Source organism: Ictalurus punctatus, chromosome 2 (assembly GCF_001660625.3).
Source record: "Ictalurus punctatus breed USDA103 chromosome 2, Coco_2.0, whole genome shotgun sequence".
NCBI classification, from domain to species: Eukaryota; Metazoa; Chordata; class Actinopteri; order Siluriformes; family Ictaluridae; genus Ictalurus; species Ictalurus punctatus.
Window position 1 is genome coordinate 7,949,119 of NC_030417.2, and position 144,179 is coordinate 8,093,297.

General features: G+C 38.2%; 3 protein-coding genes across 13 annotated transcripts in view; 1 reads left to right on the top strand and 2 right to left on the bottom strand.

Moving 5' to 3' along the window:
• sash1a (SAM and SH3 domain containing 1a) overlaps positions 1–4,005 on the bottom strand; it is a 402,788-nt gene extending 398,783 nt beyond the window's left edge. For 2 of the 6 annotated variants that reach the window (XM_047159716.2, XM_047159714.2), the window contains exon 1: positions 2,718–4,005. In XM_047159716.2, coding sequence (XP_047015672.1) covers positions 2,718–3,155 — 438 coding nt within the window. In that variant the 5' untranslated portion in view covers positions 3,156–4,005. The remainder of the gene's footprint in view (positions 1–2,717) is intronic. The other 4 variants (XM_047159718.2, XM_047159717.2, XM_047159719.2 and 1 more) reach the window with 2 other exon arrangements.
• A 12,751-nt stretch (positions 4,006–16,756) lies between these two features.
• On the bottom strand, positions 16,757–59,762 carry LOC108260750 (zinc finger protein OZF). 6 transcript variants are annotated; one of them, XM_053687315.1, is made up of 7 exons: positions 59,566–59,762; positions 54,952–55,036; positions 54,548–54,695; positions 53,614–53,885; positions 49,095–49,162; positions 37,139–37,329; positions 16,757–19,749 (listed from the first exon to the last, which is right to left on the bottom strand). In XM_053687315.1, exons 3-7 carry the CDS (start codon positions 54,693–54,695, stop codon positions 18,092–18,094), a joined length of 2,337 nt encoding a protein of 778 aa, XP_053543290.1. In that variant the 5' UTR covers positions 54,952–55,036; positions 59,566–59,762; the 3' UTR covers positions 16,757–18,091. The 6 variants fall into 6 exon arrangements, with proteins under 6 accessions (XP_053543290.1, XP_017316753.2, XP_053543293.1 ...); XM_017461264.3 differs by having other exon boundaries at positions 54,548–54,698; XM_053687318.1 differs by having other exon boundaries at positions 54,548–54,698; positions 59,653–59,758.
• A 4,587-nt stretch (positions 59,763–64,349) lies between these two features.
• trap1 (TNF receptor-associated protein 1) lies at positions 64,350–105,698 on the top strand. The gene is made up of 18 exons (XM_017452710.2): positions 64,350–64,557; positions 66,751–66,912; positions 82,845–82,927; positions 85,137–85,277; positions 85,383–85,454; positions 85,565–85,725; positions 87,970–88,079; positions 88,186–88,259; positions 88,638–88,793; positions 88,894–89,014; positions 91,687–91,756; positions 91,940–92,087; positions 97,320–97,505; positions 100,554–100,692; positions 101,997–102,082; positions 102,166–102,311; positions 103,810–103,882; positions 104,084–105,698. Exons 1-18 carry the CDS (start codon positions 64,452–64,454, stop codon positions 104,183–104,185), a joined length of 2,136 nt encoding a protein of 711 aa, XP_017308199.1. The 5' UTR covers positions 64,350–64,451; the 3' UTR covers positions 104,186–105,698.
• The last annotated feature ends 38,481 nt before the right edge of the window (positions 105,699–144,179 follow it).

Below are 144,179 nucleotides of genomic sequence, written 5' to 3' on the forward strand. Positions count from 1 at the left end.
CATTCGTGAAGAATTTTGGTTGCGAACATTCGGTGCATCCCTAATATATATATATATATATATATATATATATATATATATATATATATATATATATATATATTATATATTATATATTATATATATATATACACACACACACACACACACACACATATGTATATATACAGTGATAATACTAATATTTGCACCCTTGGTAAATATGAGCAAAGAAGGCTTTGAAGAATTGGCTTCATTGTTTAACCTTTTTTGATCTTTTGCTAAAAAAAATTCACAAAAATACTCTGCTTTCATGGATATCAAACAATTGCAAACAAAACACAGGTTAATCCAAAAACATTATCTTTGTTAAATATAGGTGTGCAACAGTTATTGGCACCCATTTGAATTAATTTGAGAAAAGTATATTTTAAGTATATTTCCATTGATATATTTAATTTTTTGAGCACACCTGAGTCACTAGGAACAGGAAATTGTTCAACCCTGACTTCCTGTTTCACAGGGGTATAAATATGAGGTAACACATATTCCCTTAGTCATTCATAACAATGGCTAAGACCAAGGAATATAGCTGTGATGTGTGGCAAAAGGTTGCTGCGCTTCACAAAATGGGAAGTGGCTATAAGAAAATAGCAAAAGCATTAATGACCATTTCCACCATCATCATTTCACCTCGCCACTGTTCCATTGGATGCCATTTTTGCCCAGTGTCTTTCTGATAGTGGAGTCATTAACAGTGACCTTCACTGATGCAAGAGAGGCCTGTAGTTCCTTTGATGTTGTCATTGGCTCTTTTGTGATTTGCTGGATGAATAATTGCAGTGGTCTTGGAGAAATTTTGGAAGGTCGGCCACTTCTGCGAAGGTTCAATAACTCATGCTGTTGAAAAAATTCTATTTAAGTGTTGATTTGATTGAACAGGGTTTGCAGTAACCAGGCCTGGTTGTGTATAGTCCAGCTGGTTATGAATTAAGAATGCATTATGAATGCAGTTTCATAGATTTGGGGAATTAGTAATTATGGGGCAAACACATTTTCCATATCCCATATCCAGTGCTACAGGGAGACAGGAAGGATAGCTGATCGTCCTTGCAGTGGAAAATTACATGTAACCATGTGTCCCCCCCCAGACGTGATCGTGAACTTCAAATTCCTTGGTGGAAGAGTGGAGTAACATCTCACAGCAAGAACTGACAAATCTGGTGCAGTCCATGAGGATGAGATGCACTGTAGTACTTGAAACAGCTGGTGGCCACAGCAGATACTGACTGTTACTTTTAATATTGACCCCCCCTTTGTTCAGGGACTCATTATTCCATTTCTGTTCGTCAAATGTCTGTGAAACTTGTTCGGTTTATGTCTCAGTTGTTGAATGTTTTTATCTTAATAGAAATATTTACATATTAGGAAATTTGTTGGAAATAAAATCAGTTGAATCTGAGAGGACGTTTATTGTTTTGCTGAGTATACACACACACACACACACACACACACACACACACACACACACACATATACTATAGATCAAGTGTTTGTACACCTGGACATCTGGAGAAATTCCAGCAGGTACCTCCTGGAATTGCCCCCTTTCATTCCATAATTATAGTGAAGAGTCTTGAGGCTAAACTGTACAAAAATCACTTTACCTCCACATAGATCTGTTCTGTGCACAAACCAGGTACTAGATGAGTGGTCGTCAGGCAAGAAGACAGACTAGAGCACTGTTTTAGAATGGTGCATATTAGATTTGTCCAAGAAAGTTTAATAAAATGGAGCTAAGTTATTAAATCACCTTGCATTCATGACAGCAAATGAGTAATGCTCCAAAACTGGCTCACACGTGCCACTTCATGACACGACACTTCATGACATTGCCAAACTGCCAAACTAGCTACAAGTCAACAGTAATGAGAAAATGTCTCAGGTATGATCTGAAGCAGAACTCACAGCTGGGCCACCTTTAAGCTGAAATTAAAATGCCACACAACCATCCCAGCAATTCTGCCCCAGATTTCAAACAATGTCAATAATTTCTAAATGGCTGCTCATAGCACACAGTAACTTTGCCAGTGCCATATCTGGCACATGCCAGTTATGGTGTATGTACTAAACTCAAATTGTTGACACTGAGAATGACTTATTTTTGGGCCAAAAATGAGTCACTCTGACCATCAACAATTATCAAGAAACCTTTTATACAGGAAAGCTCTAGGAATTGGACCCACAAGTGACAAAAACATAGCTACACCAAAGATTAACGGTGCATTAGGTTTGTTTGAGTTTTTTTCCTCAAATTAAGACTCAACGATTAGGTGGGTTTGACAAATGAATGATTTTCTTCACTCCTTGGGCCCACTCCTCCATTCTCACCCATGATCACAAAGCACTGCCTCCAGGATCTTAGGTGATCCATAGGGTGTAGTGTCTATACAATGATCTTCCAGGATATTTGTATAAGTACAGAATAAAAAAAAACTCACCTACTGAACTGTGTCTAAAGCATGCACATCTGTCATTTACAGTCCACCGTTTTATTGTCCTTCCTTTTTTGCACTAACTTTCAGCTCTCCTTCCAAAACTAATTGTGTTTTATATATATATATATATATATATATATATATATATATATATATATATATATATATGAATAGACTTGTTCAGACTTGTCCCAACTCTTCAGAAATAAATAATAATAATAATAATAATAAAAAACCTACCTTGTTAGAATATGGAGGCCTAGCCAGATTAATCCCGTCCCTAACGAGTTTATCCCTGATCATGATCTTCAGTTTCAGTTTCGGATAGACGACAAGCTCCCGGTTCCGGAGGGTTAGGTTCCGTTGTGACCCCGGGAATGTCATCCCAATTTGATCCGTCCACGTCCTGGATCCCCTCAGTCTGGGGATCAGCGGCTCTAAGGTGAAATAAAGCCCCGAGGCGGCTTGCTTGTCCTCGTCTTTGAGTCTTGTCACGGCGTCGTGAATCCGTTGTCGGTGGTGCGGTATGAACACGCCGATGGCGTCCAGGTCGGGGTCGCCGATCTGTTTACAAACTTCCAGGTCGTCGTAACCGTTATCCACAAACGCTTCGACATACTGGCAGAGCTGGAGCGTTTTCAACCACTCGAACACGATGCTGGGGCCGGTGCTCATCATTTTGTGACAGAAATGTAAGGTGTGGGTAGTCAAACCTGAATTAGGAGGCTACCTGAAAGGAGGAGAAAGGAGGTAGGGGTGTACACGAAGAGCTCAGCTCTACACGCGTGCGTGCGTGTGTGTGTGTGTGTGTGTGTGTGTCACATTTTGCTCTTTCTCGTCGATATTTCAGCCAGTGCACAGGTTACCAAAACAGCTGTCAAATGTGTCAGCTTGCGGAACTGAACTAAAAACAAATGCCAGTGGAGGGAAATAAGACATCCATGAGCGACGGAAGTGACAGACAAAAAATATCAAGCAAAGCTAATGTTTTCTCTTCTCTAAGCTCGTTACATCTAAAATGCTCTTTTTATATTAGAAACACCGTTCAGGTGGTATTTCTCATAAAACAAAACAAAAACTTCACCAAGCATCCGACTTAAATGTCTTCAGCGCACAGAAAAAAAACCTGGGAATTCATCCTTCCTCCAAACCGGCTCTGTGAATATTCCCAAATGCCTGTTAACCTGCTTCATAATTGTTGTTCTGTTGGGGTTTTTTTTGACAGTGTGACGCCGAATAGCAGCTGAAGTGTCGCTTACACAGCCACAAACAGTCCCAAAACGAACCGCACTCCCGTTTCCTTTACAGTTAGTTCCTTTACAGCGCGAGCTCCCGCGACACCGGCGTGTGTCCGTGTCAGCCGCGCAGTCAGACACAGCGTTGCATACGCAGAGCTAATCTCGATTTGCGTCAAGTCTTGTGCGGTCAGATTTGGAAAACTTTGCCTTCTGTTTCACGCCAGAAAAGTCCACCACGCACTCTCACGGTAAGGCGTTATTTCCTATAAGGGTCTGTCTGCTCATTACCGAGTGCATTCCTGGAGCGCGAGTGCATGGTTCTGTCGCGGGTTTAGTGTGCCCCCTGTCGGTGTTGATATGTCGCTCACACCAGCCTATGGCGGCTCCCCTTTCACTGGTAGCGGTACCAGCAGGGCTTGATTTAACCTGTCTTGATTGGGGATGCAGTCAAAATGTCAGGGTGGCGCATAATCTATTTTCTGTGGAAATATCCTCTACAGTTTTTGTACATTTGTACAATACACACACATATACATACATATACATACATACATACATATATCCATCCATCTTCTATACCGGTTATCCTTTTCAGGGTCACGGGGAGCCTGGAGCCTATCCCAGGAAGCTATATATATATATATATATATATATATATATATATATATATATATATATATATATATACACACACATTTATTGTTTTGCTGAGTATACACACACACACACACACACACACACACACACACACACACACACACACACACACACTTATATATACAGTGCCCTCAACTAATATTGCACACAAGTTTATAACAAAAATATCTTTGTTAAATATAACAACAATTATTGGCACCCCTGTGTGCAACACCCCTGTGTGCAACAATTATTGGCACCCCTGTGACTTCATCCATCCGTCCATCATCCATCCATTTTCTATACTGCTTATCCTACAGGGTCACTGGGAACCTGGAGCCTATCCCAGGGAGCAATGGGCACTAGGTGCGGTACACCCTGGACAGGATGCCAGTCCATCGAGGGGCACAATCACATAAACCTTCACACAACCATTCATACACTATGGACACTTTGGACATGCCAATCAGCCTACCATGCATGTCTTTGGACTCGGGGAGGAAACCAGAGTAGCTGGAGAAAACCCCCACAGCACTGGGAGAACAAGTAAACTCCGCACACCCAGGGAATCGAACCCTAGTGGTGTGAGGCAAACGTGCTAACCACTAAGACACCGTGCGCATGCCTATAATTCATATGCAAAAAATATATTTGAAGCATATTCCCATTGTGCGCGGTGGTTTAGTGATTAGCACATTCGCCTCACACCTCCAGGGTCGGGGGTTCGATTCCCACCTGTGTGTGTGGCGTTTGCATGTTCTCCCCGTGCTCTGAGAGTTTCCTCCGGGTACTCCGGTTTCCTCCCCCAGTCCAAAGACATTCATGATAGGTTGATTGGCATGTCAAAAGTGTCCGTAGTGTATGAATGGGTGTGTGAATGTGTATGTGAGTGTGCCCTGCGATGGATTGGCACCCTGTCCAGGGTGTACCCTGCCTTGTGCCCGATGCTCCCTGGGATAGGCTCAAGGTTTCCCCGTGACCCTGAAAAGGATAAAGCGGTATAGAAGATGGATGGATGGCATATTCCCATTGATATTTTACATTTTTTAGTACACCTGGGTGACTAAAAATAGGAAATTTTACAGGGGTATTAATATGAGGTAACACATAAGTCAAATTCCCAAAGTCATTCATAACAATGGGTAAGACCAAGGAATATATCTGATGTGCAGCAAAAGGTTGTTGGGCTTCACAAAATGGGAAGTGGCTATAAGAAAATAGCACAAGCATTGAAAATGCCAATTAACAAGATCAGGGTAATAATTAAGAAGTTCCAGTCAACTGGAAATGTTATGATTCAACCTGGAATTGGACGTGTGTCTATATTCTCTCAACGCACTGTGAAGAGGATGATTCAAGTGGCCAAAAAATCACCAAGAATCACTGGTGGAGAATCGTAGAAGTTAATTGTGTCTTGGGGGTCAGAAAGTCTCCAAAACTACAATGCAAAGTCACCTACATCACCACAAGTTGTTCGCAAGAGTTTCAAGAAACAAAGCCTCTACTCTCATCCAAAAACAATATCTTCAGTTTGCCAGACACTACTGGAACTTCAAATGGGATTGGGTTCCATGGTCAGATGAAACTATATGAAAATAGAGCTTTTTGGCAATAAACAGCAGAGGTGAAAATAAATATGCTAAATATATAAAATACTGGTATACTTCAGTGTACTTGCAGCCAGACTAATGATCAGTGTACGTCGAGTGTGTTAATGATTAGTTAACTTGAAGTTTGCTATTTTGGAACAACTAATTTTGTCGGTACAATATAGTTGTACTATATTTTAGTTGTAATTTAATTGTAATAAAGCACAATTTGTAGTGCATTTAGTGTACTTTTGTGTGCTAAAGTGGAACAACTTCAAGTATACTGTCACAATTTCCCCTTGAGTCAGCGCTGAGGTATTGCAGTGTGCACGTGCAAGAGACTGATGCGCAAGCACGTAGCACAGGGGTTTCCAAACTTTTCCAGGGCAAGGCCCCCCAAATGGCATTAACATTTGACTGAGCCCCCCCTTTTGCAAGATGTCTTTAAAACACATTAAAAATACAGACTTCTGAATATATCCCGCTTTTTTATTAATAATTACACCTCACATCTTTACATTACATTACATTAGGAATTGATTTTGTGTGTGTGTGTGTGTGTGTGTGTGTGTGTGTGTGTGTGGCTGTCTGAGAGTGAGAAAGAAAAAATTATGTATTTATTTATTTTTCACACCAAATTGTTGAGGCCCACCGGGCGCCCTCTGGCAGCCCACACTTTGAAAACCACTGATGTAGCAAATGCAATATCGGTCTTCAGTGACACTGACTTTGCTTATAATGGACACGTGCTTTTGTTATGATTATGTTCTGTCTCTGCCCCTGTTTAGTCATTGGTTATTTTCCGAAGGTGTGTCAATATTGTTTTCAGCTGTCCATGTTTCCCATGTTTACGTTTGTCATTTAAACCCCTGGTGTCTCTGTACACTTTGTGCAGTATTGAGTTTACCTCTTTACTATGCAGTTGTTTCTCATTTCTGACCTTGTTTCTCATTTCCTCTTTTTGACTGTAACCTCGCCCTATTTATGCCTGTTTGCCGATTGCCTGACCATTTGCATTTTTTTGGACCACGCTTTGGATTACTAATTTGGATTTGTCTGCCTATATCTCCTTTAATAAAACTCTTATCTGCATTTGCATCCGTCCTCAACTCCATATGGTGACATACACTTAGTACACTTTAAGTATATGCCTGTGTAGGGACTAATTACATGCTTAATTAGTGAAATTAAAGTGTAGCTTAATTGTGTTAAAAGTACATTACAAAATTATTATGAGTGTCTTCCAAACATACTAGCAATATACCATGAATATAATATTTTTGCAATAATAGTATCTGCTCCGTTATACTTTTGGCTTTTTTCAAATACAAAAAAATGCACACGCTTGCATGTTAGAGGCAGTTCTCTGCGGAAACTCGTGAAGAATAGCATCTGTTAACAGTATAGGCAAGAGATAATTTCAGATGGTATGTTCATACAACTTTTACTTCAGTTTCTACTACATTAAATCTTGTAATGAACAATACTATTTTTGAACAGTAAATCAGGATAACTGAGGAATTGTATCAGTATGGCATGTCAATATTGCTTAGAGTACATAGTACATATACAGTAAGCAACAGAAGTCAGTACACCCCTGTGCAACATCACAATTTAACTTACATCAAAATCACAAAAATGGTTTACTGACCACAAAATCCATATTTATCAAGGGTGCCAATATTAGTGGAGAGCACTATAAATATAAAATTATTCAAAACTGTTTGTTTCAGAGTTTAACAGTATAGTATTTTCTCTTATGAACAGTCCAAAACAAATACGTTAGAAAGACTGTAGTGAAAATTTTGGCTCCAAAGAAGAAACTCAATGCAACAAAAGTGAATACACCTGTGATCACTGACACGGAATTTAGAAAACATGTGATCACTGAAGCTAAATTGATTATACCTGTGAATTCCAGTTATCCTAATTACATGAATATGGTTATAAAATGGCCTGTGAATGCCAGAACCTTCTCAATTTTGGACCTATTTGCTGCGTCTATCTGTATGTCTACATCATGGCTCCACATTGAAAAAACTGCCAGAGGAACTGAAACATCTGGTAGAAGAGACTTCAGAAAGATGGAAAATGAAGAACAGGAAAAACGGGTCCCAAAGCAATAAAATACACCGAGTACCCAAATGATGCCCTGTCTGTGTTTTTTCTTGAAAACAATTTACATCCCAATTCCGATCTCTCCGTGAACCCCCGCCCCCCCAAAGGTTGAGAATCCCCAATATAATTGAACAATAAGACAGAGACGAAGACGATGGAAGTGGACAAGAGGACAGAGAGGAAGATGATGGAAGTGGACAAAAGGGCAGAGAGGAAGATGATGGTAGTGGACAAGATGACAGCGAGGAAGATGATGGTAGTAGACAAGAGGACAGAGCGGAAGACAATGGAAGTGGACAAGAGGACAGAGAGGAAGACGATGGAAGTGGACAAGAGGACAAAGAGGAAGACGATGTAAGTGAACAAGATTACAGAGAGGAAGATGATGGAAGTGGATAAGAGGACAGAGAGGAAGATGATGTAAGTGAACAAGAGGACAGAGAGGAAGATGATGGAAGTGGACAAGAGGACAGAGAGGAAGACAATATAAGTGAACAAGAGGACAGAGAGGAACCTAATGGAAGTAAACAAGAGGACAGAGAGGAAGCTGATGGAAGTAGACAAGATGACAGAGAGGAAGAAGATGGAAGTGGACATGAGGAAGGAGAGGAAGATGATGGAATTGATTGAGAACAGAGGGCAGGAGAAGCGATAAGCCAAGATGGAAATCAAGATTTAAACCAAATGTAATATGTAATTACAAATTATCTGCACATGCTGTTAGTTTATGTTGACTGCAAGCCATCGGTCTTAACATAACACTATCAGTGCTATTTCTGCTTATGTTTCTTATTGTGTTTTAGGTGTGAATGTGATCAATCTTGTCTTTTATTGCAGAAGCAACATCATGATGATCTTTTGGTGACAACTCTATGATTTGACCTGGTGCTCCCCTCACAAAGGGACAGAGTTTGCTCTTACTCATGTCATATGTACTGAGGCACATTTTGACACAATTTGTTCAATGAACATTTTCCTGGCTTGGTGCCAGCAACCTCATATCTTTTTCAAAAAGCCGATGGACAGTTTGGCCTGTATGTGCCCCATTTTTTTGTATCAACTGTGAAAGCTACATGGGACCTACTGAGACAGTGCCACAAACCTGTCCTTCTTGTAAAGATGAATTTGACATAGAGAATAACCTGAGGGCTGGATCTTACTTTCTTGTACTTAGTCTATCACCTTAAATAGTGGAGGTTTTGGAAAAACCTGAGATACATTTAAATAAAAGGGAATCAATTCTGGGCATTGTTTCTGATATTCAGTGTGGGGCAGAATATCAAAAACTCAAGTAGAGTGGACATGTGGGGGCTGATGACATTTAATCATGTGGAATTGTGAATTCCAGTTTTCAAAAGTAATAATGTTCAGATATGGCCAATCCAGTGTCAAATCATAGAGTTGTCACCAAAAGATCGTCAAGGGAACATATGCATACCATGTTTATGGGTTGGTAACAGCAAGCCAAATATGATCACATTTTTAACTGCTTTTGTGTCACAGCTCAAAGAACTAGAGTAGGTTGGAATTAAATGTAGGGACTCTGAAAACATAGAGCATACAAGCAAAGTTCATTTACTACTCTGCTATACAGATTCACTTGCCCACCCCCTCCTGAGAAATACAAAACAGTTCAATGGCAAATACAGGTGTGACTTCTGTCTCCACTATGGTGGTGGCCCATATGTCTGGAAAACCCCAGAACCACCTTTAAGGACAGAGACAGATGTTTTCTGGCATGCTATGCTGGCAACACCTGCTAAACCAGTAATGGGTGTGAAAGGCCCATTAGGCCCAAGTCAGTTTTCATCAAATGTGCTCTGACAATCAATTGCATGACTTGCTCCAGTATATTACGTAATTATAATTTTTCACATTATGATATAATAATATATTCTGACATGTTTCACATTTTCTGACGTAAAGTGATATGTTATATGATTGTTTACATTCAAATCTATAACATGATAATAAAGTATGAAAAGGTGAAAAAGTGAGAATTGAAGTGAAGTAGGTCAGTTTTCATCAAAAGTGCTCTGACGAGACTTCTGGCTGAGCATGTGAGTGAGAAGACACATGTGGAGTGAGCTCCCGAGCATTTTATCTTCTAATTGTGCTTTTCAGGCAACCTAAATCTTTTCTAAGACATTTGGTGCATCCTTTTTCAATTACTCAGTTTACAATTATAAACAGAAAGGACTTATGGCTTCTGAAAGACTACGGAAACCTAAATCTTCACCGAGCATGACAGTAAGTCATGGCAACAAGCTAACAAGCTAACGTTGGACCTGGAAAACCTCCGCACAGCTTTGATCGCGGAGCTAACATCTACCATCGCAATACAGGTTTAAGCAGCTATTGACTCATCAGATATTGAGACCCCAGTTGTTGCGTCTTTTGAGAGTTTTGAATCGAGCATTGAATCACAAGGACGACGTATTGCCGAGCTTGACCAGCACCTGAACGATTACAGTGACCGCATTATAGCACTGGAACAGAAATTCCAAAGCTAAATTCGGCTAAAAAACAAGTCGTCAAAAAAGTGGAGGACCTGGAGTGCCGTTCACAGCACTGCAATATCCGGGTCATCGGTATTCCGGAACGAGAAGAAGGGAGCGATCCGGTATGTCAAAATTTATGATTTATGTCAAAATTTTTCCAGGATGTGCTCGGATGAGAAATCTTCCCAACCGCTCCATTGCTGGATAGAGTGCACCGTATTGGTCCCGCGCCCTCGGAGGATCGTGAGAATCAAAGGCCCAGAGTGATGATTATGCGGTTTCACTACTTTTGCAGGAAATTTTTGGGCTTCTTCAACCTGCACTGGCCATGCTAGCTCACAAACTTAAACTGTGAACTTAATTAAGCAATCTGACTTGTATTTTTTTATTCAGCAGACAGCAAAATGAACCCAGTTGTGCCCAGGGGTGCACCAAATACAATCGAGTAAAAAGAGTAACATGCACCAAAATATAATCGTTTACAATGTGTCTTATATACAATTAAAGCATCCATGTACACTAGGGTGTGCCCTTATCCTAACTCTGCACACCTTTTTCACTTACGTCATTCTGATGGGCCCCTGACTTTTTTAGTGAAACTTTTGCCTGCATCTGCTCTTCTCTTTCAAGCGGACATCATCAATGGCATCATAGCAATAAAAGCCAATATCTGTTTTTTATTATTTATTACACTTGGAGGCCCTCTCCTATCTCCTACCAGTGTGAAGGCTCCACCTCCACATCTCTCTCCCCTGCTGAGTCATGGGTAAGTGTGGTCTTTCCTTATCTATTTTCCCTGCTGTATACTGACCGGGGGCTACATATATGTTTCATATGAATTTATATGTTTTAATGTCTCCTATTTCTAGATGTATGATCCAAACTTCTTTAACTGTGCTGTTTATAAAGAAGAGATACGTGGATGCGTCTGCTCAAACATACCACAGAATATCATATGGCAAACAAACTCCTCAGATCCCCACTGCTTCTAAAGGCACCCAGGCTACCCAGATCCCCTTGGCAGTGAACAGAAAAACTATCTATCCCCCAAGATCTAATGTAAAGCCCATGATTGTTAAAAAGTATTTTTTTTAATGTGTTTTTATTAAACTACATGAAGTTTACACACGCACCCATTCATACACTGCAGACACACCAATCAACCTAACATGCATGTCTTTGGACTGGGGGAGGAAATCAGAGTACCCAGAGGAAACCCCTGCAGCACAGGGAGAACATGCAAACTCCGCACACACAGAGCCACAGGAATCGAACCCACAACCCTGGTGGTGTGAGGCGAACATGCTAACCACTAAGCCACCATGCGCCCTATTTTTGATTTTAATCTAATATAATTTTCCAACACTTTCACGACAGAGAAAAAGTTGTTCAACGTGGGAATTGGAATCAACTTTTCCATCAGGGCCATAAGGTCTTCATCTTTCCTGACTTCAACTCTAACGTAGCTAAGAGGAGGCCAGCCTTCGCTACGGTGAGAAACAGCTTGCATGAGAGAAATGTGCGGTTTTCTCTTAGATACCCTGCTCGCCTTTGGATAGACCTCGGTGATGAGAGACTGCAATTCAACTGCACCCAAAAAGCGCAACAATGGTTTAATGAACGGTATCCTCCATCTTAAGCTGCCTTCATGATAGTTAACCAATTTATTAATACCTGTAATGTGATTGTAAAACTACTCGGGTGTAGGCAACTATATCAGTTTCCATGTAAATATATAGGTTGCCTGAGATACATGGTAATTGTGGTACCTTTTATGCTCGGAGTGACTTCACACAACAAGAATAGGAATGGTTTACAAGTATCGGATGTTCCAGTGTTGTGGGGTTCTGCCTCCATCGTTTGGGAATGGAGAGAAGAAGTTAATTGATGTTCAGAGAAGGGTGGGGGAGGGTGGGGTGGGAGGTGGAGAGGAATGCTGTGTTGTTGTTTTTTCTTTTCTTTCTTTCCTACTGATATCAATCTCTCTGTACTTCATTCTATATCAACCTAAATTGATGGACAATACCTGAAGCTCGATCAGATTTCTAAGTTGGAATGTGAAAGGTCTGAATGCTCCCATTAAATGATCCAAGATTTTGACACTTTTAAAACTACAAAAACCTGACATTGCATTTCTTCAGGAAACTCTTCTACATCTCAGGGATCAACGCAGACTCCAAGCTCGCTGGACATAGCATATGTTCTACTCCAATTTTGATTCCAGGTCCAGGGGAGTTTCTATCCTGATAAGTATGACTTTGCCCATTTCTTCTGATAAAGTTATTTCTGATGTGAATATGTGATTGTGGAAGGGAAAATTTCACAAACGCCAGTAGTTTTGGTGAATGTATATGCCCTGAATTTTGATAATGCTCCTTTTGCCCAGTATTTGTTGTCAAAACTTCCCGCTTTGAACACACATCTCTTTATATTTGGGGGAGATTTAAACTGTGTTATTGACCCAGTTTTGGACAAATCTAGCGCAGTTACAAAGCCTCCCTCTGCAATGGCAAAGGTATTCTCTGAGTTTATGGTTCAGAATAGTTATATTGATCCGTGGAGGTATTTTAACACCACAGTGAGAAAATATTCACTTTTTTCTCAAGTACATAAATCTTTTTCTCACATCGATTACTTTTTTATTAATAACTTTCTAATATCTCGGGTTTTAAACTCTGAATATCTACCAATTGTTATTTCAGACCATGCCCCTTTAAGTCTTGACATTCTTTTACTTTCTCATCGTGACTTTTGCCCACCATGGAGGCTTCACTACTTTTATACGATTCAGCATTTTGCAAGTATATTTCTAATTTAACAGATGATTTTCTTCTTACTAATCAAACCGATTCAATCCATTCAATCAACCCATTTCCAAATGGGTTTTCTCAGTGACTAAATAAACCTTTGCTAAGGTGATGGCTTAATGCATGTCTTATTAAAAAAAATAAATAACCCAACCTTTTCATCATGTTCTACATATCTTCCAGGTTATTTGTACCTTCGTAAGTAAGCAACAAAAAAAAGCCTATTGCACCTTTAAAGTCACCACACCAGATTTCCTTGACTTTCAAATCCATTTATATATAGTTGAAGACAAGGGGTATGGAAATGAAAGTTTATAGGAATACTGCCTTCCTGACTGTAAACATCAACAACTATTCATCTTCCACTTGTAATAGTCTGCACTCTGGAGGTGGATTGAGGGAAGGTATACGGTAAATAGTAATCATCTTACTTTTCATTTATTTATTTTTTGTTTGTTTGTTTTTTTGTTTGTTTGTGTTTGTTGTTTTTTTTGTTTCCCCCTTTCTTTTAGTTTTGTCTGTGATTATTTTGTTGGGGCCGGGTGTGGTTGGATGGGGTGTTATAAAATGTAAAATGCGATTTTCCAATAAAAATTCTATGGTTAAAAAAAAGTCAATTGCATGATGTGCTCCAGTCTGACATTTTTCACATTATGACATAATAAGATAGTCTGACATTTTTCACATTTTCTGACATAAAGTGATACATAATATGATTGTTTACATTAAAATCTATGATAAAGTATGAAAAGGTGAAAAAAGTGAGAATTGAAGTGAAGAAAGTCAGATTTCATCAAATGTGCTCTGACAAAGCGTGTTTTCATTCCTCCTGTGTGTGCACACGGGAGTGCTACATTGGCTTAAGTAACTATACAGCGAGTTTCAAGCTGCTTGGAGCAAGGGAAAGTGGTTTTTCCAACAAACGCATATACTCAATTGTGTGACATCCTCCAATGACATTTTTTCACATAATATGACACTATGCAGGTTTCTGACTGAAAATGACACGAAATAGGATTGTTTACATTAAAATCCATTATATGATGACGAAGTATGATACGGTGAAAAAAGAGAGAATTGAAGTGTAGTATTGAAGGTATTGAAAGTCACTTTCATCAAATGTGCCCTTTCAAAGCATGTTTTCATTCCTCCTGTGTGTGCAGATGCAGTAACATTAATACAGTAAAAGACATTATTTTGTAAAAAATACATTCATAACAGTGCATACATAGAGAAAAGCCATATCATGCATTGAATTAAATCACCTGTATGACACAGAAGTGAACTGTGGTGATTAATTATTTACTAATTTTAACAACAGCAACGATCCGTTATCATTTCAATATTTAATTAAAATTGTTATAGTTGTCTGACTTGAACCAACGTTGTCTTGGCAGTGTCAACAGAATTTTGTATAAGAAAGCCCATTTTCTGGGGGAAAAAATCTGAAAAATATGCCTATAAATCAGTTTTTTCTCTTTATTTCTCCTTTTTTTCCTTCTTCCCCTTCTCCCTCATCTTTTTCCCTTCTCCCCCAAGCAGACTATTGTTCCCCACCTTTTTTTTTTCCTGTTCATGGACTCAAACGTTTTTTAAAAAAATCTTTGGATAAAGGTTCACGTTTTAAAAACATTTACTATTTTCTGAAATCTGATAATGACACTGCAACAACAAGAAGGATGGAGGAGATTCAAGCTTAGCTGCTGTTGATTGTGATGTATTGCTTTGCTAAAGCAGAAATTGAGAAAACATTGGAAAAAAGGTGACCAGTGGTATTAAAGCGAATTCTCAGTGCTCGTAATGCTGGACTTAAAGTAAGCAAATGGATTTTATCAGCTATTGCGGAGATGACTGAGACAAACGCGCGTGCGAGCTTCTCTCTGCACTGTTCTCCTGTGTGAACAAGGCCCAGCTCACTTAACCCACTTTATATTTTGAAGTATACTTTTTCACCGTTGCTTGCCGTTTCCAGTTCCTGCTGTATTTCGTCCTAGGCATAAATACTTATTAAGGCCTGGACCTCAATATTGGTCCATCAGTCGTATTTTTTAAGAAACTCCATTTTTAAGAAACTTTTTTAGTTACAGTACGCACCGCAACAGACTTTTAAAATGGTGGTTAAAAAAAGGCTGCATGCACTCAACCAATCAGCATGTTCAGCGCCCAAGTCCCACCCCCCAAAGTTCCTGGCTTTTGTTAAAAAGTACCACCTCCCGTGTAGGGACATTGCGAGGGCTCAACATTTTACCCGGAACTTAATTTAGACCCTAGTCCCTGCGGTAGAAACACACCGAGTAACCCAAAAGTCCCTCATTTCAGGGGAAAGTTCCTGCGGTGACAAAGCAGGAAATGAAACCATGCAGAGAAAATGCTCTCCAGAAAGAAAATTGCTGCCCATCTGCAGTTTGCTAAAGATCACATAGACAAGCCAGAAGGCTATTGGAAAAATGTTTTGTGGATGAATGAGACCAAAATAGACATTTTGGTGTAAATCGTTATGTTTGGAAAAAGGAAAACACTGTCTTCCAGAATAAGAACCTTATCCCATCTGTGAAACATGGTGGTGGTAGTATTATGGTTTGTGCCTGTTTTGCATCATCTGGGCCAGGACGACTTGCCATCATTGCTGGAATAATGAATTCTGCATTATAATGCAAATTCTAAAAGAAAACGTCAGGACATCTGTCCATGAACTGAATCTCAAGAGAAAGTGGGTCATACAGCAAGACAACGACCCTAAGCACACAAGTCGCTCTACCATAGAATGGTTAAAGAAGAATAAAGTTAATGTTTTGGAATGGCCAAGTCAAAGTCCTGACCTTAATCAAATAGAAATGTTGTGGAAGGACCTGAAGCAAGCAGTTCATGTGAGGAAACCCACCATCATCCCAGAGTTGAAGCTGTTCTTTACTGAGGAATGGACTAAAATTTCTCCAAGCCGACGTGTAGGACTGATCAAGTATTAACGGAAACATTTAGTTGCAGTTATTCCTGCACAAGGGGGTCACACCAGATGCTGAAAGCAAAGGTTCACATACTTTTGCCACTCACAGATATGTAATATTGGATCATTTCCCTTAATAAATAAATGACCAAGTATAATATTTTTGTCTCATTTGTTTAATTGGGTAATATTTATCTACATTTAGGAAAATCTGATAGTGTTTTTAAGCTGGATTTATGCATAAATATAGAAATTTCTAACTTCCACAGAAACTTTCAAGCACCACTGTATATGGTACATTGGCGCTTGAGACATAACACATCACTTATAGCCCATCCTTCATTTATATATCTGTATTTGTTAATTGAATGATTTGTGAGATTTGTTTATAAGTATAAATTTTGGCTTAGATGATTACTGTCAGTATAAGAAAAGTTTTCCAAACATTAGTTTTCCAACATAATAATTTAATGTTACAGAAAGATGTATGTTAATAAAGAAAGTAACATATTACGTATATTACATATTACAGTCACTTTCAAAACCCATAAATAAATGCTGTCAGGTTTTACCTGGAAAAAACAGTATCTAGTGTCACTCAAATGTGGCAAATTTCCCAAGATGCTTAGATATACAGACTAGCCAAGAGGATAACAAAAAAATACATACATACATACACAGACACACACACACTATATATATATATATATATATATATATATATATATATATATATATATATATATATATATATATATATATATATATATAAAAAGGTTAATAACATAAGGTTGCCACACTAAATATTCACCTTTAGTTTGCTACTGTTCACTGCTCTTTATAATTGTTTTAAAAATGTAGAACCATTTAGTGCTTACTTTTTTATTATTTATCTATTATTCTGAAGACTTTCTTGCTTTACAGCTGCTCTTAATGACTGCCTATGACTTGCACAGCACTGCACACTGGATTGCTTTCTTGATTTTTATAAAACTCAGTAATAACATTAATATGAAAAGACTAAGCTTCACAAAATGTTAATTTGGTATGGGTAAATGTAAAAACAAAACAAAACACTATTTAATCTTATACTGTAGGTGTAAAAGTGACAGTGTAAGACATTTATAAAATCGCAGTAACTCATAGCAAATTAGATTTTTTGAACAAACCTGAACAAATGATGTTTACATTAGTTCATGTTTTATGCATATATTTACACACAAACACACACACACACACACACACACACACAAGCATGAGTAGGATATAAACATTCTGCAGAACTTTCAGGTCTTCCATTAATACCAAATTGTGTAAATGCTCCTATACACAAATTTTGAATGAATCTATTCATATCCAGCTTGATAAATGAGGCCCAGTGTGAGTATTGATTGTGTAAAAGAGCAAAAAAGCATATCTAGTCACATTCTAATTATAAACATTAACATAAATTGTCAGTTAAGTGTCAAGATTTGACACTTTGTTGTAGGCCTATTAAAACTATTAAGATCAAACATTTCGGCCTTTGTTAACTTCTGCCAAAAACTGAAAGTTCTGTTTTTGTTTTTTCTTGCTAAATTTCACATTTCTAAGTGTAAAGGTTGGTAGGTATGGTAATACAGAATAATCAGAATAAACACCACTAGATATGAGGGAAGTGTAATATTGTGTAAAGACTGTGTAGATTAAATTGTTATATCACACAAGCCTGGTCCTGTGAGAAATTATATTTTAAGTAGGCTTCTGTGTGAATGCTCTGATGCCTTCAGAAACTATTGGGGTCAGTAAAACTCTTCCTTCACTGTGAACAGTGATACAGCTTCTCTACTATGTGAAAGCTCTGGTGTTGTAGGAGATGGCGTCTCTACTGTGTGGATGCGCTGGTGTAACTGAAGTTCAATCTTTTGGATAAAACCCTTCCCACACTGAGAGCAGTGATGTGGCCTCTCTCCTGTGTGAATGCGCTCATGCTGTTGAAGTGCACCCCTTTGAGTAAAACTCTTTCCACAGTGTGAGCAGTGAAATGGCTTCTCTCCTGTGTGAATGCTCTGGTGTTGTAGGAGATGATCCTTTCGCTTAAAACCCTTCCCACACTGTGAGCATTTATACGGCTTCTCTCCTGTGTGGACGCGCTCGTGTAACTGAAGTTCAATCTTTTGAATAAAATTCTTCCCACACTGTGAGCAGTGATGTGGCTTCTCTCCTGTGTGGATACGCTGGTGTTGTTTAAGATTTCTCGGGTCAGTAAAACTCTTTTCACACTCCGAGCAGTGATACGGCTTCTCTCCTGTGTGAATGCGCTCGTGTTGCTGTAGAGCACTCTTCTGAATAAAACTCTTCCCACACTGTGAGCACAGATATGGCTTCTCACCTGTGTGAATGTGATAGTGTTGTTTGAGATAATCCTTGTGAGAGAAACTCTTGCCACACTCTGAGCATTGATATGGCTTCTCTCCTGTGTGGATGCGCTGGTGTAATTGAAGTTCAGCCTTTTGAATAAAACTCTTCCCACACTGCGAGCAGCGATGTGGCCTCTCTCCTGTGTGGATACGCTGGTGTCGTTGAAGATTACTCTGATGACTAAACCTTTTTCCACACTGCAAGCAGTGATACGGCTTCTCTCCTGTGTGAACGCGCTGGTGTAGTTGAAGATTATCCTGATGAGTAAAACTTTTTCCACACTGTGGGCAGTGATACGGCTTCTCTCCTGTGTGAAAGCGCTGATGTTGCTGGAAATGACTCTGTTGAGAGAAACTCTTTCCGCACTGTGTGCAGTGATACGGCTTCTCTCCTGTGTGAATGCGCTGATGTCGTTGAAGATTACCCTGATGACGAAACCTCGTTCCACACTGTGAGCATTGATAAGGCTTCTCTCCTGTGTGAATCCGCTGGTGTCGCTGTACAGAACTCTGATCAGTAAAACTCTTTCCACACTCTGAGCAGTGATATGCCTTCTCTCCTGTGTGAATGCGCTGGTGTTGTTGGAGATGAATCTGATCAGTAAAATTCTTTCCACACTCTGAACAGGGATGCAGCTTCTCTCCTGCGTGCATACGCTGGTGTTGTTGGAGATGATCCTTTCGATTAAAACTCTTTCCACACTCTGAGCAGTTATACGGTTTCTCTCTTGAGTGAATGTGCTGGTGTCGTTGAAGATTACCCTGTCGAGTAAACCTTTTTCCACAGTCTGCACAGTGGTGAATTTCCTTCTGCATTTCTCTGGGAGAAGTGTCTGAATTAAGAGTGACAGATGACATTTGCTGACTATTTGAGCCTTTTGTGGGCCTCTGAACCTCAGATATAATCTCTCCAAATTTCTGCAGTCTCACATATTCCTCGTAGTGGCATCTTTTGATGTGTTTGTCAAGGTACATTTGAGATGTATAGGAAAGTGAACACAAGGAGCAGGAGAAGATTTTCAACAGAGCTTCAGTTACTTCTGTAGAATTCAAAGGAAAAAAAATTATTATGAACCTCAATATGAAATGCAACAAAATTTTAAAACTATTATCAGGAATTTACTCAAATGAACCAGTTCAAAAGTTTACATACACTTGATTCTTAATACTGTTATATTTTGTGATAGTTGTTCATGAGTCCCTTATATGTCCTGAGCAGTTAAACTGCCCACTGTTCTTCAGAAAAATTCTCCAGGTCCTGCACCTTCTTTGCTTTTCCAGCATCTTCTGCATATTTGACCCCTTTCCAACAGTGGCTATATTATGTTGAGATGCCTATTTTCACACTGAGGACAACTGGGGGACTCGTACACGACTATTACAAAAAGGTGCAAACATTCATTGATGCTCAAGAAGGCAACACACTACATAAAGAACCAGAGGGGTGTAAACTTTTGAAAAGGATTTTTGAAAGCACTCACAGAAGAAATTAAAATAAAAGGTGCCTGAAGCTTTGTTAAGAGTCGACTGTCTCCTGAGTTCTCCTTCCCACCCATACACACTAGGGTTCTACACCTTTCCAAAACAATATCCATTCCATTCCATGATTAGAATTGCTTGCTGCTGTATCTGAAATTCAATTATCAAAACTAGTTTGGACCAAATTAACCGTAAAAAAAGAAAATGGTTGTTAACATGGATAAAATCATAAACCTGTCACTATAAACCCTTTGTAACCAATTGTTTAACAGAGATCTGGGAGCACACTAAAAGCAATCCTTCGGATGACAGAACTTGCGGGCTTAAGGGCCTTTCACACTGAGCATGATTAAGCGACGCGAATGTACAACGCAATGAAGCTCTTGCATCGAGACAATAGATCCCTATGAAGCTATTCACGCCGGGCAAGATCAGTCACGGCGCAACAAAGCGTGATTTTTTTTCCAACCAGTATGTCGATTTTTCCCCTGTCACTCCACGATGAAACAGGCCATCCAATTAGATTTGAGCTTTAGATCACGTGCCCAGAGCTGCTGCTGTTGCACAAAAAGGCTATAGCACAGAAAGCTGTTTTGAAAACCAGTGTTAATATCAAAGAAAAGTATTCCGGAAGAGAGAAGAGAATGGATGTTGAGTTTTTGTTATCATTGGTGTCTGAGAACAGAAAACGTTTTGATAAAAAAAAAGTCACCAGGACTAAATACATCGACAAAACAGTTACTTTTTTATGTATATAGCGTATAGAACAATGGTGTCAGTGTGACTTCTTCCTGGGCCCAGACGAGAGGAAATAAGTAAGTGCAGGGTCCAAATTCTGATTCTGTGAATGGTATTTGACAAAGATCTTAACAGATTTCTGGTGTCAGAAGCGGGGATAATCTCTCCCTCTCTTTACCTCCCTTTCCCTCTCTCCTTCTGTTGAGCCACACATGATTTTATGGAGATGCCAGTGATCCTGACCCTTTCTGCTCTCCGGACTTGCCTGATCCATCCTGATACCTTACCTCTGCATGGAGATCTCATCAACTGGAGGCTACTGCCTAGAGATTACTTAGGATGATACCGCTTGAAGTACCATGAAATGGTTCTGGACCTCAATTTCACATGGACATTCTCGCTGTGGTTGCTGGGACTACGGTTGTTTCTGTGACCTTAGGACTGCAATTACTACAGTCTCTTTTGGTGAACAGTGGACTAGTCCAACAAATAGACTTCATGTAAAAACCATAACAGAACTTTCCTTTACTTTCACACTATCTGTTGTTACCCAGATGAGGATGGGTTCCCTTCTGAGTCTGATTCCTCTCAAGGTTTCTTCCTTATATCATCTTGGGGAGTTTTTCCTTGCCACCGGCTTGCTCATTAGGGATAAATTCACACACTTAAAATCTGTATCCCGCGTTTATATGTTTCTTGTGGCAACAGGCCCGCAGCCGACGCACAAGAAACAAAGATCACTCCTCCTGCGACTGCCACTGTGGTGCTGAAGCGACAGCTCTGTTTCAGCACCACCAATGTTTTGGACAGCCGGAGAATGCGTGGTGGCGGGGCGGGGCGGGGCCGCCGACACATACACGGCTGCTGAATGGCGGGCGGCACGGAAAAATTCCACCATCCAGCAGACGACGGGAGAGTATAAAAGGGGCGATACTCTGTTCGCAAGGGAGAGGAGGTTTTCAGTGTACATACGATAACCTTTGCTGTGTGTTTTACAGACAATCCTGACGTGAGCAAAGACTCCGCCCCCTTGCTGCACCCGCGGCTTCTCCTGACAGCAAGACGGGATCCCCGATACTCGGGAAACCCCCAGCACACCCTAGGCAACCCCGCAGTGACGAAATGCTTCACCTCACACCCCCACTTTGACACATACGCACACTCACACCCTCTCACGACCCGTTTGTGAATAAAGATTTCTCCACGAGAGACACTGAATTGGCCTCCTGTGCGTCTGTGCTCTGTCCCCGCTGGCTAAATTCCCTACACTGGTGGAGGATGCAGGCATGAGCACAGACCCACTCTTATAAAAAAAAATTTTAATTCAATAGATGGATTCCCTGCTGCAGCAACGAATGGAGGCCAGCCTCCAGCAACAGACAATAACACAGCAACTTGCCCAGAGCCTACAGGTCGCAACCCAGGAGCTTCTGACCCTGAAAGCCATGACCTCTGTGGCCGCCCCTCCTCAACCTGATCCCAGCCGAGAAGCCCAGGACCTGCTTCCCTACTTGACCCCAGAGGACGACATCGAGGCCTACCTGGAAGCCTTCGAAATGGGTTGCTCACCGGGAGAGCTGGGGTATCGGGGAGTGGCCGCGCATCCTCGGCCTGCACAGAATATTATGCCCTTGTTCCGGAGGACGCAGGGGACTACGAAGCAGTAAGGAGAGAGATCCTGGCATGGTGTGGGCGGAACCCTCTCTGGTGGTGCTACAGGCCGGGATCCAAGAGACGTGGACAGATGGACACCCTGCTGTGCCTCATCAAGAGGTGGCTCCAGCCAGACCTGCAACCTGCCACCGAGGTTGTAGAGAGGGTGGCTGTAGACCGGTTCCTGAGGACTTTGCCCCCCACGGAATGCCAGGCCATGGGAATGCAAGCCCCCGGGACACCCAGGGAACTACTGACCGCCCTGGAACACACCCTTACCACCCTGGCGCTCAGCGAAGAGGGACAGCACCACCAAGGCCGCCCAGACTACGGGACACCCGAGGATGAGCCCAGACCGACCGAGCCAGACCAGGGGACGCCAAAGAAGACCCAGAAAACCTGGCTAGCTGGGTGTGTCCTCCCCATGCTGGACCTGCCGAAACCACCCTAGCGAGCGAAGGAAGCACGAGTGCAGCAGGCCTACATGGCCCGAGGCGAGGAGGACACCGGGACAGAAGGTAAGCTGCACACACACTCTAACCTGCTCTCGTCTGTGTTCCAGCAGGTAAACCGGCAGGGGAGCTTCGGCCGAGAGCAGAAAGAGGACAGCTGCCTGAAGTATTGTTGGGCCCACGTGCACCAGATCGAGGGGGTCGACCAGAGCCCGAATCAGAGAATCCCCTCCTACTTTCTGGTCAAAGGAGGCTTACTGTACCACGGGACCAACCACAGAGGGGAAACCGTACACCTCTTGGTCGTCCCCAAAGCCAGAACGCAGGCATTGATGCACCTCGCCCATGCCCATCTGCTCGAGGGCCACCTGGGGGCAAGAAACACCCTGGAGAAGCTGAAGGACCGCTTTATCTGGCCAGGCATGGACACAGAGGTCCGGGGCGTCTGCCAACAATGCCCCCAGTGCCAACGCATGGCCCCAGGGAAGCCCCCACCGGTGCCCCTCATCCCACTTCCCATCATAGGTGTCCCCTTTGAGAGGATCGGCATGGACCTCATAGGGCCACTCCCAAAATCTGCCCGAGGTCACGAGTATATATTGGTAATCGTGGACTACGCCACCAAGTACCCCGAGGCAGTACCACTGTGTAAAACCACCTCCCGGAACATTGCTAAAGAACTGGTGCTCCTGTTTAGCCATGTGGGGATCCCAAAAGACATCCTAACCAACCAAAGTACCCCGTTTGTGTCAAAGCTTATGTCTGATTTGTGTTGGCTGTTGCAGGTGAAACACCTAAAGGCATCTGTCTACCACCCACAAACAGATGGGCTGGTCGAACGGTTCAACTGGACCTTAAAGCAAATGTTACACCGGGTGGTAGATGAGGAAAGGAAGAACTGGGACCTCCTCCTGCCGTATGTCCTCTTCGCCGTCCGAGAGTGCCCCCAGGCATCCACGGGCTTCACACCCTTCGAGCTCCTCTTCGGACAGTGGCACGGGAAGCATGGGAAGAACAGCCTTCCCCGTTCTGCTCGGTCATTGAGCATGTACAGGAGATGCAGGAGAAGATCGATCGAGTGGCCCCGATCGTCCAGGAACATATGAGAGCCGCCCAGGAGAACAAGAAACGAGTGTACAACCATCCAGCACAACCCTGCCAGTTCCAACCTGGCAATCGGGTACTCCTGCTAGTACCCAGCAGCTCCTGCAAATTCCTTGCTTGGTGGCAGGGCCCATATACAGTCCTTGAGAGAAGAGGTGCCATGAACTATCGCCTGCAGCAGCCCGGTAAGCGAGCAGACACAAAAACGTACCACATAAACCACAAAGTTGCCCCCAGCTGAGAGGAGGTATGCGGCTGTGGAGAGAGAGGCCCTAGCAATAAAGTGGGCCATCGAGGAGCTACGGTACTACTTGGCCGGCACTTCGTCCTGGTGACAGACCACGCCCCACTCCAAGTGGATGGCCAAGGCCAAGGACACTAACGCCCGGGTAACTCGATGGTTCCTCTCCCTACAGGATTTCTCTTTCCAGGTCCAGCACCGGGCAGGGACCCAACATGGGAATGCAGATGGCCTCTCACGACGGAACGCCCTGTGAGCCCAACATATGACGGCAGTAGGCTCGGAGCTGGGGCAGGTACTGTGGTGACAGGCCCACGGCCAACGCACAAGAAACAAAGATCGCTCCTCCTGCGACTGCCGCTTCAGCACCACCAATGTTTTGGACAGCTGGAGAATGTGTGGCGGCGGGGCGGGGCCGCCGACACATACTCGGCTGCTGAATGGCGGGCGGCACGAAAAAATTCCACCATCCAGCAGACGACGGGAGAGTATAAAAGCGGCGGTACTCCGCTCGCAAGGGAGAGGAGGCTTTCAGTGTGCATGCGATAACATTTGCTGTGTGTTTTACAGACAATCCCGACGCAAGCGAAGACTCCGCCCCCTTGCTGCACTCGCTGCACTGCAAATTCCCTACATTCTGTAAAGCTGATTTGAGACAATGTCCATTGTTAAAAGCGCTATACAAATAAAATTGAATTGAATTGGACAGACGTAAGTGAATGATTTTAATTCTTTCTACCGCTGTGCAGATATCTGGATAAATCTTGAAGTATTGGTTGAAATATCACATTTTGGCTCACGGTGCTTCAGTGAACACAGTGTCTTAAAGACGCTGTGCATACGTGATTCAACAAATTCTGTTTCAGTCCATGGTGTTTCTGCTGGTGCAGGTTACCACAGGATTCGGCAAATCATTTGGTATCCCTTATCTGATTGAACATTATAACCAACACTGTCTGATATCCTCTTGTGATTATTAAATTATAAGCTGTGACTATTAAATTACAAGCTATAACTATGGGTGGAAATGGTCAGTCTAAAATTACACTAAATCAGTGGATGTAGAAAAAAAAAGAAAAAGATACTAAAATCTACCACATTTATTGAGCAAACAGCAAATAGTGGATAAGCCGAGCTCTGGCTCAGAGCCAGAAGGAGCTGATCTCACTGCCGCTGCAACATTAATACAAACACGACCTCACGTGGAAGGTTGTTCCACATCGCCCACTGAAGGTTTAATATGCTCTCCTGTCTTCTGTCCTTCCGTTCCTCGTGCGCCATTTTCACGGTGTTTCTCATGTCGCACAAAGAGGGGTGATCTCTGCTATAACATTGAGGTTTTGTATTCTAGACATGCACAAAACTGTTAAATTACTCCTTGATGCATGTTTAGCATGCACAAGAGTAAATATACAAGGGAAAACCACCAAATATGACGCATTACCACCACCTAGTGGTCCTTTTCAGGCACTACAAATTGACTTCACACACATGCCAGCTATCAGATGTCTCAAATATCTTCTAGTTATTGTAGATAAATTCTCTAAATGGGTAGAAGCCTTTCCATGCTCAAAGGAAAATTCCAATGCCATTGTTAAAATTCTCACAAAAGATGTAATCCCACAGTACGGTATCCCCCAAACTATTGAAAGTGACAACGGGACACCTTTTGTTTCCAAGGTAACACAGAAACTGTGCAAGTACCTAAACATTGATTGGCACTTTCATATTCCATATCATCCCGAGAGTTCAGGGATTGTGGAAAGAAAAAAACTGCATCATTAAGGAACACCTTACTAAGGGGCTCTTAGAGCAGTAATTTTCAACCACTGTGCACACTAGAGATCATCAGGTGTGCCGTGAGAAATCCAATTTCACTTAATTAGTCTTAAAATTCTTTTTTTTTTTTTATCAACATTTATTAATTATTATCTGCCAATAATATGCCATTGTCGAGTGTCTGTGCTGTAATATAGTGACTGGCAGAGTAATGTAATATTCGTCTGGGTGGCAGCAGGTAGCTAATTGCCGGCTAGGGCAGGCTGGAAAGTCTGGGAGGGAGTTCGGACCTACACACAAAATGTCACAGCACAAAAAAAACTTCCCGTCCCAAGATACCGGGTTGTAACAGCCTTGACTGGGTTAGGGACCCATACAGCTCAGCATCAGTTGTTGGAAAGGACATGACTTTACAGGAGCAGGAGGAACTAACTAAACTGAAACAAGATCATGGTTTAAGCTAAGATTTGCTGATCTTCCTTTGGACAGTTTTTGGTTGACTGCTGCCAAGGAGTTCCCCATTCTGGCCAACAGTTTTGACATTGCTCCCATTTTCCACAACATATCTGTGTGAGCTGAGCTTTTCAAGCCTAATTGCTATAAAAACTAAAAACAGAGCGAGACTGAGAGTTCTTGGAGAAGAGCTTCATGTGTGTCTTTCTTCAATTCCTGCCAGGATATCGGCTTTGTGTTCATCTAAACAGGCCCAGGTTTCACACTGAGTGAGTATAAATAAATTGAGAAACTATATTGTAATTATATATACTGTATTAGGCTACAGAGTGTCATTTTGTAACATTTTTGGTTTGTGGTGTGCCGCAAGATTTTTCCAATGTAAAAAATTTGCCGTGGCTCAAAAAAGGGTCAAAAACACTGTCTTAGAGAACCCCTCAAGTAATTGGGTCGATTTATTACCTGCCATCCTATGCGAACTTCGCATGATTCCTAATCAGAAAACTAAATTGTCTCCTTTTAAGATTATTATGGGCAGACCATTTCCCACTCCATGAACTAAGGGTAACCCAGGTGTTTGCTTTACAGGTGATCTGGACGTGACTGTCGGCCACTACACTCAGTCTCTCATTGAAAAATTGAACAGTATACATGGTGAGGTTTCTGTTTCTCTCCCTTTGCCCACTCTTTCATCCCAAGTGACACAGTTATCAAAAGTCTGAACCCACAAAGGTTGGGGAAGCAGCCTTTGGTCATCCTACACGTGTGGTGGCCGTTACCCGTACTGCTGTCCTCACAGATTCACAATCCCAGTGGTTTCACCCCATCTGCATCAAGCGCTGTCCAGTGATACGAGACAATACGGCAATCAAGCAGCAACTTAGGGGAGCCTCTTCTCATCTCATTTAACACACACACATATAGCTCTGTTTTGTTTTAGAAATACACACTACAGAGAGCATACACAGATCCTTTTAAGGATCAAAGAGTGCAATTGATAAGTTTCAGGCATGATCTGTCTCAATTCTGAAGGTCTCTAGTTTGTATCATGATGTACCAGAACCAAATTGTTTTGTGTTCACGGAATGTGTTGACTTTAGCATTCCTAATCACCCCACCTTTCGTCCTCACTCGCTCTCTTTCTCTCTCGGTTCTTCTCTTATTATCTGGTAGACTAAATGTCTTGTAGTTCTTATGTCACTTGAACATACCTAATAGATGTTTTGATTTTATCTGGGACTTGTTCTAATTGACATTTATCATTCTTTATCAATATTTCTGTGTGTACAGTTGGGGAAATAAGTATTGGCAACATTTTTTTCAGTAAATATATTTCCAATGAACCGATTCACATGAAATTTTCACCAGGCATCAGTACCAACTCAAGAAATCCGGAAATATAAAGAATTCACAACATTAAAATCCATAAATAAAGTTATGTGTAATAAAGTGGAATGTCACAGGAAAAAAGTATTGAACACACTAAGAAAAAGCAGTTTTCCAAGGCAAGGTAAGGCAAGGAACCAGTTGAAATTCGTAAGTAATTGTATCTCCTGCAAATTAATATTAGCTGGGTTAGTAAACTGATGGTTTATAAAAAGGCTTTCGTTACCAAGGTGTCACACAAGAAACATCTCATGATGGGTTAAAGCAAAGAGCTCTCTCAAGGCCTTCGCAACCTTATTGTTGCAAAACATATTGATGGAATCGGATCCTGACATATTTAAAAACTTATGAATCTTCCAGTAAACACCATTGGGGCCATTATCCGCAAGTGGACGCAACTCCACTCCGTCATAAACCGGCCACGCACGGGAGCTCTTCACAAAATTTCTGACCGGGAAGTCAGAAGAATAGTCAGAAGAGTAGCCCAAGAGCCAAGGACCACTCAGAAAGAGCTCCAGAAACACTTGGAGGCAGCAGGTACCGTCGTCATAGAAAAAACAATAGGCAATGCACTCCACTGCTCACGGTCACCCCGCAAGACTCCATTACTAAAAAAGGCATGTCGAAGCTTGTGTAAAGTTTGCTACAACTCATTCGGACAAGCCTATGAAATACTGGGAGAGTGTAGTCTGGTCAGACAAGAGCAAAATTTAACTTTTTGGCTGTCATACTATACACCATGTTTGGAGAAGAAATGGCACTGCACATCATCCTAAAAACACTATACCAACAGTGAAGTTTGGAGGTGGAAGCATCATGGTGTGGGGCTGTTTTTCCATTGCACCGTACTGGCAGACTTCATATAATAGACGGAACGATGAATGGAGCCCTTTACCTGGAGATTCTTGAGAAGAATCTGCTGCCATCCACCAGGATGATGAAGATGAGATGTGGGTGGACCTTCCAGCAGGACATAATCCAAAGCATACAGCAAAGGAAACTCTCAATTGGTTTCAGAGGAAAAAAATCAAGGGGTTAGAATGGCCCAGTCAGTCACCTGACTTGAATCCAATTGAATAAGTTTTAAAGACAATACGTTTAGAAGAATGGGTCAAAATCACACCTGAATACTGCGGCCAATTAATTTCTTCATACAGGAAGCGTCTTGAAGCTGTCATTGCAAACAAAGGCTTCTCCACTAAGTATTAAATAAATTTCAGTTAGCGTGTTCAATACTTTTTTCCTCCGTCATTCCTCTTTATTGCATGTACCTTAATTTATGGACTTTAATGTTGTGAATTCTTTATATTTCTGGATTTCTTGATTTAATACCAAAGTCTGGTGAAAATTTCATGCGAATAACCTCATTGAAAATATACTTACTGAAAAAAATGTTGAAGCGTGCAATACTTATTTCCCCCACTGTATATATACTATGCTTTCTGTATCATTAAACGAAGAAGCTTTCACTGAACAATGCTGTTCTTCCTTGGCCCAGAAGAGAGGAAATCAGCCAGTGCAGGGTCCAAATTCTGGTGCCAGGAACTTAAATTCTGATTCATATTGTTCTTTCAACCATGTACAGTATCTCACAAAAGTGAGTACACCCCTCATATTTTTGTAAATATTTGATTATATCTTTTCATGTGACAACACTGAAGAAAGGACACTTTGCTACAATGTAAAGTAGTGAGTGTACAGCTTGTATAACAGTGTAAATTTGCTGTCCCCTCAAAATAACTCAACACACAGCCATTAATGTCTAAACCGCTGGCAACAAAAGTGAGTACACCCCTAAGTGAAAATGTCCAAATTGGGCCCAATTAACCATTTTCCCTCCCCGGTGTCATGTGACTTAGTGTTACAAGGTCTCAGGTGTGACTGGGGAGCAGGTGTGTTAAATTTGATGTCATCGCTCTCACACTCCCTCATACTGGCCACTGGAAGTTCAACATGGCACCTCCTGGCAAAGAACTCTCTGAGGATCTGAAAAAAAGAATTGTTGCTCTACATACAGATGGCCTAGGCTATAAGAAGATTGCCAAGACCCTGACACTGAGCTGCAGCATGGTGGCCAAGACCATACAGCGGTTTAAGAGGACAGGTTGCACTCAGAACAGGCCTCGCCATGGTCGACCAAAGAAGTTGAGTACACGTCCTCAGCGTCATATCCAGAGGTTGTCTTTGGGAAATAGATGTATGAGTGCTGCCAGCATTGCTGCAGAGGTTGAAGGGGTGGAGGGCCAGCCTGTCAGTGCTCAGACCATACGCCGCACACTGCATCAAATTGGTGTGCATGGCTGTCGTCCCAAAAGGAAGCCTCTTCTAAAGATGATGCACAAAACAGTTTGTTGAAGACAAGCAGACTAAGGACATGGATTTTTGGAACCATGTCCTGTGGTCTGATGAGACCAAGATAAACTTATTTGGTTCAGATGGTGTCAAGCGTGTGTGATGGCAACCAGGTGAGGAGTACAAAGACAAGTGTGTCTTGCCTACAGTCAAGCATGGTGGTGGGAGTGTCATGGTGTGGGGCTGCATGAGTGCTGCCAGCACTGGGGAGCTACAGTTCATTGAGGGAACCATGAATGCCAACATGTACTGTGACATACTGAAGCAGAGAATGATCCCCTCACTTTGGAGACTGGGCCGTAGGACCAGCATGATAATGACCCCAAACACACTAAAGAAGCTGAGGGTAAAGGTGATGGACTGGCCAAGCATGTCTCCAGACTTAAACCCTATTGAGCATCTGTGGGGCATCCTCAAATGGAAGGTGGAGGAGCACAAGGTCTCTAACATCCACCAGCTCTGTGATGTCGTCATGGAGGAGTGGAAGAGGACTCCAGTGGCAACCTGTGAAGCTCTGGTAAGCTCCATGCCCAAGATGGTTAAGGCAGTGCTGGAAAATAATGGTGGCCCACAAAATATTGACACTTTGGGCCCAATTTGGACATTTTCACTTAGGGGTGTACTGTCAGCGGTTTAGACATTAATGGCTGTGTGTTGAGTTATTTTGAGGGGACACCAAATTTACACTGTTACACAAGCTGTACACTTACTACTTTACATTGTAGCAAAGTGTCATTACGTCAGTGTTGTCACATGAAAAGATATAATCAGATATTTACAAAAATGTGAGGGATGTACTCAATTTTGAGTATATATATATATATATATATATATATATATATATAAACACACACACACACACACACACACACACACAGAGACATATATAAATAAATCTTGTAATTTATACTTTTAAACCCTTACCTACTCTCTGCTTTAGCACCTGAATAGGCCTCTCATACTGGGCTAAATATATTTACATTTATTCATTTAGCAGATGCTTTTATCCAAAGCAACTTACAAATGAGGAAATACCAGCAAAGTGATATGTCAAGCGGAGAACAATACAAGTAGTGCTACCATACAAGATTTTTAATTGAGAAGCAAAGTGTGAAAGTGTTTTTTTAATTAATAATTTTTTTAAAATATGTGTGGGTAGAGTGGAGGGAGGGCAAGTTAGGGGTTAGTTAAGTGTTCACGGAAGAAGTGGGTCTTCAGCCATTTTTGGAAGAAAGTGACAGATTCTTCTGTCTGGATTGATGTCGGAAGTTCATAACACCAATGAAGGACAGTCATTTTGAAGGTTCAGGAACAGGACCTCATGCCTCACTGAGTAGGCACTACCAGGTGTCGGTCATTAAATGATTGCAGGTTGCATGAGGTAACAAAAACCCCAAGTAGAGTGTTGAGGTAGGGAGTTGCCGTTCCAGACAAGGTCTTGTATGTGAACATCACATCCTTGCATTTGATGCGGCCAGCTATAGGAAGCCAGTAAAGGGAGATGAAGAAGGGTGTGACATGGGTTCTTTTGGGAATAATTAGAGTGGGAGGACACTTCTGATAACTGGAGATCAGTCTTTAACTTATTTCTAGGACTAGGATTTACTGCTATGCTTTGGATCATTCTCTTGCTGCATAATCCAGTTGTGCTTGAGTTTCAACTTACAGACTGAAGACCGGACATTCTCCTTTAGGATTTTCTGATAGGGAGCAGAATTCATGTTTCCCCTCAAGTATTGCAAGCTGCCCAGGCCCCGAAGCAGCAAAGCATCCCCACACCATCACACTTCCACCACCTTACTTGACCATAGTTATGATGATCTTTTTTGTGGAATTCTATGTATGTAACGGGACCACTATCATCCAAACAGTTCCACTTTCAACTCATCAATCTACAGAACATTCTCCCAAAAGGTTTGAGGATCATCAAGGTGTGTTTTGGCAAAATTCAGATGAGCCTTAAAGTTCTTCTAGGTTAGCAGTGGTTTTCGCCTCGCCACTCTTCCATGGATACCATTTTTGCCCAGTGTTTTTCTGATAGTGGAGTCATGATCAGTGGCCTTTACTATGTATTATATGTATAATACATCATAATATATTATGATGTATTTCAATCACTTCCTCATCATTTCTGGAGTTTCTTTCAGTTTTGGCATAGTGTGTAACTGGGTAAGACCTTTTAACTAACTTCATGCTGTTAAAGTTAAATTTAAGTGTTGATTTGATTGAACAGGGTTTGCAGTAATCAGGCTTGGTTGCGTCTAGTCCAGCTGAACCCCATTATAAATGCAGTTTCATAGATTTGGGGAATCAGTAAGTATTGGAGCAAACATTTTCACACAGGTACTGGATAACTTTTTTGCTTCAATAAATAACATTATAATCTAAAAACTGTATTTTGTGTTTACTCAGGTTGCCTCTGTTTTATCTTAGATTTTGTTTTAACTTCTGAAACAATTTGGAATGAGATATACACAAAAACAAAAGAAATCAGGATGGGGGCAAATATTTTTTTCACAGCATTGTATGTGGAAGTTATGCACAAACACCCATGGTCTTGTATGCAGTGCCGGCAATGGAGAGCAGAAGATTATGCCCCAAATGGCAAGTCCTTCTTGCCTACAAATATGGCAACCTCCTTTCTGGTACACTGGAATGGATTTCTATAAAATCAAGAAAATGTGTGGTATTTTTTCAAGTGTCAAATCACATGACATATTCACATTGACTTGCTTAATAGTTTTGATACAGACAGTTTTTTAATGGCACTTCAAAGATTCATTGCCAAAAGGGGGCTTTCTTACAATCTTTGGTACGATCAAGGAACAAATTTCAAAGGAGACTTCAAATATCAAAGTCAAAGAACTGACTGAATCTTTTGAAGCCTTCAGCCATACTTTGAAGGCACAGCTGGCTAATCAGTAAATAAGCTTTCATTTTAACCCTCCCAACACTTCTCGTTTCGGTGGAATATGGGAAAAGAAAATCAGGTCCATCAAAGCAGCATCATGGTTGCTATCCTAGGCAACCAGTCAGTGAATGAGGAATTGTTGAGAACAAGCACTTGCTGAGATTGAACATATGTTAGAACTTTGGGTTATGTATTAGCAGATTTCTTGAATCTGGGTCTTACTCCAGATAATATCACCAATATTTTGCTCATGGGGCACTGGGATGCATCACTACCCCAAGTAGAATATGCAAATTCTAACATGTTGAAATGGAGGCTGTGGCAGGAATGGTTCTTGCAGACCACTGTGGCATATTTGAAAAGAAGTCACTGATAATCCAATAACAGTGGTGCTTGAAATGGACCCTCAACAACCCAGAATGTGTGGCCTATGTGCCCTATAGCTCACTCCAAATTCCGATGGACAGTTTCTCAGTGCTGAGTTATGGTTAAATGGTTTAAAAAAATAAAATAAATAAATAAATAAATTTACATAAGACCATTCACTCATCTTATTCCTCTCCAACCTTTGTCTGGCCTTGACTTTCCTTTGTCCTTTAATATTAGTCACTATGCAAGCATATTGAGTGGCGGCTATTGGAAATTATGATATCTACATCATGATAATTTGCCTCCAACTTGCACCCTGCTCTTCCACAGCTATTCTTCAACCAAAATATAAAGTTTGCAATCAGAGGCACAAGTAGTGTACACAAACATATCAAAGCGTAACTGACTGAAACCAACCACACCTAGCCTACTCATACAATGTATCCATTATATAAATCCAGACCACTACTGAAATACACTAAGCCAGTTGCTTAACAGCAAAGAATATATCCAAAGGATGCCACTTTAGCTCTATAGAACTGCTTTGACTGTACAAATTGTTCCAAAGTAGTAGCTACCTATTGCAATATCAACAACTTGAAAGAGTACTAATCATCTGTTATTAGCTAAATTAGCAACTGTATAGATAACGTTGTCCTGTGTCCAACAGAATCACTGTAACAGTCAACCAGAAACCATGGCTAACAGGCAAGATGTGGTCTTTGCATAGAGCTTGTGGTGGTGCCATCAGATTAGGTGAAATGGCAGCACTCAGGACAGAAAGGTCTCAGGCAGTCAGAGCGAAAAATACCCTCCGAAGGTTCATGACCACTTTCAAAAGCACCAGGGATAAATGTTGGCCATTCAAGCCATCAGCCACAGCACATACATTCAGCATAACATAAGGACATTCCTGTTAGGTAAACTACCCTATCCACTGGGCAACCAGTGTGTCTGTATGTTCACAGTGCATTTAAGGAGAAGGTAAATCCACACAAAGCTGTCGGACCTGACAACATACTGGAAGAAGTGCTCAGAACACTCAGTATGCCCTGAAGATGTGACTGATGTCCTCACAGATATCTTCAGAGATCTCTCTAAAGGCAGGTGATCATTCCCAGTTGCTTCAGACTAACAACCATCATACCTGTGTCAAAGAAATTTACTGTGACATGCTTGAATGACTACTGCCCCATAGCTCTCACTTCAGTCATCATGAAGTGCTTTGAGAAGATGGTAATAGGTCATCACCAAGCATCACTATCAACTCTACTTAACCATTAACATTTTGCTGAAACCAGTTTACTGATTATGCTATATCTATCTTATACACTGCCCTGTCTCACTTTGATGAAAAGGAACATGTCAAAATGCCATTTATTGACAACTTGGCATTCATTACAATAATCCCACAGAAACTGGTCACCGAGCTGAACCTGATGGGCTTCAATCCCTCCCTCTGAAATCAGATTCCAGACGTCCTGACACAGTCTGTCCACAGACTGTTTGGATCAGATGCAACACCTCTAGCACCATCACACTGAGCACCTGCACGCCCCAGGGCTGCATGCTCAGCAGCTTGATATTCACACGGACACATAACTATACTGTGAAGCACAGCGTAAAATGCAAACGGTACCGGCAAATTCCCTTGACTACAGAAAAGAAAAAAAAGCCTTTTCTACTCCATTTGGGTTACACCAATTTGTCACCCTTTTGTTTTGTTTGTTTGGAACCCCAGTGACATTTCAACATTTGATAGGCAGAATACTCTGCCTACACAATGCATATGCCCCTGCTTATTTAGATAATATGATCATTTACAGTAATGATTGGCAGCAGCATTTACAAGACAGATCCTTAAGATGGGTGGAACTCTCAGTAAATCCAAAGAAGTGTGCAAATGGACGGGTCAGAGTCCAATAACTGGGCTTCCACTTGAGCCTTGGGCAGGTGCATCCCCAAATAGCTAAGACAGCAACTATTCTGGCCTGAACAAGTCCAAAGACCAAAAAGGGAGCGAGGCAGTTCCTGGGGCTGGCTGGCTATATCATAGGTTTGTGCCTAATTTTTCGGACATCAGAAGTCTGCTGGTGGTAGCTCTGTGGTTAAGATGTTGGACTACTCATCGGAAGGTTGCAAGTTCAAATTGCAGCACCACCAAGCTGCCTCTGCTGGGCCCTTGAGTAAGGCCCTAAACCCTCAACTCCTCAGTTGTATATATGAGAAAATGTAAGTCAATCTGGATAAGAACGTCTACCAAATGCCATAAATGTAAATGTTGAGTGACCTCATTGAAAAGAGAGTGCCTGATCTGGTCCAGTGAAGACATGTGAGTTGGCTTTTTGCCAGGTAAAAGTGGTTTTATCTGGGGGCCTAGTGTTGTATCCTCCTGACTTTTCTCTACCTTTTGTTTTGTAGACTGACGCATCAGACAGAGCGCTGGGGGCCAAAGTGATGGAGGAGCTCTCAGTAAGGGAGACCAAGTATAGCATAATAGAGCTGTAGTGTTTGGCCATCAAGTCCTCAAACTTCAGTACTACCAATTGGAGTGCCCCTTTACCCTTTGTTCCAATCCAATGTTTACCCTTTGTTCCGCCCCACTCCAATGGCTCCACTGCATGAAGTATGCCAAGACACAGATCACTCTTCCTCTTCGAATTCAAGGTGGTCCACAGTCAAGGGGCACAAATCATGATGGCAGATTATCTTTACCACCTTAAATCATGCAATCTAATGTCTTATTGCTTTGTTACATGGCTACTGATGTACACTATAAACAGTTCCCTGATTTGAGAAAGCCATTGGTGTTTTGAAACAGAGTTTGCTTACTTAGTCACATAAATTATAAGACAAGAAGCATGCCAGAAAGGTCCAATGGCATCTGGTTCAAGAGTTAAATAAAAAGTTATGTTCAAATTCCTATTTGTTTTAATGTTTTTTGAATGAACAATGACTTCCTTTTCTATTTTTTCAGTGTTTCCAGGGCACAGTGGTATAGACATGAATACAAATACAGCGCTAAACAGATACAGATAGTGGTATTGTGTTACCCCTTAGTGTAAATAATAAAACTACAAAGAAGCTGCCCCCTGTGTTAGAAGGGTATTGTATTACTATACACATCAGTCATTTCACTGCATCAGTGTAAAGTTCTGACCTTTTTAATAGGCGTAGAAGCATCCGGTGTGCTTTGCATCACCTCTTGCAGTCAACAGGAATGAAAAAGGAAATTCAATTCAGTTTTATTTGTATAGCGCTTTTAACAACAGACATTGTCCCAAAGCAGCTTTACAGAAATATATTAAATTAATTCTAGTTCAGTAATTCTGTGTTCCTTTTGAGGAAAACCTTGAAGCAAACAGCTTGTTTGAACTCAACTCAGTTCAAGAAGAAAGAATCAAATATGTTACAAGAATCTAACGCAGATTTTAGCTTTACTGACGATTTTAATCATAAAATTAGTTTTAAGACCAAATAAATATTGCACAATCACTAGGTATGGACCTTACCATTGGGAGAGCACTTTATATTCCAGAGGTGGGAAAATGTAGGGCCTACATCACTGGCATATTTCTCTTCATACCACACCAAGAGCTCCTGTCCTGGATTAATGGGTCGACAGCAACGGTACAGAATCCCCCCTCGATAATGAAACACCACAAGATTTTGCTCGCCATCACTATGAGCACAATTCACATACCTAAGAGTTAAAAAGAGGTAAAATGCAGAAAGAGGAACAAAGAAAAAAAAATACCCATATTGTTCTTACATAATGCAATTAAAAAATGAAGTAACTTATTTATAAAGTTTTTTATTTATTAAAATGAACTTTAGAAAATGTAAATGATTGATTGATCTTTATTGTCATTATCAAAAAACAACAAAAATTAGTTAAGCAGCTCTTCAAAAAAATAAATAAATACAATAACAAATACAACCTGAAAACACTAAAAATAGCCCTAAAAAACCTACTAGCAAAATAATAAATACAAAAGTGACTAGTGCATGTAGGATGGTCTCTTTTTCAGCAGCTCTCTTTCAATCAAGGGGGTGAGCTGGGGGGGGGGGGGGGGTGATAGAGTTTACAGGTCTAGGGTATAAGCTGTTCTTTAACCTGTTTGTGTTGGTTTTAATTTTTCTCCATCTTCTCTGAGAGTGGAGACGAGAGAACTGGTCCAGGGTGAGTTGGGTCTCTTGTAAAACAACTGGCTTTCTTTTTAAGTCAGCCAGTGTATATGTCTGTTAGGGATATGAGTGGGGTCCCAATTATTTGCTATGCTACTTTCACCACACATTGTAGATCTCTCCTGTTTTCTGCAGTGCAGCTGCCATACCACACAGTACAACAGTAGGTCAATAAATGGCTATAAATGGTGGCACGTTAGAAACTAATCAGCAGCTATTGTGGGAGGTGGGACTGCTAACTTCCTAAGGAAGTAAAGTCTTTGCTGGGTCCTCTTCACCTGGTGAAAGATGTTAACTGACCAAGTAAGGTCTGATGAGATGTAAACTCCCAGGAACTTGAAACTCTCCACTCTCTCCATATATCTCTCCTAATACACAGAGAGCAAGATGCTCAGTGCATCTGGATCTTCTAAAGTCTATTATCATCTCTTTAGTTTTTGTGATGTTAAGGTCCATATTATTATAAGTTTACCACTCCACCAGATGTTGAACCTCATCCTTGTAGGTGGAGTAGACTCGATTTCGCTGCTGCTCACTTCATTGAGGCTATTCACATGAAATTTTCACCAGACTTTGGTATTAACTCAAACATTAAAGGCCATAAATGAAGTTGTGTGTAATATAGTGGAATGACACAGGAAAAAAATATTGAACATGCTAACTGAAATTTATTTAATACTTAGTGGAGAAGCATTTGGTTGTAATGACAGCTTAAAGATGCTTCCTGTATGAAGAAATTAACCGGCCACAGCATTCAGGTGTGATTTTGGTCCATTCTTCTAAACCAGAGGTTCTCAACCTTTTGCCTTTTGCAACTAAAGCCCCCCCAAGCCTCATATGGCAACCCCCCCCCCCCCCCCCCCCCAAAAAAAATAAATAAATAAATAATATTGGAGGATTCCAGGTATAATGATAATGATTATCTACTCTATATAAAATTTATCTATCTATCTACTGTCACACATCGTGACGAAGCAGAGATACAGCGGATGCAAGTGCAGGATAACAGTGTTGTTTATTTAAAGAAACAGACAGGCAGACAAATCCAAAACGTGATCCAAGACGTAATCCATAAACATGCAAGAGGTCAGGCGATTGGCAAACAGGCATACACTGGGCAAGGCAGGAATCTAGGTCGTTACACAAAACAAGACACGAACTAAGACGATTAACTGGAAGCGGATATCCAGCACGAACTGACTATGACTATGACACGAATTACACTAACGCTAAACATTCACTTCGTATTATTTACTTACTTACTAACTTATTTAATCTTCCGCGTTGTGTGCTGGGAAGCGCGCGGTATATATGCGGACATGATTACCCTCGCAACTGCTAACAGCTGAGGGTAATCCGGACACACGTGACTTCCCAGCCAATGACGGAACAGGGAGGAGACATGACAAACATAAACAAAACCCACGTGTCCCGATGTCCCTACGGTCACAGCGGAAAAGCAGGTGCTCGCGCATTCGCGCTTCGAGCACGCTGCTTCAAGGGGGAATCGTGACAGAACCCCCCCCTAAAGGCACTCCTCCCGGAGTGCCATGAGTCATCCATCTTCATTGGCGGCCCCGGCCCCCTGGGCTGAATGTCCCGAGCAGAGCCAGGAAACGGCACTGTGTTCTTGGCGGCGTAGGGAAGCAGAGCGATGAGCTCAGCTGAACAGGGAAGCAGAGCGACGACCTCAGCTGAACAGGGAAGCTGAGCGACGACCTCAGCTGGACAGGAAGGCTGAGCGATGTCCTCGGTGGAGCAGGGAAACAGAGCACTGTACTCGGCAGAGCATGGAAGCAGGGCGACGTCCTCGTCGGAGCCTGAAAGCGGAGCGACGTCCTCAGCTGGACAGGGAGGCTGAGCGACGACCTCAGCTGGACAGAGAAACAGAGCACTGTACTCAGCGGAGCAGGGAGGCAGGGCGACGTCCTCGTCTGAGCCTGAAAGCGGAGCGACGTCCCCAGCTGAACGGGAAGGCAGAGCGAAGTCCCCTGTAAGGCCTGGGAGAGGAGCGTGGGTCTCCGTGGGGCCAGGGAGAGGAACGTGGGTCTCCTCGACGCAGAAGGGGGGAACGCTATCTGCCATGGAGCAGGAAGGCTGAGCGACGTCCACAGCTGAACAGGGGGGCTGAGCGGCGTCCTCAGCTGAACAGGCGGGCTGAGCGGCGTCCTCAGCTGAACAGGCGGGCTGAGCAGTGTCCTCAGCTGAACAGGCGGGCTGAGCGGCGTCCTCAGCTGAACAGGCGGGCTGAGCGGCGTCCTCAGCTGAACAGGCGGGCTGAGCGGCGTCCTTAGCTGAACAGGCGGGCTGAGCGGCGTCCTCAGCTGAACAGGCGGGCTGAGCGACGTCCACAGCTGAACGGGGAGGCTGAGCGGCGTCCTCAGCTGAACAGGCGGGCTGAGCGGCGTCCTCAGCTGAACAGGCGGGCTGAGCGGCGTCCTCAGCTGAACAGGGCAGCGGGACAGCCTCCTTGGCTGTGCAGGGCAGCGGGACAGCCTCCTCGGCTGTGCATGGCAGCGGGACAGCCTCCTCGGCCTGTCCCTCTGAGGTCGCCATGTTGACCTCAGGTGAGAGCTCCACAGCTGAGACCTCCCCGTAGGCCTCAGGCTGGAGCTCTGCTGTCCTCATTGCCCCCCCCAAAAAAATTTCTGGGCCAGCCTTCACATCTGGACTGCGCAGCAAGGTGTGCCTCCCCTGCAGTGGAAAGCCCCAGATGCTCAGGTTACTCTGCTGGCTGTGTTGCAAGGCGGACTGTGGCGTGAGCGGAGCTTGGCGATGCGTGTCGGCGGACTGTGGCGTGAGCGGAGCTTGGCGATGCGTGTCGGCGGACTGTGGCGTGAGCGGAGCTTGGCGGTGCGTGTCGGCGGACTGTGGCATGAGCGGAGCTGGGCGGTGCGTGTCGGCGGACTGTGGCGTGAGCTGAGCTTGGCTGGGCATATCAGCAGCCTGTGGCGTGAGCAGGGCCTGGCTGTGCGTGTCAGCAGCCTTGAACGGGAGCTCAGGGACTGGAGGCTGGACCTGGAGCTCAGGGACTGGAGGCTGGACCTGGAGCTCAGGGACTGGAGGCTGGACCTGGAGCTCAGGGACTGGAGGCTGGACCTGGAGCTCAGGGACTGGAGGCTGGACCTGGAGCTCAGGGACGTGAGGCTTGACCTGGAGCTCAGGGACTGGAGGCTTGACCTGGAGCTCAGGGACTGGAGGCTTGACCTGGAGCTCAGGGACTGGAGGCTTGACCTGGAGCTCAGGGACTGGAGGCTTGACCTGGAGCTCAGGGACTGGAGGCTTGACCTGGAGCTCAGGGACGTGAGGCTTGACCTGGAGCTCAGGGACGTGAGACTTGACCTGGAGCTCAGGGACGTGAGACATGACCTGGCTCTCAGGGACGTGAGACTTGACCTGGCTCTCAGGGACGTGAGACTTGACCTGGCTCTCAGGGACGTGAGACTTGACCTGGCTCTCAGGGACGTGAGACTTGACCTGGCTCTCAGGGACGTGAGACTTGACTTGGCGCTCAGGGACGTGAGACTTGACTTGGCGCTCAGGGACGTGAGACTTGACTTGGCCCTTAGGGACTTCAGACTTGACTTGGACCTTAGGGACTTCAGACTTGACTGGGACTTGGACATCAGGGACATGAGACTTGACTGGGACTTGGACTTTCCTGACTGGAGGCTTGGTTTGGATCTCAGGGTTGAGCTCTGTATGACGTTGCCTGTAGTAGTGGGTAAACGGCAGGGCAGGTTCGCCTTCCAGACTTACACCCCTGAGAAGTTGTTCTAGCTCCTCCTTCGCCTCCGGACTCCCGAATCGCAACATGAAATCCCCCACAAACTGTTCTACACCGTCCAGGTTCCTACAGTGCTTCTCCAGTTTGAGCTGAACCCATTGACGGGCCGGTCCAAAGAACCGGGACCACATAAATCGGAGCCATTGCTTCTCCTCTGGCTTCGGGTCTAACAGACTGGCGAAGTAGTATTGACAGTCTACCAGGAAATACTCAGGGGCACCGAAAAATCCGTCAAATGGGTCCGGAAGCTCCATAAATATCCATTGTGGGAAGTGGACGGAGTCCATAGCGGGGACGGTTGGCGTCGACTTCCGGGTTCCGCGTCTCCTCCGTTCTCCTGCTGCATCCATGTTTCGGCGGAAGATTCTGTCACACATCGTGACGAAGCAGAGATACAGCGGATGCAAGTGCAGGATAACAGTGTTGTTTATTTAAAGAAACAGACAGGCAGACAAATCCAAAACGTGATCCAAGACGTAATCCATAAACATGCAAGAGGTCAGGCGATTGGCAAACAGGCATACACTGGGCAAGGCAGGAATCTAGGTCGTTACACAAAACAAGACACGAACTAAGACGATTAACTGGAAGTGGATATCCAGCACGAACTGACTATGACTATGACTATTATGACTATGACACGAATTACACTAACGCTAAACATTCACTTCGTATTATTTACTTACTTACTAACTTATTTAATCTTCCGCGTTGTGTGCTGGGAAGCGCGCGGTATATATGCGGACATGATTACCCTCGCAACTGCTAACAGCTGAGGGTAATCCGGACACACGTGACTTCCCAGCCAATGACGGAACAGGGAGGAGACATGACAAACATAAACAAAACCCACGTGTCCCGATGTCCCTACGGTCACAGCGGAAAAGCAGGTGCTCGCGCATTCGTGCTTCGAGCACGCTGCTTCAAGGGGGAATCGTGACATCTACACACACACACACACACATATGTAGATATTGTTTTTTTTTACTTTTCAATTACTTTTCATAACTTATGATTTTTTAAATAACTTTTATAAAACTATATAATTTACAGATATGGAACATGAATCATATAAAATGTTTCTGAACACTATAACTATTTATACAAGAGAACTAGGCTGTAATAACATTTATTATTTAAAATGTTGCATTACATTCATCTTGCGTTCTTAAAAACATTCGCATGCGAATGATGTACATTGGGACGAAGGGCGCATCTCCTTATCCATGACATTGTTAAATTTCCGGCTCTCAGACACTCACTGAACAGAGCAGACGCAGAGAGAGGTGTGAGGGCACCGGGAAAGCAGGATCTTGCGCTTGCAGGACAGTACTGGTGATATTTGGAAAGTCAGTTTTTTTTTTTTGTTTTTTTTTGGGGGGGGGGGGGGGTTGGCAAAAAAAAAAAAAAGCTAAAGGGATCTGAAAAGTTGGCAACACTGCACTGACAGCTAGATAAAAGGCAGACTAAGCTCCACAAAAAGAGGGAGTGTGAACATAGGTTTTTTCCATTTATGCACATTCTATTTGGAAAGCAATAAAATACACAGAGTACCCAAATGATGTCCTGTCTGGTTTGTTTTCTTGAAAAAAATTGTGCCCCTCCTTCCGATCTCTCCATGCCCCCCTGGTTGAGAACCACTGTTCTAAACATATTGTCTTTAAATCTTGTTCAATTGGATTCGAGTCAGGTGATTGACTGGGCCATTCTAAGGCCTTGATTTTTTTTTCTCTGAAACCACTTGAGAGTTTCCTTTTACTGTATGCTTTGGATGGGTGTCCTGCTGGAAGTAGGGCTGCACAATTAATCGAACATCGATCGCGATTACTATTTTGACTGCCCACGATTACATGAACATAATCGACTGCGATATTGACGTTTAAAGTTCGTCCTCCACTCAAAGAAAACTCAGCTGCAAATCAAATCAAGCGCTTCCAAGCGCATAGAGCAGCACAGGGATGTCATTTTGTAATATCAAAACCCGGAAATGGGCTTAGCATTTTAGCGCTCGAGCTGCTAGCTTCGCTTCGGAAATTATGACACTAACATGTTGCTAAATGACACTACAGAGGTTGTCAGGGACATTAAACATTATCATGCCGAACATGAAAAAACTTTGCAGATAAATTCAGGGCTCTACAGTGGACCATTTCACTCGCATTTATGACTGAAAAGTACTTTGTGCGACTGTGAATAAATATTTATTTGCACCGGTGTGAGTGACCTGTTCAGTGTTGTATAATACAATGGTAATAAAAACTATAGGAAGTCCAAAATACATCTACACCGTGCAACAGTTACTTTCACACTGCTTTTCATCTACTCAGTCAACCGATCAAGTGTGGAAATACTGCAGAGAAGTCATTATGATGAAGAGTAACACTGAACATCATCTGCTTCTCTCAACTCTCTGATCTCACAAACCGCCATCTTTTATTGATACCGCAAAATGGCCTGAACTTGTACTTGCTCGTGTAGACACAGCGGATTCGCGCGAAGTAATTAATAATAATACATACGCTACAAGGTGGGTTTAATTCAAACTTCTTTATTAAATAATTCCTCACCAATCATTATCAAGAGTAGCAACTGTTCTGTCTGTAAACATACAGTACGCTGCCGCTCTTCTTCACTAACTCTAATTCATTTCATTTAAACTCACAATTGCCAGATATCACTAGAAAAGTCAACTCCAGTTTCCATGTTTTGATTTAATCCCCCAAAACACAATATTATCAGCAGACATGGACACTGTACTGGGGGAACCGATCTAAAACTGATAAACAAACAAAAATAAAACTACTAAAATGTAAAGACAGAAAATGTGCTTAGTTATAAATAAATAATTTATTTTTTTAAAAAGATATAATAAATTCATAAAATACAAATAAAATGAGAAATTAAATGTTTAATTACTATGGGTTGCATTTAATATCAATTTAACATTAATCTTAGTAGGCTATTTCCTTAGAAAACTATTGGCTTTTTTCCTAATATGGATCATGCTTGTGTTAGTTTGCTTTTACTCTTTATTGTTTAAGATATTTAAAAAATAAATATTTTATGCTTGTTTATTTATCAATTAACCAACAGTATTTATCATTGCTATTATTTTAATTCAATTAACAGTTTCCATGAGCAGAGAGCTTACATTTAACTGTTTATGAAAGACCTCCTGATTAAAGCTTAACAAAAAAAAAGATTGGTATCTGGATCGGTTTCGGTCGTAAAAATCCTGATCGGTGCATCCCTAATGAACACCATTAAACTAAAGCGCTTTGCATCTGATGGGTAAATGAACTCGCCCAATCACATCCTATATGAAATTATTCAGATATATACACAATATACAGAGAGCGGTTCGAGAACTGACTCCAGCCCAGAGCCATGACAGTGGAAAATGTCTAATAGTGTAGCTTTAAATATATTTAAGAGGAGCAGACTTCAAAGACTGAACATTGAGGTTTATTGTATTTGCTTACAAGATGGAACAGGCTAATGGTTGTTTTTTGCATACAGTCTGTAAAATTAACTGAAAATATTACATTTAGTTTATCAGAAGGCAAATTAATGTGTCTTGGCTCACAGTATGTTCCTAAATTCTGTCATAATTGCCCAGCTCAAGTTTTCTCATGTCTACTTATATTGTGGCACATTAAAGTTACCATCTCTAAAAAAAAGAAAAAAAAAGAAAAAAAGAAAAAAAAAAAAGAAAAAATGTTAAAAAAAATTTTTTTAAAAACCCTAAACTTCAACTGTGCTCCTAAATTTTTGTAATTAGGAGCTCCTAAAAGAAATTGTCTTGAGTCTCTCCTCCTATAAACACTTTTAAAGATTTGTACATTAGCAGCAATGTAGCACAACATGGAGGTGAAAGCAGCAGTCTGTTTATTTAAATGTGAAAGTGCAATAAAAATATGTTGTCCCTAAAATTAAAGAATAATCGTGATAAATAATCGAGATCTCAATATTGATCAAAATAATCGGGATTATCATTTTGGCCATAATCGTGCAGCCCTAGCTCCTGTGCGTGGCCAGTTTATGACGGAGTGATGCTGCTTCCACTTCCGGATAATGGCCCCAATGGTGTTTAGTGGAAGATTCAGAAGTTTTTAAATACATCTGTATCCGATTCCATCAATATGTTTTGCAACAATAAGGTTGCGAAGGTCTTGAGAGAGCTCTTTGCTTTTACCCATCATGAGATGTTTCTTGTGTGACACCTTGGTAATGAAAAGCCTTACTTATAAGTGTATCACTTACAAGTAATTATAACAATAATATAAATGTAGCTATAACTGTTATTATAACGAACTATAGGTCTTTATGTGCCGTTATAAATGTGTTTATAGAGCAGTAATACTTGCGTATAAATAATTATAAATGGAGCTATAACTCATTATAAGCATGAGCTTCATAGGAAGTGTTACCAAAAATTTTAATATGCATATTATATATATGTATACACACACACAGATGCATCTAATATATAGTATATATATATATATATATATATATATATATATATATATATATATATATATATATATATATATATATATACAGTGAGGGAAAAAAGTATTTGATCCCCTGCTGATTTTGTACATTTGCCCACTGACAAAGAAATGATCAGTCTATAATTTTAATGGTAGGTTTATTTTAAAAGTGAGAGACAGAATAACAACAAAAAAAATCCAGAAAAACGCATGTCAAAAATGTTATCAATTGATTTGCATTTTAATGAGGGAGGTAAGTATTTGACCCCCTCTCAATCAGAAAGATTTCTGGCTCCCAGGTGTCTTTTATACAGGTAACGAGCTGAGATTAGGAGCACACTTATAAAGGGAGTGCTCCTAATCTCAGCTTGTTACCTGTATAAAAGACACCTGTCCACAGAAGCAATCAATCAATCAGATTCCAAACTCTCCACCATGGCCAAGACCAAAGAGCTCTCCAAGGATGTCAGGGACAAGATTGTAGACCTACACAAGTCTGGAATGGGCTACAAGACCATTGCCAAGCAGCTTGGTGAGAAGGTGACAACAGTTGGTGCGATTATTCGCAAATGGAAGAAACACAAAAGAACTGTCAATCTCCCTCAGCCTGTGGCTTCATGCAAGATCTCACCTCGTGGAGTTGCAATGATCATGAGAACAGTGAGGAATCCGCCCAGAACTACATGGGAGGATCTTGTCAATGATCTCAAGGCAGCTGGGACCATAGTCACCAAGAAAACAATTGGTAACACACTACGCCGTGAAGGACTGAAATCCTGCAGCGCCCGCAAGGTCCCCTTGCTCAAGAAAGCACATATACATGCCCGTCTGAAGTTTGCCAATGAACATCTGAATGATTCAGAGGACAACTGGGTGAAAGTGTTGTGGTCAGATGAGACCAAAATGGAGCTCTTTGGCATCAACTCAACTCGCCGTGTTTGGAGGAGGAGGAATGCTGCCCATGACCCCAAGAACACCATCCCCACCGTCAAACATGGAGGTGGAAACATTATGCTATGGGGGTGTTTTTCTGCTAAGGGGACAGGACAACTTCACCGCATCAAAGGGACGATGGACGGGGCCATGTACCATCAAATCTTGGGTGAGAACCTCCTTCCCTCAGCCAGGGCATTGAAAATGGGTCGTGGATGGGTATTGCTGCATGACAATGACCCAAAACACACGGCCAAGGCAACAAAGGAGTGGCTCAAGAAGAAGCACATTAAGGTCCTGGAGTGGCCTAGCCAGTCTCCAGACCTTAATCCCATACAAAATCTGTGGAGGGAGCTGAAGGTTCGAGTTGCCAAACGTCAGCCTCGAAACCTTAATGACTTGGAGAAGATCTGCAAAGAGGAGTGGGACAAAATCCTTCCTGAGATGTGTGCAAACCTGGTGGCCAACTACAAGAAACGTCTGACCTCTGTGATTGCCAACAAGGGTTTTGCCACCAAGTACTAAGTCATGTTTTGCAGAGGGGTCAAATACATATTTCCCTCATTAAAATGCAAATCAATTTATAACATTTTTGACATGCGTTTTTCTGGATTTTTTTTGTTATTCTGTCTCTCACTGTTCAAATAAATCTACCATTAAAATTATAGACTGATCATTTCTTTGTCAGTGGGCAAACGTACAAAATCAGCAGGGGATCAAATACTTTTTCCCCCCTCACTATATATATATATATATATATATATATATATATATATATATATATATCATGGAAAAGTTTTTTTCCCGTAATTTAATTCAAATTCAATTCATTCAATTTCATTTTTTCCCATAATTTAATTAAAAAAGTGGAACTTTCAGATATTCTAGATTCATCCTGTGAAATATTTCAAGCCTTTTTTGTTTTAATCTTGATGATTACAGTTTACAGCTCATGGAAATCAAAAATCCACTATCTCAAAATATTAGAATAAAGAATTTATAATACAGAAATGTTGACCTGAGAAAAGCTCTAATCAGCTAGTTTACTCAGAACACCTGCAAAGTTTTCCTGCGCCTTTAATCTCTCAGTCTGGTTCAGTACACACAAGCACAATCAATTTTCAGATGAAAGTAAATTTTCAATTTTATTTGGAAATCAAGGTTCCAGAGTCTGGAGGAAGAGTGGAGAGGCACAGAATCCAAGTTGCTTGAAGTCCAGTGTGAAATTTCCACAGTCAGTGATGATTTTGGGTGCCATGTTATCTGCTACTGTTGGTCCACTGTGATTTCTCAAGTTGAGAGTCGATGCAACCAGGAGATTTTAGAGCACTTAATGCTTCCATCTGCTGACAAACTTTATGGAGATGTTGATGTCCTTTTCCAGCAGGACTTGGCACCTGCCCACAGTATCAAAACTACTAGTAACTGGTTTGCTGACCATGGTATTACTGTGCTTGATTGGCCAGCTGATTCGCCTGACCTGAACCCCATAGAGAATCTATAGGGTATTGTCAAGAGGAAAATGAGAAACACCAGACCCAACAATACAGATGAGCTGAAGGCCGCCATCAACCAGGGGTCCCATAACACCTCAGCAGTGCCACAGGCTGATTGCCTCCATGCCACACCACACTGATGCAGTACTTTGTGGCAAAAGGCGCCCCGACCAAATATTGAGTTCATAAATTAACACACTTTTTAGAAGGTGGAAATTTCTTTATTATAAATTCCTTATATTTTGAAATACTGGATTTTTCCATTTCCATGAGCTGTAAGCTGTAATCATCAAGATTAAAACAAAAAAAGTCTTGAAATATTTCACTTTATGTGTAATGACTCTAGAATATATGAAAGTTCATATATTGAAAGAAACATGTACAATTAACTCTTTTTATCAGTAGCCAAAAAAAAATAATTTTCACCTGTTTTGTTGTTATTTTCCATTCTGCCGGCGGAATGTAAGAACATTTTGAAAAATTACAAATTAACCGAATTAATCATGAAAATCACCCAGCAACATGTCAGAGATACAGACTAAGAGAAAGCAAGTGGTGTATTCCTCACCTCATCCAGTTAGCATGCATCTCTTTCTTAGCATCTATGTATTTTTCACACTGCATACTCGTGTATATCTGCAAAAAAGGCACATTTACATTTTATCCATTAAATCAGCACATGAGCATATGATTATATGATCAGTATCCTCTTCTAACAAAGTTTAATGTAGCACAATGATTGTGGTCTCAAAAAGTCACTGATAAACATTCTGGCTATGTGGTGCTTGTGATAAACATTATTCCAGTCTGGCTGGTGTCTTTAATTTCTCTTTATGTTTAATCATGAGGTAGATGCATACTGTACTAGCAGTGAGTTATATCACAGCTTTGCACTAAACTTTTTCCGCTCAGTTCTCTAATTCTAGTCGCACAACCATGAAGGGCTTTACATTTAGATATTCAGTGGCCGCAGAAAGTATTTGCAACAAAAGCAGCTACAGAAGCAAAAGATGAGGCATGGGAAGAGTTTGGAGAGGCCATGCAAAAAGATTTTTTTGCGGTCCCAAAAATGTTCTGCACCTCAGGAGGGGGAGACAAGATCAGGCATAATCTTTGCTAAGCAAGTGAGGAGAAGGGGTAATCTCCACTGGGGATATTGTTGGAAGGACAGCAATGAAAGGAACTCTGAGAAACTCCATAACCCAGTGGGCATTCCCTGCCTTCAGGAGGCAGTTTTGGAGGCGAGGCTATAGGGATGGATGAGATCTGGTTAGAGCTGTTAAAGGCATGCTGGACAGGGTTGAAGTTGTATGATTAACATGTTGCATGGAGATATGCGGGGCAGTGCCTTTGGGCAAGCAAACTGAAAGAAACTGTGGTACCTTTTTTTTTTTACAGGATACCGAATGGTATGTTACAATTATGCTTCTCAATGTCCTAGAAAAAGATTATGACAGGTCTGGAGAGGAGACTCAAGTCTGATAGGTGAATTTAAGATTCAGGAGAAACAATGTTGGTTCCACCCAGGCCATGGAACCAATTTTTTTACTCTTGCACAACTTTATGAATGGTCAGGGGAGTAAGCTAATCCCGTTTTGCTTATGTTTTGTGAATTTTGAGGCCTATGATCATGTGACTCAAAATTTGTTGTGGGAAGTACTGCAGGAGTATGAGGTATCTCTGTCACAACTTTATGTGATGAGAGACTGCTGATTAGAGGTTGCTGGATTGTAGCACCTTTCTTGCCTGGGTGACCATAAACTCCACACTAACATTACTGAGGGTCAGTTTCAGTCTGTTCTCATCTGGGAAGACCCAAACACCTGCAAAGATACTGGCTGACCTTCCTTTTAAAGCTCTCAACAGTTGTCAGAAAGATCCAGTTATGATACCCTTTCCAAGCTGGTGGCACTCTGATGATGCCAAACTTTATTGTCATGTACAGCTCCCTGTGATTGGCATTTATCAACATACAGTCATGGGGAAAAAGAAAGTACACCCACCTTCAATTCTCTGTTTTTATTTCTCAGGGCCTAACTGACAACTGTGTGGTCCAACTTCTTAAATAAAAAAAAATAAAATAAAACGCCTCAGGTGACAACCAAAAAAACACAACAGATTTAAATATGTAGTAACCCCCCCCCCAAAAAAAAAAAAAAAAAAACAACATTCAGAAACCAGGTGGGAAAAAATAAGTACACCCTATAATTCAGTAACATGTAGGACCACCTTTAGCACCTTCAGTCTCTCACATCATTTTGGAGAAATTCTGACCCACTCTTCTTTACAACATTGCTTCAGTTCATTGATGTTTGGGGCATTCATTTATGCACAGCTCTCTTAAGATCATGCCACAGCATCTCAATGGGGTTGAGGTGTTGGCTTTGACTTGGCCATTCCAACACCTTGATATTTTTTTTCTTCTGTCGCCATTTAGATGTCGATTTGCTGGTGTCATGTTGCACGGCCCAATTTTAGCCCAGCTGAAGCTGCTGGACAGACGATGTCTCATTTGTCTCAAGAACATTCTGTTATAAAGTAGAGATCCTAGATGTCTCAATGACCGCAAGTTTCACAGGTCCGGTGGCTGCAAAACAAGTCCAAATCATCACCCTGCCACCACAATGTTTCACAGTTGCTGTGAGGTGTTTGTGGTGATACGCTATGTTTGCTTTTTGCTAAACATGGCACTGTGCATGCTGACCAAACTTATCCACCTTGGTCTCATCAGTTAGAAGTATATTGTTCCAGAACTTTTGTGGATTGTTCAGAGGCATTTTTGCAAACCTAAATCAAGCTGCCATGTTCTTTTTTGGAGAGAAGAGGCTTTTTTCTAGACACCCTTCCATGAAAGCCATATATGTTCAGTGTATTTCTGATTGTACTGTCATGAACATAAACATTTACATGTGCTTCAGAGGCGTGTAGGTCACATGATGTAGGTTTTGGGTTTTACTTTATATTTCTGAATATTATTTGGTCTGACTTTGGACTGAAATTGCTGAGATGGCCACTCCTGAGAAGGTTGACAACCGTCTTGAAGGCTCTACATTTGTAAACAATCCTTCCCACTGTAGAATGGTAAATTTCAAATTGTTTGTAGATGGCCTTATAACCCTTCCCAGATTGATTTCCTGCAGGAACAGTTGCTTCTCTGTGGTCATGGCTGATGTCCTTTCTTCTTGGCACGATGTAGACACACACCTGAGTGCTCCAGACACCAAACTGACTAAAGTTCTGTTTTTATAGAGGTAGTCACACTTGATTATTAACTAATCTTAGTTAATCTCCTAGTATTTCATTACTAAGTGCTGGCTGCTAATTACTCTTTTTTTTTCTTCCATATTATGACTTTACTTCTAATTTATTTATTCATTTTCATATGATTCATTTTCATGTGATTCACTATCATGTGATTCATTTACTGATTTGCTTCTCTTTAAATCCAGTTTTAGACTGTGATATTACAAAAGTCTTTCCAGATTATTACTTGCCACACTGTATGAGATAACCCCAGTAAAATTGCCTGAATTCTATAATATAATTCGTTCACCAGGTTAGGTTTAAATCTTCTAAAAACAAATTCGCAATTGAATAACATTACTCTGTTCCAATTCACATCCTTCAAAGCATTGGCATGTTTTGTTTACTCTCACACTCCCCCAAACACACACACACCCAAAGTCTCCATAAAACAAATGAGACAGCAGTGTTTCCCACAATAACCAAAAGTTGTCCACAATGTGAAAACAACTCGGAGAGTAAGCTGAACTAACCAACAAAACTACCAAGACAAAAAGTTCCAGTAAGCGAAAAGGCCCCTACTGACTTCAAGTCTGATAAACAGTCTGCACACAATAACAAATATAATGTCCTTAACTTTTAAAGACTTGTAACAAATAATACAACAGTGTAGCACGTAAAGCCGAGGAAAAAACACTAATAAAATTAAATAAACAGAAACTCTAACCCGGTCAGAGCCTCAAAACAGAGAACCACATTAATACAGAAGTAGATTTAAGAGGAGTGAGTCCACAAAATCTAGGCGAAGTAATGCAACGACAATATCTTCAATAAAAATCCGAATACTGTAGAGCTGGAAGGCCGAGTGCAAAAAATAAAAGTAGAGTGAAAAAGACACCACTGTATAGGTGATGCAGTTCACTCTGATATCAAAAGTTTAACATAGTCTCCTGCTTCCTCCGCTGAAATAAAGTCCTTCTGAACACCGTTATATGTAATGCGAAGCCAAGCTGGGTGAAGTATTCCATAGCAAGCACACTCAATACCACGAAGTTGACGCCGAACCTCGTTAAATGTGGCCCGGGCCCGGGTTATCTTGGCTGTGTAGTCAGGGAAGTTAATTGTGGAAGTAAGATGGGTATATTTATTTTTTTCCCCACCTCGTGTTTGAATGTTGGTTTACTTTTTGAGAGAAAAAAAAGACTACATATTGAAATTTTTGTTGTTTTGTCATCTGGGGTTTTTGTTTATAGAAATTGATGAGGACCAGACAATGGTTATTTAGGCCTGGATAAATAAAAAAAAACAGAAGTGAAGGAGAATGTACACTACTTTCTTTTTACCATGACTTTATCCACGAGTATGAAGAAAATCAACATTACTACAATTCTGGCTGTGTTTAATAAGTTTAATCTACCCCATTTACCACAGCAAAGAGGGGGAGCTGGATTTTAGTGTAAAGCTAATAGTAAACAATTATATTTCTTAAATTAAAAAAAAATTTTTTTTAAGCTTTTAGGCAACAGTCCTCCCATCAAGTCCACACATTCCTGCAGATCATTTAAGCAAATCAGCAAGTAAAATGTTGTCTAGGTTTTAAGTGCTAGTAAGTTTGAGGAAGATGAAAGTGTGTTTAAAGTGTCTCCACATATTTAAGAGACTGATACAGATTTGAATGAATATTTATCCATTGGTGGCATTCTGCGAACTGTCGAGAGAAAAATGTAGAAGGTAACATTATCCCCAAAATTTCACTAGTGTACTGAATTCTATCCAAAAACAGAGGACTTTAATACTATAAACATTAAACATTTAATATTTATAGTAAATGAATAATAACTTACCACCCAAGAATAGACACTGTTCATGGCTTCCTCTCTGTCTACCAGCTCTCCCTGGTAGGGTCCGAAATGTGTTCCTACTGGAACAGTCTCCCCCTTATTAAACACGCCCAGGCCTGCGTCAGGAATACCAGACTTCTGAATCTCCAGTCCAGGAGGAAGAGTTTGTCTGGCTCGGTCAGCGACCCCCATAGGAACAGGAGTATCAAGGATGAACAGCGCTGGACCATGGACCTCACACTTATTAAAGAAGAAGGATTTGCAAACTTCACAGTCTGAAAAGAGAGAAAACAAAACAATGGGGAGAGATTATGTAAAATATTTTTAATAAAGTGCAATTTTTTGTGTTTACATAAACTATTTTCCCTAGCAAAATGTTCCGGTTTTCTCAGGAATGTCAAATGACAGAAAAAACTTGTAAACATTAACAACAATAAAATCCGAGCAGACAGAAAGAAAAAACTGAATTTTAATGCTGTAAATTGAAGGGGCAGGGCTAACCTGCTGTAAGGTGAAGGGGTGTCGCTAACCTACTGTAAAGTGAATGGGTGGGTCTAACCTGCTGTAAAGTGAATGGTTGGGTCTAACCTGCTGTAAAGTCAATGGTTGCGTCTAACCTGCTGTAAAGTGAATGGTTGCGTCTAACCTGCTGTAAAGTGAATGGTTGGGTCTAACCTGCTGTAACGTGAATGGGTGGGTCTAACCTGCTGTAAAATGATTGGGTGGGTTTAACCTGCTGTAAAGTGAATGGGCACAGATAACCTACCAGTTCACATTTTACCAGTAACTGAACTGTTGAATAAATAATCAGAGGCAGAGGCTCAGTCCTAAATGACTCCTTACTGGAGTTTAGTGCACTACATAATACGTAGGGAGAATAATCAGTGACAGAGTTACTGAGCTCCAGACATAACTCTAAAGTGCCCTGATGTCTTACAGAGGAAGTCTTTATCATCAGCCTCCTCTTTAATGGAGATAACTTCAGGTGTGTTGTCGAAGCCGTTTCCATGGTTACTGATGCTCAGCTCCAGGGTCTCTTTCTTCACACTGCCTTCTGTCCCTCCACGTATAGTCTCTGTTTTCATCTCCTCACAAAGTTAAAGATCAAACAACAATGACACTTATTCAACAAAAAACATTCACACTGTCTATAAATCTCTTTATAACCATACACTCTAGGTTGCTAATATGAAAAGTTTTTGATTGAATTTCATTAAGTTATGAGTGATTAGCAAGACAGCTTGTAGATGATCAATAAAGCATGGCAGTAACAAACAGAAGACTGGTCACAATTTAACATCATGATATTAATTTCTCACACACATCATCAATCAGCTTTACCTGTGAGCAAGCAGGACCAGGAGCTGGAGACTTCCTGGAAGAGTGCCGTCTGTTTCCTGCTGAACTTTTATTTAACTTCCTTGACCTAGAAAAATACCGTTCATACAAGAATGTATTTTGTAAAAAAAAAAATAAAAAAAAAAGATCAGTCAGGGAATTTTCTATTGATCCTATGAAGTGCAGTTGGTGTTTTTTACTGTTAAATTGAGAAAACAAAATTCTTGAAGTCAATGGATTATATATACAGTGAGGGAAAAAATTATTTGATCCCCTGCTGATTTTGTACGTTTGCCCACTGACAAAGAAACGATCAGTCTATAATTTTAATGGTAGTTGTATTTGAACAATGAGAGTGAGAATAACAACAAAAAAATCCAGAAAAACGCATGTCAAAAATTTTATAAATTAATTTGCATTTTAATGAGGGAAAAAAGTATTTGACCCCCTCTCAATCAGAAAGATTTCTGGCTCCCAGGTGTCTTTTATACAGGTAATGAGCTGAGATTAGGAGCACACTCTTAAAGGGAGTGCTCCTAATATCAGTTTGTTACCTGTATAAAAGACACCTGTCCACAGAAGCAATCAATCGATCAGATTCCAAACTCTCCACCATGGCCAAGACCAAAGAGCTCTCCAAGGATGTCAGGGACAAGATTGTAGACCTACACAAGTCTGGAATGGGCTACAAGACCATTGCCAAGCAGCTTGGTGAGAAGGGGACAACAGTTGGTGCGATTATTCGCAAATGGAAGAAGCACAAAAGAACTGTCAATCTCCCTCGGCCTGGGGCTCCATGCAAGATCTCACCTCGTGGAGTTGCATTGATCATGAGAACAGTGAGGAATCAGCCCAGAACTACACGGGAGGATCTTGTCAATGATCTCAAGGCAGCTGGGACCATAGTCACCAAGAAAACAATTGGTAACACACTACGCCGTGAAGGACTGAAATCCTGCAGCGCGCGCAAGGTCCGCTGCTCAAGAAAGCACATATACATGCCCGTCTGAAGTTTGCCAATGAACATCTGAATGATTCAGAGGACAACTGGGTGAAAGTGTTGAGGTCAGATGAGACCAAAATGGAGCTCTTTGGCATCAACTCAACTCGCCGTGTTTGGAGGAGGAGGAATGCTGCCTATGACCCCAAGAACACCATCCCCACCGTCAAACATGGAGGTGGAAACATTATGCTTTGGGGTTTTTTTTTTCTGCTAAGGGGACAGGACAACTTCACCGCATCAAAGGGACGATGGACGGGGCCATGTACCGTCAAATCTTGGGTGAGAACCTCCTTCCCTCAGCCAGGGCATTGAAAATGGGTCGTGGATGGATATTCCAGCATGACAATGACCCAAAACACACGGCCAAGGCAACAAAGGAATGGCTCAAGAAGAAGCACATTAAGGTCCTGGAGTGGCCTAGCCAGTCTCCAGACCTAAATCCCATAGAAAATCTGTGGAGGGAGCTGAAGGTTCGAGTTGCCAAACGTCAGCCTCGAAACCTTAATGATTTGGAGAAGATCTGCAAAGAGGAGTGGGACAAAATCCCTCCTGAGATGTGTGCAAACCTGGTGGCCAACTACAAGAAACGTCTGACCTCTGTGATTGCCAACAAGGGTTTTTAAACCAAGTACTAAGTCATGTTTTGCAGAGGGGTCAAATACTTATTTCCCTCATTAAAATGCAAATCAATTTATAACATTTTTGACGTGCGTTTTTCTGGATTATTTTGTTGTTATTCTGTCTCTCACTGTTCAAATAAATCTACCATTAAAGTTATAGACTGATCATTTCTTTGTCAGTGGGCAAACGTACAAAATCAGCAGGGGATCAAATACTTTTTTCCCTCACTGTATATTGTGGGGTTAAAGTAAGTGATTCAGTAAGAGTGAGAGGGTAAAAATTGGACTTTTCTGCATGTCATGTTTCATCTTTAACAGAAGAGGTCCAGGTTATTGTCTACAACGTGATCAGATGCAGGAACACTGTCTGTGTTTAAATGTAATATCCATATGCAATCATTTGCTTAACTAACTTAATTTAATCCTAATGAACTGTTTATGCATACCGTAAACTCAACAGTCTGTATCAATTGTTTATACTGTGCAAAAGTCTTAGACACCCTATTTTTTTTTAGTACAAACCTTGTTATAGATTTTTATTTAATGACTTCTACATTATCAAGTCAGTACAAAAACATTTTAGATTTCCAAACATTAGATTTCCAGTACAAAATGAAATGTTACAGAAAAATGTTTTTATGTCATTAAAGAAAGCAGCATATTATGGAAGAGACCACTTTTCAGACAAAAAACACAATGAAGGCTGCTAGGTTTTGCTGCAAGAATAAGAACCAAGAGTGAGACATTCAGTCTTCAGAAGAACTATGGCTGGTTCTGCAAGATGCTCAGAAAACCGACAGCTCACTTCCTTATAAAACTGCAGAAAGTATACCTGAGACTACTTTTTTTTTTGCAAAGGGTTGTCAAACTAAATAGTGACTTTGTTTCTTTTATTACTGCACTTTATAATATTTTCTTGAAATGTAGAAACATTTAATTTCTTTATTTTTGACTGCATCTTTGCCTAAGACTTTTGCACAGTACTGTATATGCACATTACATAATACAAATCAAAGATCTCTACGTATGGGTAGTAAGATTTAGTGCCAACATTATCAGTACCATGTATTTAAGTTACATAAAAACAATATTAACCCATTTAAATGCATTAGTAGGTAAATTTCCATTAATAAAAACAGTACAGTTAGGTTTTCTGAAATTACATGTAGTTATAACCAAATAATTTGTACATTTTTTTCAAAATGGTAGTGTATATTTTGAAGCATAATAAAATAATATTTCTTTAAGTTTATTTATTAAAATATGAATGACATTAATACCTAATATTAATTAGGTATTAAAAAGCCAAAACATTATGACAACTCACAGATGAAGGGAATAACGTTGATTATATAGAGACGACGACGCATGTTAAAGCTCTGGGATATATTAGACGGTAATTGAACAGTCAGTTATTGTAGTCAATGTGCTGTATGTGGGAGAAAGGAGCAGACATGAAGAACTGAGTAACTCTGACAACAGCCAAATGATTATAGCCAGGCAACTGAGTCAGAGCATCTCCAAAACGGCAGGGGTTTGGAGTGAATCTCAGTCAGCAGTGGTGAGTACCTACTGCCAGTGGTATGAGGAGAGACAAAACCACGAACCAGCAACAGGGTGCTGGGCGACCAAAACTCATTGATGGCTAAGTACAACAAACCGTGAGAAGGGTTACTGTGGCACAAATTTTTTTAATGATGGTTACAGGAGGAATGTGTCACAACACAGTGCATAACAGCTTGCTTTATGGGGCTGCATAGCTGCAGACCGCTCAGTGTTCCCATGCTGAACCCATTCCACTGCGAAGAGCACCTACAACAGGCACGCGAGTGTCAGAACAGGTCCATGGGGTCATAGAAATCCTAAAGCCAGGCATTCATGTGGACACGTGCCACCTACCTACACGTCACTGTGGACCAGGTACACCCCTTCATGGCAATGGTATTCCTTGAGGGCAGTGGCCTCTTTCAGCAGGATGTGCTTTGAAAACACTGTCCATCATATATCAAGCTGAATGCGAACTGATTATGCGTAAATCGTTAGTACAAGCATTTACGCAAGAAATTTGTCCTTCATGAAAATTCTGTAAACGCATGTTTCTTATTCCTGAGTATGTGTAGATTTACACATAAGAAGACTGACTAAAGAAAACCTCAACTGATCAACTTCAAATCATATAATCTGCATGGATTACTGTACAATTGTTTATTTTGATTATGTTCACAGCATTTAGAGACTAATAGAAGAGTTTTGTAGTCAAAAACATCCTTGTGCTAGTTCACCAGGTCAATAGAACATTTTGTGAAAAACAGTCATTTTATTTTATTGGCATTAATTAATAAATATGAAAAATAAAGAAAACAAGCCAAAACAAATCCATAAATTAAGACAAATAAAATGCATCATTTAATTATGACAAAAGAAATGAAGGTGTATAAACGGAGGACGGGCCTGTCTGTCGGCACAGAGCCGTAAGCAAACACCTCAGCTGATGGAAGATTTAGCGCTCACTTACTATTATTAAATACAATTACATATTTTTATTGACATAGAAGTGAGTCAAAATAACGGCCACTTCTGTAGTTTAGCCTTTACCCTGATTTCGTGCTCCCAGCTGTCTGTGCGATTGACCTTTTATGGAGTTGTGTGGGCGTGTCACTACATGCAAATAAGATGTGTCGGGAACGCGCTTGGTGATTGGTATCTGTGGGATGAGATGGCACCACAAGTCCGATTCCCAGAGGCTCAACATAACAACTTACAGCATCTGCTGCTAAAGTATTGGTGCCAGATACCACAGTACACCTTCGGAGGTCCGGCAGACTCCATGCCTTAGCGGGTCAGAAATATTTTGACGGCACGCAGAAGACCAACAGCATATTAGTTCGGTGTTATAATAATAATGTTTTGGCTCCTCGATGTTTACAGAGAGAATGGCTAAAGGACAGAGAGACTGCATCTGAGATTCCGCCACACAGCTTCAGTTAAACTCACCTCGGTGTTTAAAGCAGAAAGGAGTTTTAAATCCTCACAGAAACGCGCTTTTAATTTCAGCAAATCTAACTGTAAGTGTACACTTACAATCTCAGATAAAAAGAGCTTTCATCTCTTAATTGTCAGGTAACGAGATGTTTAGGAGAGAAAACCTTTTCTTCTTCAGTGTTTTCTGGAGGTTGGGGAAACAGCTATTGGGCGCGTTACCGCCACCACCTGGACTGGAGTGTCAGGGTGGACTATACTGTGATGAATTGTAATAAAAATCCATAAGATTTTCTAATCAGTTTTTCAATATTGTGGTTTCTGAGTCTCGGGTGAAGTATTAGAATGAAAACAGCAGAGGGGTCTCTATCTCATCTGTAACTCACACTCATATCCATACACGTGGATAAGGACTGCACCTAAATTTTGGAACTGCAACTTCCCTGAAGCATTATTCTACTATTCGCCATGTTATGGCGCTGTTTATTTAAGCAAAACAGGAGCAACAGTGCAGTATACTGAAGACTGGCACGGCTGTTATTCGGCTGTATGTAATCAGTGTTCCCATAAGTCGCTCTGGATAAGGGTGCCTGCCAAATGCCATAAATGTAAAAGTAAATATTGATCCCTGCTGGAAAAAAAAAAACCCTCAATATAAATCATCACAGAAACTAATAGTTTCCACTACAAATACCATTACAACCCATTAGCTAACCATTAAAACCATTACCATTATTGGTCCATAATGGTATCCACTGGACATAATATGCTGCCAATAGAAGGCAACAAGTTACCAGTAGAGACTCACAGGGACCATTACAACTTCCATTAAAACCCATACAATTCCCATTATAACCATGATAATCACTGCAAGTACCCCTGGGGCATTCAGACCATTCAGACCTCCTAGACAGAGGCAGAAAGAAGAACCAACTATTTATGCACAACTGTCCATATATGAACACAATTATAATTATAAATAATGTGTTTCACTTTGTTTTACTTGTCCATTTGATTAATGCTAGTCCGGTGTATTTTATTTTACTAATGTTTTAATGACACATTTGTGGTTGTGTGGAGGTTGTTTAATGTGTATTTGCTCCATGATTTGTCATATTATCACAAGACTGTAACAGCTTCATGTTGTGTAGTAGATTTTTTCCTAGACTGTGATGTCTAATCTTAGTTTCTTTGTCCAATCCTTTAATGCACCTTCAATGGTCCAGCTCAAATAGAGCATATTCTTTGCCTTGACACATGTACAATTTGCACTGCCACATTTTATGCATCATTTTGCACAATTCAGTGATGATCTCAACTATCATACATCATACAATTTTATTTATTTATATCTATTTGCACTAACCTCTGTATCTTTAAAAAAAAAAAAAAAATCTTTCCCTCCTCAATTTGTACTATTATCTCTTAAACTCTTTAGAATGTAACTCTATTTGTATATATCCCCCCCTGTGCTACAGTGGTCACTGGTTCCTAATGCAGGTTATGTTTCTGTACAGGTGTACCGCTGTAGCACAAGAATGTACAGGTGTACCGCTCACCTGTATGTACTCAGTATTCAGGAAACATTTGACTTGAAAACTTGAAACTTTAATTATTGCAACTGTTAATGAAATGAATTTAATGCATTTCAGATTTTACACAACCATACACTTTTAGTGCTATTAAAATTTTTATAGAGTTAATATTTACAGTTCTCTATATGTACTTTTACTTTTTACATTTCCATCACCACATTGTATTCAGCTATATATAGTGTCTATAACAAATTGCATTTTGACATTAAATACATAAAGCAAGTTACAGATGATTTTTTGAGGTTAAACCCACATATCTATGTGCATTTGCACTGTATTATGAGTGAATAATGTCACAGGGAATTTAAGTATCATAGCTGCAGTATTTATGTGTTGCAGGCTGGAGGTCCTGAGCAGAGAGAAACACTTCAAGCACTATATTTAAATATCGGGCATTCTAATAGTTCTCAGCTTGGTCTGATCATTGAGTTCAGGTGGTTTCTGAACAGCACTTTATCAGATTTCTGTCTTTTCCCTCATGCAAACTATTTAATCAAATATCGAAGTTCACCATCACTCAAACCTTTTAACCAGAGGTTGCTTTAGGATCAGAGGAGCTCAGCCTCTAATGAGTGTGACATGCAAAGCTCTAGTTGATTTTCACCACAGTAGCTAATTGATTACTTTCCAAAAACACCATAATGGTGATCTCTAAAAATAGCAAATCAACAAAAACAAATACATTTAAAATGGATATGAAGCAGCCAACTGCCAAGCAAATGTTGGGGGGAGGGGTTCTGAAACCATAGACTGTAATGAACAATTTTAAAAGCGTTCGGGTAAATCAGCACTGTATATAGCATCTTGATTCCAAGCATCTTTTTCCTCTACCTTTTATTCTTCCCTCCACACAGAGATGCTGTATTTTCCATCAAAAGCTGAGCTTTTTGAAAACTGTCTCCCAAGTAAATTTGAAAATGTCATTATTGTGTTGTAGTGTGAATTGAGAAAATGGAAATATTCAAAAACTATGACGTATGTTTAGTCATTTGACCCATTCAACTCAAAACAAACAAGATGGTGGATGATGTTGTGCTGCAGTTTTTGTGCCTTATATCCAGTTGATAGTGTTATTAAAGATTAATGTCAATTTGTAGAACCTTCAGATTGGATTTATAAATAAACGCCTGACGGAAATGATGCAGGCCAGCGTGTCTTACGTTTTTACGCATGTGCAGTAGGGTTGTGAGCGTTTTCAAATGTTTCAGTGTGGATGAGCGATTTTTGGAAAACAAACGTGCCAGTGTAGACAGAGAGCTTTTTAAAATGAAAATGCAGTTTTCAGATCTATCCGGATTAATGTAGATGTAGCCTTAGATTTGCATTAAAAGACAAAAACAATCACATGAGCTACTCGTTGAGTTAATGTGTTGGCAAATGTTTTAATAATTGCATTTGGTGTGGGTAGTCATTAACAGTTGTTGTGAAAAAGTTAATATGTAGATTATTAATTGAAATGAGACTGACTTATATGGTCAGAAAAAACTTCTCATTAAAAAAATAACATTTAAAAACCCCTCATTTTGTGGCCATTCTTTCGTCCTCCTCCAGCTTTGGTAACAAAAATGGATAATGGTATTGAATATCGATATTTCTCATTGTATTGTATCAAAGTTGGAAATTTCAGTATTGCTTAAACACTAACAGGTAAATCCTTATTATTCTGGTAGTGCAAATACCTTTTGACTTTATAAGATTAATGTGCAAAGCAATCTAAGCAATCTCTCAATCTCAAATAACTAATGAAGGGAATTAACGAAACAGAGAGTTAAGAGTCGAACCTGCAGTCTTACTTCCTACGCTGTTTCAGTCAGGATTGCTGAAGGATTTACATCACATTTCTCATTTCTTATTGACTTTCACAGCAACACATCAGTGATGGAACAGAGTCTGATTACACTCCTGTTTTTCACAGGTGAGAGAGAAACTGTGTGTGTGTGTGTGTGTGTGTGTGTGTGTGTGTGTGTGTGTGTGTGTGTGTGTGTGTGTGTGTGTGTGTGTGTGTGTGTGTGTACATATGGTCAGCATGGTTCTGTGTTGGTGTTCAGTCACTGTGCTCAGGTAGTCAGCTACAGTGTACAGTCAATTTACGGCCCGATAGCACTGTATTTTACTTTGTGCTTGTGTTTGTGTATTCCAGTGGGTTATGTAGTTTAGTTTCTGAAGTGTCATAATTTGGTGAGGTCTAATTTTCTTATTGTTCTTATGTCCGGTTGCTCCTGACTTAGAAGCATGTTAGTGTGTGTTAGTGAGCTGAGGTTCAGGACCAGCCTGGTGAGGAGACTTCGCTCAGCTCAGCTCTTGGCATTGCAAGGCTTTGTAGTGGTAGGTCTGGGGGTTACTGTGTTTAAGGTGGAGCCAATATTTGATTAATCTTTTCTGGATTTTGAGCAGTAGAGGGAATAGGCATAATTTGACTCTGCAACCGTTGTTTGTAGTGTTTCGGCCAAACTTATAGAATGGATTTACAGAATTGTGTGTGTATAATTTCAGCTGGGTGTTCGTCCCATTGTGTAAAGTTTGGCTTGTGAGTGGCCCCACAGACCTCACTACCATACAGCAGAATTCACTTACTGATTTGTGTAATTTGAGCCAGATTCAAATTGGAAATTGAAATTGAATTAGTTTTTTAATTGCATAGAATGACCTGCGTGCTATCCTAAGTAATTGTTATATATTGTGGCTACTAACAGCTATAGTGGGACAAACACAGACACACGGCAGGCAGAGTAGATATGAAATAATGTGTGCAGGGTAGGGAAAGGTGAGGGCGTGAGGTTTTCCCGTAGTGGGGAGTGGCGTATTGACTGAGGGAGACTCTCACTCAAATGGCACAAAGTTTACATTTACGGCATTTGGCAGACGCCCTCACCCAGAGCGATTTACATTTATCTCATTTATATATCTGAGGGTTAAGGGCCTTGCTCTGTATACCTTAATAAATCTCCATAGTATCAGAGCATTTTAGGACTGTTTATGAAACACTTTTTATTAACAATCTTTTTAATTACAGAAAACATTTTCGGGAAAAAAAATATTTGAAGTGTAATTTGATTGTTTAGTTTGTCTCATGTCCCATTAGGTTACATTGAGAAGGCGGGGATTATGACCTATACTGCATCCGGCCACCTGGGGGCGATCAACGTTTGGCTTCATTTTTCAGGATCTGTGCGGCTCACTTGGTACAGGCACATTCAAAGCTACCTATAACGTCATCAGTAAGCGCCACGAGAAGGTTCTTCTTTCACGGTGTTTGTTCCACATGCCGCTTCGAGGAGTTATAGGTCAAACTGCAATATAGGAGAGATGTTCCGGTGTTTGACACTGCTTAGGTTGAGTCTCCAGACTCGTGGAAAGGCTAGTCTTTTCTCGTGTAGCCGAAGCCGGAGTGTCACAGCGACATTCAGTGAAGGTAACAGTGAAATTGGTAGCTTAGAGAATTCGCGTTCAATACTTGATTGTAGGCTGGTAATGAGAGAAGCTAAGATCCACTCAAATAAACTGTTTGTCGTTAATATTCCAGTCCACCACTTTTATATTTTATATTATAGCTTAATGTAAAATATTGGTGTTTTGCAAGGGCGGTTCTAAATTATGATTCCTTTTGATACAGATATAACGTTGCAACAGACGTAGGGCTGCATGAGACATTATACTAGGGCTGCACGATTATGGCCAAAATGATAATCCTGATTATTTTGATCAATATTGAGATCCCAATTATTACTTGATTTTAGGGACAACATTTTTATTGCACTTTCATATTTAAATAAACAGACCGATGCTTTTTCACCTCCGTGTTTTGCTACATTCTTGCTAATGTACAAATCTTCGCATCAAATTAGACTGATCCTTAAAGTGCATCATCTTGTGGAAAAAAATTATAAATAAAATTGTACCCAAATTATAGGATAAGTGAAAATAAAAGTGCCATCAACCAACTGAAAATATGCATCAAATATAACAATATGCAACTAAATGAAAACAGTTCAGGTGAATGCAGAAAAGGCAATAACAGTGTTTACAGGAGGAGAGACGCAGACAAATCACCCAATAGAGAGGTGCAGGGATGATGTCATTTGCACCGAAACCTGGAAGTTACCATCACACCAGTTCCCGTGACAAAAACCCAATAGGAAAAATCTATGTGAAAAGACTTTTGGATTATTACAAAAAGGGCATGAGAAAACTTGAGCTTGTCAATTATGACAGAATTTGGTAACATAGTGTGAGCCATGACACATTAATTTAACCTTCTGATAAACTAAATGTAATATTTTCAGTAAATTTTACAGGCTGTATGAAAAAAAAAAAAAACAACTTTTAACCTGTTCCACCTTGTAAATAAATACAATAAACATCAATGTTCAGTCTTTGAAGTCTGCTCCTCTTACAATATTTTTAAAGTTACACTATTATTTCCACTGTCATGGTTCTGGGTTAGAGTCAGTTCTCGAACTGCTCTGTGTATATTGTGTATATATATCTGAATAATCTCATATAGGATGTGCTTGGGTGAGTTAATTTACCTGTCAGATGCAAAGTGCTTTTGGGGGATTAAATGAAAACATGGAAACTGGAGTTGACTTTTCTAGTGATATCTGGCAACCGTGAGTTTAAATGAAGTAAATGCTCTGTGAGTTGGTGTAGAAGGAGAGTGGCAGTGTACTGTATGTTTACAGACTGAACAGGTCTTACTCTTGATTATGATTGGTGAAGAATTATTTAATAAAGAAGTTTGAATTAAACCCACCTTGTAGCATTAGCATTATTATTAATTTACTCCGCCCAATGCTATGTCTACACGAGCAGGTCACAGTAGCAGGTTCAGGTCATTTTGTGTGATCAATAAAAGATGGCGGTTTGTAAGATCGGAAAGTTGAGAGAAGCAGATCATGTACAGTGTTACTCTTTATCATAATGGCTTCTCGGCAGTATTTACACACTTGTTCGATTGATTGAGGTGATGAAAAGCAGTGTGAAAGTAACTGTTGCGCGGCATAGACGCATTTTGGAATTTTAGTTTTAATTTCGATTGTAATTTACAGCTCCGAACAGGTCACTAGCACCGGTGCGAATAAATATTTATTCACAGTCGCGCAAAGTACTTTTCAGTTGCAAATGCGAGTGAAATGGTCGCACTGTAGAGCCCTGAATTTATCTGCAAAGCGTTTTCCTGTTTGGCGTGATGACGTTTAATATAGTGCCATTTAGCAACATGCCGGTGTCATGATTTCCCCTCGGGCAAAGAGCTGGAGCTTGCAGCGAAACTGGCAGATCGAGCGCTAAAATGCTAACTCTGTTTCCATGTTTTGGCACTAGAAAATGACATCATCCCTGCGCCCCTCTATGGTGATTCGCTGTAAGTATAGGAAGCACTTGATTTGATCTGCAATGGTGTTTTCTATCAGCGGAGGATGAAATTAAACGTCAGTATCGCAGTCGATCATGTTCATGTAATTGTGGGCAGTCAAAATCGTAATTGTGATCGATATTCGATTAACATTATACTGGAATAAGTGATGATTAATCTATGTAAGATTTATATAAATATAAAACATACTGTGCACCATAGTGTGACAACCTGTTGAATTTTCTTTTCTAGTCAATGCAAGTACAAGGACAAAACAGTATGGCACTAAACTTAGACACTGGAGCCCAAGCCATTTTGGTGTGAAGTTAACCTGCCGTTCCTATAGCACTCAAGCAGAAACTGCTGAAGAGGAGATTCTCCACAACATTATTAATGACACAGAGAACGTTCAAGGTAACAGCTGATTCACTTCTTGTATTAATATTTTTATTTAGTTGTTAATTACAGCTGTTGAAATGTGGCAATTCCCTGAGAAGGAGAGTGCAACAGCGGGTTTAGTTTTGTTGCCATGTGTAGCCTGAAGAAAAATACGTTGCTCCGTAATAATTGACTACGTTTACATGGTTAGCAGTAATCTAATTATTGACCTTACTCTGAGTAAGACAATATTGTGATTAAGGTGTTTACATGAGTCGCTTTTAGAATACTCCTTTCATGTACCCGTTTTGCATGTTATAGAACATAGTTCGATTAACAGCACGTCATTACGTCACTGTGCCGCATCGTCCGACGTTCCTCCAGAACAGTCTTTTTTATGGTACCGTATATGGTTTCGGGTGTTTTTATAAGAAAAATTCACAAACGCTTCAAGTGCAGTTAATTATTTGTCATGCTATACGTGGTAATAGACATCTGTTTATAGCTGTGGGCTGCGTCCAAAACTGCATTTTGGGATGCAGCCGTGCGCTCTTCTTTGCCATAAAATGGTTGAGCACTGCCATATGTGTACGTGCACTGCCGTATGTGTACGTATCCTGCCGCAAATGCAATGAAAACTCTCACACGACGTTAATAACGTGATTAAATTGCTATTATGTAAATTGCTGTTTACATGGTAGTTTCTTAATCATAGTATTGTCTTAATCGGGTTAATGTTGGATTATCGTTGTCCATATAAACGTAATCAGTGTGTTTACATGGACAACAATAATCCAATATTACACCGATTAAGACAATACTCTGTATAAGAAACTACCATGTAAACAACAATTTTTAATTACCTTAATCTGATTAAGGTCATACTCGAAGTAAACACAGATCGAATTAAGACATGTTTAGTACTCCTGTTTTAGTCGCATTATCGACGTGTATTACAAACATGTAAACACCTTGATCACATTATTAACGACGTGTGAGAGTTTTCATCGCATTTTGCAACAGTACACGATCACACACGGCAGTGCTCAACCATTTTACGGCAAACAAGAGAGTACGGCTGCATCCTAAACCGCATATTTGCCTACTATAGGCTTGTAGTAGACAAAATACATGTGTCTCAGCTAGGGCTGGACAATATGGCCAAAATGTATATCACAATATATTTCTTAATTTCGGTCGATACAGTATAACTCCGATATCGATATGAAAAATATAAATCCTCAGAAAAACTGCCAAGGACACCCACAACAGACTTCTGTAAAATGAATTTGCCAAGTCTATGAAACCTCCTCCAATAAAACAATATAATAATTTAGAAATAAAACAATTATTTTGAATTTAACCTTCATACAAACAAAGAAATGTGAAATCACTGTCAAATAAACAAAACTCTCACCTTTGTCAATATTAATATCTTTAACTTATTACTATTTTATTCTTATAGATTGAAATAAAAGTGCTTCAGCCAGGATTAAAAAAATTAAGAAAAATGCTCAGAGTTGCTGAAGAAAACAGAAAAAGTGTGAGCAATAACAAGAACACATGTTGCTGGGGCAGGGACATTGTTGGGGGTTGATGACACCCTATGACAGGCTCTAGAGGTTTCTAGCAAGAAATACAAGCTGGTCTTCATTATCTGTCTTCAAAGATGCCCTTTTACATGTGACAATGTTGCCACCTGTACTAAAAACCCTCTCAGAGGGGGAGCTTGTGGCTTGAATACACAAGTAATGTTTTGCCACTTGGCTTACTCTGGCTCTTGGCTACTCTTGGCTTAGTTCTTATGAGAGACTTTCCACCAGTCCAGAGGATTTGAGTCATTGTCAGCATCTGGAGACAGAAGGTAGTTGCTGAGCTCCCTCTCAACTGCCTACTGTACACTCAAGCCTCCTGTGTTGGTAGTGGTGGACCTGTTTGGGAAAAAAAGCTAGCCAGAGACTGCTTTGCTCTGGTGTCACTGCTGCAGAAGCATCTCCCATGGTTTCTTCTCTGGACGACTCCTTCCCTTACCACAACAGCTCTCTCTCCCTTCAGCATCTCCAACACAGCTTTCTCTTTGATGTATTCTCTCTTCTCCTCCAGAGTGTATTTAAGCTTGAATCTTGGGTCAATGAGGCATATCATGTCAAGTAGATCATCCATGGCTGGGTCATCATTCTTTTCATTCAGGTTTCCCATCACTGTTGTCTTTATGGTCCTGGTGAGGTCTATGTCATCCTCTGCTTCCTTCAAGATGGAGGTGTTGAAAAGATGCATCACTGGTTTTAGGAATGATGCACTGACATAGGACTCACCGGACAAGGCATCTCTGAATTCGAGGAGCGGGCTTAGAGCTGCATCTATAGACTCTAAAACGTCCACATCTTGCCAAGTAGGAACCAGCGACCTGGTCTTCTTTTCTTTTGAGAGGACCTCTGTGATGGCCCTTTTCTGCTCCAGAACCCACTTCACCATTTGTTGACGGGAGGCCCATCTTGTTGGGGTTTCACTGATGAGCTTGTGCTTTGGCAAGTGGTACTCCTCCAGAGCAGCTGCAAGGTCCCGTTTCTTCTTCCAGGAGTAGGCAGCCACCACCTTTTTACAGACACCAACTACTCTGTCCACTTTTTATTTTTTTCTCTCTCTGTCTACAAAGAAAGTTCACCAAGACAAGCGTGTCTTGGTGAACTTTCTTTGTAGACAGAGAGAGAAAAAAATATTGCAATATATAGTTCTCATTTGTAGTTTAACTACAAAATTATATTTATTTATATTATTCTTACATCAAAATCACAATTCTTTGCTTATGTACATTTTGTTGTTTTTATTGCAAACCTGATTTGGCAAAGTAAACATCTGTTTCCATGCCAGTAAAACACTGAATTTAATTGAGAGAACTGCTGTATGTATAAATCCATACAAATATCTATGTCTTGACTACAGAATAAATGAATAGCCTATTCAGTCACTTAAATTGGGGGAATGAAATCACCTAATCAAAATTATAAGCCTACTAAGTAATATCTAGTGTTTGGGTTTGGTATCCATAGTCATAGCTTACACAACACAGAGCACCTCAGGTCAAGTGTTTTATTTATCAAATCAAATGCACATTATAACACATGCTCAATTAAATTCTTATGACATGGCATGCAACAACCACATAGCAAGCATAACATTGTGTGAATATAAACAATTATAAAGAATATAAAAATAACTATCAAAAACATACAAGCACTGATAAGCTATGTTTAGGTTAGGCCTATTTTGTGTTAAGCATATCGCCTATATATCCTCATACCTTAAGCAAAATAACAACATATTACTCAAATGTATATTAACTGTGTATAACTTACCAATAGCAGAATTCAGTCGGTGCCCGAAGCATTGTAGCCTTGTCCATGTGTTCAACTCAGCGGCTTTGATGATATTGGCCCCGCTATCTGTGGTGATGCAGACCTGGCGGTCCTCGCTGAGTCCCCAGGAGGCGAGCGGAACCATAAGTCCGGCTGCAATTGCTTCGACCGTGTGATCCTCGGGAAAGTAAACCGTCTGGAGGCATAAGCTGACAAGCTTCCAGTCTTGGTCAATAAAGTGGACTTTCAGGCTCAAGTATGGTTCTGAGGTTCAGCTTGACCACAGGTCAGCTGTGGTCGCAAAATATGACACTGACATCAGTTGCTCCTCCACCCTTTCCCTAACTTCACTGTAAAGTGTAGGTATAGCTGTGCGGGAGAAATATTTCCGGCCAGGGAGCTCGTATCTGGGGTCGATGACTGAAATAATTTTCCTGAAGCCCACATTTTCTCCCGTACTAAACGGCATCATGTCCTTAACCAAAAAGTTTGTGACAGCCTTAGTAATGTCTTTATATCGTTTAGACTGCTTGTCATAAGGCATGAATGCAGTGATCCGTGTTTGCTACATAGGTGTCTCTTTTGACACAGTTGGTGATTGGGATGGGGGTGGCGGTGATGTTTCAGAGACAGGTTGGCTTAAACCTTTATGATGCCTCATCTTCTGACTCAGAATATTCTATTGGGTGGAACTGCTTCAGATGGTGGAACAGATTTGATGTAGTCCCGCTGCTAGTCGGCACCACTCTCCGGCACATTTTGCAGTGCACTGAAACCTGAAATTTGTCAGAGCTTAGATAGCCAAACCACTTCCATACCACTGAATTAGTCTTTCCTCTATCAACTATTTCGTCTGCTTTCTCTTCACTTGTGGAAGCTCGCTCAGTCGCATTTGTATTGCGGTCAGGGGTACTCATTTTGTAGCTAAAACTTGCCGCGTTGGAGCTTAGCCTAACACTGCCGAGCACTGGCTGCATGCCTGTGGTGTACGTCATCACGCACGTAGCCAGTTGTGTTCTGCTCTTTCTGCTCGGCTTGAATACAACGAACTGACGCCTGCGCCACGAACGTCAGTCAGTGACTAATGTTTTAATGTATGTCGAAATATCGGAAATGTGTTTAAAAATCATATCACCGTTATTGAAAAAATTTATATCGCGATATATATTGATATTGAATTATTGTCCAGGCCTAATCTCAGCAACTATATAGTAGGTAAGTACGCGATTTGGGACGCAGCCCACGGTTTCAAGCAGTCGCACGTACGTATGACAAATAATTAACTGCACTTGAAGCGTTCGTAAATTTTTTTAAAAATTAAAACACGCAAAACTGTATACGGTACCATAACAAAGACGAGCTGTATGTTGATATGTGAAATTCTGAAGGAACGTCAGACGGCATGGCGCGGTGACGTAATGACGTGTGCTGTTAATCAAACTATGTTCTATAACATGTAAAATGGGTGCATGAAAGGAGTATTCTAAAAGCGACTCATGCAAACACCTTAATCACAATATTGTCTTATTCAAAGGTCAATAATTAGATTACTGCTGTCCATGTAAACGTAGTGAATGTTTCACCTGTTGACAAACTGTGTTTGGTAGGATTGGGGAGTAACGGAATAAATGTAATGGCATTACGTAGTCAGGATACAAAAAAACTTAGTTACTTCAAAAAAGTAAAAGTAATCAGATTACAGGTACATTTTGTAAACAATGGGAATACTATCAGGATTACAATTTTTTTAATTTAAAACCAAAAAAATTAATCTTTTGACATAACACAATATTGGCAGCTGCTTGATTATAGTTCTGGTTCTCTCTTGGCAGTCATGGCTCACATGAGCAACCTTCTGGTGCATGTGCAAATATATTTTCCGCAAAGTTAATTTGGTAGAAACATACACAAATTGTTCTCTGAAATGCTTTTATTTGGGTGACCATACGTCCTCTTTTTTTCCTGGACGTGTCATCTTTTTCGGGCCTTAAAAAAAATTGTCCGGCTGGGATTTGTAAAATTGAGAAAGTGTCCGGGATTTGTCTTTAGTTTCTTTACGATGTGCTTATGGTCTAATACTACATCATGTGTGCGCATATTTGCATTGCTTTAACCCCTCTCTAATTCCCGCCTTCTCGCACACCAATTAGGGCTGCAACTAACGTTTATTTTCATAATCATTTAGTTGGCCGATTTTTTTTTTTTTCGATTAATCCGGTGGGGGCAAACTTTCAGTACCATTTTTTTTGTTTGTTTGTTTAAAATAAACTGAGTGTTACAAATATAAACTTCAGACTAAAACTTTACACAACTGTTTGTCCAAAATAGAAAAGAACCCAATATATATACACACACACACACACACACACACACACACACACACACACACACACACACACACACACACACACACCAGAATATATGGTGTGTGTGTGTGTTGGGTTTTTTTCTGTTTTGTTTAAAGTTGTGTAAAGTTTTAGTTTTCTTAATTTAGGACTGTAGATAAATTTGGTGTTTTTTGTGCATCCATAAAAGATAATGCATAAATGCTATTTATAATTATGTGTGTGTGTGTGTATGTATGTGTGTGTGTGTGTGTGTGTGTGTATATATATATATATACACACACACACACACACACACATATACATACAGATAGGAGGGAAAAAAGTATTTGATCCCCTGCTGATTTTGTACGTTTGCCTACTGACAAAGAAATGATCAGTCTATAATTTTAATGGTAGATTTATGTGAACAGTGAGAGACAGAATAACAACAAAAAAAATCCAGAAAAATGCATGTCAAAAATGTTAGAAATTGATTTGCATTTTAATGAGGGAAATAAGTATTTGACCCCTCTGCAAAACATGACTTAGCACTTGGTGGCAAAACCCTTGTTGACAATCACAGAGGTCAGACGTTTCTTGTAGTTGGCCACCAGGTTTGCACACATCTCAGGAGGGATTTTGTCCCACTCCTCTTTGCAGATCTTCTCCAAGTCATTAAGGTTTCGAGGCTGACGTTTGGCAACTCGAACCTTCAGCTCCCTCCACAGATTTTGTATGGGATTAACGTCTGGAGACTGGCTAGGCCACTCCAGGACCTTAATGTACTTCTTCTTGAGCCACTCCTTTGTTGCCTTGGCCGTGTGTTTTGGGTCATTGTCATGCTGGAATACCCATCCACGACCCATTTTAAATGCCCTGGCTGAGGGAAAGAGGTTCGCACCCAAGATTTGATGGTACATGGCCCCGTCCATCGTCCCTTTGATGTGGTGAAGTTGTCCTGTCCCCTTAGCAGAAAAACACCCCCATAGCATAATGTTTCCACCTCCATGTTTGACGGTGGGGATGGTGTTCCTCTTCCAGCATTCCTCTTCCTCCAAACACGGCGAGTTGAGTTGATGCCAAAGAGCTGCATTTTGGTCTGATCTGACCATAACACTTTCACCCAGTTCTCCTCTGAATCATTCAGTTGTTCATTGGCAAACGTCAGACGGGCATGTATATGTGCTTTCTTGAGCAGGGGGACCTTGCGGGCGCTGCAGGATTTCAGTCCTTCACGGCGTAGTGTGTTACCAATTGTTTTCTTGGTGACTATGGTCCCAGCTGCCTTGAGATCATTGACAAGATCCTCCCGTGTAGTTCTGGGCTGATTCCTCACTATTCTCATGATCATTGCAACTCCACGAGGTGAGATCTTGCATGGAGCCCAAGGCCGAGGGAGATTGACAGTTCTTTTGTGTTTCTTCCATTTGCGAATAATCGCACCAACTGTTGACACCTTCTCACCAAGCTGCTTGGCAATGGTCTTGTAACCCATTCCAGACTTGTGTAGGTCTACAATCTTGTCCCTGACATCCTTGGAGAGCTCTTTGGTCTTGGCCATGGTGGAGAGTTTGGAATCTGATTGATTGATTGCTTCTGTGGACAGGTGTCTTTTATACAGGTAACAAGCTGAGATTAGGAGCACTCCCTTTATAAGTGTGCTCCTAATCTCAGCTCGTTACCTGTATAAAAGACACCTGGGAGCCAGAAATCTTTCTGATTGAGAGGGGGTCAAATACTAATTTCCCTCATTAAAATGCAAATCAATTGATAACATTTTTGACATACGTTTTTCTGGATTTTCTTGTTGTTATTCTGTGTCTCACTGTTCAAATAAATCTACCATTAAAATTATAGACTGATCATTTCTTTGTCAGTGGGCAAACGTACAAAATCAGCAGGGGATCAAATACTTCTTTCCCTCACTGTAAGTGTGTGTGTGTGTGTGAGTATATGTATGTGTGTGTGTATATGTGTATATATATATATATATATATATTAGTTTATAATGTGTGTAAAAAAAAAAAAAAAAAAACTAAAGTTAATTAAATTTATATATAAAATAAAAATATTCATGCATTATTTTTATGGATGTACAAAAAGCACTGAATTAAACTACAGTCCTAAATTAATAATAAAAACTCACTTTCACTGCACCTTGTGGTTTCTGTTACTCGCTGCCTTTAGCAATATTATTTTACTTGTTTACTTTTGATCATCATGTTTTAATTAGACATTACAGATCTTACTCACGCTCCCACTGTGTATCACCTGCGTGTGCGGGGAAACGCGGCCTCGTTACTATTACATCACTTCCGTTATAATAAACGACAGAAGTTTCACTGCAAGTGTGCAAATACAACATATAATGACAATAAACTTAAATTAAACTAAACCTTTAAGCAATTTGCGCCAGTTTACCCAACCCCTTGCACACAGTGGAGCATGTTTGGATATAAACATAACTTTGTGCTCGTGCAGCACTGTTTTATCTCCGAGATGTTTAATATAAAATGCTACCCTGCCTTAGTGGACTTTCTTCCTCAGTCACATGACTATTTCGCCTCCGTCTGATGGTGACTGAGGTCATGTTGGGAATAAAAGGTAACGTTGACATAAACAGTACACTGAAGAAAGTCATTGTCGTGGCTCTGGGTATTAGGCTAAAGCTAGCAACGTCACATTACGTGCGTATGACGGCATACGCCATCGACTAGGAAGCGGCTTATACTTCCAGTTGGTAAAAAAACAAAACTATAGTGATAAATTTGAGATGATATTACCTTTCTTAAGTTCATACACTAGACAGTAGAGTACACAGTGCACAGTATAAGTGTATGGTACGTCATTTGGGACGCAACTTTCAGAACAGAAGTAACGTGGTGAGTAAACGCAACCCGTGCCACACGTTAGACCAACTAATCAATAATGAGATTCGTTGACAACGATTTTCATAATCGATTATTATCGATTTTATTGATTAGTTGTTACAGCTCTATGGTCGATTATAAAAGGCTTGCAGCAACTATTGGCCAAATTCCTGCCTCTTAACCATTAACCTACACTCAGCGAATGCGTGAAGGCGAAGTGCTGTTGTGTACAGCATCAAACAGTTGCTTGACAATATCAGTAAATGACAGCTGTCCTGAGTCGAAACAATGCCCATGGCCATATAAGATCATTTTTAATTTCATGTTTCACATGCTTCGTATTACATGGCCATTCAAATTTGTAAATGATGGCAGAAGGTTTACTTGTGGCATCAATATTTTATTTTATTCCAGGGACATTCAAAAGAATGTAGAAAAAATGTAAAACATGGGCAAAGTGAAACCAATTTTATTTATATATATTTATGTAATGCTATTCAATTTTAGTTGTATAGTGCTTTACAATGGATATTGTCTCAAAGCAGCTTTACAGAAACATAAATGCCATAGTCCCAGCAACCACAGCGAGAATGTCCATGTGGAATTGAGGTCCAAAACCATTTCATGGTTCTTCAAGCGGTACCATCCTAAGCAATCTCCAGGCTGTAGCCTCCAGTTGATGAGAGCTCCATGCAGAGGTAGGGCATCAGGATGGATCAGGCAGGTCTGGAGTGCAGAAAGGGTCAGGATCACTGGCATCTCCATAAGATCATGTGTGGCTCAACAGAAGGGGAGCGGGAGGAAAAGAGAGGGAGAGATCATTAGGGATGCTTACTATCCCGTGATGAATAAGACTGTGTACTTTTGTGTAAGAGAGAGTCTGTTCGTGGTAAGCTTGAGTAAACAAATATGTTTTCAGCCTGGACTTAAACACAGAGACTGTGTCTGAGTCCCGAACACTAATTGGAAGGCTGTTCCATGGGGCTTTGTAAGAGAAAGCTCTTCCCCCTGCTGTAGTTTCACTATTCAAGGTACCAACAAATAGCCTGCACCTTTTGATCTAAGTAGGTGTAGCGAATCACAGAAGACCAAAAGTTCACTTAGGTACTGTGGCGCGAGACCGTTTAGTGCTTTATAGGTTAGTAGTAGTATTTTATAATCAATGTGAAATCTCGTTGAGAGTCAATGCAGTATGTTTAAGATAGGGGTGATGTGGTCATATTTTCTGGTTCTAGTAAGGACTCTTGCAGCTGCATTCAGAACTAACTGGAGCTTGTTTCTGCTCCTACTGGATCACCCAGACAGTAAAGCATTACAATAATCTAGCCTAGAGGTGACGAAAGCATGAACTAATATTTCTGCATCATGTAGTGACATATTTATTTTTAGATGAAAGAAGGCTATCCTAGTAATATTATCTACATTAGCGTCAAATGAAAGAGTAGGGTCAATATCACACCAAGGTCTTTTACTGCTGCACATGACCATCCAGAGTAAGTATGTAATCAGAAAGCTTACTTGTAGTTACACGTGGTCCTAGTACAAGTACTTCTGTCTTGTCCAAGTTAAGTAAAATGATGTTAATAAGCATTCAATGCCTAATGTCCTTTACACATTCCTCAACTTTATGCTAATGGTGTCTTTTTCAGTGTATTAAAGTCTCTATTCATACTAACACTGTTTTAAACGCTATAAGACGCTATTGTTCAACACATGGACTGCATTAGTTTCTGAGATGTAGAGGCTTTAAGATGGGGGCCTGGTATTAATTTTAGTTTAAATAACAAAGGCTTCAAAAAATTTTAGAATGTTCCATTAGTCGTTACTTTAGAACTATTCATGCTAGATGCAGTAAATTGATGAGGGATTATTGACTAGTATAAGATGTTTTTAACTTCAATAAAAAAAATTTAAAAAGGTCTACAGCTGCAGATTTACCCATTTTATGTCCTGCTGACAATTGTTAAATAAATAATAATTTCATGCTTTGTAGCAAATTTAGCCCTCTTTATCTCTCCACACTAAAGCATATCAGATCTTTCAACTTTTCATGTCAATTACTTGTGTTATAGCTAGGTGTCCACCAGTGTTTGGAAATTTACTTTGAAACTGTAGCTTTACAAGCTACTCATAGTTTGAAGTAGTTAAGCTACTGTCAAGCTGCCTTTAAATAAAAAAAAAAAGTAGTTGACTACACAAGTTACTAACAAAAAGTAGCTAACTGTATTGAACCTACGTAAATGGTCATAGTATGTTATGATTGTGAATCAGCTTATGAACAACTATATTTTGCATAAAGAAATTAAACACAAATAATTCAGAACAGTTATGAATGTTTTATTTTTATGTGATGACTTGTTTTATTTGTAGACCATCCAAAATACAATTAATACTGAAATTGTAAATTACACTAAAAGTGAGAGAAAAGTGAGACGGTGTATGTCAAATTTAAGCTCAAAGTAAGATACTGTGATAAGAGATTTTCAATTATGTATAATTATTAGGGATGTCAATAGATTAAAAAAAATGACTAGCTGTAATTAATCTTTTTTCTTCTTAAGACTGAAGCTTTTAGTAATGTATATTTAAATGTAAAAGCACAGAATCAATGTAGATGCAATGCAAAGGAAGTTTATTTAAATTTAAATATTGTGTATTAGCATCCTTTTAAAGTTGGAAGACATATTCTCTCCTGGGAACAACAGATTTCCAATAAAACCATCAAGGCCCTCAAAATTGACGGCTTGAAAGGCATATTATATGCACTAACCGAAATTATAACAAAACCCAGGCCCGTATGTTAAAGTGCCAGTTAAATTTCAAAACTATCAAGCCATTAAAACTAGCTTAGAAGGCAATAATTTCTTATATGCACTAATTTAAATGAAAATTAACAACTAAAAATGTAGTATTTTTAACTATCCAATTAGCCAAAGCATTAGTTACCTTCTCACAGGTTTCTTTATTCGCCCACAAGTACTACACTTCTGTAATATAGGTTGTCGAGGCCTCATAGAGAGTTTTGGTAGGGTGTTTTGCTTCAAGGTGATATGTCAAAGACACATTACTTTTGTGGTAATTAACTATTCCTATAACTAGCTCCGTATATGACCCTGAGGAAGTGAAATAGCAAATAGGGTAACTGTTATTGCTATTTTGATATGACAGAGTCATAACTTGTAAGACATGGGAAATGTTATTGCAATCTGTAAACTGTCATAAATCGGTCGCTGTTAAAGACAGCTTGACAACTAACTTGTTTCACCATCGGCGAACTAACAGCCACACAGAATATGAAGAATATGAAATGCTTCAGGAGTCAACTATCCACGACACACACAAATTAGCCAAGGTCTCAGCACAAAAACATACTCATTAACTTTAGCAGAAAACATTATGCTAAAAAGTGCTTAGGCACTATACATTATGCTAAAAAGTGCTTAAGAAAAGCAACAGATGGGAAGACATAACACACACCCATTTTTGAAGGATGCAAAATATTGTCTATCATTATGAACAAAGTCCCAGAAAATATTTACACTTTTTTGCCAATATCACTTACCCCTAGTGTATTTACAATAGGAAATTTCCAACAGGTAATTATAAAGGTAAGTGTGTTATATTCAGCTTAGGTGATTAGCATTAGGTACATTTGGGGATTCTAGGCTATCAAAACATTTGATCCTGTTGTAGAATAATGACTACTTCTGACAAAAAGATAAATTAATATATAAAATTGGATACAGCCAGGTCTGTAAGTATTTGGACAGTAATTTTCAAATTACAAATGTCATTTTCCCTCTGTACACGACCACAATGACTTGAAATGTAGCAATCAAGATGTGATTCAGCTTTAATTCAAGGGGTTAAACAAAAAAATTGCAGTAACCAGTTTGGAATTTCTGCCATTTTTTGCAGGGTCCCTTTTGCCAGACCCTTACTACAGCTACCTTCAGTTGCTGCTTGATTGTGGGTTTTTCTGCTTTCAGTTTTGTCTTTAGTAAGTGAAACACATACTCAGTTGAGTTGAGGTCAGTGAGTCAGAGTTGAGGTCACATTTAAGAACATTTCATTCCTTTGCCTAAAGAAGCCCTTCTGTTGCTTTCACAATATGGTTTGAGTCATTATCCATCTGTACTGTGAAGCACTATCATCAGTTTTACAGCATTTGGCAGAGTCTGAGCAGAAAGTATCACTCTATACACTTCAGAATTCATCCTGCTACTTCTGTCAGCAGTCAAATCAATAAACACCAGTGATCCAGTTCCATTGGCAGCCATACCCATGCCATAACACTCCCTCTACCTGTTTGACAGATGATGTGGTATGCTTTGGAATTTGTATTTTGACCATTTATGAACCACGTTAAACTCTGTCTTGTTTACCATGCTTTGTGGATGTCTCTTTTTGTTCACCATTCTTATATATACCGTGCTATGAAAAAGTATTTCCCCATCTTGATTTCTTCTTTTTTTGTGTATATCTCATATTAAATAGTTGTCTAACAGTTATCCTGTCTAAACAAACTTTTTTTTTTTTTTTTATTTGAGCAATAAATACTCATTTAGAAGTACCATACGAGCATCAGCTTGGTCAATGCATTTGAATAAATGCATTTTAGCGCCAAAAGTCAACTTTCTGGTGATAATCAGACCAACAGGTAGTGTTTTCACGAATGCACAGAAATTGTCACGTTATGACTCCAAACCCCTGCAGTGTCAGTCGCACTGGTTGATGCTGAAGATGAAGACAGATCAGGGTCTGAATCATGAAGAGTTTGCATCACTATCAGTTTTGGTTTCGGTTTCAACATCGTCTGAACTTTCTAGAATCCTCGCTCTCGCCTGTGTAACTGTGTATGTTTTCTTTTTTCCACTGTTTTAGATGTACCTGTGTTCACTGTAGGTGTAACTTTAGCTGGAACACGATTAGCTTTTTGCTTTGGCATTTTTAGTTAAATTCTACTATTACACCAATATTCACGCTTGGATGATCATCATTGTAATGACGTCATGACGTCATCAACCTTCCGGGTCAAAAAATAATAATTAAATAAGCAAGGAATCATAGCAGAGTAATGCCGGTATACTGGCCTTACGGGGATAACGTTTACACTGTAAAGCCGCTATATCGGCTTTACGGGGATTTGGCGTGGATGACCAAGCAGGTATATCGTCCTTACAAGAATAGGTCAAAGACGGGAAAGCCGGTTTTTCGGCCTTTCGGCATGGTTGCATTTAGTCCAGCTGAATCACATTATGAATGCTGTTTCATAGATTTGTGGAATTCGTAAATACGGGGGCAAATACATTTCAACACATGCCCAAATAATATTGGATAGCTTGGAGGATCTAGTTGCCTTTGTTTTATCTTGGATTTTGTTTAAATTTCTGAAATAATTTAGTATGAAATGTACACAAAAACAGAAGAAATCATTTTTTTCATAGCACTGTACAACCTGTGTTTATGATTAAATTACTACCAGAGCACAAAATTGTTTACAAGAGCACAAAGTTCTTTATACTTCTAGCCTCTTAATTTTGCTCTGAGTGCACCAGCTTGATGCATATAACTTTAACTTTAAAATGTACAGAATTTTGGCCCACATTTGTGAACTTTATATAAATAACACTGAAACAGCCCATGATACAATATGCTCGAACTTTTCGAACTGTGCAGAATTCACAGCAAGTCTGTAATGTATCCAGCCATAGGGTAGTTATTATAAACTGCTGTGTATATACAGTCATGTGAGGGGAAAAAATAAAATAGTACACCCCATAGAAATTGTTGGCTTTTTTGACATATTCAGACAGCAAACATTTGTTCATTTTTGAAACTGTGCCTATTAAAAAAGTTGATTTACTTGAACAAAACAACAAGGAAAATGAGCTTTTTCAATCCTTTATTCAACAGACGTGATATCCTTCTGTGGAAAACGTACAGTGCGTCCGGAAAGTATTCACAGCGCTTCACTGTGATGTTACAGCCTTATTCCAAAATGGATTAAATTCATTATTTTCCTCAAAATTCTACAAACAATACCCCATAATGACAACGTGAAAGAAGTTTGTTTGAAATCTTTGCAAATTTATTAAAAATAAAAAAAGCACATGTGCATAAGTATTCACAGCCTTTGTCATGACATTCAAAATTGAGCTCAGGTGCATCCTGTTTCCACTGTTCATCCTTGAGATGTCTCTACAACTTGATTGGAGTCCACCAATCAATAGTGTATTAGCTTTATTAGTAGGCACTGTTTCAAAGAGGATCAAATGTTTGTTGTCCAAATATGTTTAAAAAAAAAAAAAAAAAAACCTCTTTCCATGGGGTGTACTTATTTTTTCACGACTGTATGTGCGTGCCAGTTTCTACTGTGGCTGCAATGTTTCCCCCAGAATTTTTTTTTCTTAAGGGTCTGACTGACTTGGAGTTAGAGATGCTTTGCTAAAGCAATGGTGCAAAATTGAATTCTTTTATGTAATTATGCAAAGTGTAAAAAGTACTTTCGGTATATTATGAACCTGTGGTGGGTCCCACCACTTAGGTAGTTAATGGGAAATGCTGCCACATCATCTGTCGAACATATGTAGGCAGTGCTGTGGCATGTGCATGTATTGCTGCAAATGTAAATGGCTCACTGGTGTTTATTGATGATGTGATTGCTAATAGAAATAGCAGGATGATTTCTGAAGTGTATATAGCTATAATTTCTGCTCCGATTCAGTCAAATATTGCAAAACTGATAGGACGGCATTTCACAGTACAGATTGATAATGACCCAAGACATACCGTGAAGCAACCCAAGAGCCTCGTAAGGCAAAGAAAATTAAATGCTCTTAAATGTACGATGACCTCAAACCAATTGAGCATGCTTATTACTTACTGAAGACAAAGCTGAAGGACTGGCATAGCACCTCAAGTGAGGAAACTCAGCATTTGAGTCCATGGGTTCTAGACTTCAGGCAGTCATTGACTTGAAAGGATTTGCATGCAAGTATTAAAAATAATCCTAATATTTATGATTGCTAGTTTGTCCAATTACTTTTGAGCCTGTGGAAAATGGAAGGACTCTGTTAAATAAATAAATAAATAAATAAATGGCCGTAATTCCGAAATTGTTAATGCAATATTTTTATTAAACCCCTTGAATTAAAGCTGATACTTCAATCACATCTTAATTGCTTCATTTCAGATCGACTGTGGTGGTGTACTGAGGCAAAATTACGAAAATTGTCAATGTGCAAATACTTATGGTCTTGACTATAAGATTATTTGCATCTGTTTATATATATTTTTACGACTGTTAAAGCCGAATAATATATTCATAAATATGGGCAAGTTTAACTTTTAATGTTTCCACAAGGCAAAAATATTTAGTAACTTTATCTCATTTTGTTTTTGTTTTTTTTAAGGGTCCTACTCTAAGCACGAGTTCCAGGCAGAAACAAAAAAGTTGCTGGACATCGTGGCCAGGTCATTGTACTCTGAGAAAGAGGTAATGAATGATGAAAAATATTTATACAAAACTTGTAATATAACAGTATGACATATTGACAATCTGTGGACATGTTAATATGATTTAACTTAAGTTCCTTCACTTCAGTTAATGGCAAAAACTTTTTTGGCACTATTTTGGCACTATCAAAATTAGTTTTGCTAGCTGTGACATTTTGTGACAACCGCTATGAAACAAGTACAAAGACCTGTATCTCGCCAAACATTCATATAAATAAATTTAAAAAACCTTACACTAAACACACTTGCACAAAATGATCACATACAGTATAGGGATTTGAGTGTGAGAATTTTCCCACCCAATTTTCTTTCACTTTCGAATTAAATAAAAATGAATATATGATTTGTGCTGATCATTCAGCTCATGCTGGATTGAGTAGACATGTTCAGTTTTTAATTGTAGCATCAGTTCTCTAACTGAACTAAATTATTTTTATTAATATAAAAAAGCAAAATGACTGGGGCCGGTGCCTTGGTGGGCATTTACTTATAACTTTCTGTCCGAGTGAATAAATTTACATGTAATTATAGCTGAAATCACAGCACACGTTGTCTTTAACTTGTGTGTTTGTTGATTTAGTCAGACATGTCATTTATAAAAATCAGGATTTTAGCTTGGGAATGGCTTGGAAGTGACTGCTGGTTAATATGTATTCTTAATGGGCTGTATTTCAGTCACTATTTCATACTCGTTCTGCTGTCTGACAACAGAAATTGAAAAATATGTAAATGAGAACAGCTTTGTTGGGAATTTGGTTGTATTAAAATTCAATACGTGAGCACAGAGTAGGAAAGAAGCAAACAGATGTAAATGGCTGACAATAGGCAGAATGCAAATATGACACAACATAACATCATGTCAAATCTTTTGCAGAGCATGTGAGCAAAGTAAAGTAGTGTGACACTCCGCTTAATACTCCACTCTATGTGTTAGGGCTGCACGATTATGGCCAAAATGATAATCCTGATTATTTTGATCAATATTGAGATCTCGATTGTTCATCATGATTATTCATTGATTTTAGTGACGACATATTTTTATTGTACTTCCACATTTAAATAAACAGACCGCTGCTTTGACCTCCATGTTGTGCTACATTCCTGATAATGTACAAATCTTTGCATCAAATTAGACTGATCCTTAAAGTGCATCATCTCATAGAAGCAAAATATATATAAAATTGTACCCAAATTATAGGATAAGTAAAAAATAAAAATGCCATCAACCAAATGAAAATATGCATCAAATATAACAATATGCAACCAAATGAAAACAATTCAGGCCTATGCAGAAAAGTCAATAACAGTGTTTACAGGAGGAGAGACACAAGACAATTTCTTTCATAATAATTACAAATATTTAGGAGCACAGTTGAAGTTTAGGTTTGTTTGTTTTTTTAGCCATGGTAACGTTAATGTGCCACAACATAACGCACACGTAGACATGAAAAAACTTGCGCTTGTCAATTATGACAGAATTTAGGAACATACGGTGAGGGGAAAAAAGTATTTGATCCCCTGCTGATTTTGTACGTTTGACCACTGACAAAGAAATGATCAGTCTATAATTTTAATTTTTAGATTTATTTGAACAGTAAGAGATAGAATAACAACAAGAAAATCCAGAAAAACGCATGTCAAAAATGTTATAAATTGATTTGCATTTTAATGAGGGAAATAAGTATGTGACCCCCTCTCAATCAGAAAGATTTCTGGCTCCCAGGTGTCTTTTATACAGGTAACGAGCTGAGATTAGGAGCACACTCTTAAAGGGGGTGGGTATATATATATATATATATATATATATATAAAAAATGTGTGTGTATATGTATATGTGTGTGTATATATTGATGTGTATATAGATGTTAGAGACCTTGCCCCCCCCCCCCCCCCCCCCCCCCACTGTCTCAAAAGCAGTACAAAGCAGTTGGTGTTGTCCTTAAATTTGTAATAATTTCATAATCAGGAAAGCAACCACATAAAAAAATAAAGTTTATCGCAGTCCTCTTCATAATATAAAATTACGTTTTAATGTTTAGTTGTTGTTTTTTTTCATTGCAAACACTCCAGAGTGAAATTTGAAAATGTGTAGGTTTGGAATATCATGTTCAGGTCAGTATTCTTTAGCCTTGGTTTCATAACGCATCAGATTTGGAACATGTCAGTACTTAATCACTGCTTGGTTTCAGGTGTTCATAAGGGAGCTCATCTCGAATAGTAGTGATGCGCTAGAAAAGCTGCGACATAAGCTTATTACACGAGGAGGAGATTCTGAACCTCTGGAAATCCACCTACAGACTGATGCAGCTAGAGGCATTTTAACTATTCAGGTGTGTTTCAGCTGTGAAGATGTTTTCCTACAGGAAGTATTACTGGAGTGTTTACTGCATTATATACAGATAAGCTAATCTGAACGTTGAAAAATGTTCATTTAGGACACCGGTATTGGGATGAATCAAGAGGAACTGATTACCAACCTAGGCACGATTGCTTGCTCTGGCTCTAAGGTTTGTAACATTGCACACTGTGTCTCTCAATAGTGGTTTTCTCTCAAAACTCCCTTTTCCATATGATTATATTGTATTGTTTTATTGTTCATGTGCTGTTTGTTCTTCAGGCTTTTCTGGAGGCTCTTCAGAGCCAAGCCGACACCCAAAGCTCCATCATCGGGCAGTTTGGTGTCGGCTTTTACTCTGCCTTCATGGTGGCGGACAAACTAGATGTTTACTCTCAGAGTGCAGAACCTGGTATTCCCGGATACAAGTGGTCCTCAGACGGGTAAAATACAGAGCAAAGGTCTATGGTGTAGGGGAATGGAGAGAAAGCAGAAGTTTTCTGTAAAAGTTATTTGTGACAGTGCCCATTGTTAAAAGAGCTATTTAAATTATACTGAATTGTTTTGTTAATGTTTATGTATTCATTAACTAAAATTACATAAATACATAAACATTAATTCAATGCAGCTTTATTTATATAGCTCTTTTAACAATGGGCATTGTCACAAAGCAGCTGTATAGAAATCCAGATGTAGATTTAAATATGTCCCTAATGAGAGAGCCAGAGGTGACTGTGGCAAGAAAATAAAATAAACTGAGGAAAGAAACCTTGAGTGGAACTAGACGCAAGGGAACCATCCTCTTCGGAGTGTACTATTCACAGCAATCTCACAGGGAACATTAGGCTAGCCATGTGATGTCACAGCAGCAAGTAATTTTCTGATGAAGGAGGCTGCATGAAGTAGTAGAGCATCAGGATTATATATATATACACACACACACATACATACATACATACATACATACATATATATATATATATATATATATATATATATATATATATATATATATACACATTCATACATACATATACATACATATATATAATATATATATATATGGAAAAAACACTTTGACCAGCGGTTTTCATTAGAAGAAGACATTACGTGTTAATGCAGCCTAACTTTGTTTACCTACCAATCCACATCAACTAACTAACTTTGTTGGCTAACAAACTTCATTCAGTACATGAATATCTATAAGTTTGCTAGGTTAGCGATTTCTTTAGTTGTAAAATAGGCTGTATTATTTATATTTTTTCACTATCGCTAATGTTAACATCCACAAGAATTACTCCTTAACAAAAAAGTTCATTTATTCTCTGTTGAGGATTACCTTATAGATGGCTTGCAACTTGTTTATCCGAGCTGATGGTTGTAACTACAATCCTGAGGTGCAGGTACAGAGAAATATCCCATCAGCTGTTTGATTAGCTTAGTGATGAGCATCTGTCACACACCAATCACACAAACGTTCGTGCAAACACTGAGTGTTGATTGGCAGCACATTCCTGTTGCCAGATTACCATTTAAGATCAAGCCGCATCTCTGTTTTTTCTCAGCGCGTAGAACTCTCACCGTTGTTTTAACATTCATTCTGATATGTCGCCTTTTTACGTTCATTCAGCTTAAGGCGCTCCGCAAAAACACCTAAGGCTTTCTGTGGTAGGGAAAACCCTGTAGTAGGTCATTTACCACTTTAACCAGCACTGTCTCTGTACTGTGTTGAGACTTAAATCTTGACTGAAAGATTCATATTCTTCCTATGCAAATATGAGCCTATCTGGTCTGGATCCCAGTGACTGTAATAACTGATCACATTTTAAATGTGCTTCCTCAGCTGCTCCTGGTTTAACTATGGACTGTGAGAAATAAATATAAGAAGTTTTTGTTAATAAATATTAGTCATATATGAGCAAGGATTACAGCTCCACTTGTTCACTAAGACTTGTTTCCACCAAATGGAATTCTTAATCATTACAGACTCCTTCCATGAACTAACAATACTAGTGTCAATCCTCCTTATGACCTAATCCTAGCATTTAAAGAAAAAAGAGAGAAAAAAAAGGTTTTAGTAACTATTGGCCCTTTTTACTGACCATCATAAATGCATCTCTGTCGTCTAGTTGTGTCCCTAACTTCACCAAACTGGCTGATGTCCTGCCTCTGCAAAACAAACAAACAAACAACCCCTGTTTGGAATCCCACTGACTGTAATAATAATAGGCCCATCTACAAAATGAAAGTCATATAAAAAAAAAAATAATAATAATAATTTTAAAAAAAACCTTGGAGAAAGTGGTTTCCAAACAACTATCACATCTGGAGGCATACAACCTTTTCTGGACAATTCCAGTCTGGCTTTTATAAACAGGACAGCACAGAGACTGCACTTAGAATTTTAAATGATATTTTAATGGTCAGTGGGATGTTTCCATCTTGGTGCTGCTAGATCTGAGTGTGGCTTTTGACCATGCGTTAATAGAAAGGCTTCACAATTTGGTGGATATATCAGGGACTGCACTCAAATGGACAATTCTTTGTAAACTCTGGAAACCGTAGTGTGTGAAAATCCCAGGAGATCAGCAGTATCTGAAATACACAGACCATCTGTTATCAACAACTAAATTGTGAGTGGAGTTGAAAGTTTGACAGTTGAAAGTAGAAGGAAACCTTTTCTGCAGCTCAGGAGTGTTCCATATTGCTGTGGCCAGTGGTGTGAGACAGGGCACTAAGATTGTCTTACACCTGAAGGACGAATGCAAGGAGTTTTCTTCTGAGGACCGTGTTAAAGGTAACCTTTATAAATAAGAGATTAGTAGGTATTTATGTTACCTTATTGTTAGCAGTCCATTTGGTCATTGTTTGTATTTATTTGTATTAAAATTTCTCTACTATAGAGGTTGTGAAGAAGTATAGCAACTTTGTCAGTTTCCCCATTTACCTGAATGGCAGACGACTGAACACACTGCAAGTAAGCCAACTCTTTATGCTGTACCTGATAGGATATTTTACATCACTTTATTAGTCTTTATTAGCTATATTGGATTATGTGGTGCATCCACTGTACAAGTCCCTGTGTATGAGCTGTTATTATAAAACAAAGTATTCCAATGAGCGTGCTAATATTAATGTTCATGTTACCACCGGAACTACCTGTGCTGTTATTTGAAAATGCACACCTTTGACCAATCGGATCAGAGTGTTCAACCATGCTTTGGTATCATACAGTATAACGTTGTTTACACACACACACACACACACACACAGCTGATCGGATGATTAGCAAAACCCCACTGTAATGTGAGCTTTATAGGTTGCTTCTTTAGAAGCCTGTGTATTTCCTCTCTAGGCTCTCTGGATGATGGACCCTAAAGAGATCAGTGACTGGCAGCATGAAGAATTTTATCGCTATGTAGCAAAGGCATATGATAAACCACGCTACACACTGCACTACCGTGCTGATGCTCCCCTCAACATACGGAGCATTTTCTATGTTCCTGAGATGGTTAGTTGAACATGATGTATTGAATTGGCAGCAGATTACCATGTTTCATAAATTTGATTTCTTAGTTGCCTGACATTTTGTTGTTCATGTCTGAATGTAGAAGCCTACCATGTTTGACGTGAGCAGGGAGATGGGCTCCAGCGTCGCTCTGTACAGCAGGAAAGTCCTGATCCAGACCAAGGCTACAGACATTTTGCCCAAGTGGCTGCGCTTCTTGCAAGGTTGACCCAGTGTTCATTTCACCAGCTTTGTAAAATTGAGTTTGGCCAATTTAGCAATTTACTCAAACAGTTTATCATTGTAATGCACTAAAATATTTCTTAATATAGTGAAGAATTTGGTCATACCCACTCAAAGAAGGTTTTTCCTTTTCATTTTTGTCTACAATTTTTATTATAATAAAGAAGACATTGTGGTGGCTGTGGCTCAGGTGGTAGAGCGGGTTGTCCACTTATTGCAGGATTGGCGGTTCAATCCCCGGCCCAGATGAATCCACATGCCGAAGTGTCTTTGGTCAAGAAACTGTACCCCAAGTTGCTCCCGATGGCAGTTAAGCACCTTACGTTGTAGCTCTGCTGCCATTGGTGTGTGTGTGTGAATGGGTGAATGAGAAACGGTGTAAAGCTCTTTGCAGAACCACTAAGGTTAAAAGGTGCCATATAAGTGCAACCTGAAGGAGCTTCACCCAAGCTAGTGCACACATGACCAGAGGGGCACTACGGACCTTGCACAGCCTTTGTGCAATGCTGCCCTGACTTATTAACATAGGAGCAGTTAAAGCTCTAGTAGTTACCTGGAAACATTTAACCTCGAAACCTGCATTGCTACGTACACTCAAATTCTCGTTTGCCTTTAAAATTGGTTTGTTCTTAATATAGAGCAAACTGAATCCACAGTAATCCCATGGTGATCTTTAGGCTATCCATGCAGGCCCATATTCAGCAGAAGTGAGTGATTTTCACTCACAGGATGGATCAGGCAGGTCTGGAGAGCAGAAGGAGTCAGGATCACTGGTATCTCAGGAGAGAGGGAGGCATTACTATCTCCCCTTTCAATGAGAGTGACACTAATCAATTGTGAGCTCTTCTATGTGGAAGAAGGTAGTTTGTGCTTTCCTCCAAATGTCAGCTGCCCTGTGACAGCATGAACAGCAAAAAAAAAAAAGAAGCGGTGGCTATCTTCAAGTATGTTCGCCTAGTTAATGGGTAAATTGGCAAATGAGCAAATTGGAGAAAAATGGGGTAAGAATCTGTTTAGAATAAAATCTATATAGAATAATAAATTGATCAAATGCTAAAGAAACAAATGACCCGAGAAATTCTTTACATTTTCAACATAAAAGAAATGGTAGGATCTTTATGTACAATGGTGCTTGAAAGTTTGTGAAACTGTTAGAATTTTTATATTTCTGCATAAATATGACGTAAAACATCATCAGATTTTCTAAGTTCTGAAAGTAGATAATGAGAACAAACGAGACAAAAATATACTTTTAATTCTCTTATTATTGAGAAATTATCCAATTTCACATATCTGTGAGTGGCAAAAGAATGTGAACTTTACTTGCAGAATCTGGTGTGACCCCCTTGTGCGGCAATAACTGCAACTAAACTGTTGATCAGTCCTGCACATCAGTCTGGAGGAATTTTAGTCCATTCCTCAGTACAGAACCGCTTCAACTCTGGGATGTTAGTGGGATTCCTCACATGAACTGCTTGCTTCAGGTACTTCCACAAATTTTCTATTGGATTTAGGTCTGGATTTTGGCTTGGCCATTCCAAGACATTAACGTTTTTCTTCTTTAACCATTCCTTTGTAGAATGACTTGTATGCTTAGGGTCGTTGTCTTGATGCATGACCCACTTACACTTGAGATTCAGTTCATGGACAGATTCACTGCTATAATTCAGACTTCATTGTTTAATCAATGATGAAAAGCCGTCCTGGTCCAGATGAAGCAAAACCGGTCAAAACCACCATGTTTCACATATGGGATAAGGTGGAATGCAGTGTTTTCCTTTCTCCAAACATAATGCTTCTCATTTGAACCAAAAAGTTCTATTTTGGTCTCATCCATCCAGAAAACATTTTCCAATAGCTTGCTTGGCTTGTCCATGTGATCTTTACCAAACTGAAGATATGCAGCAATGTTCTTTTTGCAGAGCAGTGGCTTTCTCCTTGCAACCCTGCCATGCACACCATTGTTGTTCAGTGTTCTCCTGATGGTGGACTCATAAATATTAATATAAGCAAATGTGAGAGAGGCTGGGTTACCTTGGATTCCTTCTTGATCTTGCAGACTATTACATGTTTCACTTTTTGGAGTGATCCTTGTTGGTTGACCACTCCTGGGTAGGGTAACAATGGTCTTGAATTTCCTCCGTTTGTACACAATCTGTCTAACTGTGGATTGGTGGAGTTCAAAATCTTTCGGGATATTTCTGTAAATGTTTCCAGCCTGATGAGCATCAACAACTCTTTTTCTGAAGTCCTCAGAAATCTCCTTTGTTTGTGCCATGATACACTTCCACAAACATGTATCGTGACAATCAAACTTTGATAGATCCCTGTTCTTTATATAAAATGGGGTGCTCACACACCTGTCATTCCATTGATTGGAAAAAAAAAAACGAATTCTTCTTTTACCTTCAAATTAACTGCTAATCCTAGAGGTTCACACACTTTTGCTACTCACAGAAATGTTATATTGGATTATTTTCCTCAATACTTAAATGACCAAGTATAATATTTTTGTCTCATTTGTTTAATTGGGTTCCCTTTTTCTACTTTGTGTGAAAATATGATATTTTGGATCATGTTTATGCGAATATATAGAATGTTCTAAAGGGTGTACAAACTTTCAAGAACCACTGTATGTGTTTGTGTATTCTAGGAGTGGTGGACAGTGAGGACATCCCCTTGAATCTCAGCAGAGAATTACTACAGGAAAGTGCTCTCATCAGGTAAAACATGTCCTCTAATTTACTGCATTTAATTACAAGCACTTCAAGTTCAGAAAGTGCAAGAAGCCGTGCAGTCATTAAAGATTCCTGACCTTTCAAATTTTGCTGTTTAGTAAAAAAAAATAAAAATAATAATGTTAAAATTATTAGCTCATTATTTGCTCTTTTCTTTCTGTTCCTCAGGAAATTGCGAGATGTGCTGCAGCAGCGAATCATTCGTTTCTTGTTGGACCAGAGCAAGAAAGAGCCAGAGAAATATGCTCGCTTCTTCGAGGACTATGGGCTTTTTATGAGAGAAGGCATTGTCACCAGTGCTGAGCAGGACATTAAGGTTAGAGAGACCACAAATTGAGCATTTCATCCATACCCCATGACCCGGACCCAGATAAGTGGAAGAAAATGGGTGGGTGGATGGATGGATGCATATACTGATCATTCTCAAATAATTTTTTTGCATGGTGTTCCAGGCAAAAGTAAATTTTCTCATGGTGCCCCATTGAAAATGTTTTATTAAATCACAAAGATTTTTTAAGCAATTGCCAGAGGTAAATGCAAGAAATATATTTACATAACTATGATTTAATATAATTTACAAAATTATAATATATTTCCATAACTGTGATTCCGTGTTTGCATGTAAGTTCACATACTGACAACAGTGTCTCCCCAGAAGCATGCACAACTCTTGAACAGTGCTGTGTTAGTGATAAAAAAAAAAAAAAGAGAGAAAAAAAGAAGCAACAACCATATAGGAATGACACGGATGAGCTTCCACAATGCTTTCATTTTATATGTGAACATAACATGGTGTGTTGATGGGGTGTTGTATATTTTAGCAGAAATTATTAAAATCAGGTAAGACTGTGGTGTGTGTGCACTCATTTATATTTATGGAATTTGGCAGACGCCCTTATCCAGGGCGATTTACTGAAGTGCATTGAAGTCTCTATCAATTAAAAAAAAAATCCCGGTACTGGTTCACTAGGTCACAGACTGAGAATACCATCAGTCTTAAAACTCTGTTGTGAGGTAATATAGTAAGAAAAAAACAGACAACAATATTTTATTATTCTTTTTTTAAATGAAAAGTGCTAATTTAAGTACTTCAGGAAGAGTTTAATTTATGAGTCTTTAGACTCATTTGAAGACCGCTAGTGACTCAGCTGTTCGGGCATCTAGGTAAAGTTCCTTCCACCACCTAGGTGCCAAAACAGAAAAGAGTCTTGATGCGTGCCTTCCTTGTGCCCTGAGAGATGCTGGCACCAGTCTAGCAGTGCCAGAGGTTTGGAGGGAGCGTGGTGCAGTGTGGGGTGTGAAGTGATTTGAGGTAAATGGGTGCTAGTCCATTTTTGGCTTTGTAGGAAAGCATCAGAGTTTTAAATCTGATGTGGGCAGAGGAAGCAGTGGGTTGGTGTGGGAGAACCTAGGAAGGCTGAAAACAAGCCAGGCAGCTGCATTCTAGATCAGGTCGAATGACGCTCAGAGGTAGACCTGCCAGGAGTTAGTTGCTGTAGTCCAGTCTCGAAATGACAGGAGACTGAACCAGCACCTGAGTGGCCTGTATGGATAGAAATGGACGAATTCTTCTGATGATGTAAAGGAGAAATAAACATGAGCATATCAGATTAGCAATGTGAGAGGAAAAGGACAGTTGATTGTCCATGGTTACCCCAAGGTTGCATGCAATAACCGAAAGTGTGATCAGAGAGTTGTCAAGGGAGATCACAAGTTCCTGACATGGTGATGAATCAGCGGGGATGAACAACATGAGCTTGATGAACAGGGATGAGCTGCCCTGCCATCCATGATGAGATGTCTGCCAGACATGCCGAGATCTGAGCAGAACTGAGTGATCTACCGATTGGATCTGAGGGAGGGAAGGAGAGGATGAGTTGAGTGTCATCTGCATAGCAGTGGTATGAGAACCCATGTGAGGATATGACTTCACCAAGAGACAGATTATAGAGGGAGAACAGAAGCAGGCAAAGTACTGAGCCTTGTGGGACATCAGTGGAGAGTCTGCGGGGAGCAGATGTGGATCCCCTCCATGAAACCTGGTATGAGCTACCTTCCTGTTAGGAAGCAAACAGGTGCCATGCTGCACCACAAATTCCATGACTCATGTGGGTGAACAAGAGATTCTTGTGGTTGACTGTCAAATGCTCTGAAAAGGCAAGGAGGATGAGGACTGATGACAGTTTGGGCTCATCTAGCAGCTTGTAGCTTCTCAGTGACTGCCAAAAGGGCAGTCTTTGAGGAATGTGCCGCTTTGAAGCTAGACTGGTTAGGATCTGGGAGGTTGTTCTGTGAGAGGTAGAGAGACAGTTGATTGTAGACAGTGCATTCAAGGATTTTAGAAAGAAAAGAGAGACGTGATGCCAGTCAGAATTTGCCGATGTAGGAGGGATCCAGAGTGAGTTTCTTCAGGATAAGAATAACCCTTGCTCTCTTGAATGCAGTTGGTACATGACCAGATGATATGGACCTATTGATGATAGTCATGATGACGGGGAGGAGGTTTTGTGAGATGGTCTGGAGGGACTGGGGATGGTGGAAGGGACTGGATCCAATTGGCAGGTGGTGAATCCCAGGACAAGATGACCTGCAGGACCTATTCTGTTGCTAGATTAGAAATATGTGCTAATGAAGGACAAGGGGAATCTTCATTGGGTAGGAGTTAGGGTAGAAGTGAAGGTCTGGCGGTTTACTTTCAATCTTCTTATCATAAAAGGTGACAAAGTCATCAGCAGTCAGGGAGGACAATCCAATTAAAAAATATCCACTCATAAGCAGAGTATAATGCTCTTGCAGTGTGCATAAGCAGCATATTTATCGCATCTGGCTTAATGAAATTATCTTAGGCAGCGATCATGCTGCTGTGAGTGGCTTATTAACCATTTAGTCTGTTTAGTTTCTTTGGTTGAGGTAAAAGGGTTGGTAAAACTTGAAACTCTGATGTCACCTCCCTGTAGTCCCTCACAACGTGAACTAGGAAAAAAAGAATACAACAGGGAAGTGAATTTCAGAAAACTCATTCAGAAAGATCAACATTGTTCTTTCTTTTGCAGTCTGTGGTAAATTAACCACACAAGCCATAGCTAATAGTTCAATTTAGTTCAGTTTTATTTGTAAAGCGCTTTAAACAATGGACATTGTGTCAAAGCAGCTTAACAGAAATTCTGGATATAGATTTTAAATGTATGAATTTATCCCTAATGAGCAAGCCAGTGGCGAGGAAAATAGGAAATTATGGAAAGAGATACAGGGTCATAGGGCTCTACGGTAACAGTTTCTTTTAGGAGCACTTGTGCTTCTAATTACAAAAATTTAGGGGCCCAGTTGAAGTTTAGTTTTTGTTGGTTTTTTTTTGGTGGTTGTTGTTGTTGTTTTTTTAGAGATGATAAGGTTAATGTCCCACAATATAACACAGAAGTAGTCATGAGAAAACTTGAGCTTGTCAATTATGACAGAATTTAGGAACATAATGTGAGCCATGACAAATTAATTTACCCTCTGATAAACTAAATGGTAATATTTTCGGTTATTTTTTGCAGGCTGTATGCAAAAAAACAACCATTAACTACCTTGTACACAAATACAATAAACCTCAATGTTCAGTCTTTGAAGCGTGCTCCTCTTAAATATATTTAAAGCTACACTATTAGACATTTTCCACTGTCATGGTTCTGGGCTGGAGTCAGTTCTCGAACCGCTCTGTGTATATTGTGTATATATCTGAATAATCTCATATAGGCTGTGATTGGGTGAGTTCATTTATCTGCCAAATACAAAGCGCTTTAGTTTAATGGTGTTCATTAGGGATGCTCCGACCAGGATTTTTTTTTTGACCGAAACCGATCCAGATACCAATATTTTTTTGTTTAAGCTTTAATCAGGAGGTCTGTCATAAGCAGTTAAATGTAAGCTCTCTACTCATGGTAACTGTTAACTGAGTTAAAATAATAGCAATGAGAAATACTGTTTGTTAATTGATAAATACACAAGCATAAAATATTTATTTTTAAATATTTGAAACAATAAAGAGTCCTAATTAAAAGTAGACTAACACAAGCATGATCCATATTAGGAAAAAGGCTAATAGCTTTCTAAGATTACTATGCTTAATGTCAAATTGATATAAAATACAATCCATAGTAATGAAACATTATTTAATTTCTCATTTTATTTATATTTTATGAAGTTATATCTATTTTTTTATATTAAATTATTTTATTTTAACTAAGCACATGCCCAACGCTGCTGTGTCTACACAAGCATGTCACAGTCGCAGGTTCAGGTCATTTTGCGAAATCAATAAAAGATGGCGGTTTGTGAGATCAGCAAGTTGAGAGGAGCAGATGATGTACAGTATTACTCGTCATCATAATGGCTTCTTTGCAGTATTTACACACAGTATTCAGTTGACTGAGCTGATGAAAAGCAGTTTGAAAGTAATTGTTGCACAGTGTAGATGCATTTTGGACTCCCTGTAGTTTTTATTCTGATTGTATTATACAACTACTATTATTATTGGTAGTAGTAGTAGTACTACTACAGGTCACTCGCACCGGTGCAAACAAATATTCATTCACAGTCGTACAAAGTACTTTTCAGTCGCAAATGCGAGTGAAATAGTCGCACTGTAGAGTCGACCCTGGGTCATCAAGTCCCACACAAGCAGACTAAAGTGTAGCTTCTTCCCTAGAGCTGTAGCTTCCACCCCCTTATCAATGTGCAATATACCTCCAATGATTTTGTATCAAATATGCAATATATACATTTCAATTATCATGTGCAGTATCTGTATATATACACTGTACACTGTACTTCTTTTTTACTTATTCTTAATTCATTATTTTTAAATGCTTTAATTTTAAGTGTAATGTTTAAGTGTACTTTGTTGCTTTCTGTGATGCGTTACAAATGACAGAAACACTGACGAAACTGAACAACTTATTAAACACCTTCACATATGGAGAGAGGAAAAAGATGCTAGCCAGCTTTAACGAGCCACTTTTATGTTTATGAGAACAGGACATCACACCTTGCAGCTGAAACGCTGACTAATGACTTCACAAAGTTTCTCAAGGGCGCAAACATTATGTCCTATACGTGTTCATCAGCTACTATGTTTTAAAATTAATTGGTCATTTAATCCACCCCTGAACTTTGATCGTTCATCTCTATTTGAATTTACATCCTCTACACTGCTGGAGGAGTCTGATGCACTCACCAATTGTAATAATAAATAACAATAGTAAGCTAATTATAAAAAATAAGCTGAGAAGTGATGAAAGCTAACTGTAATTATTACTTATTTAGAGATTCATGTTTAGTCAGTGAATACTTACAATCACACCCAGCTTAGCAGACAGTTTCTATGCATGAAAGTTTCTAGGTACCACTTCATATTCTAATAATTGGTGAAATGTACATACCTATTTGTAATGTGAATCTATTTAATTATAACCATTTGAATTACAGTTTAATGTTCCCTATAAATGTTTGTACATGTTAGAACAGTATCTTATGTTTCTAATTATTTTAATTTACCATGCATCAGGAGGACATAGCCAAGCTGCTCCGCTTTGAGTCCTCGGCATTGCCTGCTGGGCAGCAAACCAGCCTCATGGACTATGCCTCACGCATGAAGGCAGGCACCAGGAACATTTACTACTTGTGTGCTCCCAACCGCCATCTGGCTGAACACTCACCATATTTCGAGGCCATGAAAATGAAGGACATGGAGGTGAGCCCAAAATCTTCCAGGTCAGAAGACGTGTCAGGATTAAATAAAATAATGGTTGGAACGGTGGGAAAAAATGTGCATCCCAGTTTTACAGTTTTCACTATATTACAATATTTATATAGCTTACTTTACATATACAGCCATGTGAAAAAATAAGTACATTAAATGGAAATTGTTGGACAAGCAAACATTTGATTATCTTTGAAACAGTGCCTATTAATAATGTTGATATACTTGAACAAAACCACAAGGAAAATTTGACTTTTCACTAATTCAAAAGAATATTCAAAAGAAATATCTATAGATGTGATATACTTCTGTGGAAAAAGTAAATACACTCTTGGCATCATAAGCTAGTATTGCCCCCTACAGAAGAAAGAACTTCTTGTAGGCATTTTTCATAATTGTCCACCAGGCTTGCTGAAATTTTTGGACACTTTTCCATGCATTATTCTTTCAGCTACAAGATGTTTGAGGATTTTCTTGCATGTTCTGCTTGTTTCAAATCCCCCCACAACAATTCAATGGGATTCAAATCTGGGCTTTGACTAGGCTATCCGTTTCCCTCCGTTTATTCTTTTTGAGCTATTTCTTTGTGTATTTGCTAGTGTGCTTAAGATCATTATCGTGTTGAAAGGTCCACTTTTGGTTCAACTTCAACTTTCAGACAGATGGCCTTGCATTATATTTAAGCACTCTTTGATATGATGCAGAATACATAGTTGAATCAATGAATGCAAGCTGACCAGTCCCTGAGTCAGCAAAGTAACCTGAAACCATAACATTTCCACCACCGTGCTTCACAGTTGGTATGAGGTGCTTCTCCTAAAAAGCTGTCTTTGGTCTACGCAAACATGTCTGCTGTTACTGTGGCCAAAGAACTCTTTGATTCGTCTGTCCAGTGCACATTATTCCAAAAGGCGTGGTCTTTGCCTATATGCTATATGTAATCTTGCAAAGGCTTTATCCTGGCACGCCTCCCATGCAGGTCAAATTTGTGCAATCTCATTCTGATTGTAGAAGCATGCACTATGACACCAACAGTTGCACGACTTACTAGCAGGTCCTGTGATGAAATTTTAGGGTTCCTGGAGACATCTTTTTGCATCGGACAAAAAAACGGCTGCATTTGGGCTGAATTTGCTGAGGCAAGCAGTCCTGGACAAATTGGCAGTCGTTTGAAATTCATAGGCATCCACAACCTTTTTTTCTGAAGGCCTTACAGAACTCTTTAGATCTTGGCCTGATGACACCACACACCTCAACAACAAAGGGAACACCAGACACTAGATATGAGGTTTAAATAAGACAAGTTCCACCTGCGCTCCCTAAGCAGGTTCTAATGATTGGCACCCAAACTTGAACACCTGATTCTAATTTTATGGATTTGCAAGTGTGATAAATGTAGGGGTATACTTATTTTTTCCATCTGTTTTTTTTTTCCATTTAAATTGTGAAAATTACTACAAAATGTCAATTTTGTGTAATTTGATAGTGTATCAACTTTATTAATAGGCACTGTTTCAAAGAGGATCAAATGTTGTGAATGTGTCTTGTGAATTTACTGAAATGTTTTGTTAAGAGAATTGCACTTGCTTCCTCTACCAATAAAATAAAAAGAAATGGCATTTTATCTACAATCCCAATTCCGAAAAGTTGGTACAGTATGGAAAATGCAAACAAACAAACAAAAAGGAGTCATTTGAAAAGGCAATTCACCCTGTGCTATATTGAAAACACATTATTAACGCATTATTTGATGTTTTACTTATACACTCATTTCAAATATGATGCTGCAACACACTCCAAAAAAAGTTGGGACGGTCAACTGTTTACCACTGTGTAACATCAACTTTGGGCTTTAGTAACATCAGTCTTTGGGCACTGAAGACACCAGTTGGCTTAAGTTTAGCAAGTGGAATTTTTCCCCATTCATCCATTATGCATTTCTTTAGCTGCGCAACTCTATGGCGCTTTCATTGCCTTATTTTGCGCTTCATAATGCGCCACACATTCTCAATTGGAGACAGGTCAGGACTGCAGACAGGCCATGCTAGCACCCGCACTTGCACTTGCACAACCATGCTCTTGTAATCCAGGCAGAATGTGGTTTGGCGTTGTTTTACTCTGGATGATAGCATATGTTGCACCTAAATGTGTATATTTCTTTCTGCATTAATGATGCCCTCACAGTTATGCTGTGGGCACTGACACACCCCCATAACATGACACATTCTGCCTTTTGGACGTGACACTGATAACATCTTGGATGGTTCTTTTCATTTTTGGCCCGTAGAATACGACAGCTGTTTTGTCCAAAAACTATTTGAAATGTTGACTCATTGGACCACAAAACACGGTTCCACTGTGCTACTATCCATCTCAGATGAGGCCGAGCCAGAGAAGTCGGCGGCACTTCTGACATTTACGCACGATAACATTTGACCAGAGTCCTTGAATATTTTAATTATAGAAGGTGCACTGTAGAAGGTGAAATGCCCAAAATGTTGCTCTCAAAGGTTTATTATTTGCTCACACATCTGTTGGCAGATGCCCAAGCCTCGACCCATCCTTGCTCTTGAAGGACTAGGCCTTTTTTGGAAGCTCCAAAGGACTAGGCCTTTTTTGGATACTATGATTAGATGATTGCCTCACCTGTTTCACATCACCTTCTTATTTCTACTTGTCACATCGCTATAAGTCCTAAATTGCCCCTGTCCCAACTTTTTTGGAATGTGTTGCATGCAACCTTCAAAAAACTATGCAGTTGATTAGGTAAAACATCAAGTACCTTGTCTTTGTTTATTTTTTTTGTTGAAATGCAAGTTAAAGTACATTTACAAATCAGTCACCTTTGTTTTTATTAGCATTTTCCATAACGTCCCAACTTTTTTGGAATTGGGGTTGTATATTACACCTTTTTCAAAAGCAGAATAACCTATTGTGAAAATCTTCCACACACCAATCTTAAATGTAACCAGACAAGGTGATTCTAAATTGTCAATTGATGCCCTGATTTCATCCTGTCTTTTCCGACTCACCCTGCAGGTGCTGTTCTGTTATGAGCAATTTGATGAGCTAACACTGCTCCACCTCAGAGAGTTCGACAAGAAGCAGCTCATGTCTGTGGAAACTGACATTGTAGTTGACCACTACAAGGAAGAAAAGTTTGAAGCCAGCAAGCTAGGTAAGATGTGTTCTTTTATTTTTATTTATTTTTTTATCCTGCACCCTCTTGTTCTTGTACTTGCAATATGCATCAAATGTAACATGTAACAGTTCATACTGAACACATATACCTCCACATATAAACACATGTCATGTAAGCACTGTTGAGGGTTCTGAGTTTTAAGAAACATTCCAATTCATTTTACCTGCAACATGCAGGCTAACCTCTATACCAAGCCAATGGCCGTCAGACTGAACACAAAATAAACTGTTATTGTGAAAAAGTGGAAGGACTTTGCTGCCTGGATTCAGTTGAGACCGAAAGTTTACATTCTCCTAGCCTAAAGATATTCAGCCTCTGTTTTTCACAACTCCACACATTTCAGGTTACCAGACATTTTGGCAAGTCAATCTACTTTCTTCATATCAGAGATTTTTAATCCAAAGGACACCATCCAAACTGTGAAGAATAGGGGTGGTAACATCATGTTGTGGGGCTGTTTTGCTGGAAAAGGGTGTCGGGCTAAAATATTAAGGGTTTATCACTTAGCTCTACTATAACCTAAGACAGAAATACAACCCCAATTCCAAAAAAGTTGGGATGCTATGTAAATAAAAACAGAATGCAATGATTTGTGAACGTCACAAATCATGTCAAACCCATGTTACATAGAACATAGAAAACTTAGCAAATGTTTAAACTGAGAAAATGTACCATTTTAAGGAAAAAATAAAGTAATTATTAATTTGATGGATGCAACATGTCTCAAAAATATTTGGGACGGGGGAAACAATCGGCTGGAAAAGTAAATGTTACTAAAAAGAAAATAGCCGGATGTTTTTTGGCAGTAACATGATTGGGTATAAAAAGAGCATCTTGGTGAGGCAGTCTTTCTGAAGTAAAGATGGGATGGAATCTGAATGGAAGCAGCTGTTGCTCTAAAACCTGTATATACCTTTCAGCATTGATGCCTTTCCAGATGCAAAAGCTGCTCATTCCATAGGCACTAATGCACACCCATACCGTCTACTTTGTCAAATGCACAGTAGAATATTAAGTGGGCTGTGGATCTGTGGATACACTACTGTGGTTGATGGTATGAATCCCTATCAAAATAGGGATAAGGATAAAATAATGATCTTGACACGTTTATTAATGTTAACTCCTCAGTTGTTTCTCAGTTGCATCTTTGTTATGGCCAAGACATTAAATCATGACCACTTTAATGTTCAAGCACTGATTATATATCGCAAGTTTATTGCTATTGTATGTATTATAGTATGTTCTTTTTTTTATTCTTCTTCATTTATTACCAATGTTAGCATCAGAACAATTAAGCGAGCAGCATGCTGAGGATCTAATGGCCTGGATGAGGAACTGTCTTGGTCAGAAAGTCACAAATATCAAGGTTAGACAAACAGTTTACTCAGAATGTGTTGTGAACGTTAGAACTGAAATTGATTGAAAGCATTTGTCTACATGCTTTATCAGGTGACCCCTCGTCTGAACACTCACCCTGCCATGATCACAGTGCTGGAGATGGGAGCATTACGACATTTCCTTCGCACTCAGCAGCTGGCACGCACTGTGGAGGAGAGGGCACAGATCCTGCAGCCCACACTGGAGATCAATGCTGGGTAAGAAAAAAATGGTGTATTTTATGGTGCATCATCTCTGTCTTTCTTTGTTTATTCCAATCTGGCCTTGTGATTCTTACTGCTTATGAGTGGTTTGCATCTTGTGGTATGGCCTCTATCTCTGAAGTCTTCTTCGAATGGTGGATTGTGATACTTTCACCCTGCCCTGTGGAGGTTGGTGTTGATGTCACTGACTGTTGTTTTTGGGTTTTTCTTCACAGCTCTTACAATGTATCTTGATGTTGGCTTATCCAGTTTAACAGCAAATTCAGTCTTCATGGATGAAACTGAAGTCTAAAACTAAGAGTAGATGTTCAGAGCTGTTTATTGTTTAAACAAGCAATCTAACAGAACACACCTTGGTAACAAAACACCTCTCAGTCACATGTTCCATTGTTTTTGCTTGCTAAAAAGTGGGTTGTCTGATACAAAATATTCTATGTTCTATATCATTTAACACATCTACATGTACTGTAAATACCAGGAAATAAAAGCTGAAATTCTAAACTCTCTTCTTATTTTTATCTTTTGATATCTATTTGATCTTTTTATCTTTTGATATCATTCCAATTGTTTCAGAGGGAACTGTATGACTACAGTATACACCAACATTTCTATCTTCCAGTATCTCTATCGCATTGAAAAATTCAAATAAGAAAAATTAATACCAGGAATTTTAACTTCAGTTTAAATTAAAAAATTTCAAACACAAAACATGGGAGCACTGGTTGAAAGCAGAATTATTGCTAGATAAATCTAAAACTGTGTATTAAACTGTTCGGCTCTACATTGTGCCCATTGTCCTGTTTTAGTAGTTACTGTACTCTCCTGTGTTTTAGCACACGTCTTCACGTGCACTTTATGTAGAATGTTTGCAGATCTTATTTAGTTCTATGTCGTCTCATGTGGTTAGCGTGTTGTTTTATGTAGCACCGTGGTCCTAGAGGAAGGTTGTTTCGTTTCACTGTGTACTGTACCAGCTGTATATGGTTGAAATAAAACCACTTGAATAATCTTAACCGATGCTCCATCCATACCATATCACCCTTGATTTCTGTCTCCTGTCTAACAGGGACACCATACTGGCAATAATGGAACAAAATTTTTAATTTGAACTCTTTGCTTTTTTCAAAGTTGAACTGTTTGGTGAATTTTCTTTCAGCGATCTGCTTAAATTGGCTTAATGTAATATAAACAATGGAGTTAAAAGGAATAGCGTTTCTTAAGTCAGTATTGATTACAGTGCTGTGAAAAAGTCTTTGCACTCCCTTGTGACAGTAGACATGACAGTTGTCATTGGTTAATTGCATGAATGTGCAGGTGTTCCTAATAAAGTGGATGGTGTGTTGTATGTCTGTGTACAGTATATAGTATTAGTTGGCATTGGTATAAGCAAAATGATTCCTACCAATTTTCTGATGAGAGCATTCATAATAAAGTATTTATCACATTATATAGAACTGTATTTTCAAAGTGGAACATTTTGCCTTTCTTGCAGGCATGACCTCATCAGAAAGCTTCATGTGCTGAAAGACTCTAATCCTGAACTTGCACAGCTGCTTCTTGAGCAGGTTTGTTAGACTTAAGAAGCCAAACTGATAATTTGACTATTAGTTCAAGAAGTCATCCCTGTATAATAGCCCCCCCACCCACACACACACACACACACACACACACACACACACACACACACACACACACACACAGTACATACATTACATAGGTAACTTGCCTACATATCACCAGTCATCTCTCAATGTTTGATGTTTCAGATTTTTGACAACGCTATGATCACAGCTGGTCTGAATGATGACCCTCGGCCAATGATCTCTCGCTTAAATGAACTGCTGACCAAAGCCCTGGAGAAACATTGAGACCAGGACTGGAGATTGGAGAAACCTGTCCCTAAGGAATACTTTGTTTTGCATCATTACTACCATCAACTAATGTAGTAAATTTTTTGTCATAATTTGTCCGACACGTTGCTGAATATGTCCAGACTAATTTTATTGAAATAACAAGCTATTTAGATGTAATATTAATTGAAAGTGGATTAAAATTATGTCTCTTTCTATGTCTTGAACCACTTTTTCATTCCAAGGTTTAGGATTACACATCAGGTCTGGATTCTCCCAACCTGTTGTGTTTTTAGTAAATTGAAAGCAAATTACAAAAAGGCACAAGCTAATTACAACACAGCACACATGCTGTTTTTTTTCACAAGCAATTCTATCACATATCACTGCTTATATCACTATTTCACTTAAGCAACATAAACATACAGACGGACAAGTTGACTTGTTTTTTTAACTAAATATACTGTACATATCATTACGGGTTGTGGTGTGAGTTTCACTTAATACCAGCTTTGCTACATAAAAGCTTCAAAAGCTTATGAATATAGTGCTTAATAATATGTGTATAAGCAAGGCTAATAGCAAATCATAAAAATGTCATTAGTGTCAGACATCACTTCACCGAAATGTGTTGGGTTGAATGCCTGTACAATCAACATTAAGAGAAAAAAAACATGCTCCTAACCCAAATTGAATATGTGGATTTCTCATGTTTATACAGCTTGAGGTATCACAATCAGCACTGATAAAGGCAAATACTTCAATATCCATTAAAAAAGTTAATCGGTGTGATCTACAAATTTATTAAAGTACAGTAGTCCACATGTGTGCATCCGAATAAAGACACAAAATACAATGCAGCGGTCAGATGTGCATTGCTTGTACTTAATCGTTAAAGAATAGGCTTAAGAATATCATTGTCTTGACTATTGTCATACAAAATAGAATGCTCATAATAATCTAAAAAGTTAAGATAATCTAAAGCGGCATTCTGGCACGTGTCAAACACAAGACCCACAGCTTCATTTCATTTGACCCACGTGAACATGGAAAAAATAATACCCAAAATGGCCTCATAGTAAAAGTGCTGATCTTTTTCACACTATCCAGAATTTACGGCAAATCTGTAGCCTAGCTATCCGGTCTCAGCAGCAGCTGGTTTGACCCTGGTGTAAAAGGTGGGTTAAGACTTGTGTGCTGTCAACACTTTATGCAAGTCACACTCACATCTAAAAACAATTAAGCAGAATGTTGTGGTGTAACCAGAAACTAATTTCAGAGGGATAAGGAAATATACTAAAGCGGTGATGACACAAATTTGTTATTTATCCTAATCGTTTAAGGCACCATTTACCACCAAACAATCTTTCCATATTATTGCCGTGAAATACATTTATGATGCTCAAAAAGCTTAAAAGAACATTTGAATAATAATGACACCTTATTTTATAAATCCTGAACTACTTTTCTTACAATACATGTATTGCAGTGGTTTGAGTTGTTATTACAAAATAAATGTATCAAAATGTAATATTTTATGTGTCATTATTGTCTCGTATTAATATCGGAATAATGTCTCGTATCGTGGATTTAGTGCATCATCTCATGCCTATTAATCATTGTATAGTATGTTATTAGCACATGATAGTTGGTTAAAGCTTTCATGTGTCACAACATATCTGTATTCACTATGAAAGGTAATTTTTTTAAAAGGAAAATATTATATTGCTAAAGAGACTGCATGCCTATTATTTACAAAGAAAGTGCAACAGATAACAGTCTGCAGTGGATGTCAGAAAAATTACTAATTTTAATCAGAATTAGTTTTTAATGGTACAAAGAATGTATAGGGCTGAGCTCTCTGACCAGCAGGGCCATTATTGTTCTGGATCATACAGAGACATGCACAAGGCATGGATAATCTCACATTATCAATTTGACAAAAATTATGTTGCCTTTATGCAGAATAATAGTTATACACTCTCAATCAAATGATTTATGACCCTGTGTAAGGTATAACCCCTTTGTGTTCCCAATGCCAAACAGTTCTGTATGAGCACCTAATTTATGACAGGAGGGATAACCCTATTGATCTGTACCAGCGTTCATCCTGGCACCTGTTTGTCTGGTACTATCCTTCCTAGGCATGTGTATTGTCAGGGGGCCCCCTCCAACAAAATTTGTTAATGTTAATGAGATTGTTGTGAAACTTGCTTCTCACAGTATTAGTCCACACACAATGTATACATTTTTGTGTATATAACTGAATGGATGGTTGAAAGGTGAAATACGTCTGATGTAAGAAAACGTCTATCAAATAATTAATATTGGTTATACGTGTGTATGCATTAATGTGGGGGGTTTGTTTTGTGTAACTCTGCTGTTAGAAAATACATGATGGTTGAATGTGAACATAAATGAGCAAAATGTATGGTTGTGAAATAATTGAAACATTTGTTGATTAAATTTTTTGAGAAAATGGTGTGACTGAATAAAAATTTACTGAAATAAAACATAAACCATCGATATGGCCTAAGAAATAATAACTTAAAAATTTACATACCTTCTAAACAGGGTCCTTTTAGGAGGTAAATGTTTAAAAGTGCTGTTTAAAAGAATTGTGTGTATTACATGCCTTCAACCATAACACTTTAGCAGGTAAAATGCTTAAAGTGTTGCTTAAAAGAATCAAGCGATTTGTTTAAACTAGAAAACAAGTATTTCGGGAGATGTCTTGTAGGTACGGATATACAGACCTGATGGTAAATACAGTAGCGCATGCCTATACACCACCCATCACACGTCTTGCAGCACTTAAATAATGGTTAGGACGTTGTAGTTAAAACTGTGCATCTATCTGTTACAATGGCTGCTCTGAGAAATCCTAATACCCCTAGAAGAATGCTGTGTATTTTACCAACAAGAGGACCTGTTGAAATGAGAGAGGACTTTTGCTCCAAGAAAAAAAAACATGTTAGTTTGACAATTTTTTCATGAAGATGTTGTTGTGTGTAATAAATTAGTGGAGACACACTGAGTCCATTTCCGTTCCAAAGAGCATGATGGCATGGAAAGGAGTATACAAGAGTATTTGGGTTGACCTAATGCTTAGGAGTTCTACAGTACTTCAACTTGGGAACATTCCAACATGGCCCTCAGAGTGGCATTAGCTAAGGTATATAATATAGATCAGATCACCAGAATGTCCTGATCTGGAATCAAAATTATTACTTTTTATTTCGTTGTATGGGTTTATGACAGTGAGCAGTCATGTATACTATAAGCCAAAGGTATAGAAGCAGTTCATTTTTAAAGGTTCTTAAATAATTTAACAGTTAAGGCCTCTTTCCAACAGACCAGCAACTTAAACATTTAGTTTAAACAGTTTTCAAAAATGTATGTTGAATCAACAAGGCTGATGAACACTTTATAGTTGGTTTTGTGACTGTACGTCATTCCCTTCAAATGCTATTGAGCTGTATAATTATGATATACTTTTTGTATGAGCCAATTCGTTAGTGAAATACATGGCAATATTTACACATGATTTTATAATTTAGATTAATCAATATCTAAAAGCGCTATTTTATAGCAGACACCTAGATGAAAACACGCATTATCAGAGCACATTTGACGAAAAGTGACTTTCTACACTTCAATTCTCTCTTTTTTCACCGTATCATGCTTCATACTCATATAATGGATTTTAATGTAAACAAGACTATTTCCTTTCATTTTCCGCCAGAAACCTGCAAAGTATCAAATTATGTGAAAAATGTCATACTGGAGCAGGTCACGCAATTGATCATATGCGTTTGTTAGAAAAACACCTTTCCCTTGCTCCCAGCAGCTTGAAACTCGCTGTATAGCGATTTGCGCGTATGGAGGGCATCCGTGTGGCTGCACACATAAGAGGAATGAAATCACGCTTTGTCAGGGCACATTTGATGAAAGTGACTTTCTACACTTCAAATTTCACATTTTTTCTGCTTATAAAGTTCGTATAAAGAATTTTAATTTAATCAAGCCTGTTTCGTATCATTTTACATAATTAGTGTGACGTTTCAAACATGGATGACGGAAGCAATTGCAGATTTCAAACATTTAATAAACAAACAAAAACACAAGGCAAAATACTTTGGCAAAACTAAACATCGACGTCCTCAGCGGAGCGCTAAAGCCAAGCGATGCCCTCAGCGGTGCAGTAAAGCAGGGTGAGTTCCTCAGCGGAGCAGGCAAGCACAGCGGCCTTGTGCGCAGGGTTGGTGAACAGAGGGGAGCACTTGTGTATGTCAGGACACGGAGCAACAGCTTCAGCCAACCAGGGCGACTGAGCGACGTCCTCAGCTGAACCGAAAAGCTGAGCGGCATCCTCAGACAAGCAAGGAGGCTGACTTACGCTCTCTGCTGATTCCGTTTTGCTGGACTAGATCCATAATAAGGGAGGGAGGGTGGGTGGGTGGGAGATGGTACTAGCTCAGTTAACTGGCTCCCACTTGTACCGGGACTCCTCCATGTCCTCCTGCTGCTTACATGGCGCAGTGTGGTATTCCTCCTCCTGTTGGCGTAGTTCTCTGCGAACATAGGTGGTAGAGTGAAGCCCAAGTACTTCATTATGATCTGCTGCTTCAGTTGCTTTAGGCCTTACGTTCTGTCACGTTTCAAAGATGGATGACGGAAGCAATTGCGGATTTCAAACATTTAATAAACATACAGACAAAAAAGACACAATAACACAAGGCAAAGTACTGTGGCAAAACTAAACATCGACACGTGAACAAAAGCATGGCTAACCAGTATGTAAGACGAGGAAGCGGTGCAAATGGTGGCTACATATATGACTGCTCGTTAAACAAAAAACGTGATGCAGGTGGTCATGTGACACTGATGTAATGGTGCAGTGGCTGCTGGGAAATGAAGACCAGAGTTACCGCCTTGATATATGACACTTCATATATGACACATATTATGTGAAAAATGACATATTGGAGCAGGTCAAGCAATTGATCATACGCGTTTGTTAAAAAAACTACTTTCTCTTACACCCAGCGGTTAGTTAACGAGTGAGGCATATCATAAGAAGTCATAAACAAGTCAAACATATCATATTGAGTCATAATGGGGAGAACATGCAACCTCCACTGAAGCTAATCAGTCTTCAGACATGCCAATCAGCCTACCATGCATGTCTTAGGACTGTGGGAGGAAACCTCCGCAGCATGGGGAGATGATAAAGTATGATAGACAGAAACATTTAATAGTATTATATTAGGATGAATGGGAACAAGTTTTGTTATGGTACTTTTGATGAAAAGTGACTTTCTGACCTTCAAAGGTCACTTTTTTCAACTTATCATACTTTCTCATCAAGTGTTACATTTTAATGTAAACAATCATATTTCGTATTATTTTAGGTCAGAAACATTTCATAGTACTATATTATGTCTAACTATGAGAAAAAAAATCAAATTGGAGTACATCTCGCAATTGATTATATGAGTTTGTTTGAAAAACCACTTTCCTTTGCTCCTAGCGCCTTCGGAAGCGCTGTATAGCGTTTTGAGCGGATAAAGAGCACAAGTGTGCATGTACACAGGATGAATGGGAACGAGTTTTGTTATTGTCCTTTTGATGAAAAGTGACTTTCTAGACATAAAATGTCACTTTTTTCACCTTATCACACTTTATTATCAACTTTTACATTTAAATGTAAACAATCATGTTTCGTAATATTTTAGGTCAGAAACATTTCATAGTATTATATTATGTGTAAATATGTGAAAAATATCATATTGCAGTAGGTCGGGCAATTGATTATATGAGTTTGTTTGAAAAACTACTTTCCTTTGCTCCTAGCGCCTTCTCAATCGCTGTATAGCGTGTTGAGCATATAAAGAACACAAGTGTGTAAGGGGACACAGGATGAATGGGAACTAGCTTTGTTATTGTCCTTTTGATGAAAAGTGACTTTCTAGACATAAAATGTCACTTTTTTCACCTTATCATACTTTTTCATCAACGTTTACATTTTAATGTAAACAATCATATTTCGTAATATTTTGGGTCAGAAACATTTCATAGTACTATATTATATGTAAATATGTGAAAAAAATCAAATTGGAGTAGGTTGGGCTATTGATTATATGAGTTTGTTAGAAAAACCACTTTCCTTTGCTCCTAGCGCCTTCTCAATCACTGTATAGCATCTTGAGTGTATAAAGAGCACAAGTGTGTTAGAGGACACAGGATGAATGGGAACTAATTTTGTTATTGTACTTTTGGTGAAAACTGACTTTCTAGACATAAAATGTCACTTTTTTCCCCTTATCATACTTTTTCATCAACTTTTGCATTTTAATGTAAACAATCATATTTCGTAATATTTTGGGTCAGAAACATTTCATAGTACTATATAATGTCTAACTATGTGAAAAAAATCAAATTGGAGTAGGTCGTGCACTTGATTATATGAGTTTGTTAGAAAAACCACTTTCCTTTGCTCCTAGCGCCTTCTCGTTCGCTGTATAGCGTTTTGAGCGGATAAAGAGCACAAGTGTGTTAGAGGACACAGGATGAATGGGAACTAATTTTGTTATTGTACTTTTGATGAAAACTGACTTTCTAGACATAAAATGTCACTTTTTTCACCTTATCATACTTTTTCATCAACTTTTGCATTTTAATGTAAACAATCATATATCGTAATATTTTGGGTCAGAAACATTTCATAGTGCTAAATTATGTCTAACTATGTGAAAAAAAATCAAATTGGAGTAGGTCGTGCACTTGATTATATGACTTTCTTAGAAAAACCACTTTCCCTTGCTCCTAGCGCCTTCTCGTTCGCTGTATAGCGTTTTGAGCGGATAAAGAGCACAAGTGTGTTAGTGGACACAGTATGAATGGGAACTAATTTTGTTATTGTACTTTTGATGAAAACTGACTTTCTAGACATAAAATGTCACTTTTTTCACCTTATCATACTATTTCATCAACTTTTGCATTTTAATGTAAACAATCATATTTCGTAATATTTTGGGTCAGAAACATTTCATAGTACTAAATTAGGTCTAACTATGTGAAAAAAATCAAATTGGAGTACGTCGTGCGCTTGATTATATGAGTTTGTTAGAAAAACCACTTTCCTTTGCTCCTAGCGCCTTCTCGTTCGCTGTATAGCGTTTTGAGCGGATAAAGAGCACAAGTGTGTTAGGGGACACAGGATGAATGGGAACTAATTTTGTTATTGTACTTTTGATGAAAACTGACTTTCTAGACATAAAATGTCACTTTTTTCACCTTATCATACTTTTTCATCAACTTTTGCATTTTAATGTAAACAATCATATTTCGTAATATTTTGGGTCAGAAACATTTCATAGTACTATACTATGTCTAACTATGTGAAAAAAAATCAAATTGGAGTAGGTCGTGCACTTGATTATATGACTTTGTTAGAAAAACCACTTTCCCTTGCTCCTAGCGCCTTCTCGTTCGCTGTATAGCGTTTTGAGCGGATAAAGAGCACAAGTGTGTTAGAGGACACAGGATGAATGGGAACTAATTTTGTTATTGTACTTTTGGTGAAAACTGACTTTCTAGACATAAAATGTCACTTTTTTCACCTTATCAGACTATTTCATCAACTTTTGCATTTTAATGTAAACAATCATATTTCGTAATATTTTGGGTCAGAAACATGTCATAGTACTAAATTATGTCTAACTATGTGAAAAAAATCTAATTGGAGTAGGTCGGACAACTGATTATATGAGTTTGTTAGAAAAAACCACTTTCCTTTGCTCCTAGCGCCTTCTCGTTCGCTGTATAGCGTTTTGAGCGGATAAAGAGCACAAGTGTGTTAGGGGACACAGGATGAATGGGAACTAATTTTGTTATTGTACTTTTGATGAAAACTGACTTTCTAGACATAAAATGTCACTTTTTTCACCTTATCAGACTATTTCATCAACTTTTGCATTTTAATGTAAACAATCATATTTCGTAATATTTTGGGTCAGAAACATGTCATAGTACTAAATTATGTCTAACTATGTGAAAAAAATCAAATTGGAGTAGGTCGGACAACTGATTATATGAGTTTGTTAGAAAAACCACTTTCCTTTGCTCCTAGCGCCTTCTCGTTCGCTGTATAGCGTTTTGAGCGGATAAAGAGCACAAGTGTGTTAGGGGACACAGGATGAATGGGAACTAATTTTGTTATTGTACTTTTGATGAAAACTGACTTTCTAGACATAAAATGTCACTTTTTTCACCTTATCATACTATTTCATCAACTTTTGCATTTTAATGTAAACAATCATATTTCGTAATATTTTGGGTCAGAAACATTTCATAGTACTATACTATGTCTAACTATGTGAAAAAAATCAAATTGGAGTAGGTCGTGCACTTGATTATATGACTTTGTTAGAAAAACCACTTTCCTTTGCTCCTAGCGCCTTCTCGTTCGCTGTATAGCGTTTTGAGCGGATAAAGAGCACAAGTGTGTTAGAGGACACAGGATGAATGGGAACTAATTTTGTTATTGTACTTTTGGTGAAAACTGACTTTCTAGACATAAAATGTCACTTTTTTCACCTTATCATACTATTTCATCAACTTTTGCATTTTAATGTAAACAATCATATTTCGTAATATTTTGGGTCAGAAACATTTCATAGTGCTAAATTATGTCTAACTATGTGAAAAAAATCAAATTGGAGTAGGTCGGACAACTGATTATATGAGTTTGTTAGAAAAACCACTTTCCTTTGCTCCTAGCGCCTTCTCGTTCGCTGTATAGCGTTTTGAGCGGATAAAGAGCACAAGTGTGTTAGAGGACACAGGATGAATGGGAACTAATTTTGTTATTGTACTTTTGGTGAAAACTGACTTTCTAGACATAAAATGTCACTTTTTTCACCTTATCAGACTATTTCATCAACTTTTGCATTTAAATGTAAACAATCATATTTCGTAATATTTTGGGTCAGAAACATTTCATAGTACTAAATTATGTCTATCTATGTGAAAAAAAATCAAATTGGAGTAGGTCGGACAACTGATTATATGAGTTTGTTAGAAAAACCACTTTCCCTTGCTCCTAGCGCCTTCTGGTTCGCTGTATAGCGTTTTGAGCGGATAAAGAGCACAAGTGTGTTAGAGGACACAGGATGAATGGGAACTAATTTTGTTATTGTACTTTTGGTGAAAACTGACTTTCTAGACATAAAATGTCACTTTTTTCACCTTATCAGACTATTTCATCAACTTTTGCATTTAAATGTAAACAATCATATTTCGTAATATTTTGGGTCAGAAACATTTCATAGTACTAAATTATGTCTATCTATGTGAAAAAAAATCAAATTGGAGTAGGTCGGACAACTGATTATATGAGTTTGTTAGAAAAACCACTTTCCTTTGCTCCTAGCGCCTTCTCGTTCGCTGTATACCGTTTTGAGCGGATAAAGAGCACAAGTGTGTTAGAGGACACAGGATGAATGGGAACTAATTTTGTTATTGTACTTTTGGTGAAAACTGACTTTCTAGACATAAAATGTCACTTTTTTCACCTTATCATACTATTTCATCAACTTTTGCATTTTAATGTAAACAATCATATTTCGTAATATTTTGGGTCAGAAACATTTCATAGTACTAAATTATGTCTATCTATGTGAAAAAAAATCAAATTGGAGTAGGTCGGACAACTGATTATATGAGTTTGTTAGAAAAACCACTTTCCCTTGCTCCTAGCGCCTTCTGGTTCGCTGTATAGCGTTTTGAGCGGATAAAGAGCACAAGTCTGTTAGTGGACACAGTATGAATGGGAACTAATTTTGTTATTGTACTTTTGATGAAAAGTGACTATCTTGACATGAAATGTCACTTTTTTCACCTTATCATACCTTTTCATCAACTTTTGCATTTTAATGTAAACAATCATATTTCGTAATATTTTGGGTCAGAAACATTTCATAGTACTATATTATGTCTAACTATGTGAAAAAAATCAAATTGGAGTAGGTAGTGCACTTGATTATATGAGTTTGTTAGAAAAACCACTTTCCTTTGCTCCTAGCGCCTTCTCGTTCGCTGTATAGCGTTTTGAGCGGATAAAGAGCACAAGTGTGTTAGAGGACACAGGATGAATGGGAACTAATTTTGTTATTGTACTTTTGGTGAAAACTGACTTTCTAGACATAAAATGTCACTTTTTTCACCTTATCAGACTATTTCATCAACTTTTGCATTTTAATGTAAACAATCATATTTCGTAATATTTTGGGTCAGAAACATTTCATAGTACTATACTATGTCTAACTATGTGAAAAAATCAAATTGGAGTAGGTCGTGCACTTGATTATATGACTTTGTTAGAAAAACCACTTTCCCTTGCTCCTAGCGCCTTCTCGTTCGCTGTATAGCGTTTTGAGCGGATAAAGAGCACAAGTGTGTTAGAGGACACAGGATGAATGGGAACTAATTTTGTTATTGTACTTTTGGTGAAAACTGACTTTCTAGACATAAAATGTCACTTTTTTCACCTTATCATACTATTTCATCAACTTTTGCATTTTAATGTAAACAATCATATTTCGTAATATTTTGGGTCAGAAACATTTCATAGTACTATATTATGTCTAACTATGTGAAAAAAATCTAATTGGAGTACGTCGTGCACTTGATTATATGAGTTTGTTAGAAAAACCACTTTCCTTTGCTCCTAGCGCCTTCTCGTTCGCTGTATAGCGTTTTGAGCGGATAAAGAGCACAAGTGTGTTAGAGGACACAGGATGAATGGGAACTAATTTTGTTATTGTACTTTTGGTGAAAACTGACTTTCTAGACATAAAATGTCACTTTTTTCACCTTATCATACTTTTTCATCAACTTTTGCATTTTAATGTAAACAATCATATTTCGTAATATTTTGGGTCAGAAACATTTCATAGTGCTAAATTATGTCTAACTATGTGAAAAAAATCAAATTGGAGTAGGTCGGACAACTGATTATATGAGTTTGTTAGAAAAACCACTTTCCTTTGCTCCTAGCGCCTTCTCGTTCGCTGTATAGCGTTTTGAGCGGATAAAGAGCACAAGTGTGTTAGGGGACACAGGATGAATGGGAACTAATTTTGTTATTGTACTTTTGATGAAAACTGACTTTCTAGACATAAAATGTCACTTTTTTCACCTTATCATACTTTTTCATCAACTTTTGCATTTTAATGTAAACAATCATATTTCGTAATATTTTGGGTCAGAAACATTTCATAGTACTATATTATGTCTAACTATGTGAAAAAAATCAAATTGGAGTAGGTCGTGCACTTGATTATATGAGTTTGTTAGAAAAACCACTTTGCTCCTAGCGCCTTCTCGTTCGCTGTATACCGTTTTGAGCGGATAAAGAGCACTAGTGTGTTAGAGGACACAGGATGAATGGGAACTAATTTTGTTATTGTACTTTTGGTGAAAACTGACTTTCTAGACATAAAATGTCACTTTTTTCACCTTATCATACTTTTTCATCAACTTTTGCATTTTAATGTAAACAATCATATTTCGTAATATTTTGGGTCAGAAACATTTCATAGTACTAAATTATGTCTATCTATGTGAAAAAAAATCAAATTGGAGTAGGTCGGACAACTGATTATATGAGTTTGTTAGAAAAACCACTTTCCTTTGCTCCTAGCGCCTTCTCGTTCGCAGTATAGCGTTTTGAGCGGATAAAGAGCACAAGTGTGTTAGAGGACACAGGATGAATGGGAACTAATTTTGTTATTGTACTTTTGGTGAAAACTGACTTTCTAGACATAAAATGTCACTTTTTTCACCTTATCAGACTATTTCATCAACTTTTGCATTTTAATGTAAACAATCATATTTCGTAATATTATGGGTCAGAAACATTTCATAGTACTAAATTATGTCTATCAATGTGAAAAAAAATCAAATTGGAGTAGGTCGGACAACTGATTATATGAGTTTGTTAGAAAAACCACTTTCCTTTGCTCCTAGCGCCTTCTCGTTCGCTGTATAGCGTTTTGAGCGGATAAAGAGCACAAGTGTGTTAGAGGACACAGGATGAATGGGAACTAATTTTGTTATTGTACTTTTGGTGAAAACTGACTTTCTAGACATAAAATGTCACTTTTTTCACCTTATCAGACTATTTCATCAACTTTTGCATTTTAATGTAAACAATCATATTTCGTAATATTTTGGGTCAGAAACATTTCATAGTACTAAATTATGTCTAACTATGTGAAAAAAATCAAATTGGAGTACGTCGTGCGCTTGATTATATGAGTTTGTTAGAAAAACCACTTTCCTTTGCTCCTAGCGCCTTCTCGTTCGCTGTATAGCGTTTTGAGCGGATAAAGAGCACAAGTGTGTTAGGGGACCCAGGATGAATGGGAACTAATTTTGTTATTGTACTTTTGATGAAAACTGACTTTCTAGACATAAAATGTCACTTTTTTCACCTTATCATACTTTTTCATCAACTTTTGCATTTTAATGTAAACAATCATATTTCGTAATATTTTGGGTCAGAAACATTTCATAGTACTATATTATGTCTAACTATGTGAAAAAAATCAAATTGGAGTAGGTCGTGCACTTGATTATATGAGTTTGTTAGAAAAACCACTTTCCTTTGCTCCTAGCGCCTTCTCGTTCGCTGTATACCGTTTTGAGCGGATAAAGAGCACAAGTGTGTTAGAGGACACAGGATGAATGGGAACTAATTTTGTTATTGTACTTTTGGTGAAAACTGACTTTCTAGACATAAAATGTCACTTTTTTCACCTTATCAGACTATTTCATCAACTTTTGCATTTAAATGTAAACAATCATATTTCGTAATATTTTGGGTCAGAAACATTTCATAGTACTAAATTATGTCTATCTATGTGAAAAAAAATCAAATTGGAGTAGGTCGGACAACTGATTATATGAGTTTGTTAGAAAAACCACTTTCCCTTGCTCCTAGCGCCTTCTCAATCACTGTATAGCATCTTGAGTGTATAAAGAGCACAAGTGTGTTAGAGGACACAGGATGAATGGGAACTAATTTTGTTATTGTACTTTTGGTGAAAACTGACTTTCTAGACATAAAATGTCACTTTTTTCCCCTTATCATACTTTTTCATCAACTTTTGCATTTTAATGTAAACAATCATATTTCGTAATATTTTGGGTCAGAAACATTTCATAGTACTATATAATGTCTAACTATGTGAAAAAAATCAAATTGGAGTAGGTCGTGCACTTGATTATATGAGTTTGTTAGAAAAACCACTTTCCTTTGCTCCTAGCGCCTTCTCGTTCGCTGTATAGCGTTTTGAGCGGATAAAGAGCACAAGTGTGTTAGAGGACACAGGATGAATGGGAACTAATTTTGTTATTGTACTTTTGATGAAAACTGACTTTCTAGACATAAAATGTCACTTTTTTCACCTTATCATACTTTTTCATCAACTTTTGCATTTTAATGTAAACAATCATATATCGTAATATTTTGGGTCAGAAACATTTCATAGTGCTAAATTATGTCTAACTATGTGAAAAAAATCAAATTGGAGTAGGTCGTGCACTTGATTATATGACTTTCTTAGAAAAACCACTTTCCCTTGCTCCTAGCGCCTTCTCGTTCGCTGTATAGCGTTTTGAGCGGATAAAGAGCACAAGTGTGTTAGTGGACACAGTATGAATGGGAACTAATTTTGTTATTGTACTTTTGATGAAAACTGACTTTCTAGACATAAAATGTCACTTTTTTCACCTTATCATACTATTTCATCAACTTTTGCATTTTAATGTAAACAATCATATTTCGTAATATTTTGGGTCAGAAACATTTCATAGTACTAAATTAGGTCTAACTATGTGAAAAAAATCAAATTGGAGTACGTCGTGCGCTTGATTATATGAGTTTGTTAGAAAAACCACTTTCCTTTGCTCCTAGCGCCTTCTCGTTCGCTGTATAGCGTTTTGAGCGGATAAAGAGCACAAGTGTGTTAGGGGACACAGGATGAATGGGAACTAATTTTGTTATTGTACTTTTGATGAAAACTGACTTTCTAGACATAAAATGTCACTTTTTTCACCTTATCATACTTTTTCATCAACTTTTGCATTTTAATGTAAACAATCATATTTCGTAATATTTTGGGTCAGAAACATTTCATAGTACTATACTATGTCTAACTATGTGAAAAAAATCAAATTGGAGTAGGTCGTGCACTTGATTATATGACTTTGTTAGAAAAACCACTTTCCCTTGCTCCTAGCGCCTTCTCGTTCGCTGTATAGCGTTTTGAGCGGATAAAGAGCACAAGTGTGTTAGAGGACACAGGATGAATGGGAACTAATTTTGTTATTGTACTTTTGGTGAAAACTGACTTTCTAGACATAAAATGTCACTTTTTTCACCTTATCAGACTATTTCATCAACTTTTGCATTTTAATGTAAACAATCATATTTCGTAATATTTTGGGTCAGAAACATGTCATAGTACTAAATTATGTCTAACTATGTGAAAAAAATCAAATTGGAGTAGGTCGGACAACTGATTATATGAGTTTGTTAGAAAAACCACTTTCCTTTGCTCCTAGCGCCTTCTCGTTCGCTGTATAGCGTTTTGAGCGGATAAAGAGCACAAGTGTGTTAGGGGACACAGGATGAATGGGAACTAATTTTGTTATTGTACTTTTGATGAAAACTGACTTTCTAGACATAAAATGTCACTTTTTTCACCTTATCAGACTATTTCATCAACTTTTGCATTTTAATGTAAACAATCATATTTCGTAATATTTTGGGTCAGAAACATGTCATAGTACTAAATTATGTCTAACTATGTGAAAAAAATCAAATTGGAGTAGGTCGGACAACTGATTATATGAGTTTGTTAGAAAAACCACTTTCCTTTGCTCCTAGCGCCTTCTCGTTCGCTGTATAGCGTTTTGAGCGGATAAAGAGCACAAGTGTGTTAGGGGACACAGGATGAATGGGAACTAATTTTGTTATTGTACTTTTGATGAAAACTGACTTTCTAGACATAAAATGTCACTTTTTTCACCTTATCATACTATTTCATCAACTTTTGCATTTTAATGTAAACAATCATATTTCGTAATATTTTGGGTCAGAAACATTTCATAGTACTATACTATGTCTAACTATGTGAAAAAAATCAAATTGGAGTAGGTCGTGCACTTGATTATATGACTTTGTTAGAAAAACCACTTTCCTTTGCTCCTAGCGCCTTCTCGTTCGCTGTATAGCGTTTTGAGCGGATAAAGAGCACAAGTGTGTTAGAGGACACAGGATGAATGGGAACTAATTTTGTTATTGTACTTTTGGTGAAAACTGACTTTCTAGACATAAAATGTCACTTTTTTCACCTTATCATACTATTTCATCAACTTTTGCATTTTAATGTAAACAATCATATTTCGTAATATTTTGGGTCAGAAACATTTCATAGTACTATATTATGTCTAACTATGTGAAAAAAATCTAATTGGAGTACGTCGTGCACTTGATTATATGAGTTTGTTAGAAAAACCACTTTCCTTTGCTCCTAGCGCCTTCTCGTTCGCTGTATAGCGTTTTGAGCGGATAAAGAGCACAAGTGTGTTAGAGGACACAGGATGAATGGGAACTAATTTTGTTATTGTACTTTTGGTGAAAACTGACTTTCTAGACTTAAAATGTCACTTTTTTCACCTTATCATACTATTTCATCAACTTTTGCATTTTAATGTAAACAATCATATTTCGTAATATTTTGGGTCAGAAACATTTCATAGTACTATACTATGTCTAACTATGTGAAAAAAATCAAATTGGAGTAGGTCGTGCACTTGATTATATGACTTTGTTAGAAAAACCACTTTCCCTTGCTCCTAGCGCCTTCTCGTTCGCTGTATAGCGTTTTGAGCGGATAAAGAGCACAAGTGTGTTAGAGGACACAGGATGAATGGGAACTAATTTTGTTATTGTACTTTTGGTGAAAACTGACTTTCTAGACATAAAATGTCACTTTTTTCACCTTATCAGACTATTTCATCAACTTTTGCATTTTAATGTAAACATTCATATTTCGTAATATTTTGGGTCAGAAACATGTCATAGTACTAAATTATGTCTAACTATGTGAAAAAAATCAAATTGCAGTAGGTCGTGCACTTGATTATATGACTTTGTTAGAAAAACCACTTTCCTTTGCTCCTAGCGCCTTCTCGTTCGCTGTATAGCGTTTTGAGCGGATAAAGAGCACAAGTGTGTTAGAGGACACAGGATGAATGGGAACTAATTTTGTTATTGTACTTTTGGTGAAAACTGACTTTCTAGACATAAAATGTCACTTTTTTCACCTTATCATACCTTTTCATCAACTTTTGCATTTTAATGTAAACAATCATATTTCGTAATATTTTGGGTCAGAAACATTTCATAGTACTATATTATGTCTAACTATGTGAAAAAAATCTAATTGGAGTACGTCGTGCACTTGATTATATGAGTTTGTTAGAAAAACCACTTTCCTTTGCTCCTAGCGCCTTCTCGTTCGCTCTATAGCGTTTTGAGCGGATAAAGAGCACAAGTGTGTTAGAGGACACAGGATGAATGGGAACTAATTTTGTTATTGTACTTTTGGTGAAAACTGACTTTCTAGACATAAAATGTCACTTTTTTCACCTTATCAGACTATTTCATCAACTTTTGCATTTTAATGTAAACAATCATATTTCGTAATATTATGGGTCAGAAACATTTCATAGTACTAAATTATGTCTATCAATGTGAAAAAAAATCAAATTGGAGTAGGTCGGACAACTGATTATATGAGTTTGTTAGAAAAACCACTTTCCTTTGCTCCTAGCGCCTTCTCGTTCGCTGTATAGCGTTTTGAGCGGATAAAGAGCACAAGTGTGTTAGAGGACACAGGATGAATGGGAACTAATTTTGTTATTGTACTTTTGGTGAAAACTGACTTTCTAGACATAAAATGTCACTTTTTTCACCTTATCATACTATTTCATCAACTTTTGCATTTTAATGTAAACAATCATATTTCGTATTATTTTGGGTCAGAAACATTTCATAGTACTATATTATGTCTAACTATGTGAAAAAAATCAAATTGGAGTAGGTCGTGCACTTGATTATATGAGTTTGTTAGAAAAACCACTTTCCTTTGCTCCTAGCGCCTTCTCGTTCGCTCTATAGCGTTTTGAGCGGATAAAGAGCACAAGTGTGTTAGAGGACACAGGATGAATGGGAACTAATTTTGTTATTGTACTTTTGGTGAAAACTGACTTTCTAGACATAAAATGTCACTTTTTTCACCTTATCATACTATTTCATCAACTTTTGCATTTTAATGTAAACAATCATATTTCGTAATATTTTGGGTCAGAAACATTTCATAGTACTATATTATGTCTAACTATGTGAAAAAAATCTAATTGGAGTACGTCGTGCACTTGATTATATGAGTTTGTTAGACAAACCACTTTAGTTTGCTCCTAGCGCCTTCTCGTTCGCTGTATAGCGTTTTGAGCGGATAAAGAGCACAAGTGTGTTAGAGGACACAGGATGAATGGGAACTAATTTTGTTATTGTACTTTTGGTGAAAACTGACTTTCTAGACATAAAATGTCACTTTTTTCACCTTATCAGACTATTTCATCAACTTTTGCATTTTAATGTAAACATTCATATTTCGTAATATTTTGGGTCAGAAACATGTCATAGTACTAAATTATGTCTAACTATGTGAAAAAAATCAAATTGCAGTAGGTCGTGCACTTGATTATATGACTTTGTTAGAAAAACCACTTTCCTTTGCTCCTAGCGCCTTCTCGTTCGCTGTATAGCGTTTTGAGCGGATAAAGAGCACAAGTGTGTTAGAGGACACAGGATGAATGGGAACTAATTTTGTTATTGTACTTTTGGTGAAAACTGACTTTCTAGACATAAAATGTCACTTTTTTCACCTTATCATACCTTTTCATCAACTTTTGCATTTTAATGTAAACAATCATATTTCGTAATATTTTGGGTCAGAAACATTTCATAGTACTATATTATGTCTAACTATGTGAAAAAAATCTAATTGGAGTACGTCGTGCACTTGATTATATGAGTTTGTTAGAAAAACCACTTTCCTTTGCTCCTAGCGCCTTCTCGTTCGCTCTATAGCGTTTTGAGCGGATAAAGAGCACAAGTGTGTTAGAGGACACAGGATGAATGGGAACTAATTTTGTTATTGTACTTTTGGTGAAAACTGACTTTCTAGACATAAAATGTCACTTTTTTCACCTTATCAGACTATTTCATCAACTTTTGCATTTTAATGTAAACAATCATATTTCGTAATATTTTGGGTCAGAAACATTTCATAGTACTAAATTATGTCTAACTATGTGAAAAAAATCAAATTGGAGTACGTCGTGCGCTTGATTATATGAGTTTGTTAGAAAAACCACTTTCCTTTGCTCCTAGCGCCTTCTCGTTCGCTGTATAGCGTTTTGAGCGGATAAAGAGCACAAGTGTGTTAGGGGACCCAGGATGAATGGGAACTAATTTTGTTATTGTACTTTTGATGAAAACTGACTTTCTAGACATAAAATGTCACTTTTTTCACCTTATCATACTTTTTCATCAACTTTTGCATTTTAATGTAAACAATCATATTTCGTAATATTTTGGGTCAGAAACATTTCATAGTACTATATTATGTCTAACTATGTGAAAAAATCAAATTGGAGTAGGTCGTGCACTTGATTATATGAGTTTGTTAGAAAAACCACTTTCCTTTGCTCCTAGCGCCTTCTCGTTCGCTGTATACCGTTTTGAGCGGATAAAGAGCACAAGTGTGTTAGAGGACACAGGATGAATGGGAACTAATTTTGTTATTGTACTTTTGGTGAAAACTGACTTTCTAGACATAAAATGTCACTTTTTTCACCTTATCATACTATTTCATCAACTTTTGCATTTTAATGTAAACAATCATATTTCGTAATATTTTGGGTCAGAAACATTTCATAGTACTAAATTATGTCTATCTATGTGAAAAAAAATCAAATTGGAGTAGGTCGGACAACTGATTATATGAGTTTGTTAGAAAAACCACTTTCCTTTGCTCCTAGCGCCTTCTCGTTCGCTGTATACCGTTTTGAGCGGATAAAGAGCACAAGTGTGTTAGAGGACACAGGATGAATGGGAACTAATTTTGTTATTGTACTTTTGGTGAAAACTGACTTTCTAGACATAAAATGTCACTTTTTTCACCTTATCAGACTATTTCATCAACTTTTGCATTTAAATGTAAACAATCATATTTCGTAATATTTTGGGTCAGAAACATTTCATAGTACTAAATTATGTCTATCTATGTGAAAAAAAATCAAATTGGAGTAGGTCGGACAACTGATTATATGAGTTTGTTAGAAAAACCACTTTCCCTTGCTCCTAGCGCCTTCTGGTTCGCTGTATAGCGTTTTGAGCGGATAAAGAGCACAAGTGTGTTAGAGGACACAGGATGAATGGGAACTAATTTTGTTATTGTACTTTTGGTGAAAACTGACTTTCTAGACATAAAATGTCACTTTTTTCACCTTATCAGACTATTTCATCAACTTTTGCATTTAAATGTAAACAATCATATTTCGTAATATTTTGGGTCAGAAACATTTCATAGTACTAAATTATGTCTATCTATGTGAAAAAAAATCAAATTGGAGTAGGTCGGACAACTGATTATATGAGTTTGTTAGAAAAACCACTTTCCTTTGCTCCTAGCGCCTTCTCGTTCGCTGTATACCGTTTTGAGCGGATAAAGAGCACAAGTGTGTTAGAGGACACAGGATGAATGGGAACTAATTTTGTTATTGTACTTTTGGTGAAAACTGACTTTCTAGACATAAAATGTCACTTTTTTCACCTTATCATACTATTTCATCAACTTTTGCATTTTAATGTAAACAATCATATTTCGTAATATTTTGGGTCAGAAACATTTCATAGTACTAAATTATGTCTATCTATGTGAAAAAAAATCAAATTGGAGTAGGTCGGACAACTGATTATATGAGTTTGTTAGAAAAACCACTTTCCCTTGCTCCTAGCGCCTTCTGGTTCGCTGTATAGCGTTTTGAGCGGATAAAGAGCACAAGTCTGTTAGTGGACACAGTATGAATGGGAACTAATTTTGTTATTGTACTTTTGATGAAAAGTGACTATCTTGACATGAAATGTCACTTTTTTCACCTTATCATACCTTTTCATCAACTTTTGCATTTTAATGTAAACAATCATATTTCGTAATATTTTGGGTCAGAAACATTTCATAGTACTATATTATGTCTAACTATGTGAAAAAAATCAAATTGGAGTAGGTAGTGCACTTGATTATATGAGTTTGTTAGAAAAACCACTTTCCTTTGCTCCTAGCGCCTTCTCGTTCGCTGTATAGCGTTTTGAGCGGATAAAGAGCACAAGTGTGTTAGAGGACACAGGATGAATGGGAACTAATTTTGTTATTGTACTTTTGGTGAAAACTGACTTTCTAGACATAAAATGTCACTTTTTTCACCTTATCAGACTATTTCATCAACTTTTGCATTTTAATGTAAACAATCATATTTCGTAATATTTTGGGTCAGAAACATTTCATAGTACTATACTATGTCTAACTATGTGAAAAAATCAAATTGGAGTAGGTCGTGCACTTGATTATATGACTTTGTTAGAAAAACCACTTTCCCTTGCTCCTAGCGCCTTCTCGTTCGCTGTATAGCGTTTTGAGCGGATAAAGAGCACAAGTGTGTTAGAGGACACAGGATGAATGGGAACTAATTTTGTTATTGTACTTTTGGTGAAAACTGACTTTCTAGACATAAAATGTCACTTTTTTCACCTTATCATACTATTTCATCAACTTTTGCATTTTAATGTAAACAATCATATTTCGTAATATTTTGGGTCAGAAACATTTCATAGTACTATATTATGTCTAACTATGTGAAAAAAATCTAATTGGAGTACGTCGTGCACTTGATTATATGAGTTTGTTAGAAAAACCACTTTCCTTTGCTCCTAGCGCCTTCTCGTTCGCTGTATAGCGTTTTGAGCGGATAAAGAGCACAAGTGTGTTAGAGGACACAGGATGAATGGGAACTAATTTTGTTATTGTACTTTTGGTGAAAACTGACTTTCTAGACATAAAATGTCACTTTTTTCACCTTATCATACTTTTTCATCAACTTTTGCATTTTAATGTAAACAATCATATTTCGTAATATTTTGGGTCAGAAACATTTCATAGTGCTAAATTATGTCTAACTATGTGAAAAAAATCAAATTGGAGTAGGTCGGACAACTGATTATATGAGTTTGTTAGAAAAACCACTTTCCTTTGCTCCTAGCGCCTTCTCGTTCGCTGTATACCGTTTTGAGCGGATAAAGAGCACAAGTGTGTTAGAGGACACAGGATGAATGGGAACTAATTTTGTTATTGTACTTTTGGTGAAAACTGACTTTCTAGACATAAAATGTCACTTTTTTCACCTTATCAGACTATTTCATCAACTTTTGCATTTAAATGTAAACAATCATATTTCGTAATATTTTGGGTCAGAAACATTTCATAGTACTAAATTATGTCTATCTATGTGAAAAAAAATCAAATTGGAGTAGGTCGGACAACTGATTATATGAGTTTGTTAGAAAAACCACTTTCCCTTGCTCCTAGCGCCTTCTGGTTCGCTGTATAGCGTTTTGAGCGGATAAAGAGCACAAGTGTGTTAGAGGACACAGGATGAATGGGAACTAATTTTGTTATTGTACTTTTGGTGAAAACTGACTTTCTAGACATAAAATGTCACTTTTTTCACCTTATCAGACTATTTCATCAACTTTTGCATTTAAATGTAAACAATCATATTTCGTAATATTTTGGGTCAGAAACATTTCATAGTACTAAATTATGTCTATCTATGTGAAAAAAAATCAAATTGGAGTAGGTCGGACAACTGATTATATGAGTTTGTTAGAAAAACCACTTTCCTTTGCTCCTAGCGCCTTCTCGTTCGCTGTATACCGTTTTGAGCGGATAAAGAGCACAAGTGTGTTAGAGGACACAGGATGAATGGGAACTAATTTTGTTATTGTACTTTTGGTGAAAACTGACTTTCTAGACATAAAATGTCACTTTTTTCACCTTATCATACTATTTCATCAACTTTTGCATTTTAATGTAAACAATCATATTTCGTAATATTTTGGGTCAGAAACATTTCATAGTACTAAATTATGTCTATCTATGTGAAAAAAAATCAAATTGGAGTAGGTCGGACAACTGATTATATGAGTTTGTTAGAAAAACCACTTTCCCTTGCTCCTAGCGCCTTCTGGTTCGCTGTATAGCGTTTTGAGCGGATAAAGAGCACAAGTCTGTTAGTGGACACAGTATGAATGGGAACTAATTTTGTTATTGTACTTTTGATGAAAAGTGACTATCTTGACATGAAATGTCACTTTTTTCACCTTATCATACCTTTTCATCAACTTTTGCATTTTAATGTAAACAATCATATTTCGTAATATTTTGGGTCAGAAACATTTCATAGTACTATATTATGTCTAACTATGTGAAAAAAATCAAATTGGAGTAGGTAGTGCACTTGATTATATGAGTTTGTTAGAAAAACCACTTTCCTTTGCTCCTAGCGCCTTCTCGTTCGCTGTATAGCGTTTTGAGCGGATAAAGAGCACAAGTGTGTTAGAGGACACAGGATGAATGGGAACTAATTTTGTTATTGTACTTTTGGTGAAAACTGACTTTCTAGACATAAAATGTCACTTTTTTCACCTTATCAGACTATTTCATCAACTTTTGCATTTTAATGTAAACAATCATATTTCGTAATATTTTGGGTCAGAAACATTTCATAGTACTATACTATGTCTAACTATGTGAAAAAATCAAATTGGAGTAGGTCGTGCACTTGATTATATGACTTTGTTAGAAAAACCACTTTCCCTTGCTCCTAGCGCCTTCTCGTTCGCTGTATAGCGTTTTGAGCGGATAAAGAGCACAAGTGTGTTAGAGGACACAGGATGAATGGGAACTAATTTTGTTATTGTACTTTTGGTGAAAACTGACTTTCTAGACATAAAATGTCACTTTTTTCACCTTATCATACTATTTCATCAACTTTTGCATTTTAATGTAAACAATCATATTTCGTAATATTTTGGGTCAGAAACATTTCATAGTACTATATTATGTCTAACTATGTGAAAAAAATCTAATTGGAGTACGTCGTGCACTTGATTATATGAGTTTGTTAGAAAAACCACTTTCCTTTGCTCCTAGCGCCTTCTCGTTCGCTGTATAGCGTTTTGAGCGGATAAAGAGCACAAGTGTGTTAGAGGACACAGGATGAATGGGAACTAATTTTGTTATTGTACTTTTGGTGAAAACTGACTTTCTAGACATAAAATGTCACTTTTTTCACCTTATCATACTTTTTCATCAACTTTTGCATTTTAATGTAAACAATCATATTTCGTAATATTTTGGGTCAGAAACATTTCATAGTGCTAAATTATGTCTAACTATGTGAAAAAAATCAAATTGGAGTAGGTCGGACAACTGATTATATGAGTTTGTTAGAAAAACCACTTTCCTTTGCTCCTAGCGCCTTCTCGTTCGCTGTATAGCGTTTTGAGCGGATAAAGAGCACAAGTGTGTTAGGGGACACAGGATGAATGGGAACTAATTTTGTTATTGTACTTTTGATGAAAACTGACTTTCTAGACATAAAATGTCACTTTTTTCACCTTATCATACTTTTTCATCAACTTTTGCATTTTAATGTAAACAATCATATTTCGTAATATTTTGGGTCAGAAACATTTCATAGTACTATATTATGTCTAACTATGTGAAAAAAATCAAATTGGAGTAGGTCGTGCACTTGATTATATGAGTTTGTTAGAAAAACCACTTTGCTCCTAGCGCCTTCTCGTTCGCTGTATACCGTTTTGAGCGGATAAAGAGCACTAGTGTGTTAGAGGACACAGGATGAATGGGAACTAATTTTGTTATTGTACTTTTGGTGAAAACTGACTTTCTAGACATAAAATGTCACTTTTTTCACCTTATCATACTTTTTCATCAACTTTTGCATTTTAATGTAAACAATCATATTTCGTAATATTTTGGGTCAGAAACATTTCATAGTACTAAATTATGTCTATCTATGTGAAAAAAAATCAAATTGGAGTAGGTCGGACAACTGATTATATGAGTTTGTTAGAAAAACCACTTTCCTTTGCTCCTAGCGCCTTCTCGTTCGCAGTATAGCGTTTTGAGCGGATAAAGAGCACAAGTGTGTTAGAGGACACAGGATGAATGGGAACTAATTTTGTTATTGTACTTTTGGTGAAAACTGACTTTCTAGACATAAAATGTCACTTTTTTCACCTTATCAGACTATTTCATCAACTTTTGCATTTTAATGTAAACAATCATATTTCGTAATATTATGGGTCAGAAACATTTCATAGTACTAAATTATGTCTATCAATGTGAAAAAAAATCAAATTGGAGTAGGTCGGACAACTGATTATATGAGTTTGTTAGAAAAACCACTTTCCTTTGCTCCTAGCGCCTTCTCGTTCGCTGTATAGCGTTTTGAGCGGATAAAGAGCACAAGTGTGTTAGAGGACACAGGATGAATGGGAACTAATTTTGTTATTGTACTTTTGGTGAAAACTGACTTTCTAGACATAAAATGTCACTTTTTTCACCTTATCAGACTATTTCATCAACTTTTGCATTTTAATGTAAACAATCATATTTCGTAATATTTTGGGTCAGAAACATTTCATAGTACTAAATTATGTCTAACTATGTGAAAAAAATCAAATTGGAGTACGTCGTGCGCTTGATTATATGAGTTTGTTAGAAAAACCACTTTCCTTTGCTCCTAGCGCCTTCTCGTTCGCTGTATAGCGTTTTGAGCGGATAAAGAGCACAAGTGTGTTAGGGGACCCAGGATGAATGGGAACTAATTTTGTTATTGTACTTTTGATGAAAACTGACTTTCTAGACATAAAATGTCACTTTTTTCACCTTATCATACTTTTTCATCAACTTTTGCATTTTAATGTAAACAATCATATTTCGTAATATTTTGGGTCAGAAACATTTCATAGTACTATATTATGTCTAACTATGTGAAAAAAATCAAATTGGAGTAGGTCGTGCACTTGATTATATGAGTTTGTTAGAAAAACCACTTTCCTTTGCTCCTAGCGCCTTCTCGTTCGCTGTATACCGTTTTGAGCGGATAAAGAGCACAAGTGTGTTAGAGGACACAGGATGAATGGGAACTAATTTTGTTATTGTACTTTTGGTGAAAACTGACTTTCTAGACATAAAATGTCACTTTTTTCACCTTATCAGACTATTTCATCAACTTTTGCATTTAAATGTAAACAATCATATTTCGTAATATTTTGGGTCAGAAACATTTCATAGTACTAAATTATGTCTATCTATGTGAAAAAAAATCAAATTGGAGTAGGTCGGACAACTGATTATATGAGTTTGTTAGAAAAACCACTTTCCCTTGCTCCTAGCGCCTTCTCGTTCGCTGTATAGCGTTTTGAGCGGATAAAGAGCACAAGTCTGTTAGTGGACACAGTATGAATGGGAACTAATTTTGTTATTGTACTTTTGATGAAACGTGACATGAAATGTCACTTTTTTCACCTTATCATACCTTTTCATCAACTTTTGCATTTTAATGTAAACAATCATATTTCGTAATATTTTGGGTCAGAAACATTTCATAGTACTATATTATGTCTAACTATGTGAAAAAAATCAAATTGGAGTAGGTAGTGCACTTGATTATATGAGTTTGTTAGAAAAACCACTTTCCTTTGCTCCTAGCGCCTTCTCGTTCGCTGTATAGCGTTTTGAGCGGATAAAGAGCACAAGTGTGTTAGAGGACACAGGATGAATGGGAACTAATTTTGTTATTGTACTTTTGGTGAAAACTGACTTTCTAGACATAAAATGTCACTTTTTTCACCTTATCATACTATTTCATCAACTTTTGCATTTTAATGTAAACAATCATATTTCGTAATATTTTGGGTCAGAAACATTTCATAGTACTAAATTATGTCTAACTATGTGAAAAAAATCAAATTGGAGTACGTCGTGCGCTTGATTATATGAGTTTGTTAGAAAAACCACTTTCCTTTGCTCCTAGCGCCTTCTCGTTCGCTGTATAGCGTTTTGAGCGGATAAAGAGCACAAGTGTGTTAGGGGACACAGGATGAATGGGAACTAATTTTGTTATTGTACTTTTGATGAAAACTGACTTTCTAGACATAAAATGTCACTTTTTTCACCTTATCATACTTTTTCATCAACTTTTGCATTTTAATGTAAACAATCATATTTCGTATTATTTTGGGTCAGAAACATTTCATAGTACTATATTATGTCTAACTATGTGAAAAAAATCAAATTGGAGTAGGTCGTGCACTTGATTATATGAGTTTGTTAGAAAAACCACTTTCCTTTGCTCCTAGCGCCTTCTCGTTCGCTGTATAGCGTTTTGAGCGGATAAAGAGCACAAGTGTGTTAGAGGACACAGGATGAATGGGAACTAATTTTGTTATTGTACTTTTGGTGAAAACTGACTTTCTAGACATAAAATGTCACTTTTTTCACCTTATCATACTATTTCATCAACTTTTGCATTTTAATGTAAACAATCATATTTCGTAATATTTTGGGTCAGAAACATTTCATAGTACTATACTATGTCTAACTATGTGAAAAAAATCAAATTGGAGTAGGTCGTGCACTTGATTATATGACTTTGTTAGAAAAACCACTTTCCCTTGCTCCTAGCGCCTTCTCGTTCGCTGTATAGCGTTTTGAGCGGATAAAGAGCACAAGTGTGTTAGAGGACACAGGATGAATGGGAACTAATTTTGTTATTGTACTTTTGGTGAAAACTGACTTTCTAGACATAAAATGTCACTTTTTTCACCTTATCATACTATTTCATCAACTTTTGCATTTTAATGTAAACAATCATATTTCGTAATATTTTGGGTCAGAAACATTTCATAGTACTATATTATGTCTAACTATGTGAAAAAAATCAAATTGGAGTACGTCGTGCACTTGATTATATGAGTTTGTTAGAAAAACCACTTTCCTTTGCTCCTAGCGCCTTCTCGTTCGCTGTATAGCGTTTTGAGCGGATAAAGAGCACAAGTGTGTTAGAGGACACAGGATGAATGGGAACTAATTTTGTTATTGTACTTTTGATGAAAACTGACTTTCTAGACATAAAATGTCACTTTTTTCACCTTATCATACTTTTTCATCAACTTTTGCATTTTAATGTAAACAATCATATTTCGTAATATTTTGGGTCAGAAACATTTCATAGTACTAAATTATGTCTATCTATGTGAAAAAAAATCAAATTGGAGTAGGTCGGACAACTGATTATATGAGTTTGTTAGAAAAACCACTTTCCCTTGCTCCTAGCGCCTTCTCGTTCGCTGTATAGCGTTTTGAGCGGATAAAGAGCACAAGTCTGTTAGTGGACACAGTATGAATGGGAACTAATTTTGTTATTGTACTTTTGATGAAAAGTGACTATCTTGACATGAAATGTCACTTTTTTCACCTTATCATACCTTTTCATCAACTTTTGCATTTTAATGTAAACAATCATATTTCGTAATATTTTGGGTCAGAAACATTTCATAGTACTATATTATGTCTAACTATGTGAAAAAAATCTAATTGGAGTACGTCGTGCACTTGATTATATGAGTTTGTTAGACAAACCACTTTAGTTTGCTCCTAGCGCCTTCTCGTTCGCTGTATAGCGTTTTGAGCGGATAAAGAGCACAAGTGTGTTAGAGGACACAGGATGAATGGGAACTAATTTTGTTATTGTACTTTTGATGAAAACTGACTTTCTAGACATAAAATGTCACTTTTTTCACCTTATCATACTTTTTCATCAACTTTTGCATTTTAATGTAAACAATCATATTTCGTAATATTTTGGGTCAGAAACATTTCATAGTACTATATTATGTCTAACTATGTGAAAAAAATCAAATTGGAGTAGGTCGTGCACTTGATTATATGAGTTTGTTAGAAAAACCACTTTCCTTTGCTCCTAGCGCCTTCTCGTTCGCTGTATAGCGTTTTGAGCGGATAAAGAGCACAAGTGTGTTAGAGGACACAGGATGAATGGGAACTAATTTTGTTATTGTACTTTTGGTGAAAACTGACTTTCTAGACATAAAATGTCACTTTTTTCACCTTATCAGACTATTTCATCAACTTTTGCATTTTAATGTAAACAATCATATTTCGTAATATTTTGGGTCAGAAACATTTCATAGTGCTAAATTATGTCTAACTATGTGAAAAAAATCAAATTGGAGTAGGTCGGACAACTGATTATATGAGTTTGTTAGAAAAACCACTTTACTTTGCTCCTAGCGCCTTCTCGTTCGCTGTATAGCGTTTTGAGCGGATAAAGAGCACAAGTGTGTTAGGGGACACAGGATGAATGGGAACTAATTTTGTTATTGTACTTTTGATGAAAACTGACTTTCTAGACATAAAATGTCACTTTTTTCACCTTATCATACTTTTTCATCAACTTTTGCATTTTAATGTAAACAATCATATTTCGTAATATTTTGGGTCAGAAACATTTCATAGTACTATACTATGTCTAACTATGTGAAAAAAATCAAATTGGAGCAGGTCGTGCACTTGATTATATGACTTTGTTAGAAAAACCACTTTCCCTTGCTCCTAGCGCCTTCTCGTTCGCTGTATAGCGTTTTGAGCGGATAAAGAGCACAAGTGTGTTAGAGGACACAGGATGAATGGGAACTAATTTTGTTATTGTACTTTTGGTGAAAACTGACTTTCTAGACATAAAATGTCACTTTTTTCACCTTATCATACTATTTCATCAACTTTTGCATTTTAATGTAAACAATCATATTTCGTAATATTTTGGGTCAGAAACATTTCATAGTACTATATTATGTCTAACTATGTGAAAAAAATCTAATTGGAGTACGTCGTGCACTTGATTATATGAGTTTGTTAGAAAAACCACTTTCCTTTGCTCCTAGCGCCTTCTCGTTCGCTGTATAGCGTTTTGAGCGGATAAAGAGCACAAGTGTGTTAGAGGACACAGGATGAATGGGAACTAATTTTGTTATTGTACTTTTGGTGAAAACTGACTTTCTAGACATAAAATGTCACTTTTGTCACCTTATCATACTTTTTCATCAACTTTTGCATTTTAATGTAAACAATCATATTTCGTAATATTTTGGGTCAGAAACATTTCATAGTGCTAAATTATGTCTAACTATGTGAAAAAAATCAAATTGGAGTAGGTCGGACAACTGATTATATGAGTTTGTTAGAAAAACCACTTTCCTTTGCTCCTAGCGCCTTCTCGTTCGCTGTATAGCGTTTTGAGCGGATAAAGAGCACAAGTGTGTTAGGGGACACAGGATGAATGGGAACTAATTTTGTTATTGTACTTTTGATGAAAACTGACTTTCTAGACATAAAATGTCACTTTTTTCACCTTATCATACTTTTTCATCAACTTTTGCATTTTAATGTAAACAATCATATTTCGTAATATTTTGGGTCAGAAACATTTCATAGTACTATATTATGTCTAACTATGTGAAAAAAATCAAATTGGAGTAGGTCGTGCACTTGATTATATGAGTTTGTTAGAAAAACCACTTTCCTTTGCTCCTAGCGCCTTCTCGTTCGCTGTATAGCGTTTTGAGCGGATAAAGAGCACAAGTGTGTTAGAGGACACAGGATGAATGGGAACTAATTTTGTTATTGTACTTTTGGTGAAAACTGACTTTCTAGACATAAAATGTCACTTTTTTCACCTTATCAGACTATTTCATCAACTTTTGCATTTTAATGTAAACAATCATATTTCGTAATATTTTGGGTCAGAAACATTTCATAGTGCTAAATTATGTCTAACTATGTGAAAAAAATCAAATTGGAGTAGGTCGGACAACTGATTATATGAGTTTGTTAGAAAAACCACTTTACTTTGCTCCTAGCGCCTTCTCGTTCGCTGTATAGCGTTTTGAGCGGATAAAGAGCACAAGTGTGTTAGGGGACACAGGATGAATGGGAACTAATTTTGTTATTGTACTTTTGATGAAAACTGACTTTCTAGACATAAAATGTCACTTTTTTCACCTTATCATACTTTTTCATCAACTTTTGCATTTTAATGTAAACAATCATATTTCGTAATATTTTGGGTCAGAAACATTTCATAGTACTATACTATGTCTAACTATGTGAAAAAAATCAAATTGGAGCAGGTCGTGCACTTGATTATATGACTTTGTTAGAAAAACCACTTTCCCTTGCTCCTAGCGCCTTCTCGTTCGCTGTATAGCGTTTTGAGCGGATAAAGAGCACAAGTGTGTTAGAGGACACAGGATGAATGGGAACTAATTTTGTTATTGTACTTTTGGTGAAAACTGACTTTCTAGACATAAAATGTCACTTTTTTCACCTTATCATACTATTTCATCAACTTTTGCATTTTAATGTAAACAATCATATTTCGTAATATTTTGGGTCAGAAACATTTCATAGTACTATATTATGTCTAACTATGTGAAAAAAATCTAATTGGAGTACGTCGTGCACTTGATTATATGAGTTTGTTAGAAAAACCACTTTCCTTTGCTCCTAGCGCCTTCTCGTTCGCTGTATAGCGTTTTGAGCGGATAAAGAGCACAAGTGTGTTAGAGGACACAGGATGAATGGGAACTAATTTTGTTATTGTACTTTTGGTGAAAACTGACTTTCTAGACATAAAATGTCACTTTTTTCACCTTATCAGACTATTTCATCAACTTTTGCATTTTAATGTAAACAATCATACTTCGTAATATTTTGGGTCAGAAACATTTCATAGTACTATATTATGTCTAACTATGTGAAAAAAATCAAATTGGAGTACGTCGTGCACTTGATTATATGAGTTTGTTAGAAAAACCACTTTCCTTTGCTCCTAGCGCCTTCTCGTTCGCTGTATAGCGTTTTGAGCGGATAAAGAGCACAAGTGTGTTAGAGGACACAGGATGAATGGGAACTAATTTTGTTATTGTACTTTTGGTGAAAACTGACTTTCTAGACATAAAATGTCACTTTTTTCACCTTATCAGACCTTTTCATCAACTTTTGCATTTTAATGTAAACAATCATATTTCGTAATATTTTGGGTCAGAAACATTTCATAGTACTAAATTATGTCTATCTATGTGAAAAAAAATCAAATTGGAGTAGGTCGGACAACTGATTATATGAGTTTGTTAGAAAAACCACTTTCCCTTGCTCCTAGCGCCTTCTCGTTCGCTGTATAGCGTTTTGAGCGGATAAAGAGCACAAGTCTGTTAGTGGACACAGTATGAATGGGAACTAATTTTGTTATTGTACTTTTGATGAAAAGTGACTATCTTGACATGAAATGTCACTTTTTTCACCTTATCATACCTTTTCATCAACTTTTGCATTTTAATGTAAACAATCATATTTCGTAATATTTTGGGTCAGAAACATTTCATAGTACTATATTATGTCTAACTATGTGAAAAAAATCAAATTGGAGTAGGTAGTGCACTTGATTATATGAGTTTGTTAGAAAAACCACTTTCCTTTGCTCCTAGCGCCTTCTCGTTCGCTGTATAGCGTTTTGAGCGGATAAAGAGCACAAGTGTGTTAGAGGACACAGGATGAATGGGAACTAATTTTGTTATTGTACTTTTGGTGAAAACTGACTTTCTAGACATAAAATGTCACTTTTTTCACCTTATCAGACTATTTCATCAACTTTTGCATTTTAATGTAAACAATCATATTTCGTATTATTTTGGGTCAGAAACATTTCATAGTACTATATTATGTCTAACTATGTGAAAAAAATCAAATTGGAGTAGGTCGTGCACTTGATTATATGAGTTTGTTAGAAAAACCACTTTCCTTTGCTCCTAGCGCCTTCTCGTTCGCTGTATAGCGTTTTGAGCGGATAAAGAGCACAAGTGTGTTAGAGGACACAGGATGAATGGGAACTAATTTTGTTATTGTACTTTTGGTGAAAACTGACTTTCTAGACATAAAATGTCACTTTTTTCACCTTATCATACTATTTCATCAACTTTTGCATTTTAATGTAAACAATCATATTTCGTAATATTTTGGGTCAGAAACATTTCATAGTACTATACTATGTCTAACTATGTGAAAAAAATCAAATTGGAGTAGGTCGTGCACTTGATTATATGACTTTGTTAGAAAAACCACTTTCCCTTGCTCCTAGCGCCTTCTCGTTCGCTGTATAGCGTTTTGAGCGGATAAAGAGCACAAGTGTGTTAGAGGACACAGGATGAATGGGAACTAATTTTGTTATTGTACTTTTGGTGAAAACTGACTTTCTAGACATAAAATGTCACTTTTTTCACCTTATCATACTATTTCATCAACTTTTGCATTTTAATGTAAACAATCATATTTCGTAATATTTTGGGTCAGAAACATTTCATAGTACTATATTATGTCTAACTATGTGAAAAAAATCTAATTGGAGTACGTCGTGCACTTGATTATATGAGTTTGTTAGAAAAACCACTTTCCTTTGCTCCTAGCGCCTTCTCGTTCGCTGTATAGCGTTTTGAGCGGATAAAGAGCACAAGTGTGTTAGAGGACACAGGATGAATGGGAACTAATTTTGTTATTGTACTTTTGGTGAAAACTGACTTTCTAGACATAAAATGTCACTTTTTTCACCTATCATACTTTTTCATCAACTTTTGCATTTTAATGTAAACAATCATATTTCGTAATATTTTGGGTCAGAAACATTTCATAGTACTATATTATGTCTAACTATGTGAAAAAAATCTAATTGGAGTACGTCGTGCACTTGATTATATGAGTTTGTTAGAAAAACCACTTTCCTTTGCTCCTAGCGCCTTCTCGTTCGCTGTATAGCGTTTTGAGCGGATAAAGAGCACAAGTGTGTTAGAGGACACAGGATGAATGGGAACTAATTTTGTTATTGTACTTTTGGTGAAAACTGACTTTCTAGACATAAAATGTCACTTTTTTCACCTTATCAGACTATTTCATCAACTTTTGCATTTTAATGTAAACAATCATATTTCGTATTATTTTGGGTCAGAAACATTTCATAGTACTATATTATGTCTAACTATGTGAAAAAAATCAAATTGGAGTAGGTCGTGCACTTGATTATATGAGTTTGTTAGAAAAACCACTTTCCTTTGCTCCTAGCGCCTTCTCGTTCGCTGTATAGCGTTTTGAGCGGATAAAGAGCACAAGTGTGTTAGAGGACACAGGATGAATGGGAACTAATTTTGTTATTGTACTTTTGGTGAAAACTGACTTTCTAGACTTAAAATGTCACTTTTTTCACCTTATCATACTATTTCATCAACTTTTGCATTTTAATGTAAACAATCATATTTCGTAATATTTTGGGTCAGAAACATTTCATAGTACTATACTATGTCTAACTATGTGAAAAAAATCAAATTGGAGTAGGTCGTGCACTTGATTATATGACTTTGTTAGAAAAACCACTTTCCCTTGCTCCTAGCGCCTTCTCGTTCGCTGTATAGCGTTTTGAGCGGATAAAGAGCACAAGTGTGTTAGAGGACACAGGATGAATGGGAACTAATTTTGTTATTGTACTTTTGGTGAAAACTGACTTTCTAGACATAAAATGTCACTTTTTTCACCTTATCAGACTATTTCATCAACTTTTGCATTTTAATGTAAACAATCATATTTCGTAATATTTTGGGTCAGAAACATTTCATAGTACTAAATTATGTCTAACTATGTGAAAAAAATCAAATTGGAGTACGTCGTGCGCTTGATTATATGAGTTTGTTAGAAAAACCACTTTCCTTTGCTCCTAGCGCCTTCTCGTTCGCTGTATAGCGTTTTGAGCGGATAAAGAGCACAAGTGTGTTAGGGGACACAGGATGAATGGGAACTAATTTTGTTATTGTACTTTTGATGAAAACTGACTTTCTAGACATAAAATGTCACTTTTTTCACCTTATCAGACTTTTTCATCAACTTTTGCATTTTAATGTAAACAATCATATTTCGTATTATTTTGGGTCAGAAACATTTCATAGTACTATATTATGTCTAACTATGTGAAAAAAATCAAATTGGAGTAGGTAGTGCACTTGATTATATGAGTTTGTTAGAAAAACCACTTTCCTTTGCTCCTAGCGCCTTCTCGTTCGCTGTATAGCGTTTTGAGCGGATAAAGAGCACAAGTGTGTTAGAGGACACAGGATGAATGGGAACTAATTTTGTTATTGTACTTTTGGTGAAAACTGACTTTCTAGACTTAAAATGTCACTTTTTTCACCTTATCATACTATTTCATCAACTTTTGCATTTTAATGTAAACAATCATATTTCGTAATATTTTGGGTCAGAAACATTTCATAGTACTATACTATGTCTAACTATGTGAAAAAAATCAAATTGGAGTAGGTCGTGCACTTGATTATATGACTTTGTTAGAAAAACCACTTTCCCTTGCTCCTAGCGCCTTCTCGTTCGCTGTATAGCGTTTTGAGCGGATAAAGAGCACAAGTGTGTTAGAGGACACAGGATGAATGGGAACTAATTTTGTTATTGTACTTTTGGTGAAAACTGACTTTCTAGACATAAAATGTCACTTTTTTCACCTTATCAGACTATTTCATCAACTTTTGCATTTTAATGTAAACAATCATATTTCGTAATATTTTGGGTCAGAAACATTTCATAGTACTAAATTATGTCTAACTATGTGAAAAAAATCAAATTGGAGTACGTCGTGCGCTTGATTATATGAGTTTGTTAGAAAAACCACTTTCCTTTGCTCCTAGCGCCTTCTCGTTCGCTGTATAGCGTTTTGAGCGGATAAAGAGCACAAGTGTGTTAGGGGACACAGGATGAATGGGAACTAATTTTGTTATTGTACTTTTGATGAAAACTGACTTTCTAGACATAAAATGTCACTTTTTTCACCTTATCAGACTTTTTCATCAACTTTTGCATTTTAATGTAAACAATCATATTTCGTATTATTTTGGGTCAGAAACATTTCATAGTACTATATTATGTCTAACTATGTGAAAAAAATCAAATTGGAGTAGGTCGTGCACTTGATTATATGAGTTTGTTAGAAAAACCACTTTCCTTTGCTCCTAGCGCCTTCTCGTTCGCTGTATAGCGTTTTGAGCGGATAAAGAGCACAAGTGTGTTAGAGGACACAGGATGAATGGGAACTAATTTTGTTATTGTACTTTTGGTGAAAACTGACTTTCTAGACATAAAATGTCACTTTTTTCACCTTATCATACTATTTCATCAACTTTTGCATTTTAATGTAAACAATCATATTTCGTAATATTTTGGGTCAGAAACATTTCATAGTACTATACTATGTCTAACTATGTGAAAAAAATCAAATTGGAGTAGGTCGTGCACTTGATTATATGACTTTGTTAGAAAAACCACTTTCCCTTGCTCCTAGCGCCTTCTCGTTCGCTGTATAGCGTTTTGAGCGGATAAAGAGCACAAGTGTGTTAGAGGACACAGGATGAATGGGAACTAATTTTGTTATTGTACTTTTGGTGAAAACTGACTTTCTAGACATAAAATGTCACTTTTTTCACCTTATCATACTATTTCATCAACTTTTGCATTTTAATGTAAACAATCATATTTCGTAATATTTTGGGTCAGAAACATTTCATAGTACTATATTATGTCTAACTATGTGAAAAAAATCTAATTGGAGTACGTCGTGCACTTGATTATATGAGTTTGTTAGAAAAACCACTTTCCTTTGCTCCTAGCGCCTTCTCGTTCGCTGTATAGCGTTTTGAGCGGATAAAGAGCACAAGTGTGTTAGAGGACACAGGATGAATGGGAACTAATTTTGTTATTGTACTTTTGGTGAAAACTGACTTTCTAGACATAAAATGTCACTTTTTTCACCTTATCATACTTTTTCATCAACTTTTGCATTTTAATGTAAACAATCATATTTCGTAATATTTTGGGTCAGAAACATTTCATAGTGCTAAATTATGTCTAACTATGTGAAAAAAATCAAATTGGAGTAGGTCGGACAACTGATTATATGAGTTTGTTAGAAAAACCACTTTCCCTTGCTCCTAGCGCCTTCTCGTTCGCTGTATAGCGTTTTGAGCGGATAAAGAGCACAAGTCTGTTAGTGGACACAGTATGAATGGGAACTAATTTTGCTATTGTACTTTTGATGAAAAGTGACTATCTTGACATGAAATGTCACTTTTTTCACCTTATCATACTTTTTCATCAACTTTTGCATTTTAATGTAAACAATCATATTTCGTAATATTTTGGGTCAGAAACATTTCATAGTACTATATTATGTCTAACTATGTGAAAAAAATCAAATTGGAGTAGGTAGTGCACTTGATTATATGAGTTTGTTAGAAAAACCACTTTCCTTTGCTCCTAGCGCCTTCTCGTTCGCTGTATAGCGTTTTGAGCGGATAAAGAGCACAAGTGTGTTAGAGGACACAGGATGAATGGGAACTAATTTTGTTATTGTACTTTTGGTGAAAACTGACTTTCTAGACATAAAATGTCACTTTTTTCACCTTATCAGACTATTTCATCAACTTTTGCATTTTAATGTAAACAATCATATTTCGTAATATTTTGGGTCAGAAACATGTCATAGTACTAAATTATGTCTAACTATGTGAAAAAAATCAAATTGGAGTAGGTCGTGCACTTGATTATATGACTTTGTTAGAAAAACCACTTTCCCTTGCTCCTAGCGCCTTCTCGTTCGCTGTATAGCGTTTTGAGCGGATAAAGAGCACAAGTGTGTTAGAGGACACAGGATGAATGGGAACTAATTTTGTTATTGTACTTTTGGTGAAAACTGACTTTCTAGACATAAAATGTCACTTTTTTCACCTTATCGTACTATTTCATCAACTTTTGCATTTTAATGTAAACAATCATATTTCGTAATATTTTGGGTCAGAAACATTTCATAGTACTATATTATGTCTAACTATGTGAAAAAAATCTAATTGGAGTACGTCGTGCACTTGATTATATGAGTTTGTTAGAAAAACCACTTTCCTTTGCTCCTAGCGCCTTCTCGTTCGCTGTATAGCGTTTTGAGCGGATAAAGAGCACAAGTGTGTTAGAGGACACAGGATGAATGGGAACTAATTTTGTTATTGTACTTTTGGTGAAAACTGACTTTCTAGACATAAAATGTCACTTTTTTCACCTATCATACTTTTTCATCAACTTTTGCATTTTAATGTAAACAATCATATTTCGTAATATTTTGGGTCAGAAACATTTCATAGTGCTAAATTATGTGAAAAAAATCAAATTGGAGTAGGTCGGACAACTGATTATATGACTTTGTTAGAAAAACCACTTTCCCTTGCTCCTAGCGCCTTCTCGTTCGCTGTATAGCGTTTTGAGCGGATAAAGAGCACAAGTCTGTTAGTGGACACAGTATGAATGGGAACTAATTTTGCTATTGTACTTTTGATGAAAAGTGACTATCTTGACATGAAATGTCACTTTTTTCACCTTATCATACTTTTTCATCAACTTTTGCATTTTAATGTAAACAATCATATTTCGTAATATTTTGGGTCAGAAACATTTCATAGTACTATATTATGTCTAACTATGTGAAAAAAATCAAATTGGAGTAGGTAGTGCACTTGATTATATGAGTTTGTTAGAAAAACCACTTTCCTTTGCTCCTAGCGCCTTCTCGTTCGCTGTATAGCGTTTTGAGCGGATAAAGAGCACAAGTGTGTTAGAGGACACAGGATGAATGGGAACTAATTTTGTTATTGTACTTTTGGTGAAAACTGACTTTCTAGACTTAAAATGTCACTTTTTTCACCTTATCATACTATTTCATCAACTTTTGCATTTTAATGTAAACAATCATATTTCGTAATATTTTGGGTCAGAAACATTTCATAGTACTATACTATGTCTAACTATGTGAAAAAAATCAAATTGGAGTAGGTCGTGCACTTGATTATATGACTTTGTTAGAAAAACCACTTTCCCTTGCTCCTAGCGCCTTCTCGTTCGCTGTATAGCGTTTTGAGCGGATAAAGAGCACAAGTGTGTTAGAGGACACAGGATGAATGGGAACTAATTTTGTTATTGTACTTTTGGTGAAAACTGACTTTCTAGACATAAAATGTCACTTTTTTCACCTTATCAGACTATTTCATCAACTTTTGCATTTTAATGTAAACAATCATATTTCGTAATATTTTGGGTCAGAAACATTTCATAGTACTAAATTATGTCTAACTATGTGAAAAAAATCAAATTGGAGTACGTCGTGCGCTTGATTATATGAGTTTGTTAGAAAAACCACTTTCCTTTGCTCCTAGCGCCTTCTCGTTCGCTGTATAGCGTTTTCAGCGGATAAAGAGCACAAGTGTGTTAGGGGACACAGGATGAATGGGAACTAATTTTGTTATTGTACTTTTGATGAAAACTGACTTTCTAGACATAAAATGTCACTTTTTTCACCTTATCAGACTTTTTCATCAACTTTTGCATTTTAATGTAAACAATCATATTTCGTATTATTTTGGGTCAGAAACATTTCATAGTACTATATTATGTCTAACTATGTGAAAAAAATCAAATTGGAGTAGGTCGTGCACTTGATTATATGAGTTTGTTAGAAAAACCACTTTCCTTTGCTCCTAGCGCCTTCTCGTTCGCTGTATAGCGTTTTGAGCGGATAAAGAGCACAAGTGTGTTAGAGGACACAGGATGAATGGGAACTAATTTTGTTATTGTACTTTTGGTGAAAACTGACTTTCTAGACATAAAATGTCACTTTTTTCACCTTATCATACTATTTCATCAACTTTTGCATTTTAATGTAAACAATCATATTTCGTAATATTTTGGGTCAGAAACATTTCATAGTACTATACTATGTCTAACTATGTGAAAAAAATCAAATTGGAGTAGGTCGTGCACTTGATTATATGACTTTGTTAGAAAAACCACTTTCCCTTGCTCCTAGCGCCTTCTCGTTCGCTGTATAGCGTTTTGAGCGGATAAAGAGCACAAGTGTGTTAGAGGACACAGGATGAATGGGAACTAATTTTGTTATTGTACTTTTGGTGAAAACTGACTTTCTAGACATAAAATGTCACTTTTTTCACCTTATCATACTATTTCATCAACTTTTGCATTTTAATGTAAACAATCATATTTCGTAATATTTTGGGTCAGAAACATTTCATAGTACTATATTATGTCTAACTATGTGAAAAAAATCTAATTGGAGTACGTCGTGCACTTGATTATATGAGTTTGTTAGAAAAACCACTTTCCTTTGCTCCTAGCGCCTTCTCGTTCGCTGTATAGCGTTTTGAGCGGATAAAGAGCACAAGTGTGTTAGAGGACACAGGATGAATGGGAACTAATTTTGTTATTGTACTTTTGGTGAAAACTGACTTTCTAGACATAAAATGTCACTTTTTTCACCTTATCATACTTTTTCATCAACTTTTGCATTTTAATGTAAACAATCATATTTCGTAATATTTTGGGTCAGAAACATTTCATAGTGCTAAATTATGTCTAACTATGTGAAAAAAATCAAATTGGAGTAGGTCGGACAACTGATTATATGAGTTTGTTAGAAAAACCACTTTCCCTTGCTCCTAGCGCCTTCTCGTTCGCTGTATAGCGTTTTGAGCGGATAAAGAGCA

Coding starts and splice junctions, on each gene's coding strand:
- trap1 (XM_017452710.2), top strand. CDS start 64,452: ATGTTCCGGTGTTTGACACTGCTTAGGTTGAGTCTCCAGACTCGTGGA. Junction 82,928..85,136: donor CATTGTACTCTGAGAAAGAG/GTAATGAATGAT, acceptor GCTTGGTTTCAG/GTGTTCATAAGGGAGCTCAT. Junction 88,080..88,185: donor TTCTGAGGACCGTGTTAAAG/GTAACCTTTATA, acceptor TCTCTACTATAG/AGGTTGTGAAGAAGTATAGC.
- LOC108260750 (XM_053687315.1), bottom strand. CDS start 54,695: ATGAAAACAGAGACTATACGTGGAGGGACAGAAGGCAGTGTGAAGAAA. Junction 53,886..54,547: donor TGATGATAAAGACTTCCTCT/GTAAGACATCAG, acceptor CTCTCTTTTCAG/ACTGTGAAGTTTGCAAATCC. Junction 19,750..37,138: donor TATAAAGTGCTCTCCCAATG/GTAAGGTCCATA, acceptor TGAATTCTACAG/AAGTAACTGAAGCTCTGTTG.